The 107,950-nt window shown below is 39.3% G+C and overlaps 1 protein-coding gene across 2 annotated transcripts; it reads right to left on the bottom strand.

The window, feature by feature from the left end:
* Positions 1 to 24,167: 24,167 nt before the first annotated feature.
* Positions 24,168 to 91,860, bottom strand: PPEF1 (protein phosphatase with EF-hand domain 1). 2 transcript variants are annotated; one of them, XM_058535170.1, is made up of 15 exons: positions 91,802 to 91,860; positions 90,027 to 90,047; positions 83,471 to 83,606; positions 74,919 to 75,033; positions 71,581 to 71,627; positions 58,986 to 59,152; positions 55,916 to 55,952; positions 54,844 to 54,993; positions 50,589 to 50,738; positions 41,888 to 42,073; positions 40,350 to 40,492; positions 33,479 to 33,585; positions 26,904 to 27,067; positions 25,698 to 25,782; positions 24,168 to 24,783 (listed from the first exon to the last, which is right to left on the bottom strand). In XM_058535170.1, the coding sequence occupies exons 1-15, from the start codon at positions 91,843 to 91,845 to the stop codon at positions 24,575 to 24,577; spliced, it is 1,761 nt and encodes a 586-aa protein (XP_058391153.1). In that variant the 5' UTR covers positions 91,846 to 91,860; the 3' UTR covers positions 24,168 to 24,574. The 2 variants fall into 2 exon arrangements, with proteins under 2 accessions (XP_058391153.1, XP_058391152.1); XM_058535169.1 differs by lacking the exon at positions 90,027 to 90,047 and having other exon boundaries at positions 83,471 to 83,634; positions 91,806 to 91,860.
* Positions 91,861 to 107,950: the final 16,090 nt, after the last annotated feature.

Raw genomic sequence — 107,950 nt, 5'->3', positions numbered from 1 at the left:
CAGCCCCTGCTTTGCTGCTGTTTAGGGCAAAGAATCGGGTAGCTGGAAAATGGAGGCGATCGAATGCTTGAATGACAGGGGCAAACTAGTGCTGCTCCCTCCCTCAGCCCCTTCCCCCATCTCAGGCCTAACCCCTGTGTGCTTCTTAGACCGTTTCCTCGCGAACACACACGCGTGTACACAGCCATCGGCCTGCCTCTGTCCGTGACACTTCCAGCGATGGGCCCGCGATTCCTGGGCCACGCAAGGGGCCTCAAAGGAACCAGTGGCTGGGAACTGCCCCCAGGCTCACCCTCGGGCTCCGCTTCGCCTGTCCCCGCCTGCCCTGGCAGGACTTTCTCCCGGCCCCAACCCAGGGCACGTCAGACCTCTTCTCTACCGTCCACGAGCGCCCACCTGCCTTTCAAGTCGGGGCCTTAGAAAGCACGAGAGAGACTGTGGGTTTGAGGCCTTCTAGGCTCTAAAGCCGTCACGTTCTGCAAGTTGTTCAAAGGCTGCTTCCTCTACACTTTAAATAGATGTGCTGTGTTGAATTTTCAATGTGACGCATTTCTTTTTTTTGAACTTAAAAAAGGCACAATGGGAAGCCAGCAAGCCATGCAGTGAGCCACCCTTGGGGGGGGGGGCGCTCCCTGCTGGGAGCCGGTGGTCAGGGGAACGTTCCAGGGGGTGTACCTTGAGGGTGGAGAGAGTGGAAATATGGGCGAGAAGAGTTGAGGCCAGCAGGATTGGCTCTGAGGAGTCCCTGGAATTCGTGACTTTGTCCTCCGTGGGTCTGACGTCTGGGCAAAGCTCAGGTGTGTTGGAAAAGACAGAGGAAGGCGGCAGAGATCTAAACTGTACGTCTGGTCGAGTAACACAGCCCTCAGAGAGTGGTCAAGAACACGCTATCATCGTCCTACATTTGCTTAGTTAGATGGCCATTGTTAGCACCAGGCTTTTACAGGTGGGGACACTGAGGCTCAAGAGGCTTGTGAATTTCACCAATTTCCCCGCGTTAGATCAGGACTAAAGTCCCTGCTTGGAGACTATGTTTACCTAGATCTGGGCAAAGAACACTGCATTTCCCTTACAAATCTACCTCAGAAGACAGGCTCCTTTTCTTGGTTTACACAGGTGTGGACGGTAGATCCGGAGAGAAATATTGCAGGGGGTGGGAAGGGGTTCAATAGCCCAGTGTCTACACACAGGCAGCCAGGGGCAGCACGATGCACTCCACCCAAGTTAAGAACCAGACACACCCGAAAGAGGCAGTCGCTGGGCCTCGGGGCTAGACTCACGGTGCTCTGGGCTCAGTCCTCTGTCCTTGTCCGGCCCCTAGGTGGCCCAAAGTATCGCTCCTTTGTTGACCGCTGCCTGGGCCCCCTGGCCCTTTCTCCACCGGGCGCTCTGGGGTCAGCCGGGCAGGAAGTCAGATCCCACGCTGCTGCTTAGAGCTGGGCACCCTGGGATTATACGTAGTCTCTTGGTGCCTCAGTTTCCTCCTCTGTGAAATGGGATGGTGATTATATAAACCATCTTCACTGGGCAGTTCCAGAGATTAATTACTCTATATTTAGTAATGTCATGGTAATGTATATAAGGCACTGGCACATGGCGGAGGCTTGGTAGACGGTGGCTACAGTCACCCCCTATCCCGGTGCCCTCCACCCCCACCCCAGATCCGCAGACTCCTAATCCCCAAGGGAGGCAGCCCAGGTGCTTAGGAATGTGGGTTTTGGATTCAAACAGGCTACTTTTTAGCTGCGTGGCCATGGATGGCAAGTCACTCTGAGCTGCGTTTCCTCATTTGTCAAATGGGGATAATGGTACTCTTAATGTAAGGTTTTAGAGGACAATTAAAAATTAGATAATAGGGGCCAGCCCCGTGGCTTAGCGGTTAAGTGTGCGCGCTCCACTACTGGCGGCCTGGGTTCGGATCCCGGGCGCGCACCAACGCACTGCTTCTCCGGCCATACTGAGGCCGAGTCCCACATACAGCAACTAGAATGATGTGCAACTATGACATACAACTACCTACTGGGGCTTTGGGGTGAAAAAAAAGGAGGAGGATTGGCAATAGATGTTAGCTCAGAGCCGGTCTTCCTCAGCAAAAAGAGGAGGATTAGCATGGATGTTAGCTCAGGGCTGATCTTCCTCACACACACACACACAAAAAAATGATTTAAAAAAAAATTAGATAATGGTAATAAAAAAACTTTTAAAGAGAGGTCTATCAGAACCACAACCTAGCAAAGCTTGGGTTAGCCCGCTTCAGGCGTTAGTCACCAACACTCTAGAGAGGTCAAGGTTACTGCCCCCTGCTCCGGCCTGAGCAGGGCTCTCTGCTGTGGAGCAAGGAGGAAGCAGGGCAGACAGGCAGGGATGGCACTTTTGGGAGGAGGAACAAAGAGCTTCAAAGCCCCATCTTCTTCTTCAACCTCTGAATTCTGTCTTCCTCTTGGAACTTGTCGCCAAGGGTCTGGTGTGACAGGAGAGGTCTGGAGCCTCCCCACTTACTTGGGAGAAGTCTTGCTGCCCTTGGAGAAGAGAGCGCTCAGAATGGGTGCAGGCCTGGGGCAGCAGGCTGAGGGGCGGGGCCCCCTGGAACCCTCAGGCTGCATAGGTGGTCCAGGCCAACCCAGTGGCGGGGCCATGCAGAGGGCTCGGGGCTGGAGAGCTGGCAGCACACAGGGTTGCTTTGCCTCAGCCCACAAGAGCTGCCTCGCGTCCAGAACGGTCAAGAGCTGGTGCTGGCCCGCCCTGTCCAACTCCTCTGTAAATTGGGGGTAACAATAGCACCTCCATCGCATGCGGCTGTTGCAAGGATTAAATGTACTAATATTCTTCAAGTGCCTGGATGTCCCCTGGCACCATAGTAAGTGCTCAATAAATGTTTGATAAAAAAAAAAAAAAAGAAAAATAGGGCCGGCCCGGTGGCACAGCGGTTAAGTGCGCGCGCTCCCTGCGGCAGCCCAGGGTTCGCAGGTTCAGATCCCGGGTGGGCACCGATACCCCGCTTGTCAAGCCGTGCTGTGGCCATGTCCCATATAAAGTGGAGGAAGATGGGCACAGATGTTAGCCCAGGACCAATCTTCCTCAGCAAAAAAAAAAAAAAAAGGATTGGCATGGATGTTAGCTCAGGACTGATCTTCCTCACAAAAAAAAAAAAGAAAGGAAAAAAAAATAGATAGTGAGGGTAAAGCTCCTGGAACGTAGCAAACATTCAATGAATTCCTGCTTAAGAACAGCCCCCAGATGCCTTCTCTCCCCTTCTGCCCTCACTCCAGCCAGTCTCCTGTTTCCCCTAAGAGACTCACGTTGCTGAAGTGTTAGAGGACAGAAGCCTGGAAGGTCACGGGTCATTCCCAGCCCTTTCAGAGGTGTTTGCATTTCATTAGTCACACTTGAGTCTCAGTGAAAGCTCTAACCTGTGGAAGTCTCAGCCTCTGAGCTGGACAGGGGAAAGGAGACGGGAGAGCACAAGGCCCCCAGCCCCCACCCGTCGTGTTTTCTGCCTAAGCGCCGGCTGGCACTGCCTAGGGGGGTGCTCTGAAGACCTGTGTGCTCCCAGAAGTCTGAAAGGCAGGGTCGTACAAGTGGACAAGTTCTTCAGTAATCTCTCAGGGTGCTTTCAGCTGTACACCGTAGACTACCCAGCTATCAGTGGCTCAAATAATAAAGACATTTATCATCTCATTTAACAAGTCTGGAGCTGGGAGGTTGCAGGGTTGGTTCAGTAGCTCAACAATGCCATGCCCTTCCCATCTTCCTTCTCCATCATCTTCAGAGGGTGGTGTTTTCTCCTCTCGTGGTGGTAAGATGGCTGCCACAGCTCCAAGCATCACATGCTTAAAAGACAACATCCCAATCAGGAAGGAAGGGGTAAGGCCTTCTTATTGAGCTTCTTTCTCTCTTGCTTCTCTCTCCCTCTCTCCCTCCCTCCCCCACCCATTGCAGGCAGGGAAATCTTTCCCAGAGGCCCCCTAGCAAACTTTCCCTTAATTCTCATTGGCCAGAACTGAGTCACATGCCTGTTTTAGACTGATCACTGGCAAAGACAATAAGGATGAACAGGATAGCTTTAGAACTATTCTTAATCTAGAACTACTGTGGGCCTGAGGGAAGGAGCCACCTTCTGAGACATCGCCTGACACAAAGTTGGGGTCCTGATAACGAGGAGAAGGGGATGGCTGCTGGCTGGGGAACCTGGAGTCTATCCTGAGCACTTAGCCCCCTAGGTTATGTCTTGGCCTCTTTCATGCTTCCTGAAATTTCTGTGCCTTGCCTAGGGCCCTTGGCAGCTTTCAGAAAGGTGTTGCTCACTGAATACTTTGGACTCTTCTACTTGCTGCCACCAGCTCTAACCACCTCCCCCCACCTTCCCACCTCCCCACGCGGTGGGACAGAGCATAGAAACAGACGAGGTGAGACAAGCCACAATAGAGGTGAAGATGTTAGAAACAAGCTATGGAGAATGATAGTTAAATGGTCCTGACTCACCAGTTAAAAGACAAATGTCGACAGGTTGGATTAATCTAGACAGAGATGTGCTGTTTATAAGCACGAACACAAAAGGTTGAAAGTACAAGGATGGAAAAGGACACACCAGGCAAGTGCTGACCACAGAGCCGGCGTCGCTGTGCTCATGTCAGGCACGGTAGACTTCAGGACGAAAAGCAGCATTGAGGGTGAAAAAGGTGACTACGTGATGATAAAAGATGAAATTCACCCAGAAGAGCTTTCCATTTTAAACAGGTATGTACCCAATAAAATAACTTCAAGATATATGAAGGAAACGTTGACAGAACGACAAGGAGAAGTCAGTGACTCCCTCTTCAGGGGGGAGGTTTCAACACACGTCTTGACCACCGGTAGGTCAAGCCGACCACAACATCATCAAGGACGTAGAAGGTCCGAATGACACAGTTAACACCCTTGATCTCATGGACACAGAGACTGGGCTATGCAGCAATTTGAGCATACACATTTGCGTTCTCCACGCACACTTGGAGCATTAAAATTTTGAGTATATACTAAGCCATAAAGAAAGAACTAATTAAAAAAAAACATATGCAGACCACGATTTCTGACCTTTCAAAAAGTAAATAATCCCAATACCCTTGGAAATGTTTTAAAAATTGCGAAATAACTCATAGGCTAAAGAAGAAATCATGTGAAACCTTTAAAATATCCAGAAGTGAATGAAAATGAAAATGTTACCTATCAAAGCTTGTGAGATAGGGAAAAAACAGTGCTTTGAGGGAAATTTATAACCTTAAATACTTATATTACAAAAGATGAGAGCTTCAAGATTAATGAGCTGGGTTTCTATTTTAAGAAATTAGAGAAAGAACAAGATGATAAAAATAAGCGCGGATTATTGAAGTAGAAAACAGAGATACAAAAGAGATCGACAAAGCCAAAGGTTACCCTTTTAGGAAAAGTAACAAGATAGGTAAACCTCTGTCAGGGTTTCTCAAGAAAACAGAGAAGAAACAAAAAATATTATGGATGGAAATGAGGACATGACTACAGAAAAACGATATGTTACAAACAGATGATAAAAGAAGACTAGCAAATTCAACAGTACGGCAGCAACTTTGAAACTGGGCCCAGAAGAGGTGGCGCTGCTCGTAGCACACTGTCCACGAAGGCCACGCTGCAAGGTCTTCACCTGTCTGCGGGCGGGAATAGGGTCACCCGCTGGGATTTTCTGAGGGATTCACAGTGAATGAGCCACTGAGATGCAACACGTGCCTGAATCTTAGCAATATAGCAGGACGTCGGAGAAGATTACAAACGGCATGACATCCTTTTTATGAAATTAAAATATATATACACTTTCTAGGAACACATACAGATACAACAAAACTATAAAAAAGCCAGGGGGAGAAGAACAAAGCAGGCGGGCTTCAGGAGGGAGACCTGAGATTCTGTGCACTGGGGAGACCGGAATGGGCTGGAGTGGGGACCACGTGACCAGGTATAAAGTATTGTCAGGGTCCCGGCTTTTGTTTGGGGTAGTGGGTTTGCATGTGCTTATTGTTAAAAATGTTAAATAAATAGAAGCAGGTCATGCTGGACCAATGATGAGAGAAGGTTGACTGGAGAAAAGAGGCTGAAAAGGTATGGAGTTTGCAATCACCGTTATTACTTTTCCCCACAATCTAGGAGACCCGCAGAGCTACCGCGGTTGAGTATGGGTCTTTGGCGGGGCCGCTTCTGTGGGTTTGCCCCTTTGCTTCCCCCAACTCAACCCCGGCAGTTGACGCCTCTCCTGCTGCGTGGAGGAGACATGGAAAGTGAGCCGCCGTCGGGTGGAACCTAGAGGCTGCTGAGATCAGCTATGGGTTCTCAGCGGACCCAGCAGCAGCTCAGGATTGTGTCTTGACCTTCCGTGATACAAACTAACTGCCAGAGAGGAGGACTTCTGAGATGGCAGGATTAGCCTGAATTATAAAAGGACCAGGGGACAGGCTGGAGAGAGCTGCTGAAATAGCATTCGGGTGTCTCTCAAATCAAGGGCCACTCGAATGGCTGTTGGCCACCAGCGAGGCCAGGCCAAGGTTAGGAGGCATTTGCTGTGGAGGCCTGCCTCCTGCCCCTCGGAGGGAGTCACGGGCAGCGAGGGGACAGTTGGTGGGGACTGTACAGCCCAGTCCACTTCCTGAAGGGATGTGGAGGCTGGAGCGGGAGCCCCAGGGAGAATCCAGACATCGGCCTGGGTGGAAGCAGAAGAGGGTGCAGGGTGCAGGCTCAGCCTGGTGAGGCCTGGACAAGAGGGGCGGAGACCATCAGCAGGACGCAGGGTGTCACTGGGTGGGCCGTAGAGCTCAGTGGTTAAGAGCTTGGATTCTGGGGCCAGAGTCTGGGCTCGAGTCCCTGCTCCTCCTCCAATGAGCTGGGTGACCTTGGGCAGGTGACTTCAATTTGGGCCCCAGGTTCCTCAGTCACTGCATCCGACACATATTTAGTGAGCACCTTCCACATGCCCGGCACTGATCTAAAATAATGGGACGCATCAGCAAACAGAACAGTTCCTCCCCCCTGGGGGCCTCACTTCCGGCAGAGACCGACAATAAACAATAACCATAATAAATCAGTGCGTTATAAAGTATGATAGACAGGGAGGCTTGCTCTGGACCAGAGGTAAAAAAAAGATCAGGGCACGGGAGTCAGGTTGCAGTATTAAATAGGGTGGTGAGGCTAGGTATCATCAAGAAGAAAAGATTTGAGCCAAGACCTGGAAGGGCTGCGGGAGACAGCCAAGTGGCTCTGGGGGAGAGCATTGCAAGGCAAGAGCATGTGCCTGGTGAGCTGACTGACCCACTGCTCCGTAGTGACGGAGCAGAGGGAGGGAGAGAGAGGAGGAGGCCAGAGAGGCCACAGGGGCAGATCCCATAGGGCCTCATTGGAAAGACTTGGACCTCGACTCAAACTGGAAACCATTGTGGAGTTCTGAGCAGAGCTATGGCCTAACATAACTTATGCTTTAAGGACAGACTGGGAGTGGGCGATAGAAGCAGGAAGACCTGGTAGGAGGCGAGTGCAGTCATCCAGGGGAGAGATGATGTGCCTTGGCCCAGGCTGGTGGCAGAGGACGTGGTGAGAAGGGTCAGATTCTGGAGACATATCGAAGATAGAGCTGAGATGATTTGCTAACAGATCGGAGGTGGGCAGTGACAGAAAGAGGAGGTGGGAACGGCTGCAAGGTTTTTAGCTTGAGCAGCTGGAAGGCTGGAGTTGCCATCAACTGAGATGGAGCAGGTTTGAGGGAAGGGGTGGGGAGTGTGATTTGGGGCAGGTTGAATTTGAGGTGATTCTTGGACATCCAGGTCGTAGCAGCACCTAGCTCAGGGGAATGCTGTGAGGATTAAGTGAGGTCATCTGTGTGAGGAGCTTAGACCAATGCTGGATATGCAGTAAGTCCAAAGTCTTTATCACCAGCATTGTCGTCGTCTGCAGCAGCAGCAGCAGCCTGGGAGTGGGGTTGTTCAAGGGCTCTGGAGAAGTAATTGATTTGTGCCGGTCCCTTGGCATTAAACATCATCTTTCCTCCTAAAGGAGGCTGTGGCCCCGTCTCCAGTGAGGAGATGAGCTGTGCACTCAGAGCCTAATGCAGATGCTGGTGCATTTCCCACCAGAGTCACCGCCCTGTCACTCAGTGATAAGCCCTTCCACAGTCACCATTTGGAGACGTCACTGACAGTTTGGAATTGGGAGCCAGGGGTCTGCTCATCCGGACTCATCCTGTCTGTCAACCAACAGCTGGCCAATGGATGGCACCCGCCCTGCATTTCTGAGTAGAAAAGGGAAGATGCTTCTCTGTGAAGCAGCCACAGCACAGCGTTAACTGAGCACCAAGTTGCTGGCCAGTCTGTACTGTACAAGCCAGCGGAATGAGAAAAGCTAAATGTAATTGCAGGGATGGTCAGGCCAACAATTGCAAACCCCAGGAGATCCGCAGATCGGTAGATAAAGGGCAGGCCCTGGGTCAGGAAGCCGGAGGCCCTCGAGATCCAGAGCCCTGCCAAGGTAGGGTGCTCTTCCAGCACAGGAGAGCCTGTTAGCATGCCCAGAGGCCCTGTCCCTCTCCTCCATGTCTCACTGATGGCCTGTGGGCTGTTTCCTCCCACATGGACCCTGGAAAAGCAAAGAACCACATGGGCCAACTCCCTGGGAGGGACCAAGAGAGGATCAGCTACGGAGGCATTTCTCATGAGGACCCCAGCCTCCTCTCCCTCCCCAGGGACCTCTTGTGCCTCTTGAGGGGGCTCGCCTCTGTGCCCTCTGCCACTCCAGCCACTCACAGAGTCCTCTATCAAAAAGTGGCGGCATCTGCATCCAAGAGTCACCCACCCCAAAACTCTGGCTTCCCACAAATCTCTCAGCCATCACTTAAGCTCTGCGATTGTCACTAACGCTTCAGAAGTCAGAGAACAACTTCTTCCCTTTCCTTATTAAAATTTAAGCAACTGTTCTGCAAGCAGCAGAGAGTCACATTTCAAAGACCAAAATCGAAACTTCATTTTCAAGTGCTCTTCTCTTTAGATGCCTGACAATGTTCTCAGCTTTTGAAATTCATGTGGAAAGAGTGACTTTTATGGCAAAAAAAAAAAGCTGTAATTGAACTCCCATTTATTCTTCACCACACCCCTCTGAGGGAGGCATTATCCCCATTTTGTGGGAAGGAAAACTGAGGCTTGGAGAGGTTCAGAAGCGGGTGCAGATTCCAGAGCCTGTAGAGACGCGGCAGAGGTGAGATTCAAAGCCCGGCCTTGTTCTTTAACACTGTAAACCTTCTAAGGATTCATCCTTGCACGGCTTCTTTTTCGAGTAATGCCGTGTAGCGAGCGAAAGCACGCGGACAAGGTGGCGGGGACAGGGAATGGGTTCATGCAGCACCCACTTGAACCCCCTACCCCCCCCACCCACCCCACATGATGTCGTTTGTCTGAATTTAATTGGGTCCTGACAATTTCCCCAACTACTGCCCTCCTGGAGGCCGGGCCTCCCAGCCTCATGGCCTCCTCAGCCTGCCTCCGGGAGAGGAGGCGGCTGGGCCTCGTCCACCCACCCCCAGGTGTTCGGCTCAGCTCTGCAGAGGGGACTCCAGGTCTGCGGCCCATCCCCCCAACTTCCCGGGAGAAGACAAGTCCCTTCCCTGCCGCGCAGCACTGTCCCCCAGCCCCAAGGACCACAGGCCCCCGCCCCGCCCCCATTCTCAGGGCAACAGCCATCCCTGGGCTCGGCACTGAGGGCTCACAGGCTTACAAGCACGCTCACTTATCGGTGTGCATAACAGCACTACTAGTGTCTTCGGTAGAGGATTTTTGTGCAAGTGATCTGTTGAGAGCTAGCTCTTGGGAGAGACCCGTCAGGAAGTGAGAGAAGCTGAATAATGGAGCAGGGGAAGGAGCTGGGGACTAGCTTTAGCCTGACCGCTCCGGGAGCTCTGGAGTGTCAATTCTCTGCCTTGAGGGGAGGGGGCTGGAGCTGTGTGCCCCTCCGCTGTCAGTCAGCCACTGGCTGCCGCAGGTGGCGGGGGGTGTGGGGGGGGGCATGACCTTCTAGGCAGGTGCCTCCCATCAGCCTAGGGCAATTCAGGGGAAAAGGGTGCAGGTGTGAGTGGTTAGTACCCAGCAGTTCCAGAAGCTGGGGATGGGCGCACGAGCGATGAAGGGGCCTTGGGCGGCCGCCGAGTGCGTCGCCTGCAGCTAGCTGTTCCCTGCGCAGGCGCCCTGCGTGCGCTTTCAGCTTTGCCGTAGTCCCGGGACGCCCTGCAGTTACCCTCATTTTGCAGGGCTGGAAACGGAGGCTGCAAGTGCTCAAGTCTTTTGTCCAGAGCTTCACAGCCCCTTGGTGGCAGAGGGGGCATCTGAAGGGAGGGCGTGTGGCTTCAAAGCCTAGCGGGGTTGCCAGAGTTAGCAAATAAAAACACAGGATGCCCAGTTAAATTGGAATTTCAGGAAAACAGCGAGTAAATTTTTAGTACAAGCGTGTCCTGGGTAATATTTGGGACATGCTTATACTAAAAAATTATTCCTTATCTGGAATTCGATTTTAACTGGGCGCCCGGTATTTTCTCTAACAACCCTGAAGCCCGCGCTATCAGGCTGCCTCTGCCACCATTAGTTACTCAACAAACAGAAGCCAGTTGGTGTGAATTATGCATAATGTCAGATATTGGGGGCAAACGCATCATTTTGCATTGAAATGCACTAATGCTTGCATGCTTTGTGTGTGTGGCGGGGGGGGGGGGGGAGGCCTACTGGTTTTTGTCCAATTCTAAGGCTATTACCGTGGGCGCATCTCCACATTTGTGAAATCATCCCCTTCAAATGCAGTGGCTGCATTTGGCTCCGAGTGTTCCCACTGAAGCGGCAAAGCGGATGAGGAGGGGAAGGCGCGGGCGCACGTCAGCCGCCCCCAGCCGGCAGGCAGCCTCGGGTTTCCCTCCACCCTCGCGCCGCAGCTTTGACTAAATCCGCTCTCTCCCTGCATCGATCACTGCACACACCCCCGCGCGGCGCTCGCGAATCTCGACTCCAGCGTCTGCACGGAGGGGAAGCCCAAGGGGCAGCCACCCCAGTGGGCTTGAGACCAAGGGCAAGCTTTGTCCGCCTGCTTGAGGAGGCTGCCCTCCTTGCTGAGGTCCCCTCAAGCGCTGTCGCCACGCGTGATGGGACAAATGGCACCTGCAGTCAACCATTTCCAGGGCCCTCCCCCACTGGGAGGGACTTCAGCCAGGGGTGGTGAGGGGTGGGGCGCGCTCAGAGGCAGCAGTGAATCGAGGCTATAATTAAATCAGACTGTGAACATATTGTTCACGGAAACCTGAGCAGATCATGAGTCATGATGGTGAAGTGAAGCACATGGCCTCAGGCTTGCCATTTCTAGTTGCCTTACTTGGGGTCTTGAGACTTCAGCTCAGGATCCCTGGGCCCTCTCCCCCTGCATTTGTTCTCCCTCTTTGGGAGGCAGCCTCAAGCTGGGCATGGGAAGGGTCCACCTGGGCAGCCAGGAAGGAGAGTGGGGCCTGGTGGGTACCAAGGCAGTCATCTCACCGGCACCAGGGGTGCTTAAAAAAAGTCAAATCTGGTGGGAGGGAAGAAGTTGCAACTCCAGGTTAAACTGAAGTTTCCTGATGCTTGTGCAGTTTCTGGTTAAGTCAGCTCTCAGGACAGCCCAGCCCAGTGACCACACGCAGACCCAGGCCCGGCAGCTGGACCTCTGTGTCTGTAACATAGGAGTGATGTGAATAGTACTGACCTCCTAGGGGGCTGTGAAGATTAATGAGCTAATAGGAGCGAAGTGCCTAGAACAGCACCTGGCTCAGAGGAAATGCTCATGTGTGAGCTTTCGTCACCACCACCACCAGCAGACCTGCGGTGGCGTCGCTGAGCACTGAGGGAGCAGGGCGGCACTTGCTTTACAGACAGCCGCAGGCAGGAGACCGGCAGAGGCAGGAGCCACAGGCCGCAGGAGCTGCCCAGGGCCTTGCTGCATCCTGTCCAGTCATTTTTGTTGCAGGTGAGGAACCACAAGCCCCATCTCATTAGCAGCTGAGCCAGAGCAGAGCCGTCTCCTGACTCCCCATCCAGTGCTCTTGCATGTGGCCCCTGGGGGCCTGCTGCACTCACGTTCTTGGAGAGGGGAGCAGGGTTCCCAGCATAGGAGACCTGCAGTGCAGGGAGGCGAAGAGGGACTGTCTGCCACTTTAAGCCACACCTGGCTGTGCAGGCAGGGTCCCCTCAACCACACACAACCACCCTCACCACTCACCACACATTCAGGCCACGGCAGGTCCCTACACTGTCACCTTGTTCAGATCCTACGCCATCCCAGGAGGCTAGCAGGCGGGGAACTGGCTCTGATTGCCGATTCCCTGGGAGCTGCTTAATGAAGAGCTATTTAATCTACTCAGACCCAACATGTAAGTGGCCTCAGAGATCCCCAACTTTTTTCCAACAGGGATCTTTTTATTATCACCCTATGTTCCCTATGCTTTGAAAGATTTGATCTACCATGCTGCAAGTGATACATAAATTAATGTGTTCTCCTGTAATTTATTAATTGGAGACCAACATAATGGCCAAATGAAGTTTCTGTTCAGCAGGGGATAAATGGTGTTCCCACGCTGAGGAGCTAGGATTCCTGTCAAAAGCAAAGAAATGTGACATTTTGGTTGGCCCGAGATGCCTTATTGGAGGCATGCCTTATTGGAGCTCCATGAACAGTCTCTGGAGGGCTTCATGAAGTGACAACATCCCACAGACTCCTGTAGGATGACTGCCCTCCCAGAGGTCCAGGGACCCCAGGAGGGGAGCCACGGGCTCTGATGCCACCATGGCAGTCTAAGCCCCTGTAAGATAATCATTGGACAAGGACCCCAGGAGGCAGCGGTGCAGGAGAGGAAGGGACCTAATAGGTGATGCTGGGAACAGGGCTTCCAGTCTGTGCCCAAGGCAGAGACTACCCACGCTGATGATTTGGGGCCCCCTTCCCCTGGTAACAGCCCCAAAACCCATAGGGGCCCTCAGAATGCCACCTTCCTGGACCTCTGGACACAGAGGCCAAGGCTCTGCCCCTGCCCTAAGACGCGCAGAATCCAAGGGTGTGCCTCTCTGCTGGTAAGGACATGTTCCTAGAAGGGCAGGAGTACAGGACCCTCCTAAGGGGCCTCCTGGGGAACACAGCCAACAGGCCTGCAGTTCTGGCCATTCCAGGCCCACGGAGCCATGCGACACTGAGGAGCCACACTTCCCATCTGAGCTGCTCAGCGCTGGCTCTCTAGAGACGCTCACTGATGGGCCCTGAGAGAGACTGACAGACCCTGAGCCTAAGCTCATCTGAGCATGAGCAGGTTTATTCAGTTAGACATACTTGGCTTTGCTCTAAATCCCTGGTATTGTGGAAAGATCACTTGGATTAGAGTCAAAAGGACATCAGTTTAACTTTCAATTCCATGAATTTATCTCTGCTACTTTGTCACTTAAAACTCCCATGTGAAAGACTTAAAAATAAAACAAAGCCTGTAAGTTCCATTAAAAGTCTATTTAGCTATAGTACATATTAATAAAGCAGAAAATGGAACGAATGGCAACTTAAACTAGAAAAAAAAACACAGTTTAATAAACAAAGAATAAAATGAGTAAAAGAAAATCAAGTATATCAGTCAATTCACCAAAGTTGATTAAACTGAATTCACCCAATAAAAGACAAAGACTGTCAGATAGAGTTAAAAATAAAAATCCATGTATATGCTGCTTAGAGGAAAAACACATGCAGTGACACAGAAAGATTGGAAATAAAATGCCAAAAAGATATCAGAAAAATGCCAACAAGAAGAAATCGGGAATAGCACCGGCAAGGAGAAAATTGGGGCTCAAAACACTAAACAGGATCAAAAAGGACACTGATAAAAATATATAAAGAACATATAATATTCATAAATAACAAATATAATATTCAATTAAGAACTATAATATTCATTAACTAACACAGGTGCCAAAATCATACGGCAAAAAAAACCCAAACTATAGAAATGCAAATAGAATATAATACAGTGTTAGAGGGATACTTCACCTGTTTCAAAACTGGATATATCTAATAAGCAAAAAGTCAGTAAAAGCATATCCAGTGATTGATACAACTAATAATTTGGGGTTACAAATACACAGCCTGAGATTCTTCAAATGGAAAACATACATTTTGTTTGTATGTCCATGAAACATTTACAGAAATAGGTCAAGTACATGGCCACAGAGAAAATCTTATTAAATCTTTAAGGAATAATAAATGAGTGAAAAATTTTAAATATGGAATATTTTAAATGTGGAAAGTAAGAAACACACTCCTAGAAACCCCTTAAAGAGGAAGTTAAAAGGAAAATTACTGCCTAGAAACTAACGAAAAGGAGAACATTTCATACTAAAACTTACAGGACACAGTGAAAGCAGGGCTTAAAGGAAAATATATAGCCTTAAATGTTTTCATTATTTTTATAAATGTCTAAAAATGAAAGAGCTATACCAATCTTAAGAAATTAGAAAAAGAACAGCAAAATACTAAACCAACAGAAATGAGAAGAGAGAATTAGTACAGATAAGAGCTGAAACAAGTGACACAGAAAACAAATTCCCCTCCCCCAAAGAGCTCAAAGGAAAAATAAACGCAAAAGCTGGCACTTAGAAAAGACAAACACAGTCTTGCAGCCCCTGGCAAGGCAGATCGGGGAAAGAAAGCAGGAAGAAGTTCACAAGAGGAGGAATAAGAAAGGTGACAGAAGTACAGATTTAGTAGAAATTAAAAGAATCATAAGAAACAGTAACAAGTAAATTTGAACAATTTAAAGGAAATGGATGATTTCTTTGCAAAACTGAAGCCACCACAATAGACCAACAACTTAAGAAACCAATTCTCACGACGAGATTGGAAAGGAGAGCAGCAGTCTACGAGGTAAAAGGCGCCAGAACCGCACAGGCCCACAGCTGAGTTTCATCTGACCTTTGTGTTCTTAGTACCTGCTTCTCTCAGACTGAATGTGTACACAAACCTGGGGCTCTTGTCAAAATGCAGATTCGGATTCAGGAGATCTGGGGCGGGGCCCAAGACTCTGCATTTCTAACGAGCTCCCAGGTGAGGCAGATGCTGTTGGTTCATGGACCCCACTTTGAGTAGCAAGGATTTAACTATTTCAGGCAGTAGGGAAAAAAGATATAATGTTCCCCACTTCATTTTACGAAGCCAGCATAACTTAAACACCGAAATCAGACAAAGCTAATTCCAACAACAATAACACATTCTTAACCTCAATTTCATTTATAACTATAGATGCAAATTCTAACTAACATATTAGCAAATAGACTCTGGCATGAAATAAAAGAATTAGAAAGTGCTTCAATATGAAGAAACCTAGCAATATGACTCTCTATATCGATAAACTGAGAGAGAAAACCATAAGCATATTAATAGATGCTAAAAGCAGCCATTGCTAATAAAAACTTTAAATAAAATAGGAATAGATGGAAAATATGTAAACAAAACTAAGGCTATTTATTAAAAAACAAAAAATATTATTTTAAATGTCAAAACACTAAAAATATTTAATTAAAATGAAGGAGACAGGGATACCTACCAACACAATTATTATTTAACATTGTTTTAGGGCAGTAGTTCTCAACCCCAGATGCCCATTAGAATCATCTGGAAAGCTTTTCAAAAATATATACCAATTCAATTTCTGAGCCTAGGGACCTGGCACTAGAATTTTTTAAAAAGCTTCCCTGCTGATGTTAATGTACAGCCCAGGGTGAGTACCACTGCCTCAGAGGCTTCAGCAAATGCAACATGTAAAGAAAATAAAAACAGCAAGTATAATCATCAGGAAAGAAGTAGGGTTGCCAGATCAAATACAGAACACCCACTTAAATTTGATTTTCAAATGAACAATGAATAATTTTTTAGAATAAGTGTGTCCCATGCAATATTTGGGACATACTTATTCTAAAAAATTATTCATTGTTTCTCTGAAATTCATATTTAACTGGATATTCTGTATTTTTGTTTGCTGTATCTGGCAATAACAAAAGAAGAGATATAAATTAGCTCTGTTTGCTGACACTATAATTGTCTACCTCGAAAACCCAAGAGACTCTATTAAAAAACTTTTAGAATTAATAATAATATTTGGTAAGGAGGCTGGACACCAGATACATTACAACAATAAATAGGTTTTTTTTTACTCTAACAATAAGTACCTAGAAATGCAAATGGGGGAAGTCTTCCATTTATAATAGTGGCAAAAAACTATAAAATATTTAGAAATAAATTTAATATGAGAGACATTATACCCATAAAAGGAAACCTATAATACCCTATTAAAAGACAGAAAACAATTTATGAACAAATGGCAAGTTATAATTGTTCTTAGATAGGAATAGTTAGTATCATAAAAAATAAAAAATTTCTCAAATGTAATATATAAATTTCATTCAATTTCAACTAGACTCTTAACAGAGGTTTTCTTGGAATTGTATAAAATTATCTTAAAGTTTACATAGAGAAGTAAATGTCTGAAAATAGCTAAGAAAACTATGAAAAGAACAATGGAGTGTGTGGAGGATCAGAACCGGCCACCCCAAAGTGTCTCTTCGGCTTGATTATTTCTAAGAACAAAAGACTCTGAAAGAAACTTTCACCCCCACCCCCAACTGCCTAAAAGAATTTAAGATAAAAGGCCCGTCCCAGCACAGGCCATCACCATAGATAACTCTGGGTATTGGTAGACCGTGAGGGTCCTTGCTAAGCCCATTCTTGTCAAAGTTCTGTTTACCAGACATTTGCTTTTCCATCTCCATGTGAATTCCCTTCCTCCCCTTTGACACCCCAAACCACTACCCGCAATGTCCTCCTTTGTCTTGAGCTGAAGATGCAATTTAAGGTGGCAGCCTCGGCCATTCTGGCAAGTTGCTCAGTTTTGCTGGGTCTCTCTCATGTATACAGGTTATAAAGCTTTGTTTGATTTTCTCCTGTTATTCTGTCTCATGTCAATTTAATTTATAGACAAGCCAGAAGGACCTAGAGGGTGGAAGAATTGTCTTTCTCCCCTACAGAGTGGGACTTGCCTTACCAGATATCAGGGAATTCTATAAAGCCACAAAAAAATCAAATCAATATAATATTAGTATAACAATAGACAAAAATTAAGGGAAATATCTAGAAAATCTAGAATTAAATACCAGTATATTTGAGAAATTAGTATATGACAAGTGTGGTCATTCAATTTGGTGGGGAAATCATGGACTATTCAATAAATGAGGCTGGAAAAACAGGGTATCATATGGAAGAATATACAAATAAACCACGTATCACAGTGTATAAAAATAAATTCCTGGATGTAAAGACTTAAATGCAAAAAATAAAAATCTTGCAAGAAAATCCAAGAGAGAAAATTTATCATCCAGAGAGATTGGAAAGACCTTCTGCAAGTCCAGAAGTTATAAAAGCAAATATGGATAAATTTACTATTTAAAATATAAAAACTTTTGTATGACAAAGGTAACATGAACAAAGTCAATAGACAATAGATGTGGACAAAAATTTGTAAAACAAATGAGAAAGGGTTAATTTTTATACTATATAAAAATATCTTACAAATTGATAAGAAAAAGATGAATAGCCCAAAAGAAAAAGTAAGCAAAAAATATGAATATACAATCCACAGAAGAGCAAGTCCAAACCCATGAAAAGATGCTCAAATTCTCTAGTAATCAGGGAATATAAATTAAAGTACTTATAAGATAACATTTTATACCCATCAGATTCACAAAACATAGAACTATAACACCTAATGCTGGTAGAGATGAGGGAAAAGGGAATTTTCATACATTGCTGATGGAAATGGCAGTGCCACAGATCTTTTGGAAGACAATAGAGCAGCAGCTCTTAATTTCAAAAGACAATTACTATACTAACCCTCAGTTCAACTCCTGGCAACCTATCCCGTTAGCAGGGATGGATGAGTGCCCCCAGGTAGGAACATATATTCGATCTTTACTGCAGCTTTGCCTTAGTGGTCAAGAGCTGGAAACAAAGTCCCTCTGTTAAAAGCAGATAGCTGAGTAAAGGGTGGTCCTCCATAGCAGTGAATTATTATATAGCCATTAAAAAGAATAAATTAATGAACAAAAATGTTCATGGCAGGGACCGGCCCTATGGCGTAGTGGTTAAAATTCAGTGCACTCTGCTTCAGCGGCCCAGGTTCACGGGTTCGGATCCTGGGCGCAGACCTACACCACTCATCAGCCATGCTGTGGTGGCGACTCACATACAAAATAGAGGAAGACTGGCACAGATGTTAGCTCAGGGCTAATCTTCCTCAGCAAAAAAAAAAAAAAAAAGTTCATGGCAGCACTGTCCTTAATAACCCTAAAGACTATCAGTAGTAGAATGGATAAATAAATTCTGGTATATTCACACAGTGAGATGTTATACAGTAATCAGAATAAACAAACTACAACCACATGCAACAACATTATGAATGTCACAAGTATAATGTTGTACAAAAGAGTATGTACTGAATGGTTCCATTTATATAAAGCACAAAACAAGCTAAAAGATCTAGCTGTTACAAATCAGGATGATGGTTACCCTTGGGTAGGGGTAGAGGGTGGGGGAGGTAAATTGAAGGAGGCATGGGGGTTCTGGGACACTGGTGATGTTCTCTTTCCTGATCTGGGTACTGCTTACATGTGTGTGTTCATTGTGAAAATTCACCAAGCAGTACACTCATTCGAAAAAGAAAAATTAGAGCCATTATAGCCTCCAGGGATTTCAACGAGGTATTGTTGGTTGAGAAAAGCAGAATGCAGAAATTAGTATGCTGTATAAAAATGGGACTATATTATACAACAATGAAACCACCTCGATGATGTATTGGTGTGTATGTAAATATATGCATATATGAGGATATATATATAGGTCTGTATAGGTTTATATGGGACAGATAAAAATATGGAAGGCCATGGAGACCGGCCCGGTGGCGTAGTGGTTAAGTGCATGCGCTCCGCTGCTGGCGGCCCGGGGTTTGGATCCCAGATGTGCACCGAGGCACCGCTTGTCCAGCCATGCTGTGACGGTGTCCCATATAAAGTGGAGGAAGATGGGCACGGATGTTAGCCCAGGGCCAGTCTTCCTCAGCAAAAAAAAAGAGGAGGATTGGCATGGATGTTAGCTCAGGGCTGATCTTCCTCACACACACACAAAAAATATGGAAGGCCATATAGTAAGTTAACACAGCTTCCCTGGGGGGGAGAAGGGATGATGAGGGCCATGCTTATGTTGGGGGAGGAAAGGTGAAATGGAAAAAAATGTGCCGCTGTTTAAAAAAAATGTATAATATGGTCCAATTTATGTAAAAACAACATTAAAGAAGAAAATTATTCAGAAATAAGTTCTACCAAAGTTTAAAAACTGAGACCCAGTAAATGACATATGTTGCACAATTCAAGCTCCACAGCGTATTATGAACATTCAGTCATTGTCCAGGTAAAAATACGAAGTCTCAAGATTATTAACAAATAGCAGTGGGTACAAAAAGTCTATTTATCGGCTTCTAGCAATATGGTAGACTCAGACAACTTGAAAATCCTTTCACTATAATCACCTAGAAGTACTGGGTAAAATGTAACACAATTGTTTTAAATGTACAGCTAGGCTCACAAATAATGAAAGCAGATCCCCAGGGGCCAGAAACAAACAGGGAAGTGAAAAAGCAGAGAGGGCAGTGCTTGAGCTAAGGGGGGGCATTTGTCTCCAGCACCTAGGGGTTTGGTGTTAATTCCCACACACCAGGAGCAAAGGAGGCTTCAGGCTTTGGGAGGTAGGGAATTGGAAAGAAGAGCTCTGCATAAAGCCAAGACCCTCAAAGGACTATTCTATTTATGAAAGGATTTAAAAACAAGAGAGACCACAGGACACAGCGCATTGGGTGGGAAAAAAAGAAAAGCTCTCTGAGACTTCAAAACCCCGGGACCACAATTCACACTGCTTTCACTCTACCCACATAGTTCAGAAACTCCAGACTAAAAAGTAACAGAAGAATTATTCCTCAAGCAGTGATGATCCTGAGATACGAGGCAGAAGCAAACAAATACTTCTCTGGAGAGATGCTCCCACATCCCAGATATCAGGGGATTTTCACAGAAAAAAATACAAGCCCTGCTAATGATGAGTTCACAATAAAAAATGACAACGCCCATGAGTGAACTTGATCCAACCTGATCAAGAGTCCGCACACACGACCAACATACAAGTATACCCCTGTGAACTCCAAACACGCAAGATAACCAGAAAGAGATCACAAAAGAAATACCTGTAAGATGACTAAAGACTAGAAAGGAAGCAATCAAATCCTTAGAACTAAACCGTATGAAAAGAGAGCAAGGAGAATTGAAAAAAATAAAATAGAACCAAAAAACCCCATACTGCATCTTGAAATAAATCTTTTAAAAAAGACTATAAGAATGATAGAAATTCTTTACCAAAAGACATTAGGGAAAACTAAAATAATTGAAAAAATACACCATGTTCATAGATAGGAAGCCTCAATATAGTAAAGATGGCAAATTCTCTCCAGATTAATCTATAAACTTGATGAAGTTCCTATCAAAATCCAACAGGGGATTTCACAGAATTGACAAGCTGATCCTAAAATGTGTACAGAGGACCAAAGGATCAAAGAAATTTTGAAGAAGAATAAAGGCGGGGGAGGGGAAGGGACTCGTAATACCAGATATCAGACTATTATAAGCTGCAGTATTTCATACACGAAGTACTCGCGAGAGGACAGACCAAAAAGACAATGGATCATAACAGAGAGCCTAGAAACAGAGCTCGCTGTGTGACAGAGGTGGCATTCCAAATTAATGGGAAAATAAACGGAGCCTCCACATCACACTCCCAAAGCATGTCCAGTGGATGAAAGAGCCAAATGCTGTTGAAAAGCAAAACTTTTGGAGAAGACAGTTCTCGTTACTTGTGTTAATGTTCTATATAATTGCTGCGAGCGCTGAATTTGCCAACACTGAAGGATTGCTCCTGGGAAATACAGAGTTAGGTCCCCGAGAGCCTCTGGTCACAACATTTTCACCAAATGATCAATCACATAACCTTGTTTGATGTGTGTTTCTGTTTAAAGACACCTCATTTAGTATATATTGCTGATTCATTAACCCTGAACTCTCAGCCAGCAGCACTCCGTAACTCATATCTGAAGGAAGCTTATCTGACACGTGTATTTTCTCCATAAGGCACCTCACAGCCTTCTTGCACTGAGGAACACTAGAAAGCACTCCAGCACTATGTTTGGAGGCCATTTTAAACAGCAAAATCACCCACAAAAAGCAGAAAAATACAAAAACCGTGGCACTAATTAAACCGCGAGAAGGACACTTGTTTACAGTAGGATAGCTAGAACAAGAAGGCAGAGCAGTGGCGTGTTTGACCTCAGCTGGGAACACGTGCCAATCAAAATTTGCACTACTTTGCACATGGCCGCCATAAATATTGATTTTGGGTCACCAATAAATTCTAGCCAGTAGGTGAATTTGCAAATACACAATCTGCGAATAATAAGGATCGACTGTATCTTTTTGATATTTCCAGGGTTGGAAAGGATATTTTTGTTTTTAGACATGCAAAAAGCACAAATTATAAAGGAAAAGACTGACAAACTGGATAAATTGAAATTTAAAACTTCTGCTTGAAAATATATGTCACAAAGAAAGTGAAAATCAAGTCACAGACTGGGAGAAGATATCTGCTTCCCAAAGAACAGAGGATTGTATCAAGAAGAGTTTTAGAGTTCCTAGAAATCAATACGAAAAAGACAAATGGCTTTTAGAAAAATAAGCAAAGGATAAGAATAAGCATTTTCTTAGGAGAAAACAGACTGGCCAACAAACTAATAAATGTAAAATTGAAGCGTGATTAAGCACAACTCGTGTCAGGCAGAAGTTTTACAACATTAAATGACAATCTAGTAAAATCAAAATATTTTTAGGTAAAACTTCCAACAAAGGCATATAATTAATTCCAGAGATTAGAAGCCCAAGGGAGAAAACGTGAGTTCCAGAAAGAACCCTGAGAATAAATAACCAAAAGATATTCAGGAAACAACAAAAAAAGACTCCTCCAGTAGAGACTGGACATTTCTTAAAACCACTATCCCAGGATCATCAGTGGATTTTCATGTCAGATAATGGGATGGAAGCTCTGTACACGTCAGGTCGTACACATTCAGTGCACTTAATCTTTAAGATTCCGTTCTTCTGGAACCACTCTCAGTACCAAATTCTGTATCAGTCAGGGTTCAACCAGAGGCCAAACCAGTAGGAGATATATATATATATGTGTGTGTGTGTGTGCGTATGTGTGCGTGTACATAAAAGCAGTAGGAGAAGTGGCTTATGCAAATATGGGAGTAAGGCTGTAGATGCTGGAGCTCAAAGTCCACAGGGCAGGCAGTCAGCAGGGGAAGATCAGGAGCAGGCGCAAACCCACGAGCACAGCTGGCATCCCACAAGAACAGACTGAAGCCTGAGTCCATTCTCATCGGGTCTGGCCTTGGTGATGAGGTCATCCTGAAGAAGCCAGGGCCCTTTATCACAGAGCTAAACATACACACCTGGCCCAGGAATCGCATCATGGAGCTAAACACACACACCTGGCCCAGGAATTAGAGACGCTGACAGAGGATCCAGGGGAACGTAGAGCAATTGCAGGCCTAGCTGCCTCTTCACACCAACAAGGTGAATCAGCAGCTCAGCAACAGCGTGTGGGAGCTACACAATGGCTACGGCTTCTCCTTGCCTTCCAAATCTCTGAAGAATCTCCCTTGTGGCCTCCCTTAACTAGAAACATACAACAAAGGGAATTCTGAGAAATGTAGTTCAGCCTAGCCAAAATGACACATTACAAAGCCATCACATTCTTTGATGGTTATATGTCTCTTCAGACCCTCCTTTTGTTCTTGAGTTAGATTTAGTAAATTATATTTTTCCCTAGGAAATAATCCATTCACCAATTTTTTTAAAGTATAGGCATAAATTTATTCACAGTATTCTTGTGAACTATTTTTAGCAATTTCTGGTAGAGCTACAGTTATATTTCTTTTTCACTCATTAATATGGTTATCGTCTTATATTGTTTCTAATTTAATTGCATTATGATCAGAGAATGTAGTATTTTTGATTGCTTGGTATTTGAGATATGTTTCCTTGTCTAATACATGATCAATTTTTATAAATGTTCCATGTGTGTTTGAAAATAATGTGTATTCTCTAAAATTGATTGCAGAGTGTACACACACACACACACACACACGATCAGGTGAATTGGGTTGTCTGATCTTCTATACACTAATTTTTATTTATATGATCAATTTCTGACAGAGGTATATTAAAAACTCCCTATATTAATTTCTCCTAGTAGTTATGTCAATTTTTGCATTATAAATTTTAAAGCTCTGTTATTAGAAGCATGTAAGTTTATAATTCTTATATCTTCCTGGTGAATTGTTCCTTTTAGCTTTCAGTAATGACATTTTTTATCCCTAATGATATTGTCTTAAAGTCTATCCCATCTGATGTGAATATTGCTATGGTTTTAATTATGCTCTTTTTTCCCTGCCCTCTAGGGCTTTCTTTTACTTTCTTTCCAGCTCAGCTGTGCATTTAAAAAAGATATTTGTTACATTTCATCCATTATTTCTGGTGTGTAGCAGGCAGGTTTGCAGGATATCTAACCTGCCATATTGATAGATCTTGAAGTTCTCAAACTCAGGAAAAAATGAAACATACTGGCTCTTAAACAGAAATCTCTTATTATGTTTGATATGCAATCAGAATAGCAGAATAAACTGCACAATGTATGCATAACCAAGGCCCCATCTTACCAATGAAGGTGTCAAACCATATTAATTGTAGGGCTCAATCTGAATGTATTCACTTTGTATCTCCAACAGACAAAAAAAAAAATGCTTTTTCAAACAATACACTTCCACAGCTTCCCCAAGAATCTGATATGGCCCCCATCCCTGAAGGGTGGTTCCCCACAATTGAGAATCACTGGCTTATGGTATCCCCAAAGAAGATTACAGATGGAAATGTTTTGAAGCCGGAAATATTTTATTCCATTAATAGTTTGGTATTCCTCCTGTCATCCCTCAGCCACTCACAGATGTTGCACTTTTCTCTGGTGTTCTGTGGGTTCCTTTCAATATATTTCCAAACTGCTCTGGTCTCCTGTTTAGGTAGCATCCAAGAGACCAACATTAGACTCAAACCCAGTTTCTACCTGGCAGTGTGTGGGTTCTAACACCGGAGCCAAATCCTATCGGCTGACATTTAACCTAGTCTTCCCAATAACAGCTTACTAGGGACTTCCAATACCCACACTATACATATGCTCGTGACGTGGATTGGGGTCTACTTTTCTCTACTACTGACTGAATTTCAAAGGTCCTGGAAAAGATTGTGTCAGTGATTTGAGTCCAACTGTTCACAAGGAGGGAAAGCCCTAATTCTTGTTAAGCAAGCTGAGTGTCTGATTCATGCAACCTATCAAATTTATGCACTACATGGAAAGCATTTAAAAACTCATTAAAGTCAATGCTTCCATCTTTGTTCAAGTCCATTCTTTCGGCGAGCTCATCAACTTGAGAATCATCAATATGAACACTGTAGTGACTATTGAAAAGTTTCCACATGGTATGAAATTCTTCCATGGAGATCAGGCCTAAAAGAATAGAGAAGAAGGCTGTGAGTGTTCATTTAAAACCCACCTAAGGTAGGAGTGGGGAAGCCATACTTGTTGAGTAGTCCCAATTAGAAGCTCACTAACATGCCTGACCATCAAGACACTGGAGGAAATGGAAAAGTAAGACTGTAAATATAGGAAACAATATGTCACTTTCGACTACCAAGTGATCCTGAGATTATTCTAAAGCTGGAATGAGTAGACAGTGAAGGAATGGGGGGAGGCTGTGGACTGTGGGACTATATGTGGTATAGAAATTACAAGATCTAAAGTCTAAGGGAGAGGAGCATGGATGGAGGGCAGAGAGGAGAGTGACATCAAAGCAGAGGGAGAATATACCCTAGGACTCAATAAGAGGATTGCAAACAATGGCTCTGCCATTTTTTATAGGCAATAATTTACTTTTGTGTTTTGATTATTGTGTTTTTGGTATTCAATGGTCTCTGCAGTTGGGGATTATCTGATGATTTTTTTAAAGTTTGAAAATAAGTAATTGTGCATCAAAGCTAAGCAGAAAATGAGCTTTCACACCCCTCAGTCCCAAAAACAGAATCAGAACTCTAGGAACGATTTGTATTGCCAAGAGGAACTACGATGTTTACACGGACAGTGAATTGTCTTTTCATCTGTGCTGGTGATTTATAAAAGGAGCTATTCTTGTCTCACTAATGGATACATAGGCCTATATAGGACCACATGGTCTTGAAGACAGAGTTTATGGCCAAACTAAAATAACAATAATATTAAATATGAGTTTATTCCCCCCACACATACACCCCGAGTTAAATCAAGTTTGGATGAAGAATGCAGTAGACGAAAACCGAGTTCTGGTTTCAGAGAAGCAGACTAGTCTTCGCTTTCTACTGCTACTGAACTAATCAAAGTTCATTTACCTGAGTGATCAGAGTCAATGATATTAAAGATGATTTGCAGGTCAGTTCGGTATCTGTACAGAGTTTCAATTAGAGTAGACTGAACCTAAAATAAAGATTTTCTAAGTGTTAAAATATATGGAATTAATAACACATCAATTTTAGTAAACGTAACAAACACAAAGCATCATCACCAATTCAGAGTATGTGATTTAGATAGAAACTTGAGAAGGCAGGCTTTTTGCTTTAATCAGATAAAAGCCCATGCTCTGGTGTTCTGAAGCATCTGAAGGCTGTGTTCCTCAGGGACTGGGCCAAAGCTAACCAGGAAACAGTAAATAATAGGCAGCATTTACTGAGAACATCTGTGTGCCAGGCTCTGCCCTGAGAGCTTTCTGTTGATTATTTCATTCAGTCCTCAACAACAGCCCCAAGGAACAGAACTATTATTATGTCCATTTTACAGATTAGAAAACAGAGAGGTAAAGTAAGTTTCCCAAGGTTCACACAGCTGGTAAGTGGGATTTGAGTCTCGGCTGCCTGAAGCCAAGGCCTACGAGCTTATTCACCATGTAAACTGCCTCCTAAGTGAAGCCAGAAGCCTCCTTCGGGTGGATATTTTAGTCTTCCTCCTGCACTTTTACTTCCCTTCCCTTGCTCTTAGCTTCTCATCTCCCCTGCGAATAGTCACCCCAGTCCTAGTTCCCATCGGCTCACTTTCAGCCCAATATTACATCTAACTGCTGATGAGTTGTTAACTAATAAGTACTGGGGGTCTGACACTTCTCCCTGGGGTATTCCCATTTTAATAAAGGATTCTAAATTTTAAAAATCTTTAAGGTATAAAGATGTCATGTCAGTAAGTCTATACACTCACAGTTTAATAGGGAATGTGTTGAGTATTTTAAGGGGTGTGTTATATGAAAGAATGGATGTCACATCTGCCCTTCTGCTGGACGGCACTTAAGACAAGAATCACATATTTGACATGGATTTGCTTGCATAAGCTTTTTCTTCTGTTTTCTTTTTGCCTATTCTTAGAACGCACAAATTTTCTGAACAGATCACAATGTACCTGGGAGAGCCCCTTAGGCCTTTCCTAAGACTGCCACTCCCATCCTTGAAATAATTTCACTCCCAACTTTTCAAAGGACTAAGCCACTCTTACAGGTTGTCCAAAAGGGTGTTGCCCTCCAGCCAGGTTTCAGCTGGGGCTGTTGTACTTGCCTCTTTCACAGGTTTTTTAATGTGGATATCCTGGAAGCTGGACATGTAGTCAATATTTCCATCTTTGTCTGTGGTTACCAGATGCGAACTCAGGGATCTCCACGGTAAGTTCAGCCCCAAGATATTCTCCATGGAAAAAGCCCACTGGCCCATAGAAAGTTTTCCTAACAACAACAAGAAAAAAGCCCATATAATTGGTTGATAATTTGATAAAGAAATGCGACCTCCTCCGTGGAGCCAGTGGGCAGCCTGGGGTTTTGAGGCCTGGGTGCCTCCAGCTCCCTTTTATGATTTGTCCTACCAGAACCCCCCGGCTCTGAGGGAGGAACGACTCTTCAGTGTTTCACAGATCTTTCCCTTACTGTTAGGTGTAAGCAATCAGACTTTGGGTGTTAGATTTTTTTTTCCTTTTTCTGATTAACAAAGTAAGGTACGCTTATAATGGAAGATTTGAAAACACAAAAGGATATAAAAGAGAAAAGATTACTTTTACTTTTAGCATTTTGGCATATTATTCATGTCTCATTTCCCAGGTAATATCCTTTCATCCCTTAGTATTATATGTAGTTTTTCAAAATATAAATTTTTTTTCTGATTATTAAAGATATGCTCATTTGAAATGATTTTGAATTAACAGAAAATAATGTTATTACTTCTAGTGTTTTTCTATGTATATAAACAAATGTATATATGTTTTCTCTTTCTTAGAGCCAAATACACATTGTACTCACTGTTTTGTATACGTGTATTACATATGGCAACACACACACACAAAAAACATATTTATTCTAACCTGATTTTTTACTTACAATAAGTCATGGACATCCATCTCTGTTTAATAAACATAGATCTACATCATCATTTTAATGGCTATGAAACTATTCCATTATCTCCTTAGGATCATTCATAGAAGTGAAATTGCTAGATCAAAGGGTATGCACATTTTTTAAGCTTTTAATATATATTGCCAAACTGTTTTCAAGAAAGAGTACCATTTATAATCCTACAAGACCATTCCCCACACTTACCCCCTAAGGACAATTTTTTTAATTGAAGTTTAACACACACAGAAAAGTTCACAAAACAAACACAGAACTCAGTGAATTATGACAAAGGGAATTCTTATGTAACCACCACCAAGGACAAGAAGTAGAACAATGCCAATATCCAAAAGGCCCCCTTGTGGCCCCTCACAATTACTATCACTTCCTACTTTCCCATGGGGAGCCACTATCTTGATTTCTAACCCTATAATTTACTTTTTGCACTTTTTGATCTATATGTAAAAGGAATCATAAAATATATATTTTGGGGGAAGTCTAGCTTCTTTTGCTCAACACTAAGTTCATGAGATTCAGCTGTGTTGTTCCATTAGTTGTAGTGCCTTCATTTTCATTGATGTATAGTATTCTATGGTATGAACATTCACAATTTACATTTCCATTCTACTGTTGGTGGACAATGGGTTATTTCCATTTTGGGGCTATTACAAACAGTGCTGCTAAGAACGTTTCTCTACATGCTCCCTTGGTGCATTGAACCTATGGCTCAATTTGAAGAGAATTTATATCTTGACAACTTTGGCCCTTGAACACAATAATATCCACCCATTTATTTCAGTCCTTTATAATTTCTCTTAATAGTATTTTAGAAATCTCATATATCAATCATTAGATTTCTTCCTCAGTACTTGATTATCTATTGTGAAGGGTATCTTTTAAGATTTTCATTATCTAAAAGTTAATTGCTGGCTATCCCAGTTATCAATTTATTCCCACTCAGCTCCAAATCTACCCTACTTTGCCCTGTTTGGTGATACTGGAGCTGAACACTGTAAATATTTCTCCTTTGGCAGCTGGTATAACATTAGGCTTTGTCAGAGGAGGGTACACGAAGAACGCTCTAAGATAGCAGAAGAAATGGTTCTGGTATGCTTTGCTTCTTGCTTCTACAGCATAGCATGGTTGCCAGAGGTGTGTGGGAAATGCAGTGGCACCCACTCTCCAGTCAATTTCACAGACACCACAGCAGGTGGCTGCTTCCTTGCCAGCCGTGTGTGGGAGACACCTCTGTGAACTTCTGCCCCATCCAGTGGGCCACGGTCACACCCTCACTAATGAGGTCTGAATCCTAGCCTTGGCTGAGAGTAGGGGACTCTCCTAGGTTTGTTCCTTCCTTGGGTACTCTGTCTCAGCCTTAGAGATAGTAGCTGCTCCCTACACTTCTATCCCTGTATTCTTTAGAGCTCTCTTTCATCCCTTTTAGTAATTAATTACCTTTTACTAGTTAATAATTCTTTATATTAAATTTCCCTATTCAAATTATTGATGTGGTTTCTGTCTCCTGAATAGACTCTGACTAATATACTAGTGTATGGAAATGCAATCAATTTCTGTATATTGACCTTGTGTTATACAACTTGCTAAATTCACTTATTAATTCTAATAGTTTTTCTATGGATTTATTTGGGTTTTCTATATTCTCAATCATGTTGTCTACACATAGTGACATATCATTTCTTCCTTTCTAATTCTTATCATTTTATTTAACTTGCCTTATTGCACTTCCTAGCATCCATAGTACAATGTTGAACAGAGTCTTGAGAATGCGCATCTGTATTAGTTTCCTATTGCTGCTCAGACTTAGTGGCTTAAAATAACACAAATTTATTCTCTTACAGTTCTGGAGGTTAGAAGTCCAAAATCAGTTTCACTGGGCCAAAGTTAAAATGTTGGCAGGGCTGGTTCCTTCTGGAGGCTCTGAAGGAAGGATCTGTTTCCTTGCCTTTCTCAGCCTCTAAAGGCTACCTATATTCCCTGGCTTGAGGCACCTTGCCCCATTTTCAAAGTGCATCATTTCAGTATCTGCTTCCATCATCACTTCACCTTCTCCTCTCTCATTCCTCCTATGTTCCTTTTATAAAGATCATGGTGATTACATCGGACCACCTAGATAATGCAGGATAGTCTCCCCAGGTCAAGATCCTTAATTTAATCACACCTGCAATGTTCCTTTTGCCATATATGGTAACGTGCACAGATTCTGGGAATTAGGATGTGGACATATTGGGAGGAGAGGCATTATTCAGCCTACCACAGCATCCTTCCCTCATTTCAAATCTTAAAAGGAAAAGTTTCAACATTTCTCCATTAAGTATACTATTTTCTATAGGCTTTGGTAGATATCTTTTATGAGATTAAGGAAGTTTGCTTCTATTTTTAGTTTTCTAAATGTTTTTTAAAAACCATGAAATCATGGGAAATAGATCCAACAATTTTTTCTTATTTCGAAAAAATTATATGATTTCTTTAATTTTGTTAAAATGGTGAATTATACTGATTGATTTTTGAATGTTAAAACAACCTAGAATTCTCAGCGTTCCTAGAATAAACTGAACTTGGTTGTGATACATTAACTTTTTGCTAATAATTCATCTAGGACTTTTTTCATCTAAATTTATGAGTGAAATTAGCCTTTAATTTTCCTTTTCCATAATGTTCTTGTTAGGTTTGGGTATCAAGGTTATGCTGATCTCCTAAAATGATCTTGGAAGTGTTCTCCTGATTTCTATGCTCCGGAAGAGTTTGTGTAAGACTGGTTTTATTTCTTTTTTTTTTTTTTTTTTTTTTGTGAGGAGATCAGCCCTGAGCTAACATCCGCCAATCCTCCTCTTTTTTTGCTGAGGAAGACGGCCCTGGGCTAACATCTGTGCCTATCTTCCTCCACTTTATATGGGACGCCGCCACAGCATGGCTTACCAAGCAGTGCGTCGGTGCGCGCCCGGGATCCGAACCAGCGAACCCCGGGCCGCCGCAGCGGAGCGCGCGCACTTAACCGCTTGCGCCACCGGGCCGGCCCCTGCTTTTATTTCTTTCTTAAATGTATATTGTAATCGCTAATGAAGCTCTCTGAGCTCAGAGCTTTCTTTGTGGAAAGTTTCAAAATTTCAGATCCAATTTCTTCAATAGTTATAGGATTGTTCAGATTTTCTATTTCTTTTTGTGTCAGTTTTGTAAGAGTGTGTGTGTGTGTATACATATATATTTTAGGAATTTGTCCATTTAATCTAAAGTTTCAATTCATTAGCATAACAGTTTCCACAATAATACACCTTATGAGGTTTTTTTTTTTTTGAGGAAGATTGGCCCTGTGCTAACATCTGTTGCCAATCTTCCTCTTTTTCTTTATTTCTCCTGAAAGCCCCAGTACATAGTTGTATACCATAGTTGTAGAGTTGTAGCTCTTCTATGTGGGACGCCGCCTCAGCATGACTTGATGAGTGGTGAGTAGGTCCACACCAGGATCTGAACCAGTGAACCCCAGGCCACAGAAGTGGAACGTGTGAACTTAACTGCTACGCCACCAGGCCAGCCCCCCTTATGAGCTTTTTAATATCTGTAAAGTCTGTAGTAATGTCCCCCATTTCAATTCTGGCATTGGTTATTTGTTTCTCTCTCTCCCTCTCTCCTTACCAGGGTTTTATCAACTTTACCAGTTTCTTCAAAGAACCATTTTCTTTTTTACTTTCTTGATCATAGTTTCATCTTTTAAAATACGTGCATTTAGGGTTATCAATGCCTCTCTAATTTGCATCCCATAAATTTTGATATGTTGCATTTTCATTATCATTCAGGTTCAGCATTCTAATTTCCACTGTGATTTCTTCTTTGATCCAAGGGTTGTTTAGAAGTGCATTTCTCATTTCCAAGCCCAAGGGTATTTTCTGGCTACCTTATGTATTGAGTTGTAGCTCAATTCACTATGTCAGAGAGTTTATTCTGTATGTTTCCAATGCAAAATTTGTTGAAATTTGTTTTATGTTCCAGTTTACAGTCAATTTTTGTAAATGTTCCATTTGTGCTTGACAAGAATGTGTATTCTGCAATGTTGGGTGCAGCATTCTATGTATGTCTTTTAGGGAAAGTTTGCTAATCTTTTTGTCTGTTTACTCTTTCAGTTCCTGAGAGAGGAGTATTAAAATCTCCCACTATGATGGTAGATTTTTATACTCCTACTTGCTCTGTCCATTTTTGTTTTACATATTTGTGAGGCTATATTAATAGGTGCATACACATTTATAATGGATTCAATTGGCAAACTGAATATTTTATCATTATGAAGTATCCCTTTTTATTTCTAGTAATGTATATTTCCTTCAAGTCTACTTTGTCTGATATTAACAGAGCTGTTCTGATTTTGCTTTTGTTAGTGTTTTCATGTTATGTCTTTTCTACATTTTATTTTCAATGTTTTGTATATATGATTCCACTGTCTACTGGCTTCTGTTGCAATTGTTGAGAAGTCTGGTATCAGTGTAATTGTTGTCTCTTTGTAGCAATGTGTGTTTCCTCTCTGCTTGCTTTTAAGATGCTCTCTTTGCTGTCGGTGCTGTGTAGTTTTACCACAAGTGTGTGTAGGTGTGGATTTAATTTTATTTATCCTGTTGGAGAATCATTGTTCCTCTTTACCTGTGAATTTGAGTCTTTCATCAGTTCTGGAAAAGTCTCAGCACCATTATCATGTCAAATATATGCTCTCTTACATTCTCTCCTCTTGAGACTCTGATTAGATGTATGTTAAACCTCATTTTACTGTTTATAACTCTTAATCTTTCTAATTCTTTCTTAAGCAGTGTCTAATTTTCTGTTTAACCCACCCATCATGTTTTTTTTAAACAAGTATATTTTTATATCTATTTGATTCTTCTTCAAATCATTTTCAAATGCATTCCATCTTTTATTTCTTTAAACATTTCTTAGTTATTTTTTATTTGGTATTTGATAACTCCAATATCTGATGTCTTTGGGGAACAAAATCTGTTGTTTGTTGTTTCTACTGACTGTTACTCATGATAGCTTGTCTCCTTGTTTGTTTAGTGATCTTTGGTTGTGAGCTCACGGTTGATCTTAATCTCCGGATATACTAGTGGCCAAAATTAGGGATGCTTCCCATGAAGATAAATTTGCATTTGCTTGCTAGGAGTCAGAGGGCACTACAGATGCAGGACTACTTTAGCCACTTTGAAGGGCCAGGCTTAATGTGGAAGTCTCAAATTCAGCTTATCCATCTTTCTACTATCTTATGGGTTAGTCTCAGGATTGATTGCTACACTGATGTTAGCATTTGGCCCCAGGAAAATACAGCCTTTTGTGTTTGCTTTCTGCTCCATGCTCCTACATGTGGTTTCAAAAGACCTTTCATGGGGAAAGGAGATGCAGCCTAGAGATTTATCTTACTGTGAGGCTGGTAAATGCTTTAAAATTCTGTATCTTCTAGAATCTAGCTGTTTCTTAACAGGAGGGCCTTCCAGGGTGTCTAGTCTGACATACTACCAGAATAGAAATCTAAATCAGGGTTGTTGTTGTTTTTTTTTTTTTTAAGTCAAAAGAAGCTTACTGAAAAGGAGGAATATGCCTTTTTCCAAGCATATGATGGATTATATTTTATTTTTATCTCTATCATTCCTCACTAGTAAAAATAGAGAACTGAAATCTTAAGGAAGCAAAGAAAATGAAAACTGATCTGTATGTAACCTGGTATGTTAAGAAATGGTAAGCATTACATAATTTTATTACCTGATTTATTGCGGTCTTGAAGTTGGAAAGCACGAATGAGGTCAGTTTTTCGTGAAATCATTCTCTCTTTTAATATCCTGATGGCACTACTTTCAATAATATTCACCCTATGTTAACAAAACAATTATTAGGTAAAAGTTACATAAATCATCCTGTTCTGTTTCATTTTAATGTGCTATGTTACCACTTACCAGTTTCTACTTTAGATGAATTGTCTAAGTTCACACATACCATGTTACTAGGTGGTGAATGTGTGTATATGTATGTAAGTGTGTGCATGTTTTGTGAAATTTTACAAGGATTATCACTGGTGTTTTCTTTTTGATTTCAAAGATTCACATGAACAATTAATGTCTGAGAATATACAAGACAATTTTGAAGAAGGAAAATAAAGAGGGACGTGCTATAACAGATATTGAAATTTACCATAAAATTACTGAAACAAAAGAGAGAAGACAGATACATAAGTAGAACATAATAGAAATTTCATAAATATAGTGAACTATATATGGAACAATATATATGACAAAGGAGGTATGACAATTCAGTAGAATAGGACAATTTTTTAAAATGGTGCTAGCATAGTTAGCTAACTGTCTGAATGCTAAACTTCTACTTCAGACCATTTACAAAAATAAATTTAAAATGAGGAACAGAGGAACAAAGTAGTCATGAGTCATATAGCCCCCCAAAAAAGGAAAATGGCAGATGTAAATCTAACCATATCAATAATAACATCATATGCAAATGGATTAAATAATCAAAAGGCAGAGATTGTGAGACTGGATAAAAAAAAAGATCCAACTATATGTTGTCTACAGGAGACACATTTTAGTTTCAAAGATACAAAAAGTTTGAAAGGAAAAGGACAAAAAAAGATATACTATGCAAATAGCAACTATAAAAGAGTTAAAGTGGGCATGCTAATAGTAGACAGAACAGACTTTAAGACAAAAGCTGTCACTAGAGATAAAGAGGAATATTTTATAATGATAAAAGAGTTGATCAGTCAAGAAGATGAAACAATTATAAACACGTATTGACCTAACAACAGAGCCCAAAAGTACACAAAGTAAAAACTGACAGAATTGAAGGGAGAAATAGACAATTCAACAATAATAGTTAGGGACTTCAATGCTCTACTTTCAATAATAGAACAACTAGGTGGAAAATAAAAAAGGATATAAAAGACTTGAACAGCACTATAAACTAACTAGATCTAATAGATATGTTTAAAACACCCAACAACAGCAGAATATACATTTTTCTAAAGCACATATGGAACATTCTCCACAATAGACCTTATGCTAGGCTATAATATAAACCTCGGTAGATTTAAAATGATTAAAATCATACAAAGTATCTTTTCTGACTACAAAAGAAATAAATTAGAGATTAATAACAGAAAGAAATTTGGGAAAATCACAAATATGAGGAAATTAAACAACACAATCCTAACTATCCAATGGGTCAAAGAAGAAATCATAAGAGAAGCTAGAAAATACTTTAAGATGAATGAAAATTAATATACAACATGCTAAAACATACGAGATGCACCTAAAGCAGTGCTTAGAGGAAAATTTACAGCTATAAATGCCTATATTAAAAAAAAAACGATCTTACATCAATAACATAATCTCTACCTTCAAAAACTAGGGGAAAAAAAGAGTAAACTAAACCGAAAGCAAGCAGAAGGATGGAAATAATAAAGAATAGAGGAGAAATAAATGAAATAGAGAATAGAAAAACAACAGAGAAAACCAACAAAACCAAAAAATTGGTTCTTTGAAAAGATCAATAAAGTTGACAAACCTTTAGCTAGACTGGCCAAGAAAAAAAGAAAGAAGACTCAAATTTCTAAAATCAAGAATGAAAGAGAGGTCATCACAACTGACTTTACAAAAATAAAAAATATTATAAGGAAATACTATGAACAATCGTACACCAACAAATTAGATAACCTAGATGAAATGGACAAATTCCTAAATGATATAAACTGCCAAAACGGACTAAGAAGAAATAGCATATTTCTTCTTAGAAATATTCCTGAAACAAGTAAAACATACCTAGAACAAGTAAAAAGATTGAATAAGTAATCAAACAACTTTTCACAAAGAAAAGCTCAGGGCCAGATGGCTTCACTGGTGAATTCTACCAAACACTTAAAGAAGAATTAATACCAATCATTCACAAACTCTTCCAAAAAATAGACAAGGTGGGAATACTACTCATCTTATTATATGAAGAAAGCATTACCCCAATACCAAAACCAGACAAAGATCAAAAGAAAACTACAGACCAATATCTCTCATGAATATAGATGGAAAATCTTCAACAAAATACTAGCAAACTGCATCCAGCAACATATCAAAAGGATTATATACCATGAACAAGTGGGATTTATCTCAGGAATGCAAGGTTTGTTTAACATCTGAAATCAATCAAAGTAATAGACCATATTAATAAAATAAAAGACAAAAGCCACATGATTGTCTCAATAGATGCAGAAAAAGTATTTGACAAAATCCAATACTCTTTCATGATAAAAACACTCAACAAAAGAGGCATAGAAGAGAACTTCCTCAACCTGATAAGGAGTATCTACAAAAAACACATAGCTAATATACTTAATGATAAAAGACTGAATGCATCCCTCTTAAAATCAGTAATAAGGCAAGGATATCGGCTCTCACCACTTCTTTTCAACATTGGTCTAGAGGTTCTAGCCAGGCCAATTAAGCAAGAAAGAGAAATAAAGGACACCACGATTGGAAAAGAAGTAAAACTACTCCATTCACAGATAATATGATCTTGTATATAGGAAATCCAAAGGAATCCACCAAAAACTATTAGAACTAATAAACAAGTTCATCAAGATTGCATACTATACAAAAATCAATTGTATTTCTATACACCAGAAATGAACAATCCAAAAGTGTAATTAAGAAAACAGTTCCACTTACTATGGCACCAAAAAGAATAAAATATTTAGAAATGAATTTAACAAAAGAAGTCCAAGACTTGTACACTGAAAAGCACAAAACATTGTTCAAGGAAATTAAAGAAGATCTAAATAAAGAGAACAATATTCCATGGTCATGGAATGGAAGACTTAATATTGTTAAGATGGCAATAGCCACCAAATTGACCTACAGATTCAAAATAACCCCTATCAAAATCCCAAATGGCATTTTTGCAGAAGTTGACAAGCTGATTCTAAAATTCATATGAAAATGCCAGGAACTCAGAATAATGAAAACTATCTTAAAAAAGAAGAACAAAGTTTGACTCACATTTTCCAGTTTCAAAACTTACTATAAAGCTATAGTAATCAAGACAGTGTGTTATTTGCATTAGGATAGATATATAGATCAATGGAATACATTTTAAAGTCCAGAAATAAGCCCATACCTTTATGGCCAATTGATTTTTGTGCCAAGATAATTAAATGGGGGAAGGATAGTCTTTCCAACTGATGGTGCTGGGACAACTGGATGTCCACATGTAAAAGAATAAAGTCAGACCCCTACATCACACCACATACAAAAATTAACTCAAAATGGATCAGATACCCAAATGTAAGAGCTTAATCTATAAAATTCTTAGAAAACATGAATAAATCATCATGACTTTGAGTCAGGCAATGGCTTCTTAGATACAACACCAAAAGCATAAGCAAAAAAAAAATAGATATATTGAATTTCATCAAAATTAAAAACTTTTGTGCTACAAATAATACCATAAAGAAAGGGAAAAGACGTCACACAGAATGGGAGAGACTATTTGCAAATGATATATCTAATAAGTGACACATATATAAGCTATATAAAGAACTCTTACAATGCAATAATAAAAAGAGTAATAACTTGGGGCTGGCCCCGTGGCATAGCGGTTAAGTGCGCGTGCTCTGCTGCTGGCGGCCCAGGTTCGGATCCCGCTTGTCAGTCCATGCTGTGGCGGCGTCCCATATAAAGTGGAGGAAGATGGGCACAGATGTTAGCCCAGGGCCAGTCTTCCTCAGCAAAAAAAAAGAGGAGGATTGGCATGGATGTTAGCTCAGGGCTGATCTTCCTCACAAGAAAAAAAAGAGTAATAACTCAAAAAATGGAAAAAGGATCTGAAATAGACATTTCTCCAAAGAAGATACACAAATGTCCAATAAGCACATGAAAAGATCCTCAATATTATTGACCTTTAGGGAAATGCAAATCAAAACCACAATGAGATTCTGCCTCACATCCCCTAAAATGGCTATAATCAAAAAGACAGATCATAACAAGGGTTGCAAGGATGAGAAATTCTAATTCTCATATATTGCTGGTGGGGATGTAAAATTGTGCAGTCCCTTGAGAAAAAAGCTTACAAGTTCCTCAAAATGTTAAACATAGAGTTACCATATAATCCAGCAATTCCACTTTCAAGTATACACCCAAGAGAAATGAAAACATATGTATGTACAAAACCCTGTCCACCAATGTTCAAAACAGCATTATTCATAAGAGCCAAAAAGTGGAAACAACCTAAATTTCCATTAGCTGATAAATGATCAAAGAAAATATGGTATATCCATACAACGGAATATTATTCAGCCATACAAAGGAATGAAGTACTGATACATGTTACAACATGAATGAACCTCAAAAACATTGTGCTGAGTGAAAGAAGCCAATCACAAAAGACCACATATTGTGTGATCTCGTTTACATGAAATGTCCAGAATAGGCAAATCTATAGAGACAGAAAGTAGATTAGTGGTTGCCTAGAGTTGCGATGGGGTAGGTGACTACTTGAGTGACTGCTAATGAGTACAAGTTTTCTTTTGAGGATGGCAAAAATGTTCAAAAATTAGATTATGGTGATGGTTGCACAACTCTGTAAATATACTAAACATCATTGAATTGCATAACTTAAATTGATAAACTTTATGGTATGTGAATTATATCTCAACAAAAGCTGTAAAATAAATAAATTTGAGATTAATTTATATATATTTATATAAACTTGGTGTGGAGACATTTTTCTAACAAAGGCGAAAATCCAAAAGTTATAATGAAATTATAAATAAATGTGATTTCATAGAACTAAAGCAAAGTCAAGACAACAACAAAATATACACAACATGCCCATAAAAATCCTCTATTCCCTCATATGCAAAGAGCTCCTAAAAAATGATCATAAAATGACAAACAACCCAATATAAAATGGAGGAATAATATAAATAGGAAATTCAAAGAAGAGAAAATGCAATATCCAAAAACATAAGATGGGTAAACTCAATTGTCTAAAAAATGCTAATTAAAACAATGAGATTTACTATTTTTATCCATCAGCTTGGCAAAAATTAAGAAGGGTAATAATATCTGAGACTAATGAGGATGTAAAGATATTGGTATGCTGTTTTTCAGATTGTTAATTGTTACAACTCTTTTGGAGTATCTAGCAAAATTTTAAACATATAAATCCACAAATCCCACATTCTGAAATCTTACGTAAAAAAAGCACTAAAACTTATGGATATATGTGTGTCTGTATGTATGTATACACACACACACACACACACACACACACACACAGAGGTATGTTTGTTATAGCATTGTTTTTAAGTACAAAACCCTAGGACCAATCTGGATGGCCATCAGTTGAATAAGAATTAGTCACTCCATAATTGTTATGGCACATGTATACTACAGCGTATTATGCACCTACTAAAAAAAATGAGTTAGGTCTATATGTACTAACTTGGAATGATGTTCACGATATAATCTTTAGGGAAAAAAGTCAGTTGCAGAAGAGAGTGTGCAGTGGGATTCTATCCGTGTTAAAAAAAAAAAAAAGTACATATACTGTTTACTGCCTTTCTCCTCCCACTGGGATATGCATTTGATGAGGGATAGGACTTTTGCCTATTTTGTTTATTGCTATATCACCTGTGCATAGAACAGTCTCTGACACACAGTAGGTGCTCAAAATTGTTTTTATTCAATGAATGAATCATTGCTTGTCTATTTTTGTAGGAGCAAGGAGAAGAGGGTGGGAGGGTCCACTTCAGCCTATTAATTTCAGTTGCCTCTGGGAAAAGGATTATTGAGAAGAAGGGGGAGAGAAGATCATAACATTTTCTTTATAATCTTTGTTTTGTCTCACTTGTTAACAATAACATATTCATTTTATAATGAAAAAAATCTAAAAAAGATAATGTTAAAGGGAGAAAAGGAAGATAAGCTAAGAATGCCATTACATGGAGAGACACACTCAACTCTTTTGTCATATACACTTCTGGGTAGAGAATAAACAAAGAGGCAAGAGCAGATTGGGCTGTTTGCGGGGCAGAGAAGGCTGTAGGTTATGGGACTGGGTGGGTGTGGGGACGTTCTTTTCTTTTTTTTTTTTTTTTGGTGAGGAAGATTAGCCCTGAGCTAACATCCGTTGCCAATCCTCCTGTTTTTGCTGAGGAAGATTGGCCCTGGGCTAACATCTGTGCCCATCTTCCTCTACTTTATATGTGGGACGCCTGCCACAGCATGGCTTGATAAACAGTGTGTAGGTCCACGCCTGGACTGCCAAAGCAGAGTGGGCGAACTTAACCACTATGCCACTGGGCCCGTCTACCTTCTTTTCTTTATATTCAATTAAGGACTGTTTGTAGATATTTTATCCATATAAAGAGATGTATGAATTGAAAATTGCTCCTCTTGGTTTCAAATATGAGTGCATTCACCACTTGGTGTCTGGAACTATTTCGATTTTGTTTATACCAATGAGCAACCACTAAGTAGTTGTCTTCACTCCTGTGGCTGCTCTTAGTCACTCTGGACTGGTTCTACTTGATCACCAGTACCAGTGCTCAGAATTCTCCTCAGAGTATACACACCTTTGGTAAAGAGGCCTCGAGCACGTTGCCCTAGTTACTTGGTACTGGAAAAATCGAGGGGCCGTACCAGAACCCAGTCTGATGTAAGCTCCTCGATTGCTGCCTTCTTCATAATAATTAGAAGCAGAAAATACAGTAACAACCTGATTAAAGAAAAAGAGGGTCAGGTTCACATAGAGTTAGTTCTCAAAAGGTTCTTCAATAAAGTCAGAAATAGCTCAATTCTTAAAAAGCAAAAACCAAAGTTCAAAATCCATACAAATTATCTAAGAGTGACAGGATTTCTTGTGATTCCACTGGAGAGAAACAAGGCTTTTAAATCAGTGTCCCCAAGAGTGCTAACTTCTAGCCACTCATCCCGGCAGTGCATGGCCTTGCAATCCTGTGTACAGTTTTAGTTCCATATCTTAGAATCCTCCTTAATGCTCGGTTTTGCAAATTCTAATTTTCCAAGGGGGCAAAGCCTTTATTTTCTTTCCTTGTGATACTTGAACATTCTAAATAAAACTTGTCTAGTATCACAGTCTTTTTTTTCACTTAGAGCTGACTTATTTAGAGGGCTCAGGGCCTCACACAAAACCAGTGCCTTAAGGGCAGAGAAATAGTGGCTAGAATAAGGGACCACACAGCACCACTCCGTTGGGAAGGAACCAGCCTTGGGACCGTGGTGGAGGATGGGAGGGTAATACTAGTCTGTGACAGGAAACCAGTCCTGCCCTAATGAGCATATCACTTCAGACAAGCCACTGCTATTTTCTCTCCTTTTGCTTATTACAAAGAAATCCTAAATAATACTTGCCTTAACCATCTTACAATGTTATTATGAGCCTCAAATGAACTGAGTTAAGAAAAGTGAAAGTGTTGAAATAGAAGGAAATGCCACATAATTTGGTATTCCTTTTTATTTGTTGCTGTTCACTATTAGAAAAAGGGGCATCCAAGGACAATCGGGGACAAGAAACCAGCTCCTCAATCCTCCCCTCTTTTAGCCTTATCAGACACCACTGAAGGAGCACAACACAGTCCATTTTAGTGGCTGCAGCTAAACCGACCACAGCGAGCGACTTGCTAGAGATCACCTACTCAGCGAGTAGAAGGGAAGTGTGTTTTGTGGCTCTGCCCTACACAGGGAAAGCACAAAAGGTGGAAGAGAGCAAACTGGGCTCACTTCTGCCTTTTATGTGCTCTGTGAGGATAAGCACAGTCTTAACCCCACTGTACTGGAGAGTTGCCTTGCGATTAGTAAAGAACAAAGCCTTTCTATGTGTGTACTTGGTGTCATGTGTCAGAATTTCTGCGATTAGGGAAGATCAGAGAAATAAAGCAAATATCTCTCAGCATGAGGGACAGTGAGGTCTCTACAAACAACCTACGTAAACCCTACAGTCTCCTGTTTCTGTCCACCAAAGCATGGCCTTCTGTTTTGGTACCAGGGAAAACATCTTCCCATGGGCCTCCAGGTCAGACACATCCTATAAAGAAAGACTCTGCTTCAGGGAAGGATATCTGTGATGACATTACCAACAATGTTAGCTTACCTTCCCATCATGGCAGATTTCGTACCCTTCAGGCTTACATTCATGAGACCTAATGAGCATCTTCAACTGGTATCTATTAAGAATCTTGGAGGTAATATCTGGTCCAAAATAGCAGCCCCCTCCTCGATTTGTGTTTGGGTAACAGCCTCTTTTGCCTCTGGGATCACTCCACAGAATATCGATAACCTTGGAATAACAAATCAGATTAGGCTGCTACTTACAAGTAAGAGTCTATCTTTCCAGATTCTAACTTCTGTGCCAGAAATACTAACCCAAGTTATCCCAAAGTCTTACTATTTCTCATTCCTCCTTCAAAATTGTTTCATACTCATCTCCACGAATCCTTTTCAGAATAATTTTAATGCCCATAGCCACCGCAATCCCTTTCTGCTCATCCCCAATAATCAATGTAGTGATAGCAATAACCAATGTAGCAATACTTAGCAATCATAAAGATTCAGCCCTTGGCTTTTTTTTTTTTTTTTTTTTGTCTTTAAAAATTCCATCACACTTGTTTCATAAGTTGCTGAATCTACAAAGGTCTATTCTCTTAAAAGAACTTCGCTGTCATGTTCAAAGGAGAAAGTAGCTCCCACCAATGAACACACATTAGGTGTTCTTACTATATTCAAAGAGATAAAGTAGGTCTCCCAGCTGTGGCTTTGGCCCTGGTTTTCATCCTGTTGAGTACATGGCATGAGGAAGCCTTTGCTTTTTCCCCACTATAAATATAGACAGCTGTTCATCCAAGAATACCTCCTAAAGCATCGCCTTCACTTTTTGCCCCCTTGATAAATACATTCTCAGTTTCAGCAATACATTTAGTCACTGATTGCTTTCCACAATGTCTTCTCCTAAATCCACAAGTATTTTATTAGCATAAAATTTCCTTTTGCAGCTGAAAAAAGCAAATGCAGGCCACATGATGCCCAGAACCGAAGACCCAAGTTTCTAAAAATATTTTTCACAGAAAATTGGGGGCACCTTCTTTGTGGCTCTGATCTATGTATACTGTTTCTTTATTTAAATGTCTCCTATAGGAGCTTAAGCAGTAGTGAGAAAAACTAGCTTTGTCACTAAAGCTGTGCAACCTTGAGAAAACTCTCTGGGTCTCATTTTTGAAATCTTTAAAATCAGAAATTTGGGCCAGATGACTTGTAAAGTATGTAAAAGTTCTAACAGACTATGATTCTGAGTCTGTATTTTCCATATGTTTCTTTTGAGGGCATGAAGAAGCATGCATTTTAAGTTGTGCAGTTATTCTAATGGGTCAAAATCAGGTCTTAAGACGAGGACCAGAAAAGGCTGTCCCACTAAACCTGACTGTACACCCATTTATAGGTTTGTTATTGAGGGAGAGCTAGAAATAAGTGAGGCAAAAGACAGTGAGGTGGAGAGAAGAACAGAACTGGTAGGAAAGCTACTCTGGAATAATAAGGAGCTGATTAGAACTGGAGAAACCCTGTACCAGGCACATACCAGACACTTGCAGAGTTTTTGATGGTTGACTGAAGTAAGAATTAAAACCACCCAAAGAAAATTCAGAGCAGAATTCTCCTTTCTCTCCCACTGAATTATGACATTGGCACCACCCTACCCTACAAATAAATCCAACCCATTTACTTTGCTGGTATCTATGACAAAAATAACACTTGCATTTTAAATTGAGTCATATCTGGCTCTTACACCATGAATTCATGTTTGGGGGACATGATTTGACCTTTAGTATAATGAAGGAGGAAACACGGAACACGAGGAGTTGTGTTTTATAAGGAGGGGGTTAAGTTTTAAAGTCCTACATGAGATGCAAGTCATTTATAGCAAAAATTACCCTTGGAAAAACCTCTTAAATTACCCTTAAAGCACAGTATACATGATTTTGTATATACAACCCCATACAATAATATGGATGTGTGAATATTTTATATATGTGAATGCATAATATATGATAAATTGTCTGAAAATAAAATTTTATACTTTTTTCTCCTTTTTGCCCTATGCATACAGTTAAAATTTACATAAATTAAATGTACATATGATGGGACTCTGTTGAACTAGAATAAGCACTGGCTAAGGAGTTAACTCTTCCAGTGTCACCTGTGTCAGCTTGGACAAATCACTTAACCTATTCAGGCCTTATCGGCTCCTCAGTGAAATGAGGAAGATATATCTAACACTCAGTTTTCTTTGATTCAAAGTCACAAGGGATATCAGTTTTATAGAAATAAACTTCTTCAGAATCATCCATTCCATGAGTTCTGCATTTCTTTTCTCTATCTAGAATTCATTCACTTGACTAGGTTTACCCAGACTGTGGCCACAACATAGATTTAATTCCGAGGCTCACAAACAAAAAATTCTATAAAGATGCCTCTGTTGATGAAACAAATTCTTCAGCAGGGACAATCTCTTTCCTCTCAACAACATCCTCTCCTCTGAAATGCAAGGGCCTTTTGGGTCGCAAGTGCATGAAAGAATAATTATTTACAATATTCTTTCCTGAAATTTTTCAAACCAAAAATTGGAAGTTTTACTGAATGACAACTTTTATATGACCTGGTCAACAAAAATCTATTTGTATCTCAGCCTTTAAACCTCCTAAATCCAAAATAAATCCTGCAAGAAGTGCCCTATGTTTGTCTATAGTTGTAAGTAATCCAGTTTCCAAAAGTATGCTTTGGGAGAGAGTTAATAGCTCTGAAAGATGTATGTAAATGCTTTTCTTCTAAGACACTGATACTATAGATTCACTATTCTTTTGTATTTTCTCTTCGTTATGTGTCCTCCTTTCAGCTTTTGAACAGCTGTGCTCAGCCCAAACCTTCTAGCCAAATACCTAAATTTCTTTAGATGCCTACTCCTTGTCTACCCATTGCCTCGTTGGTTGAGAGGAGACTCGAGTAGTTCATTTCCTTCTTGAGACCTCCTGTTACTCTTAAGCCATCCTTCCCTTCAGAGAGAGAGCATGGGCGTTAGAATGAGAGTTGGGGACAAATCTGCTCTATCATTCAGTGACTAGCCAAGTTACTACAAACAAGCCATTTCACTCTTGGGAGCCTTCTCAATGAGGCTGACTATCCTATTTAAAATTGCAACTCTGTCCCCTACCTCCAGTTCTCCTGTTTCCCTAACCTTGTTCTAGTTTTAATTTTTCCCATAGAACTTCTTACTTAACATAGTATATCATTTACTTGCTTATTATTATATTATTATTTAACTCCTCTGGCTAGAATGTAAGCTCCATGAGGTAATAGCACTTTGGTCACTGACATTCTCAAAAGCCTAGAACAGTGCCTGACATATAGTAGGTGCTCAATAAATACTTGTTAAATGAATGACTGAAGACAAGGGAGTCACTCAGGATATAAATAATTAAAATTATTTTTTAAACCTCTCTGGCCTCCTTCTTGTTCAAGTCTGTCCTAAAGGAAGAGTATCACACTTGTGTCTACACAATGACTTAGCTATGAGTACATATATCCCCCACACTTCAGTGAATATAAGATAAAATTAAATTATAGCACTCTGCCAAGAATTATGCACTTCCATGAGTATGGGACAAATAAAGAGTCTATGATCTTATAGCTTATAGGTGTTAAGAAATAAAGTAATTGTGAAATGTGTTTTTATCTGGAAATTTCAACTTTAGCTAACTAAAGTGTGCATATCCAGTATATACCAGGAACTGAGGAAAGAAAATTAAGGGTACAATTAAAATTATTAAAACATTGGGAATGAGATTCTCGTCAATTTTACCCTGCGTTTGCTCCAGTCGTGTACCACGGAGTCTGTAAGATGCTTCATCTACATTGTTGGGGCAGGGGGAGGTAGTATTACAGAATAATGACCCCCAGTCCTGTCCTTCCCACTTCTTAAGGTTCCATCTCTCTATAAGTCTAACTCATCTAAGCTTCCAGAGGCCACAATTTTTTTTTTTGTGCAACTCCAATCTCTTTGACATCATCCTTTTTATTCACCATAATCCCAGAAGTGCTTGTTTTAACCTTCGGTCTTTGGAATTTGGATGTCAAAATTTAAGGAGGCGTCCTTTCCTACTTGCTATAGGATGCCTCTTACACTTAATTTATTTTTAAATACCTTGGATGCACAAGCCAGTGATGAATTCTATTTCTCTCTTACTAGCCCTTCCTCTCCCTTTCTATCCCCCACCTCTCTTTCTCCTCATTGATTAGAGTATATTTTGTATCAGAAATCACGTTTTAGTCAACATTTTCAGCAATCAAGGTATAAGGGTACAGAATCAAGAGAGAGAGCCTTCTTGGGGGTAAGCAATTAGAAGAAGGCTAGTAGTTCCATGACACTAGTAGCAACAGTAGACCAGTTAGAAGTTTTAACAGCCAGAATCAGGGAAACAGACAGACGAGAAGAGCCCTCTTGGGACCAGAATAAGCCTCAAAGATTGTCAACACCTTGCCCCTGCAAAGAAGTCCAACTTTAATTGGATCAGATTGTAGAGGTATTTGTGAATCCCAGGGCATTGTTAAAAACAATAGTGCAATCAGCTAACAATTAGTGAAGGCTAATAGCTAGATCTGATACAAATAGAGGCAGATGGGCCAAAGCTTAAAGGGGAAATCAGGGAAAGAGACAAAAAAAAGCCTAGCTAAAACTACAACCATCTCTGGTAGTCAGGGAAACTGAGTGCATGCCCAAGGCAGCACCCTGTGAGGAACGACATCAGAGGCTACACACTGAGAGGGAATAGACTTCACTGAACTAGTCCAATCAAGCCACTAAAGAAATAAATGAGCCAAAAAGCAAATACCAACAACAAGTCCCAGAGGAGCATGGGAATAACTATCTAGAGTTATTACAATATATTACCTAAGATGTCCAGTTTTCAACAAAAAAATTACAAGACATGCAAAGAAAAAAAATACACAGGGAAAAACAAGCGGGCAATAGAAATTGCCTTTGAGGGGATTAGATGTTGAGCTAGCAGACAAAGATTTCAAAGTCACTATTATAAATATGTTCAAAGACAGATATATATAAAACACTCTACTCCACAAGAACAGAATATATTTTCTTCTCAAGAGCACATGGAACATTTTCCAAGATAGACCATATGCTAGGCCATAAAAAAAAGCCTCAATAAGTTTTAAAAGGATTTTAATCATGCAAAGTATGTTCTCCAACCACAATCAAATTCAAGTAGAAATCAATAAGAGAAGGAAATATGGGAAATTCATAAATATGCAGAAATTAAACAACACATTCCTAAATAACATATGGGTTAAAGAAGAAATCACAAGGGAAATTAGAAAATACTCTGAGATGAATGAAAATGAAAGCACAACATAGCAAAACTTATGGGATGGAGCTAAAGCAGTATTTACAGGGAAATTTACAGCTTCATGTAAAAAGGAAAAAATCTCAAATCAATGATATTAACTTTCACCTTAGGAAACTAGAAAAAGAAGAGCAAGTTAAATCTAAAGTAAGCATAAGGAAAGAAATTATAAAGATTAGAGCAGAAATAAATGGAGAGAATAGAAAACAATAGTGAAAAGTCAATAAAACCAAAAGTTGGTCCTTTGAAAAGATCAATAAAATTGACAAACATTAGTGAGACTGACCAAGAAAAAAAAGAGAGACTCAAGTTACTAAAATCAGAAATGAAAGGGGGGACATGACTACTGACCTTACAGAAATTTAAAAATATATATATATATTTAAATATATAGTTCTTAAAAAAATTTAAATATATATTTATATATGTTATATATATATAAAGGAATACTACAAACAACTTTAGGCCAACAAATTAGATAAATTAGATGAAATGGACAAATTTCAAGGAAGACACAAACTATCAAGACTACCAAGATGCAAACTACTCAAGAAGAAATAGAAAATCAGAATAGAACTATAGCAAGAAAGAAGATTGAATCAGTAATTTTAAAACTTCCTACAAAGACAAGCCCAGGCTCAGATGGTTTCATTGATGAATTCTACCAAACACTTGAAGAAGAATTAATATCAATCCTTCACAAACTCCTCCAAAAATGGAAGAGGAGATAATACTTCCCAATCCATTCTATGAGGCCAATCTTACACTAATACCAAAGACATCATAAGAAAAGAAAACTACAGAACAATATATTTTATGAATATAGATGTAAAAATCCTTAAAAAAATATTAGCAAACTGAAGCCAGCAACATATAAAATGGATTACACACCATGACCAAGTGGGATTTATCCCAGGAATGTAAGGTTGGTTTAACATCTAAATCAATCAATGTAATACAACATATTAATAGAATAAAGGACAAACACTACATGATCATCTTAATAGATGCAGAAAAAACATTTGACAAAATCCAACACCCTTTTGTGATAAAAACACTCAATAAAGTATGCACAGAAAAGGACTTCCTCAATCTGATGAAGGGCAACTAATATACAAACAGCTAACATACTTGATGGTGAAAGACTGAATGCTTCTCCCTAATATCAGGAATAAGACAAGGATATCTACTCTCACCGCTTCTATTCAACACTGTACTGGAGGTTCTAGACAGAGCAATTAAGCAAGAAAAAGAAATAAAAGACAGGCAGATTGGAAAGGAAGAAGTAAAATTATTTCTATTCACAGATAACACACTCTTGCACATATAGAAAGTCCCAAGAAATCCACTAAAAACCATTAGAATGAATAAAAAAGTTTATCAAGGTTAACAACAAAAGATCAGTATACAAAAGTCAATCGTATATCTATACACCAGCAATGAAAAATCCAAAATGTAATTAAGAAAACAATTCTAGTTACAATAGCATTGAAAATACTTAGAAATAAATTAGGAATAACTTTCACAAAACAAGCGCCTCAGTGTGTGTGATTACAAAACACTGTTGAAATTAAAGATATAAATGAATGGAAAGACATCCCATGTTCATGGAATTGAAGATATAATATTGTTAAGATTGCAATCATACCCAAATTTATCCACAGATTCAAGGCAATCCCTACCAAAATCCCAACTGTTTTTTGGTAGAAATTGACAAGCTGATCCTAAAATTCATATGGAAATTCAAGGGATGCAGAATAGTCAAAACAATCTTGAAAAAGAAGAACACAGGTGGAAAACTCACACTTCTCAGTTTCAAAACTTTCTACAAAGCTACAGTAATCAAAACTGTATAGTACTGATGTAAGGATAGACATATAGATCATGGAATAGAATTAAGAGTCTAGAAATAAACCTTTATATTTATGGTCAATTGATTTTTGATAAGAGTGCCAAGAAAATTCAATGACAATAGTCTTTTTAACAAATGGTGCTGGGATAACTGGATATCCACATGCAACAGAATGAATTTGGACACCTACCTCACACCATACACAAAAAGTAACTGAAAATGAATCAGACACCTAAATGTAAGAGATAAAACTATAACACTCTTAGAAGAAAACATAGGAATAAATCTTCATGACTTTGGATTACACAATGGCTTCTTAGATACAACACCAAAAGTACAAGCAAAAAAGAAAAAATAGATACGTGGATTTCATCAAAATTAAAAACTTTTGTGCTGCAAATAATACCATCAAGAGAGGGAAGAGATAGGCCGCAGAATAGGGGAGAATATTTGCAAATAATATAAGGGATAAGGGATTATATCCAGAATATATAAAGAACTCTTATAATGCAATAATAAAAAGATAAATGATTTTTAAAATGGGCAAAGGATCTGAATAGACATTTCTCCAAAGAAGATATACAAACGGCCAATCAGCACATGAAAAGACGCTCAACATCATTAATCATTAGAGAAATGCCAAAACCACAACGAGATTCCATCTCACACCCACTAGAATGGTCATAATCAAAAGGATAGAAGATAATTGTTAGTGAGGATGTGGAGAAATTGTAACTTTCAGACATTGGTGACTGCAATGTAAAATGGTGCAGCCACTTGGGAAAGCAATTTGAAAGTTTCTCAAAATGTTAAACTTAGAATTATCTTATGACCCAGCAGTTCCACTCCTAGGTATATACCCAAGAAAAATGAAAACATATGTCCACACAAAAAACTTGTATGTGAATGTTAATAGCAGCGTTATTCATGACATCCAAAGAGTGGAAACAACCCATATGTCCATCCACCAATGAATGAATAAACAAAAAGTGGTATATCCATACAATGGAATATTATTCAGCAATAAAAAGAAATGAAGTACTCATACATGGAAGAACCTCAAAACATTGGGCAGAGTAAAAGAAGCCAGACACAAAAGATCACATATTGTACAGGTCCATCTCTAGAACATGTCTAGAATAGGCAAATCTATAAAGACCAAAAGTAGATTAGTGGTTGCCTAAGGCTGTGGCGGGGGTGAGGGGGTGCTGGTTGGGGAGAGAATGAGGAGTGACTGGTAATAGGTATGGAGTTTCTTTTTCAGGTGATGAAAATGTTCTAAAATTAGATTGTGGTGATAGTTGCACAACACTGTGAATATACCAAAAACCATTGAATTATATACTTTAAATGAGTGAATTATATGGTATGTGAATTATATCTTAATAAAGCTGTTAAAAATACAGTGATGAATTCAGAGAGAAGGATATGATCTGCTTATAAAAGTAAGTCACTTTTTACCTATATATTGTAAGGGACAACATCATCTATGCTGCGTCTTCATTGCCATTATGGTGAACACTTTGATTACCTACCTGTTCCCATTCATGCTTTGTTAACTGTTCAGAAAAGGATCCATTTGTTCTGATTCCCTGAGGCATAGTGGTTGTACCTACTTTATTTTTCTTCAAGTCAGTAGAATGGTCTCCATCTATTGGAATTGGTGGCATCAGCACAGATTTCATCTACAAAACAAATTCATGCTTTCGCCAAACTCTATGCTTAGAGTGCTCCACACAGAAACATCAGTACCAGTTGCTATTCTGTCTATATTGTGCCTCAACTCAATGAAAAACACATGGTCACCTTTTCCATCTCACCCACCTCCTTTATCTTATTGATCCACTGATCTCTGTAAAGTGGGCCTGTTAAATTCTGTTTGTACATTTTTCAACTTGAGACACTGTCCTACAGGAAAAGTTTCCCATTAGTTTCTAAGGGACCCCAGAGGCACAGATGTCAGAAGCATCATCATAGGAAATGAAAGATGCTGATGGAAAACTAGTCTCCTTCTGAGCCTTTATCCATACATGGGGCTAAGAAAGAACCGACAGCCTTTGAGTTCAGAAACGGCTGTTAAGACGGTGGCTGCTTTTCATTTTGTTGTGTTTTCCAGGAGAAATGAAAGAAACTACACCTGTGTCCAGGAAAGTTCTCAAAGGGGACAGAAGTTGAAAACTTTGGAAGCCCTTCAACTTTAATGCAATGTGGTTTGCAATCTGACCCTGCCAGCAATTGATTATGTTCTCTAATCCTAGCAACAAAGGTGATGCATTTCTTTGGAAAATAAGATGTCTTTCTGATAGTACATCAATTACTATAATCCCTTCTTCATTCCCTTACATAACTCAAGACTGTAATTTTGTAACTGTTTCTTTGTAGCACCATACCTTTATACAAAACAATTTGAAACAATACTTCCATTACATTGGTGGCCTTAGTTCAGTGATGGACAATTCTCTGAGGTAGGCACTTAGTTTCTTCTATAAACTAGGGTGTATATGAAATCTTACCTTTATTTTTCAAAAATAAAATTGAATCTTATTCTGAGGTCCTGTCTCATTGAAATGGTTGGAAATTCAATCTCAGCTATTATTAGTGAGTTCACAGCCTATCCTCCTCATCTCCCCCCAGCAAATGTTCCCAGGTCTTAGGCAGAGCATAATATTCTGGGAAGACACTCTGGACTTGGGTCCACACAATTTGCTTCTGATAAGCTCATTGGGGAGGGCCACATGGTCTCTCTCTTTCTCTCTCTCTCTCTCTCTCTCTCAACTGAGCTAACATTCGTTTATAACATTATATAAGTTTCATGTATACAACACCATCATTCGACTTCTGTATAAACTACAGTGTGTTCACCACCAAAATCTAGTTTCCATCCATCCACATGGTCTCTTAAGTACGTGTGGCTCTGCTATTTCCTAGGCCACTTGAGATCAGGATACTTTGCCCCAGCCCCCACAAGGCATTATGCTATCATGTTCTCCTGGGGGTCCTACTAGCCATCCTTTCCCCTAGCCCCTGCCAGGGAGTTTGAAGAATACTAAATCAGAGTCTTAATCTTATAGAACCTTCCTTCTCTGTCCCTTTGCATTGACTCGCCAACCTGCCTACCTTACAAAATGCCTTTAATGAACCTAGAATGGAGGTTATCATCACATTCCCCTAGCTCTACCCCTCCCTTATTAACAATTATACCACCACAACAGGAGTAAACCAGGAAGCACGGCCACCCCTACCCTTGGAGGGTCCTAAAAGATGGGATAGTGGGGGTTATAAAATTGGACTTGAAAATCTACTTTTGTATCTCATCTGGTAGAGTTCCAAAGGCTTGAACCTACTACTTTCATTATAGTTCAATTATATTTAATACAACAACTATGTGCTGCCAGTTCAACCTCACTCTAGGGGACAGAAGACACAAAAAACATGCAAGACAAATTTCTATCTTTAAAACCAGTCTTATGAGTAGGTGGAACAATGATCTCAAAAAGGGGTGAAATTTGAGGTATCCTGGGACAATTCCTGGCCCAAAAACTTCTCCCCAGGGTCTGTCTTGGTGACTGAAATTCAAACCTCAGTTCCAAGTATCAGGAAAAAGAGGAGAGAGTTGGAGAAGAGAGCTTTATGTTCAGAGCTCACTCTATGCTGTTTTCTTCATCTAGGTAATTGTTTTTAATCCTCCCAACAATTCAATATGGTAGGTATTTTAGCTTAAATGTATAGTTGTGGAAACTGAGGCTTAGAAAACTTTAGCACCTTGCCCACTCACCCAGCCAGGAAGTGGCAGAGCAGGGTGTAAAGCTAGCTACGTCTGTTTGACATAAACAATGAGATTGTTTACAAGGTCAAGATGGCTCTCAACTTGGGGTTTCCACAGAAATAGTAATGGACATTCCAAAGACAAGCTCTCAATATCTCACAAAGCCCTGTAGAGGGCTAGCTGCTCAGGCTAACCTCAGGAAAAGTTTTCAATCTGATCAATTGGTAGTGGCTGCCATGACTGATTAGCACGGTTGTCATAGGGCAGGTGGTGGTGGTGGGGTGTCATATTCATGCCATGTGCTTGCCAATATATGACTGAGAAAAACACCATGTTCTCTTGCTCTTGGCTAGAATCATATCCACTCATTATGTTAACACTGACTATTTCATGTTGATACAAACGTCTTATTGGCTTGACTATTTGCTTAATATCATGAGAAAGATGCCTTAAACTTAGAGTGGCCTTAAAATTTATTGCAATGGGATACTTTTGAGAATAAAAGAAGGCACTATTAACAATTACACCAGGACAACAGGCGTAAACCAGTAAGTATGGTCATCACTGGGCGAGGTTGGGGAGGGAGTATGTAAAATTACCACAGAATCAGGACAGGGGTTGTGAAAAAGTTCCTATCCAGTTTTGTCTTAGGTTTGCCCTGCTTTGGTCTTAAGTGTCTTAGGAGATAGTCAACGAACATTAACTAAGTACTTACTACATCTTAGGTGCTGGGGTTATATCAGTGAACTAGAGAAGCAGGGGAGGATAGTAAACAAACAGTACCATAATTCCTTATTAAATTTTGGTAACTGTTATGAAGGATATGTATAAGGGGCTAGAGAGCATATATAAGGGGACCTGATCTAGTGTGGAGGCTGTGAAAGGCTTTCCAGAGGAGGGGTATATTTAAGCTGAAATTAAAAAGATGAGAAGAAATTAGCAACAATATTATCATTCATATGTGTATAAAAGTTCCAAACACTCAAGGTGAAGAGAGGTCACATTTCTATCTACATCAAGTTAAATTCAGGCTCTCGACCCCTCCTGCCTAGATTGGTTGGAAGTTGATTATCAGTCCCTGAGGGGTAAGGGTTCAGGTTTCTCTCTAGGACCATATACAATCTTCTGGCTCCAGAGTGGCTACTGGTCCTCATGCCCACGTGACACCTGCTATGCCCCTGGTCTGACGGCTTCGGTTGGGCTCTGGTACAGAAGGAAGACAACTCCAGTCACTCTGCAAGGCCCAGCCAAAGGAGCCCTTCACTAAGTGTGGGAGCTTTCCAGGCCCCACACAGCCACTTCTCTTGGAGGTTCTATACATGTTGCTGCTCTGCTTCTGTTGTACTTCATACAATGACTTGGGTTTAAAAGATTTCCCCCCCCCCAAAATACCCTGAGCCATTTGGAGTATATTATAAGAGAAATCATATCAATTCAGAAACAAATTGCTGAATGATTCCACTTCTATGGAGTACCTAGAGTAGTCAAATTCATAGAGACAGAAAGTAGCATGGTACTTGGCAGGGGCTGGAGGGAGGGGGGAATGGGGAGTTATTGTTTAACGGATAGAGTTCTGTTTGGGAAGATGAAAAGTTCTGGAAATAGATGGTGCTGGTAGTAGTGATGGTTGCACGACAACGTGAATGTACTTAATACCACCGAACTGTACACTTAAAAATGGTTAAAGTAGTAAATTTTATGTCATGTATAGTTTACCACAATATTAATTAATTAGAGATTTTAATTTTTAAAAATCAGGGTTTTTTACTTTTAGAAACTATATGAAATGCCAACATTTCCTCATTTTCCCACTTTCATCATGAATTAAAAAAAAATATTTTCCATTTATATAAGTTACCCATTTAGTTCTTTATCATGTAATCATAGATTTTCTTAAAATCTATACTAATCTTTTCAGATCTACAACCACTAAAACACAAATGAATACAAAATAATAAATGGAAAGAGGTATATATTCCCTTATAAATCTCTGAGACAAGATTCATGTAAACATTGCTTCTTACTTTGTTTCTTTCTATACGATGGAGTAAATTCAAGTCTGTGGACTCTGATATTCCACCATGTATGACCAGGACTTCATTGTCAATGATTGTACCAATTGGAAGCCAGGTATAGACGTCTTCTAAGAGTTCTAAGATTTTTTTTCCATGTAGCTGTAAGTTAGAGCTTGAGTTAAGTTTTGTTTTTCTGATAGGTTCAAGTTTATTGAATAGTCTCAATATATGGACAAAAAGCAAGTTTTCATGCCACCCAAAGGAAGCCAGCATGGAGTCACTAACCCACAAGCATGTGTTAATTATGTCTTTTGATTCTGTATTTTTGATACTTTGACATCTTGGCGTCTTGCGGATCCTGGAGGAGAGGCTGCTCCTCCCAGGGCTAGCTAATTCCTAGAGATAGTAAACAACTCACCTTTCATGTGCAAACCAACCAATCCAGAGCCCACATTCCCAACCACCTCCTTTATGGAGCTCTCACACTCAGGGCCACTATTCATTCCTCTCCCCTAATCACCCCAGGGCCAGGTACCAGACAACCTTGGACAACCTCTATGCCCCAGAGCCTGCTGAAATTATTCAAACTAGCCAATCCTAAACCTGCTTACACTGCCTCACCCATTCCTTCCCACAGAAAGCACAATAAAGGCTCTTGCCCACATTTTTCTCCCTTGCTCCCTCTGCCTCTGCCCAACTCTGGTGCTTCCCCACATGGCCCCTCAGTGTGGTGTGCTGTGCCTCCTGTTTCTAGGGAACTATGAGTAAAAACCTTTTCCTCAAAGACAGTCATTTCCATGTCTGCATGTTTTACCATACCTGAGTAAAACAAATCCCAGATACCTTTAAAACAATAGAATATGTTTGTATCAATGCTGAAACTTACACAAAAGTTACAATGAAAAAGCTTGGTTTAGTCCAGGAAGAAAATTAGGTCTCTACCATGGCCAGGGCTTCCTGCTGTGCTTTTATTTTATTGGCATGGATTCTGACTAGTTCTCCCATCACCCTTCCTGAAGGCTTTTTTTTTCTTCTATATATAAACAGCAAAGAGAGTGCAAAAAAAAAGTGTATGTCTTACCTTATATTTAAGCAAAACTTCTTTCGTGAAGCCATATCTGAAAAAAAAAATGGGATTTAAACTGCTTAATTAAATGTTGATAACTCCTACTTACATGAATCACGCAAAATGGGGAGCCCTTGACATCTCACTATCACAAGAACTCAAGAAACTAGACTTTGGTTGGCACTGACCATTACTTACCCAAATCTTTGTTAGGCATGAGGGCAAAAAACAAAATCAGCCAATGACATCCTCCCTACCCTCAAGGAGCTTACAGTATAGAATATTATAGTATAGTACAGTATAGTATATTATAGTATAGTACAGTATAGAAAGAAGATAAATTTTCATGAAACAATTACAAGACAACTTAAGAAATACGTGGTAGGCATAGGTTGTGTAAATGCTGCAAGTATTCAGAGAAGTGTGCTGTGGCAGCTGGGGGAAGCTGTGTGGGAGAATGCTTTTCATTTACATAGAATTTCTCAGACATCCTATATCTTATAGTAAATGAATGATTGGGGGGACAAAAAGACTGAACAAAGACAAAGAAAAGCCTAGAAGATAACAAGTTGGCTCTTTATATTCTCTCTGATATAAATACCATGTAATGGTATTGAAGGTTTTAATAGAAAGTGTCAAGAATTTTAATGTCTGAATAGCAGTCACTAAGGGAGATTTAATGATGGAACTTTTTTTTCAATTACTTTTCCTTCCCTTAGGATAATAATATACACCCTTAACACCCAACACAGTGAAGTCGGAACACCACATACTAACTCCAGGTTTCCATGCCAATCACGTCATGTCAGGTTTCTACATGATGTTTTCCGAGATGAATTCAGTCTTGCATTCACCAAGGGTGTTGTGTTGTTAAATCCAATAGACACGTTGCAGTCCTCATCTTTCTTGCCCTCTCTGAAACACTAAATACAACTGACTACAGAGTCCTTCTGGAAAACTTTTCTTCTCTTGACTTCTGAGACAGTAAACTCTCTTGGGTTTTCTCCACCTTTCTGGCTATTTTGAATCTCTTTTGCAAGTTCTCCTCTACCCAGCCTTAAATGTTGGAGTTCCTTCAGATTCTGTCCTAGGCCCACTTCTGCCTTCACTTTCACCCTTGGCAATCTCATCCTTGCCATGGGCTTCAGTTACTTTCTACGTGTCAATATTGCAGGACAATGCTCCAAGCCATACTTCATTTCTGAGCTCTGGACACATATACTCAACTGCCTACTCCACAGCACCTCAAATTGTCCTACCCCAAACTGAATTCATCAATCTCCCTCATCTCAACTTTTTCCTCTTATCATGTTCCCAATATCAGTGAATGATGCTGCTGTACCCTGAAACTCAAGCCAGGAACCTGGAGATCATCCTTGATTCTCTCTTCTTTCAAGTCCCCCATATCACATTACCAAGCCTTAAATCATCATTGCCTAAACTCCTCTTGAATCTACTTCTTTGTACCTCCATCTCCACCATCCTAGTCTAAGTGAGACTCCATCACCTATCTCTTCAACTACTTCCTAATTGGCCTCCCCGTATCTACTGTTGCCCATCTCCAAATTACTCTTCTTGCCGCATTTTAAAATACAAATTTTATAATACTCTTTAATAATTTTCTCTTGTCCTCAGAAGAAAGCCCAAATTCCTTTGCATGATCCAACTATTTCTTATGTCTTCAGCCCTACCAGACAACATCCTGTTCTTCAGTCTATGCTCCTGCCCTCCTGAACTTCTTTCAAGTCTAAAAAGTCTTTTCTCAAGCTCTGTATAAGTTGCCCCTCCACTGTGGAACATTGTTTCCCATCCCCCCGCCATGGCCCTCTCTTGATTGCCTAATTCATCCTTCAGGTCTGGCTAATGCCAGTATAGCCAGTGCCTCTATGAGAGAACCTTCCATCACCTCTCAGACAGGTTGGATCCCCCAATTTACGAATTCATCACACTTGAAAAATCTGCTCAACTCTCGTGTCTTCCCTGCTAGATATAAACTTTATGAGGGCAGGGGCCATGTCTCTTTCATTAACCATTGTAGGCACTAGATAAATATGATTGGCTAACTGAATAAATTGAAGGATAAATGGCATGCCCAAATAAAAGTATTGAGCTATATCATATATAATGGGCTTCTGATAATAGCCTTGGGATCTTTTTCTTCATAGTCTTAGCATTTGCTTCCACACCTAAGAATTCGAATTGAAACTCTGTACTCTTGAGCCAAGTGCCAAAACTGCCCCAAAGACAAAACTAATCAGTTGCAGAGCTTTGATCAAGGCACTCAAAAGCCCAGGGCCAAAAGCATGAAACATGCCATGCCTTCTACTGCCCTAGAGCAAACTGGATTCTGTTTTTCATAAAATAAGAAACAAAAAAAAAAGGGAAAAGAAAAGAAAAAGAGGAGGAGGTAGAGGAGGAGGAGGAGAAGAAGAAGAAGAGGACGAAGAGAAGAAGAGGGGGACAAGGAGGAATGGGGAAGAAAGAAGGGAAAGGGGAACATTTGTCACCTACTATACCTTTGAGCAAAAATTGGTAAATTATTTAACCAATCTTTATTCCTCAAATCTCCAGTGAGTCAGATAGTTGAAATGCTATGTTACAGCTGTTCTCAAATATGTTTACGAGCAACTGTGCCAGAAGCAATCACCATGTCATAAAAAATATACACATCAGTGAAAAACACAGTACTAGTTTCTGAGACAACATCTCAGGCAAGCCAAAAGAGTAGCAACAGAATGATTCCATCTAAACCTGCTCATAGAACCTACTACACCTCCAAGCCTGGCCTAACATGTCTACCTGGCACACAGTTTGGCCTGTGGAGGGTGGGCATGGGAGGAAGAGAAAGAACATAATAGAAGGGAGAAGCAAGGATAGAACTGGAAGAAAAGGTAAGAAGGGGACTTCAGAGCAATTTATACTCAGTAGAAGACTGGGGGTGGTAAATCAGGGTAAGAGTTGAGGTCTTCCTTGAGAGTCCCCTCATCCCTACTTCTCTACACTCACCTCTAACTCTCTGCTAGGAACTAAACATGGCAACACTTTCCAGAATGGGAAACAAAAGAAATCTAAAGGCCTAGGTTACCTCATATTCATCATAAAATCTTCATGGTTCCCTCTGTTCAAGTGCAGGTCATTGGGGTAGACAAGAAAACTCACAAACAGGATCATTAGGATCTCTATGGAATTTTTTCCTCGATCTACAAAATCACCATTAAAAACATATGGGTTGCTCCCTGAGGGGAGACCATTCTGTGGAAGGAGGAGAGGAGGAAAAACAAGCAGTTAAAAGAATGTACTTTTAAAGTAAGGCTTTGTATTTAATGTCCCTGTGAATATGGAGAAAACAGGCTGAGTCAGTTCTTCCACTGAGAAAACTCTGCTCACTTGCTTGAGCCAGATTCACTCTTCCAGGGCAGCCATCTCCTGCAGGGGACCTTGGAAGTGAAGAATCAGCTTGGGACAGGAAGATTCCAGGGGGGATGGGGACTACTCATTCTACCCACCACCTACTATGAGTTTTTTCTGAAAGGAGCTGATATTTGTCCTATCAAAAATAGCTACTCTCATCTCTTCCTTCTCCCTTGAAAAGAGGGAAACTTCTACCCAAGGAAGACCACTGAACTAAGAGCCAAAAGTCTTCCATTCTAAGGGGCCCTACGTTTAACTTCTCTGTGCTGTGATTCCCTCAATTTTCAAAAAGAGGATGACACTATATCCCCCCACACTCTGCCCCAGATCAAACGAGATTATGGATATGAAAGTACCCAGGAAAGTGTCAGGTACCGTGCCACTGTGAGCAGGGCTGGTATACCACCAGTACACTCTGACACAATTACACCAGGTGCTGATAGCTGGAGGGTAGTGACTGCTCACTGACCAGGCCATATTTGTTGTTAAATATTTTGATTATCACTCCAGAGTATGAGATAATACTTTTAAACACAGTGTTAGCACAAAAAAGAACTGAGATCAGGACAAAGCTCTGCTCTTTGTAATAGCTATTCATTTGTTCACTTCTGTACTACTAAACTCTAAGACAAAACAAACACGTCATGCCTACCAGTGCATGGCCAAGTGCATTTCTATTGCATAGTAAGATAAATTCAAATCTTTAAAAAACATATTACCAAGAGAAAAATTTAAGTACTGATTTATGCAAATGTAGGTCCTCCTTCAAAAAAGTTACTGTCAGGAAATAATACACATATTATAGTCACATTAATCTTTTTCAAACTATTTTAAAATTCCTCTTTTGTTAGATTTCAAACTATATAAGAAAATCTTATTACTTTATACTCACCATCCTAGTATTTATATACATTTTAAATTGTTCATATCAATATAATAGAAATAGTTGAAAAAATATAATACAAGTTGCAACATATAACTTAGGGATTCCAGAAATCATTATGCAATGTAGCATGTTCTGAAGGCTATTGGAAACAAATAAACAAACAAGCAAGCAGTGGTATAGTGTTCTGGGCCAGAAATAAGAAGACTTAGTCTCTAGTCCAACTCCACTATTACCCACGTGTCCTTGGGCAAGCTATTTCATCTTTATCAGCTGTAGTTTCCTCATCCTCAAATGGATGATAACTTCCATACTTACCACGCAGAGCTACTTTGGAACTCAAAATGAGACTGTGTGTATAAAAGTGCATGAAAACCATAAAGCACAATACAAATTAAAAGATTCATTTTATTATATCCACCATGTTATTTCTAATTTTAAGATCCCGTTATTTTACATTTCCTTTCACATTAATTCATGTAACCTCATTCACACCGGCTTAGATAGTGTGAGCCAATTGCAAAAATATAAGCTATTGCTCATCAAAACTTAAAGAAAAGGGGAAGGATTCTGCATCTCTGATACTCTTCCTTCCCCCAGCTTTCAGCTGGCCGGGATGAGTAAGCTGGAGGAGTCTGAGGGGTGTTGAAGGTTATAGGCTCTATTGGGATGTTTAGGCCTAAAAGGGGCTAGAGGAGCAAGAGCAGAGAGCGCTGGGATGAGAACATAGAAGAACTAGGCCTGAGGGGACCTGTGGACCCCTTGATTAAGTGATGTGTGGTCCTAGTTCGGGGAGGAGAAGTTGGATCTTACTAGAAAAAGTGTAGGGGAACTTCTTCTATATCTATGAAACTGAAAGAACACTAACACTTGCATTTAGGGGCACCTAGGAATATAGAGACTTCCTCTCACACTCTTGATGCAAGAGTAGAAACTGTTGTGCCTCCAACTATGGAGAAGCTTAAGCAGAAAATAAAAAATGGAAATAACCTAGTAGTTAAGGGGCTCCAGTGACTAGAGAGAGGCAGACCAATCAGCTCTGCTAAAGTCCTGTCCCCCTAAAAGACAGGACTGCTGGAGGAGACAGAGGACAACTTTATTTTAAAAAAATAATAAGAGGACTATAAAATAAAGAACAAAAAGTTAATAATTCTTGGCATTAAAAATGTGCTATTCAAAGTTAAAATATCAATAGGTTAGAGCTATCTAAAAGAAAGAGTGGTTGGAAAATACATTATTGACCTGAAAGAGCAAGCAGATGAAAAATCTCTCACACAGAGCAAAAAGCAAAATGATGGAAATCATGAGGAATGAGTAAGAGATTAGAGTTCAGAGCCAAGAGAACTAATATGCCAATAATAAGCATTCCAGAATCAGGAAAAGGGAACAGATGGAGAGGAGGCAATAATTACATAAATAAGAGAGGGAATTTTCTATGGTTAAAAGAGACTTCAGCCTGACATTTGAAAGAGTTCATGATTCCTATGCACAATTCATGGGGAAAAAATATCCCTATTACCTGGTAAAAGTCTTAGAAGTTGCCAGACAGAAAGAACAAGTTACAAAGGGAAAAGAATCATCCTGGCATCAGACTTCTCATCTGCAGTACTGGGAGGTAGAAGATGGTGGAATAGAATCCACAAATTAAAGAGAGAAAAGGACTATAAACCAAGAATTTGATATTGGCCAAGACATCACTAACTTCTCAGGGTCAGAAAATATGTGCAGATGTGTAAAGGATCAAATACCAACAACAACATAAATGTTCTTCAGGGTGGAAGAAAGACATATGTGAATATGTAGTGATCTAACACCACAAAAACAATGAACGTGTATTGATTGGTTATGTACATAGACACAGTTTTGGATGCTAGAAACACAGAAGTAAACAATACAAAGTCCCTGCATTCAAGTAGCTTGCATTCAGAGACTATAGCACCCACATGCCCCATAGAGGAAAACACTCAAGAAAATATTCTAACCAAATAACAGCAGTAACAATAAAAAGTCATTAAGCCAGGGAAAGACCAAAAGGAAAAAATATAGATGTGAACAAGGAACCTTGCAATATATAATTAAATAGAAATCAATTGTGGTAATGTGGAACTTGCATTTAAATACTAAGCAAAGATTCTAGAAATAGAAGAAATATACTATGAAGGAAAAGCTAATAATGGTCAAGAACTAAAAATATGGCATGAGCAATAGTTAGGATTTGCAGGGGAGGTGAGGGGAGAAAAGTAAAATTCTCTACAAATCTCATCCGAATGGGGGACATACATGGAAAGTATGAAAATAAATACATTTATCTCACTGGAGGAGAGAGAGGATAATGGTGGAAGAATAAAGTTATAGCTATTTGAGAAATATAAACATACATTATTCATTAGAACTATGAAGAATGGGAAGATAACCCCTAGTGAATGGAAAAACACAGTAAAAATGCCAAAGAAAGCAACAATAAAAAGGAAAACTTCAGCAAAACAGCAAAAAGAAAAGGAAAACAATTAAAAAAAAAGAGTGAAATAAATAGTAAACAAAGTAGAATAGAGGGAAATTTTTCAAAAATATCTCTTGTTATTGTTCCTGGGTTTCGGTACCAAAAACAAACAATGACAACAACAAATATCTGTTGTTACACAAAATGTGAATGGGTTAAATTCTCCCATTAAAATACCAAGATTACCTGACTACATTAAAACACAAAACTCAGGTATATATAGTTTGTGAAAAATACACATGAAAATAATAGATAAAGGGAGGTTGAAAACAAGGTAAATGCAACAAAGAGAAAGCAAAAATGCAAATATTAATACTAGACAAAGTGGAATTTAATATTAAAAGAGCTAAACCAGATCACAAAGCAACATTACATCATAATAAAAGGTACTTTATGAAGAAGATACAATTCATGAACTTGTATTCAATAAACAAAAGAACAAGTTTTTGCTTCATATATTTACTATAAATGCAAGAAGAAATTGTTTAAAAATACAGTGAATTATTCAGATTGAAATTATTGGTTTAAAATAATGTCCACAAATTCTTTGACACTCCCTTTAAAAGGTGAAGCCTAATTTGCCACCCCCATAAAGTGGACTGGACTTACTGATTTGCTTCTAAGGAATAGAAAAAAAAGCAGAAGTGATGGTGTACAACTTAGGAGACTAAGTCACAAAAGACACTGCAGCTTCCTGCCTGCTGTCTCTCTCTGGGATCACTCACTCTGGGGAAAGCCAGCTGCTATGTCATGAGAATACTCAGATACCCTGTGGAGAGGACCATGTGGCTGTTCTGCCAATAGCCAGCAAGGAACTGAAATGCTGTGCCTGCTGCCATGTGAGTTAGCAATCTTGGAAATGGGTCTTCCAGCCCCAGTCAACCTTTCAGATGACTGCAGCCCTGGCCAATAGTTTGACTGCCACCTCATGAGAGACCTTAAGCCAGAACCACCCAGCTAAGCTGCACTCAAATTTCTGACCCACAGAAACTACGAGATACTAAATGTTTGTAGTTTTAAGCCATTAAGTATTGGGGTAATTTGTTACACAGAAATATATAATACACATATTTAGGCAGATATAAAGGAAAATAAATATAAGGAAAAATTGAATATATAACCAATGAATTTAATTTAATAAAGATGAAGAACTTTGCATCCTACAAATAGAGAATACAATTAATTTTTCATTTGTTCATGGAGCCTTTATGAGAATCAATAATGTACTTGATTTCAAAGAAATCCTTAACAAATTCAAAATAAGAAACATTTCATAAGGACACATTCTCATATCATAATCCAATAAAATTTGAAATAAATAAAAACATGACTTGAGAAATTCTGGCTCCTTGAATTAAGATCCTTGGAAATTAAAAATTGTAAGCCTTGGATCAAAGAGGAAATTAAAAGCAATACTACAAGTTCAATAGAACTTGTGTAGCCTTAAATGCCTTCATTATTAAAGAAGATGCACATGAAAGACTGTATTCATCTTAAGAAATTAGAAAAAAACAATAAAATCAATCAAATAAAGATAACAGCTGAAATTAATGAAATAGAAAACAAAAAAGATATATAGATTCAAAAGGCGATTCTTTGAAAGAACCAATAAAATTGATAAACTCATCATGAGACTGAGGATAAGCGAAAAAAGAGAATGAAAAAAATGTAAGATTAAAGATTAGAAAAATGATATCAAGATATAGAGAAGTAAATAAATGAATTATATATGTAAAGAATATAATATCAACATCTATGGCAATGTACTTTGACAATCTAGAGAAATGGAGAATTTCTTTGAAAATTAGAACCTACCAAAACTGATTCAAGAGAAGTAGAAAATTTGAACAGTGTATTGGCTCCATGTGGCTTTATAGCAGAGCTCTATCTCAACTTTCAAGAGCAAATACTTTTAATGTTATTTAAACCAATGTTTCCCATCCTTGGCTGCACATTAGAATCACTTGGGGAGCTTTAAAAAGTCCCTAGATGTCCATCAGAATCTCTGGGAGTGGGACTCAATATTAGTATTTTTTTTTCCACTTCCTTGAGTGATCACAATGTATACCCACGTTTGAGAACCAGGGATTTAAGTTCCAAACCATAGAAAAAGATGAAAATCTCTCTAATTTATTTCATGAAACCAGCATAACCTTAACATCAAAATTTGAGAAAAGCAACAATCTAAAATTATATTTATTATATTTGTATGGTAAACATGTTTTCCACTGTGATGACAAATTTTCTTATATTAGAACTCATCTCCAGTTAAACCAAACTGTTTGTAGTTATTTCATCTCTACTATGAGCAAAGAATAACGAATTTCTTTAGTGAAACCTAACTTTAAGCCAAAAATCCTAATGGTCAGCTAGGCCATCCACCTTATACAGCACACTTGACACCCAATGAGTTTTAACTTCTTCAAAAAATCACACATGTGTCAAAAAACTACGATTTGTGATCACGAAGCTCATTCAATAGAATATGTCATAGTCTCTGAAAGTGATTTTAAAAGGAGTTCTAAATGTATACTGAACTGTACGTGTTGAGCCTCTTAAGGCTACGGCTTCAAAGAAGGCAAGACTTATTTGGATGCATAAGATCTGCCCTATTGGCTCAAGATTAGTCATATTACTTTACCCAGACTGAGTTCAAATACATTTTAGTCTCAGAATAATAAGGGAACTGGAAAACAGACGAGGAGCTAAATCTCCTGGGACATGGATCTCTAGGATATTTAGGCTTCTGGCTACTGAAATTTCTCTGGGTTTCCTTCAAAGAAGTAATCATTTTCAGTAAACCAAAGTCTCTGGCTTATTCTGCAGTTGATATACAACAAACCACTATGACATGGAAATCAAGTTGACAAATATAGAAAACCCAGGGTAACTATAAGTCTAAATAACATTCAGATGATCCACAGGGGAAAAAATAGCAGACCACAATTAATTAACTTGAATAGAGACAAAACCAAGACGTTTCCCTACATTCTCACCTATTTTCTACTAAAGTATTTTACAACAGCCATCTAGAAGTTATCCTAATTTTTCTGGACATTTTCCCAAGGCACATAAAACAATAACCTCTGGACCTCAATTCCCCATTATTTTAATTTTCATCTCTTTTGCAAATTCTATTTTAGAGGTCTGTTCTTCTGATTGCAACATACTGCCTTAATCTCAAAGGGAAAAAAATTGGCTACTGTGGCAGTGTGAAGCATATCAGTAACAGAGAAAAAAGAAAATATTTAATGACGTTCTCAAGTGGAAAATTATGGGCCTAAGGGGTGGAGGATGGTAGGCAAGAGAGAAGAAAAGGAAAACAAGATGGCATGGCTTCCAATGGACGGCAGCATCAGCATGATACCCACAAGGTTAAGAGTTAATTAGCTTCTCTCTGTCCACGTGCATCTCTTTTTCAGCTTCAGGAGGTCTCCACTCACAGCAGTAATTTAACAAACTAATTTGCCAAAACTTGATCTAAAATTTCAAGCTTTCTATTCAATGAGGAAAAATGTCTTGTAATTTTAGCAAGGCTAAGGCTCTGAATGAGGTATAGTATTTCAAATTGGTCACTCTAATTAAGCAAAAGTGGCTGATTACAATTAACCTTTTCAAAAATAAAATCTAAAAACATGACCTAACTAATGCTATGTAAATTGCTTCACTTGATATCTGAAGCCAGATAAAGTTGAGATGCCCTTTTAGCAAAGGTCTGTCGTGGTTAACAGTGTGGCACCCAGAGGAAAGAATTCTTTTCAAACCCAGATAGGATTATGAGCTGAAAATGTCTAGCTTAGTCTTAAGGTGCTAAATGATAAAAATTTTTAGGGACAATCAAATATTAAAGAAACCAAAATCTCAAAACAAACAATCAAAAACAATCATTGGTATGAATCCCATCATTTATTGCAGCGCACCACAAAAGTATGAGAATAAAATCTTTTCCAATCCTCCAAAACTTTCCTTCATGATTTAGGCACTTTCTAAATTACTAAAATTCTTGGAAGGGATAGTCTTAAATGTTACCTCCTCCAGGAAGTCTCCCATGATGTTAGGTGCCCCTCCAATGTGCTCCCTTAGAGCCTCATGCTTAACCCAATCATAACACATCCCACCCCAAACTGTCTTGTTTTTTTATTAGTTGACCTTCCCCACTAAACTGTGATGTCTTTGGGGCCAAAAACTTCATCTTAGTCACACTGTACCACCAACCCTTAGCAGAGTACCTCATTCACAATAGGTGTTTAATAAATATATGTGAAATGAATGAAATTCATACTCATCTTTGTATCTTCCCACAGTTTTTATATGGTACCTTGAACACTGCAGGGACCAGATAAGTTTATTAAATGAGTAAATGAGCAGACAGATTAACTTTTGCATATGCTGAGTCATAATGATAGAAGTCTTAAACCAAACCAACCACTTTGGATGAAAAGAATAATATGGCGAGGCATCTCAGTGACCCTACATTATAACTCTCTCACTCAGGCTATGCCCTTGTTTGGCTTTGGGCCAGCCCCAGGTCTGCAGCCTAATCATTCTATACTATATAAAAGAACTTACGAGGAAGAAATTGTCTAGCAAAACACCAACTGAAAGATAAATTACAATTTTGCCTTAATTCAAAGCCTAAGGTTGTCCTGGTTCTCTTTTGGGTTGATGCAGAGAAATCAGTTAGTCAGAGCATAATATAAACTTTGGTCATTTATAGCTCCAAAAATCTCCAACAGGATGTAGTTTGCCAAACTATTTCCTGCAATTCAAGTTCAATCAGAACTTGAATAAAATAAAAATAATTTTAATACATGAAATAATAAATAAATTAATTAAATAAGGATAAGATAAGCATGGTCACTAGCTGCTTCTCAACAGAAGATAGCGAGCCCATGGCTTACACTGAGGTGGCTCAATTCTGTGTGCATGGACCAGAGGCAAGTGCCACATGCAGGGCATTACATGTAATCAGGATTCAACACGTTGTTGATGCATTGACCATCACAGTGAGAATCAGCCACCGTCACAGCAACTCTACCATTTCCTGATGCAATCAAGTGATTGCTTGGTCATAGTTAGCACCCGCTGTAGTCCCTGCGCAGGCGACCTCTGTATCTGATGCCACAAGGAGAAATCCACCACTCCCCACCTCTCTTCTAATTTTTAAGATGTTCTTCCTTTCCTCCTTATCTACTTTCCTGGCCCATTACTCTTCTCTCAACTAATCTTTCTTTTTTTTCATGTTCTCTCATCCTCCTATACCTAAGACCCAATAATGATACTCATACTGTAAGTATTGCTGAAATGAATTTTCCAGATCACTGACGCTTACTCTTTTAAAAGCTAAAATACGTTTTCAAATTACTTTAACCATTTTGGCTGGGAGTTTTGAAAATGTGCCATTTTTTCTCTTTACTTCTTAACAAGGGTGTACACTCTAGAACTTGAAAGTTTCTTGACCATGCAGGCTCATCAATCTAAGCATCCCCTCAGGCACTTCTGAGAAGTATGGCCCTCTCTTCCCTATACACACAGCTCCAGATGGCTGCATTGCCTATCTCGTTTCTATAGTTCTAGATCTCCTCTGTCAGGAAAAGCTTTACTTTTTATCGCTGTCATTGTATCTCACTTTTGCCTTTCTCCTCGCACCCCCTAATATGCTGTGGGGTGGGTAGCCAGACAGGCAAACCTGTAGGAACCATGCGTCAGATAAGGTTTTACTGACATACGTTCACTGGTCTTTGAGTAGGGACCTAGGGCCTGTCCTGTGAGTAAAGTTCATTGGATTTGTGACAACAATTTCAAGAGCTCAGAGACCCTTTGTACTCAATTCTGGGTTTTTGAGATGTGTATTAAAAAAAAAGTAGACAGGAGTTTGCCCTCTGGATAGGTGGGGTATCACTGTCATATGTATTCGTGCAGAAACATTGTTTCCAGAACAGTTTGTATTCATGGTTTTAGGCCACACTATACTCGTGCCATCTATCATCATTCCTCATTTAAACTTCAGATAAAAAAAAATGAGAGAAAAAGGCAAAATGCTGACATTTGCAAGTTAGAGATCATCATACAGAGTAGCTTCCTCAGATATCTCTGTGTGCTGCCCCTTCCTTTCCTGGCCTTTAACTTAGGACCCTCACGGCCCATAAACTAAGTGACACGCCATCATCGCAAGTGCACCAGGTCAGTCTCCTTTCTCAGACACCATTAATACACCATTTTTTCAGTTTCTTAAAGTGGAACCTTGCTGTCATCAATGGCTCTTCCCTCAGTTTCCCCTTTTAAACCAAGTGATTTCAAGATTCTGGTGCATGTGGTTTATTCCACATCCAACATACATTTTACCTGCTTCTCACCCCAGCATGCTAAAATTCTAATTTCATGGCTCTTGCAGACTTCTACTTTCCAAACATCCCTCTCACCTCCCTTTACCCAAATCCATCCCAAATAATGTCCTACCCGTTCATCGCTGGGCTCTCAATCTCCACTTCCTGAACACTGTCATTGGTTAACTCTCAAAATATTTCTTGCTTTCATGTGAATGCTATATTTTCACCTTTAGTTCTTTTTATAGAACTTCTTACCACCCACCTCCTCCTGTTCAATCTTTACATTAGCACCTTCCAGTTTTATATGTTCCATATAGTTTTGCTGATAGAATTAAAGAAACATGTCAGAATTCTCTTTTTTCTCATCTGTGTACTCCAGAGTCCTTACCCTCATCACACCTTAATATTTTCAACTACCTCTTGAGAAGTTTTCTTGTCTAAACGCCTCAGAAGTCACTTCTCTCATTTAATTTACTCAACTATTTTCTCTTTTACATATTTCTCAAAATCTCTAGAGAAATAATTACCAGATTTTCTGTTGTGGTTGTTCCTTCTGCCCCCTCCTCCTTCTTCAGATTATAATTGTCAACAATAGCAGGACTGAACTTTTGAACATTTATATGATGGTGTGTACTGAGTTAAATAAATCCCATTCCTCAAACTGTGCAATTCCTTGGTGCCCTCTCACCAGTCCATTCTTCCACCTCTCCCATAGCTTTCAAATTTAGCCAATAGAATCCCCATTTCATGGTAAATAAACTCCCTTCTGCCTTCAACTCATCCAGAAAGACTTCCCTCTGGAAACTTGGGCCTCCCTTAAGGACGCTGCTAGACTCCTGACTCCTGCAGCCCTCTGGAAGGAAAGGACCAATTCCTCCCCAGGACAGATACCTCAGGGTCAGGAGTAGGGGAGGGTCTACTTCCTCCTCAGAGCCACTAACAGACCAACACTTTGCCAGCCTCAGGTAAAAGCCTCTCCTTCCAGGCTCAGGCCTCTGACTAGACTTCCTTTCCCTGCTCCGCATCTCTCGGTCCTGTAGCCAACTCATTTTACACACCTGCATTCCACGTCCTTAACCTCCTCATCTCCAATATTCTCTTTCACTCACTTCAGCCACTCACATTCTGGACTCCACCTTGGACCTGCTCATCTCTGAGGACTACTCCTCTTACAGCTTCCCACCCTTTCTGCTTCCTCAGGTCCTTGCCCCAGTCAGCCTGCTCCCTGATCTCAGAGAGCATGGCAGTCCTTCAATCCTCCCAGTTGATTCATCCACCCTGGCTTCTCTTCCTTCCCCACTCAGCTTGGATTCTGTGGTTGATCTCTGGAATTGCTCTTTTACCAGCACCCTCAGCTCCCTACCAGCAAACCTTTGTCTGGACTTCCTGACACCAACCTACTACCTGGACAGCCTCCTACTTCCTCTGACTCTGCCCTCTGGCTACCATGCTCTAGATCCTTGCTTAGGCCTCCTGCAGTCTCAACAGAATCTCCTCCTAAGTGCCAGCTCCATTAATCCATTCCTGGTTTGGCCTGTTGCATTCCCTTCTAAGCTTCCATTCTGAATGAATGAAATGAAAACCTTGCATTTCCATTATAATTTATTACTTTAAAAAATGCTTTTGGATATTTATGTTATTTTAGCCACAAGACAACTTCTTATGGGGTGAAAGGTCAAGAATATAGCAGCCAAAAAAAAATTGAGGTTCATGGAGGTTATGTGGCTTGTTTAAGCTCTCATAGTCTCCAAAGAGTAGAATTGATTGGCCATCATAATAATCAGAATATATTTTCTTTCAACCCATCTGAGACACTTATACTGTGCCTAATTATTCAACATGCTAGTTGTGGGAATGACACATTAATCAAAAAGAGAGATAAAGGGGTACCACTGTGAAGGCAGGGGTCACTTCAGGATCAGTTTTCTACATGCAGTTGTCCCAGAAGCAAATATTCAGGTTGCAACTGCAGGCTCAGAGAGAGAAATGAATCCAATCAAAGAGATGCAGAGAAACTCCATGCTGGCCAAGCTGCTTTATGCCCTCTGTGTGGGCTCCCACAACCGAAACCCAACAAATGAAGAGGAGTCACAGCTCTGAAAGAGCAACTGAGCCCAGCAATGGTGAATCAGGGTAGAGAACTTACTACGGGGCACTCCTTTCATGCATAATTAGTGTGCACTGGAAGAGAAGACTGGTATGTGTTATGCTCACTTCTGAACAAAATAAAAATAAAACTGCTCCCTTCCCATCCTGTGCCATCTAGACATTTATGATGTAATAAAGACCATAAATATAATCAGGTACAAATACTAATGGATACACAGATAACAATAGTATTAAACAAAGATCCAAATTAAATTTTTCAAAATTTTTATGAAATGTATATTAAAAAACCACAAAATATATGCCTCTACAAATCTTTGAGCCTCTTGGATAAAAACTGTTATATTACATCTGTATTTGTACATATCCCTAATAAAACTAATATCATTATCTACCCTAGGACTGCTCTCCCCCAACAAAAATGCAAATATTTAGTAAAATAATAATTTACCTTATAGAAGATCAAAAGAAGATCATCCAGTTTCCCATGCAAATCACCTGGAGTGCAAATAAAAATCACTAGTCAGTAGAAAACAAGAAAATGCCCATTTTGTTACAGATTTTTAAAATTGAAATACTGCTGATACACGCCACACATTCTTGGGGCATTGGGTTTTTACTTTATGATGATATTAATTCGATAGACAATTTGTTTCCATAGCACTCTATGGAAACTCTGTTCCCTTTCCTATAGGTAACAGCATCCAATATTGCAATTACCTGTTCACTCCTGCCATTCATGTAGTGTTTAGCTTCCTCTGTGCCAAGCACTGTGCTAAGGGTTTACATGAATTATCTTGTTCAATCCTTACAGCCACTCCATGAGATGGGTACTGTTTTCATTATTCTCATTTTACAAATGAGGCTCAGAGTAGTTAAGTAACTTATGCAATTTTACCCAGCTACCAAGTATCAGAGTTGGAATTCAAACTCAACTTTATCTCACTTTAAAACTCAAGCTCTTACTGATTATTCTGTACAGCCTACACTGAAATCTCTAGGAGAGCAGCAATAGTCTCTATCTTAGTCAGCATTAAACCCCCAAGTGCTTCCATAGTACCTGGTGCATAGCAGGCACTCAATACATATGTTTAATTGCTAAATGCATAGCTTTTTAAAGCCATGATTTAAAGAATAAGCTCCAACAGTAGCATCTGAAATTTTAAAATTCTAAGTAGATAGTTGATATTCTTTTGATAAGACAGTTACAGGAAATACAAATGAAAGCATGGCTTCATAAAACTCAGCAAACTAAGGGAAACCATATGAATACATGAAGCCATTAATTAAAAAATCAGAGTGAATATTCAAAAGTCCTATTTGGATAATTATTTCTAGGTAAAATATCTGTCTTTCATAAGCTCTGGTCATAAATTTTTATTCTTTGTATCCAACTTAATTACCAAATAGAATTTAACCTAGGAATACCTTTCCTCATTTTGTTTAAAATCCCACAATCAAAATTAACCAAAGATATGCAACAGAAGACTCTAATTATAATGGGAATAATAAAATTAAAATCTTATATCACCAGCACATTTCTATAAAATGACTATAATATTAAGAGCATATTAATGCTACTGTATACTTAAATCTCATTGCTTTCAAATAGTCTCATTCTAAATCTAAGGAAATAAAAATGGAAGGACTTTTTACTTATGAGTTAAATATATTTTTTAATTACTTTATTTTCCTAATTTTCCTCAGGATGACTCATCTTTCAAAGATTTGGGTAGATAGAACTGTTGCAGCTGGCATGCTAAAAAATGAATTTGTTTCAGCATATTAAGAGTTAAGGCTATAAAAATAATTTTAACTTCTAGTTGGACAGCGAAAGATAAAACTCAACGTATCATGGAAAGACAAGCACAGAAAAGTATTTCCACTGCAAACAAAAACACGAGTTCAGAGTTAGTTATCATTTATAACATAGTTGTACACTAAAACACCTCCTATATTTCATGCATGTTGAGAACTATGTAGCATGTTTAGATGTGCATGTGAAAAATGCATCTGGAAATTAAAATAACGGTAAAGTTTCATCACAATTTCTCTCCCTTTCCTAATACTGTCTTAAACAGAAGATGTTTTTAAAAATATGGCCCCAATTTTAGATTTTATTTTAAATGATAATCAAATTTTTCTAAGTTCAATGGGGCTATTAAAGACAGAAAATAATAATTCCCACACTAAGGGAACCTACCGGCCTGGCTTTTCCCTCTACTAATAGTGCTACATAGAAAAAGTCTGGAAATAAATGCCCAAGAAGTGGGGATTTTTAAATGAATGGAACTGTCTAATTAATCCATTCCCTAGTCTTTGTCTCATGATGAAAAATGAAATATCAGTCAGAGAAATGCATGATGGGAGTTGAGATAACAGATATGGGGGCTAGCTCTAACCTGGGAGGCAGAGGACTTGATTTTTAATTCTGACCCTGCCGCTAACTAGCTGAGTGAGCTTGGTGGGGGGGGGGGGGGAGTTACTACATAGAAATGCATGGAAGGCAATACACATTTCTCTCTGGGCCTCAATTTCATCTGTAAGAGCAAGCGATAGACCAGATGGTCTCTGTAAGAACCCTTCGGTTCTTATACTGTGTGATTCCAGGACTTTCATGCCCTCTAATTAATTTCTGTCTTCTTCCAGATCCTTTTATCCAAAGACACATCTACAGTGGCAACTGGAGGTATACTGGAAACATGTGGGAGCAGATCTCACTCTCTGTTTGGCCTATTATATACACCCTGATAGCAAATTTAGCCCTGGGTCCATAGGCTTTGTGGGTTGCCATAGTTTCCTGAGCTCAAGACCCTAAATTCTTTATCTTCATGAAAAGTAAGAGTTGGTGAGGACTTGAATAAAAGGCCCCCACTGCTGAGATGCATCATCTGCTAGACAGAGATGTGGTGGCCTAATTAGGTTGGAATTGAACCATTAAGGACTCTTCAAAAGTCTAAGTCAGGGCATGTCATGGAGCATGTACTGCTACATCAAGTCCCTGCCACCACTATCAGATGCTAGAAATGGAAATGGTTTAATTAGATTGTCAAATCCACTTCTACCTGCCAGAGTAAAAGAAACATGGGCTAAAAATTGATTTGGAAAATAACAATCACTGTTTTGTAACCTAAAGGCTTAATTAGAAGTTAAGAGAATTGCTGTTCCTTCCACGCACTCCATTCTCAGACAGTTGCAAGCATGCTGAGCACCAACTGTGTTGAATTTCAATGTGTACTGTTTCTTGAAGCAATATCCTGCCAGGCTGGCCTATATGATAACAAAATTTCAAATCTTGTTATTTAAAAGAACAAGGAACAGATTTCTGGGACATTCCCACTCTTCTAAAAACTGCAGGGACCAGTTGGAAAAATCTAAAACAGCAGCCAAGGGCAGAGAAGAGTTTAATCTCCACCCTGCCTTGGGCTTTTGTCTTCCCAGCACAAGTGGCATGCAGAGGCCCACCTAGAAAAAGCAACATGGAACAAAGATAATGAGAGCTAGACGAAGGGCAAAGAACACTTATCCCACCCATGGGTGGTTTTCCATATTAAAATGCTGCCTGCCTTTATAAAAAGCTATGAGTTCTTTAATTTCTCACATAATTAATTCCTGCCAGCTGGTATGCAAAACAAAGACAAGATGGGGAACAGTATTATAATGATAGATAACGCTATACTAACACTTTTCCCTTAATACAGTCCAATTTACACAGTTTTCAAGTTAGGCAAATGACGTAGAACCAAGAGACTCCTAAATATTATTTGGCATCTCTGCTCTGAAACTTACCACAGACTGTTATCTGTTTGGAGGGAGAAGTTTTTACGTGAGTGAAATTCGGCATTTGCTTCAGGACTTTCTTGCTTTCAAATAGCACTTCTAAGACATAATAAGCATGAAGTATCTGTGAAGGCAAAGCAGAGGAAACAGACATAGTGAACTAGGAAGGAATGCACGACTCTGTAGAAAGCTATGAAGGTGGAGCATATGAGCACATTTCAGGTAGCTGTATTTCAGGATAATCTCTAAATCATTAAATAGATTATTCTAGCACAGTGTCTGGCATATAACAAGCCCTCACTAGAGATTTGTAAATTGAATGAATGAATGGTTCCTAGGACGTTTATACTCTCATATTCTTAATTGATATCACCCATTCACAGAACATTTCTGATTATTCTTGGTCCTTAGAGCCCAAGAAAAGTGACAGGAACAAAAGGAGAGTCCCTAGCCCTAAGGAACCATGCAGACAAAAAAATAAGTAAATAAAAGAGGAGGGAAAGGAGAGAGACTGAGAAAGGGAAAGAGAAGTAGAGAGAGACTGTTGAAGAGAGGATGCTTTGCATTTGGGACATCCTGCCACCTGTGATGGTAAGTAGGTGGTGGTGCTGGGTTTGGAGATCTCACAAGGCAGCCAGACAAGCCCCAAGGAACTTCTGAGCCAAGGATCCCAGGTGTGGCTCAATATTGGGTGCACAGACGTGAGAGTTTACAGAACAGCAAGCACATTTATATACAGCAAGCACGTTTATATACAACTCTAAGTATAAAACATATTCCAAACCCAAATAAACCATTTAGATTATCTCCTATTATGACTATTCACCCCATTGCTCTCCTCCAGTTACAGTGTTGATGACATCGTTGTTTTGGACAGATTTACTCCATTTTCTCCCCCGGGTTTTTGTTTGTTTTAAACCCAGTGTGCTGTTCTCCCTTTAATTATAAAATGTTCCAAATACATAATCCAAAAAGTAATATAGCTGATACAAATTTAAAAGCTGCTAACACCACTTTACGGGTCAGGACTGTTTGTACGTGTGCTGTCCAATATGTTAGCCACTAGCCACCTGGGGCTGTTGACCACTTGAAACAGGGCTGATCGAAATTGAGATGTGCTGTAAGCGCAAAATACAGAGCAGATTTCAAAGACTTAGTATGAAAAAAGGTTAAATGTCTCATTAAAAAGTTTTAGGGGCCAGCCCAGTGGCGTAGTGGTTAAGTGTACGTGCTCCGCTGCAGCGGCCTGGGGTTCACAGGTTCGGATCCCAGGTACACATGGACCCACCGCTTGTCAGGCCATGCTGTGGCGGTGTCCCATATAAAGTGGAGGAAGATGGGCACAGATGTTAGCCCAGGGCCAGTCTTCCTCAGCAAAAAGAGGAGGATTGGCAACAGATGTTACCTCAGGGCTAATCTTCCTCAGCAAAAAGAAAAAAAAAAGTTTTAATATGTTTACATATTAAAATGATAATTTTATATGTTGGATTAAGTAAAATATATTATTAAAATTAATTTCACCTGCTTCTTTTTACTTTTTTAATGTAGCTACTAGAAAATTTTTAATTACGTATATGGCTCACATTATATTTCTATTGGACAGCACTGGTTTAGATTACTGAAGGCTAAGAAAAGGGTCATATCTACATACTGTTCAGATACTGCTTTGGGTATGAGATTCAGGACAGATGGAACCCTTTGGAACAATCTTGTTTTGTGGTGTCCTATTAAATTTCCATTTTCATAACTATTAAAATAACGAAATTATTTGCTATCCCAGACCCCAAAAAGATATGATTTAAGTCTAGAGAATTTTCATGATTTTTTAAACAGACAGGAAACAGAATTTGAAGCAATGTGAGAATTAGGAGGAAAGAGAAGAGCCCCTGGATGTTGATCGGTGGGGAGAGACCCATATTTCCTGTCTATCTAAGACCTAACGTACTTCTAAGGATTTTCCCCACAAAAGCATTCTAAATTCATTCAATCCACAAATTGAGTTAGATCTTGAATGTGAACTTTCCTTTAGCCACATTTTAAAGGAACAGGCAAAGTGAAATAAGTCAGAGGGAGAAGGTCAAATACCGTATGATTTCCTTCATTAAGTAGTAGATAATAACAACAATAAACAAACACATAGGGACAGAGATGGGATTGGTGGTTACCAGAGGGGAAGGGGGGAGGGAGGAGGGTGAAAGGGATAATTCGGTACATGTGTGTGGTGATGGGTTGTAATTAGTATTTTGGTGGTGAACATGATGTAATCTATGCAGAAATAGAAGTACAATGATGTACACCTGAAATTTTTACAATGTTATAAACCAATGTTACTGCAATAAACAAAAAATTAAAAAAATAAAAAAAAATAAAGGAACAGGCAAAACACTTTCATATAATGACTTATTTTAATTTGCACATTTAATCTATTGATTCCCAACAGTGGCTTCAGTGTTACCTTAACTTGCCATTGTAGATTTTCTGGTCCATTTGTAGCACTAATCAGAGTAATTGCTGTCTGAAGAGGTAGTTCTGTTTTGCTTTGTTTTGTTTTATTTTTTAAAGTTAAATTAACAAATATTCATTGAGACTATATTGCAACAACAGAAAATTTCTATTATTAAAATAGTTTTTCTGAGCCCTTTTTCAATTGGCTAAAATCACTTTGGTAATATTAGTACTTGCTTACAATGCTATCTTTTAATAGCATTATAATTGTGTTTACAATTTCAATATTAAATACTCAAAAGAGTTAACTCAGATATTGGTTTCTACATTTATAAATATATTCAGATTAAATAGCAACTTAAATACAATATTCCCAATCTTTTTTTGTGTGTGTGTGAGGAAGATCAGCCCTGAGCTAACATCCATGCCAATTCTCCTCTTTTTGCTGAGGAAGACTGGCCCTGGGCTAACATCTGCGCCCATCTTCCTCCACTTTATATGGGACGCCGCCACAGCATGGCCTGACAAGCGGTGCATTGGTGTGCGCCCGGAATCCGAACCCGAGCCACCAGCAGCGGAGCACGTGCACTTAACCGCTAAGCCACGGGGCCGGCCCCTCCCATTCTTTTAAAGGCATTGAGGGAGGAAAATACCACTTTTAAAGAATATTTCTTTTTTAAAAAGTAACTAGTTTTTAAAAGAAAAAAACCTCATCTTTTTAGTTGAAATAAAAATTTAAACAGCAAAAAGGAGTATAACATGAAAAGCAATTTTCCTTCTTCCCCAGACCTCAGTCTCCTATCCCTGTCCCCAGAAACAGCCACTGTTTACAAGTGTCTCAAGTATCTTTCCAAAAAATAATTTCTCTGTTTGCAAGCATATAAAAATTAATATAAACACATATTAATATGCAAACACATATATAAATATATAATCCCTTAAGCAAAATGTGGCATATTCATACAAAGGATATTATTCAACCCAAAACAGGAATGAGGTACTGATACATGCCACAACATAGATGAACCTTGAACACATTATGCCAAGCAGAAGAAGCCAGACACAAAAGGGCACATATTATATGATTCCATTTAAATGAAATGTCCAGATTAGGCAAATTCATAGAGGCAGAAAGTAAATTGGTGGTTGCCAGAGGCTATGGGGAGTGACTGCTTAATAGGTATAGGGTTTTGTCTTGGGGGTGATAAAAATGTTCTGGAATTAGATAGTGGTGATGGTTGCACAACATTTTTAATATATTAAAAGCCACTGAATCGTATACCTTAAAATGGTTTAAATGATAAATTTTATGTGAATTTTATCTCGATTTTTAAAAATCAAAATATATATAATATTTGTTTATTTATTTTACAAATGAGAGCACATTGTACACTACACTGAACCTTTTATTCTTCCCTTAACAACATAATTTTTTCATTTCTAAAAAGTCAAAATTATCAATCTTTTCTATTATAGCTCCTTGGGTTTTTGTTGTATCTTTTATTATCTCCTTGAACATAGTAAGCATATTTATTTTAAACTCTGAGTCTGATAATGCCATTATCCAAATACTCTATAGGTCTGTTTCCATTGTTTGTTGTTTGTCTCAGTTTTCTTTCATTTTAATATTAATTTTAAAATAATTTAAATATTTTATTTTAATTTAATACTTATTAAACTATTTTAAAATTAATATTAAATTATTTTAATATTTGTTAATATTTGTATTAAGTTCTGGACATTGCATATGAAAACCTGGAGAAATAATTTGAGGCCTATTTTCTTCCAGAGAGGATTTAAATTTTCTTTTGCCAGGTGGCTAGGAGCACTAGCTATGTAGGATGATTTCAATTCAATTTCAGGAATTAGAGGATTCAAAGCTTTGCTTCAATCCCTACAAAGTCAATTTACTTCTAGTTCACTCTTCCTCCTAGGGTATGCCCTTAGGGTCCTAACCCGAGAATAAGAGTTCTGGGGTGATGTCAGAGAAAATAATGGAATAGGTAGCTCCAAGGTCTCATCCCTCCATAGAAACATTGAAAAATCAAGCAAAAAAAAACCTGTTGGAAACAACTTTGTCAGAACTCTGGAAAATAGTCAAAGTTTATAGCAACCAAGCAAAGGCTGAATCAAGAAAAAGACAACTTAAAAATGGCTCCATACAAGCAGGAAGTAAAGGCTAAGACAGATTTGTAAACAGCCTGGCCAAGCAGTGAAGGAGTGTACCAACACAGAGCCAATTGGCAAACACTAGGTTTTTCTTTTTTTTCTTTGTTTCTTTTTTTTAATGGTTCCTAGTGTTCAAGGAAATCTCTGTCAAAATACTAGCTGAACACATGCTAAAGAAACAGAGGCTTCAGAGACCTCACACACAACTAGACCTAACAGACATCTATAGAACACTCCACCCAATAACAGCAGACAACACATTTTTTTACAAGTGCACATGGAACATTCTCCAGGATGGACCAGATGTTAGGCCACAAAACAAGCCTCAATCAATTTAAAAAGGTCGGAATCATGCAAAGTATCTTCTCTGACCACACAATGGAATGAAACTAGAAATTAATAATGGAAGGAAAACTGGAAAATCATAAATATGTGGAAATTAAATAACACATTCTTAAACAATCAATGGGTCAACGAAATCACAACAGAAATTAGAAAATACTTAGAGATGAACAAAAATGAAATACAATATACCAAAACTTATGGGATGTAGCAAAAGCAATGCTCAGAGAGAAATTTATAGCTGTAAATGCCTACATTAGGAAAGAAGGAAGATCTCAAATGAAAAGCCTAACTTAACACTAAGGAACAGGAAAAAGAAGAGCAAACTAAATTGAAAGCTAGCAGAAGGAAGAAAATAAGGATTAGAGTGCAGATAAATGAAATAGAGAGTAGAAAAACAAGAGAGAATCAACAAAATCAAACATTGGTTCTTCGAAAGGATCAACAAAATTGACAAACCTTTAGCTAGACTGACCAAGAAAAAGAGAGAAAATGCAAATAACTATAATCAGAAATGAAAGTGGGGACATTACCACTGACCTTAAAGAAATAAAAAGAATTATAAGAGAATATTATGAACAATTGTACACCAACAAATTAGATAACTTAAATAAAATGGTCAAATTCCTAGAAACACACAAATTACCAAAACTGACTCAAGAAGAAATAGAAAATCTGAACAGATCTAGAACAAGTAGAGATTGGATCAGTAATCAAAAACCTCCTAACAAAGAAAAGTCCAAGACCAGACAGCTTCACTGGTGAACTCTATTAAACGTTTAAAGAATTAACACCACTCCTTCCCAAACTCTTCCAAAAAATAGAAGAGGAGCAAAAAATTCCTAACTCATTCTATGAGGCCAGTATTACCCTGATACCAAAGCTAGGTAAAGAAACCACAAGAAAAGAAAATACAGACCAATATCCCTTATGAATAAAATGCAAAAATCATCAACAAAATACCAGCAAACCAAATCCAACAGAATTTTAGAAGAATTATACACCATGACCAAATGGGATTTATTCCAGGAATACAAGGGTGTTCAACATAAGAAAATTAATCAACGTAACACACCACATTAACAGAATGAAGGAAAAAAAAACACACGATCATCTCAATTGATGCAGAAAAACTATTTAACAAAATCCAACACCCTTTCATAATAAAGCCACTCAAAAAACTAAGAATAGAAGGAAACTTCTTCAACATGATAAAGGGCATTTATGAAAAACCCACAACTAACATCAAACTCAATGGTGAAAGACTGAAAGCTTTCCCCCTAAGATCAGGAACAAGACAAGCATGCCCACTCTCATGACTGCTATTCAACATTGCACTGGAAGTTCTAGCCAGAGCAATTAGGCAAGAAAAGGAAATAAAAGGCATCTAAATCAGAAAGGAAGAAGTAAAACTGTCTCTATTCACAGATGACACGATCTTGTATATAGCATATCCCAAAGAATACACACACACACACACACACACACACACACACGCAAAACTACTAAAGAGCTAATAAATGAATTTAGCAAAGTTGCAGAGTAAAAGATCAACCCACAAAAATCAGTTGTGTTTACACCAGCAATGAACAATCCAAAAAAGACTTAAGAAAGCAATTCCTTTTACAATAGCAACCAAAAGAATAAAATACCTAGGAATAAACTTAAAGTAGTGAAAGACTTGTACACTGAAAACTACAAAACAATGCTGAAAGAAATTAAAGAAGACCTAAAAAATAGCAAGACACTCCATGTTCATGGATCAGAAGATTTAATATTGTCAAGATGGCAATACTACTCAAAGCGATCTATAGATTCAATGCATCCCTACCAAAATCCCAACGGGGTTTTTTGTAGAAATGGAAAAGTCAATCTTCAAATTCATTGCAAGGGACCCCAGATGCCAAGACAATATTGAAAAAGAACAAAGTCGAAGGATTCACACTTCCTGATTTCAAAACTCACTACAAAGCTACAGTAATCAGTACAATGTAGTACTGGCATATGAATAGACACATACACCAATGAAATAGAACTAGGAGTCTAGAAATAAATGCATACATCTGTGGCCTATTAATTTTTGACAAGGGTACCCAGACCATTCAATGGCGAAAGAAGAGACTCTTCAACAAAAGGTGCTGGGACAACTGCATATCCACATGCAAAGAATGAAGTTGGACCCCTACCTCATACCTTATACAGAAATTAACTGAAAATGGCTCATAGACCTAAATGTAAGAGCTAAAACTATAAAATTCTTAAAAGAAAACATAGGGGTAAATCTTCATGACCTTGGATTTGGCAATGGATTCTTGGATATGATAGCAAGTACACAAGCAACCAAAGAAAAAAATAGATAAATTGGACTTCATCAAAGTTATAAACTTTTGTGAGTCAAAGGACATTATCAAGGAAGTGAAAAGACAACCTACAGAATGGGAGAAAATATTTACAAATCATGTATCTGATAAGGAACTTGTATCTAGAATATACAAGAACTCTTACAACTCAATAATAAAAAGATGAATAACCTGATTTTAAATGGGCAAAGGATCTGAAAAGATACTTCTCCAAAGAATGTGTACAAATGGCCAGCAAACGTGAAAAGATGCTCAACATCTTTAGTCATTAGGGAAATGCAAATCAAAACCACAATGAGATACCACTTCACACACAACTAGGATGGCTATAATAAAAATAAAATCAAAAAAATAAAAACAACAGAAAATAACAAGTGTTGGCAAAAAATGTGGAAAAATTGGAACCCTCAATGCATTGCTGGTGGGAATGTAAAATGGTGCAGCCACTGTGGAAAACAACTTAGCAGTTCCTCAAAAAGTTAAACATAGAGTTACCATACGACCCAGCAATTCCACTACTAGGTATATACTCAAGAAAATTAAAAACATATGCTCATACAAAGACTTGCACATGAATGTTCATAGCAGCACTGTTCATAATAGCCAAAAGGTAGAAAAAAATCCAAAAGTCCATCCACTGATGAATAGATAAACAAAATGTGGTATATCCATATAATGGAATACTAGTCAGCCATAAAAATAAAAAAGTAATGAAACATGCTATGACATGAATGAACCTTAAAAACATTATGCTAAAGGAAAGAAGCCAGACACAAAAGGCCACATATTATATGATTTCATTTGTATGAAATACCCAGAATAGACAAATCCATAGACACAGAAAATGAACTAGTGGTTGCCAGGGGTAGAGGAGGAAGGAATGGTAATGGGTATGGCACTTCTTTTTGGGGTGATGAAAATGTTCTAGAATTAGATATTGGTGATGGTTGTAAAATCTTGTGAATGTAGTAAAAACCACTGAATTATACACTTTAAAATGGTGAATTTTATGGTATGTGAATTATATCTCAGAACCAGAAAAAGAAAAAGGAAATGCTGTAAGCCTATAGATAGAGAGGAGGTTTCTATGCACCTGAGGAGACTTCTGTTTAAGCTTTCACTTAACGTGAAGCTTTTTGCCAAGGGAATGCATTTCTGCTGTAGCGTTTTCAGTCCTTCATCTAACCGATAGTCATGGAGCACGCATTATGTACAAGAATCAGGGCAGTATCTGCTTCCACTTGCCTGTTGTTGCTTGAAGGCCTCAATAAGTAAATCAATATCAGTAAAAGTGAGAGGAAATTGCAGTCGAGGACCACTATAGGAGTCTGGGATGTCTATCAACCCCAGATAGTCCTGTCTATCTTTGTCATCCTGGCCGGTGGTACCAAAAAGTCGAGTTACAAATTCTGGAAAAGGAAAGACAGAAAGGGGGAAAAAATCAACATGCCCATAATTAAATGAAATAAATACCTCTTGAATACCTAGCCCATATAAGGCACTGTGCTAAATGCTATGAATACCAAGGTATCCCACATATAACCATAAGGAATGACTTATTCTGAGATCAGTAGGTACCTTCACATGAATCACCATAATCCCTTCCTGGGTGCTTTTACCAAAGCAATGAGTTCATCAGTGGGGAGGGGAGGGAGAAACACAGGGAAAACTGGTCAATCAAAATATTTCGGTGCTCTGAAGCTCTAACTGTACATTTTTTGCCCACTCTTATATCTCAGATTTTTACAAATAGGGCTGAAAACATAACAATGCATTGAATTTGGTTCAAACAGCTGCTGCTATTCAGGATCTATAGAAAATTAAACTGCAACATTCAATTTTTCCCCTTTGAAACACTTCAAATTTTACTTAGCTGTAATTGATTTGTTTTTCTCATCACATAAAAACAAATTTTTCTGACACGATTTTCCTTTAACAAAGCAGATAAAGTTAGATGACAAGCCATAGGCAGAAATACTAAAGGGCCTCTCCCTCAGAGAGACATTTCTATATAACAGATTGCCTGCACTGCCTATTCCAGTAGGTGCTGAGAGCCAGGGGCCCTTTCTTGCTAGATTGGCTATGAAACAGTCAGCCCAGAAACAGAAATCTGGTCAAGTCAGGTGGAGAAAGATAAAGGGGGATATGGGAGGTTGGTTGCAAAAGTGACCCCAATTCTCAATCTCAACCTCTAGCCGTGCTTTTTTTTTTTTTTTTTGAGGAAGATCAGCCCTGAGCTAACATCCGTGCCAATCCTCCTCTTTTTGCTGAGGAAGACTGGCCCTAAGCTAACGTCTATTGCCAATCCTCCTCCTTTTTTTCCCCAAAGCCCAGTGGATAGTTGCATGTCATAGTTGCACATCCTTCTAGTTGCTGTATGTGGGACGCCGCCTCAGCATAGCCAGGCAAGCGGTGTGTCGGTGCGCGCCCGGGATGCGAACCTGGGCTGCCAGAAGCAGAGCGCACGCACTTAACCGCTACGCCACGGGGCCAGCCCCTAGCCGTGCACTTTTTTTTTTTTAATTTTTTGTTTATTGCAGTAAGATTGGTTTATAACATTGTATAAATTTCAGGTGTACATCATTATACTTCTATTTCTGCATAGATTACATCATGTTCACCACCCAAATACTAATTACAACCCATCACCACACACATGTGCTGAATTATCCCTTTCGCCCTCTTCCCTCCCCCCTTCCCCTCTGGTAACCACCAATCCAATCTCTGTCTCTATGTGTTTGTTTATTTTTGTTATTATCTACTACTTAATGAAGGAAATCATACGGTATTTGACCTTCTCCCTCTGACTTATTTCACTTTGCATAATACCCTCAATGTCCATCCATGTTGTCACAAATGGCTGGATTTCATCGTTTCTTATTGCTGAGTAGTATTCCATTGTGTATATATACCACAGCTTCTTTATCCATTCGTCCCTTGATGGGCACTTAGGTTGCTTCCAAGTCTTGGCTATTGTGAATAACACTGCAATGAATACAGGGGTGCGTGTATCTTTACGCATTGGTGTTTTCAAGTTCTAACAACCCAATTAAAAAATGGGCAAAAGACCTGAACAGACATTTCTCCAAAGAAGATATACAGATGGCCAAAAGACACATGAAAAGATGTTCAAAATCATTAACTATCAGGGAAATGCAAATCAAAACTACAATGAGATATCACCTCACGCCCCTCAGAATGGCTATAATTAACAAGACAGGAAACAACATGTGTTGGAGAGGCTGTGGAGAGAAGGGAACTCTCATACACTGCTGGTGGGAGTGCAAACTGGTGCAGCCACTATGGAAACCAGTTTGGAGATTCCTCAAAAAATCAAGGATAGAACTACCATATGATCCAGCTATTCCCCTGCTGGGTATTTATCCAAAGCCGGACGCTTTTTAATGTGATTTTGCAGCTACTCTCATCAAGGGTTTATTTCCCCAGCCCTTGAAGCTGTGTTGGATTCGTGGCTTGTGTTGGCCTAAAGAATGTGGTAGAAGTCCTACATACCAGTTCCAAGCCAAGGCCTCAGGAGGCCTTATATGTTTCCATGCTTTCTCTTTCAAAACTGTGCCACTGCCACGAAGCCCAGGCTAGCCTACTGAAAGCTCCAAGACCATGGGGAGCAGAGCTGAGTCACCCTAGCCAAGGCTGTCCTAGATCAGCCACCAGCCAGCAGACCTCCAGACACATGAGTGAACGCCAGCCAAGATCCAAAAAACTGCCAAATCAAGCCTGCCAAGATCAGCAGAAGTGCTAGCTAATCTGTAGACTTGTGAGCAAAAAGAATGGATGACATAGCCTTCAATTCATTAACACTGAATTGCTACTAAGATCATTAATCAGAAGGTCCTGCAAGCAGTTTCTATCTTTTTGAATATTTAGAGAGGACATGTTTGGAAGGAATGATGCTAGCAGATGTAGACAGAATACATTTTTTTCATGATCCAGTTATGCTGAGAGATTCCAGTTAAGAACTAAACTTGAACAATTTTTCTAAAGTAAGTCATAATATTTGGTAACAAAAATGCTTTCTAAATTATTGTGCACCCCAATTGTTTTTGGTGGTGGTTGATGATGTTTTATGAGAAGTTAAATTTAGGAGTAATAATGTCTGTCTTCAATGTGGTCCAGCAGAGGTTATTGTTCTCATTTGGATTTGATTTGAGATTTGAGAATACCTTAATTATTTCATTTTATGTTTGAAAACTAGAAATGCAGAGCATCTTGGTAAATTTTACCTCAGATTCATTATGTAGGCAGTAAAGCCTAAATACTCTACTTAACTATCTTAATGATCATGCCACTGATTTTTACTTGGTAGTCATTCTTAGAGATGCATCTTGCTCCAAAGGAAAATTTTCCATTTCCTAACTCTACACACTGAAATATCAGGCTCCTCTTGTGAAAACAACAACAACAAAAATAAAAACAACCCCAGCAGTTTCACTATATCATTTTAAAACGGACTTGGGTAATCCCAACTGTGTGAGGTATAAACAAGAAATCATTTTCTTTTCCTAATCATTGCCTTTACCCATGCTCTGTCAACTCGCCCTTTCTCATCAGCTAACTGAGACATCAAGTCAATTCCATCAGTTCTGGTTATTAAGACTCAGTCTTCTTGTTTAAAAATAAAATAAAAATATTGTTGTTCTTTAAAAAAAAAGCTCAATCTGGTCCTTCCTTCCATACATTTGATGACCCTCATTTCTTACAAGTTCAATGATAAGTATATGAAAAAGCACAATTTCCCTAAACCAATTCTTAAATCAAAACTAGTCAATACGAAATCTCAGTAAACATCAAATCATAATCCTTCTGCTGGTTTTTAGCCACATAAAAAAGAATAATATAGATTCTCTTCCTAACGTGGGTCATGTATAAAAACTATCAAAAGCTTTAATATTCCAAATGCAAGTACTGTCCTTGTGGGCTATAACTATTATAATAATAACAATTTAATGAATGCCAACAATATATGAAGATTTGTGCAACACGTAATTGGCACTAATCCTTACCTATTTGATTTACAATTCTGTCAACATGAATCTAAACTAATTAAATATAATAAAATCTTGAATTATAACCAAATGATACCTTTACAAGTTGTTCTAAAGAAAATACCTCAAAAATACCCCCTACACACAATCTTTTCTTTTACCCAGTACAGACTCAAAATCTGGACAGGGAAAAATTTAAAGCCCATAATTTTTTTAAAAAAACAATTTCTGCCTCTACCGCCCACATGTCACTTAGAAAACAAGCTCCAGATACTGCTGGAAAAAGAAAAACATCATTTGAACCGCATTTATAGTTATTTCATTTCTCAATTATGAATCTGGATTAAAACCATGAGTGTCCATATAATAAACTCAATGGATGCCAAAATGACATTTCATAAATTTCAACACCTGTTCCTGATTTTTGAAAAACTCAGAAAACTAGGAATGGAAGGATACCTCCTTAACATAATTTTTAAAATTTAAATAAACAATAATGGTCTTTCCATTAAATTGTTAACAAAACAAGGATGCCTACTTTCACTGTTTCATTGTAACATTGTTCTGCTATCTCCAACCAATGGAATAAAATACGAAGCCGAAATAAGAGCAGTAACTATTGGATAGAAAGATATAAAAATAGTTACTTGTGGCCAGTGTGATTAAATATCTACACTCAAGAAACTCAATTGGAAGACTCCTAGAATTGAGAGGAGAATTAAAATAATACAGAGGTTAATCACACTGGTTTGAATCACAGCTTCACCACTGATGAGATGAATAAGCCTTAGTATTCTTAGCCACAAAAAGGGGATGATACTAATGCTAGTCTCACTGGTTTGTCATGAAGACTAAACGAAATGATGTGTTTAAAGCACTTAAAGATATGGCACATGGAAAACATTTAATACATATCAGCAGTAATAATAATAATAATTTCATTAATGTTATTATTCTATAGTAGCACAATACAAAATAAATAGATATAAATCAAAAGCTTTACTAAATACTACCAATAATCATTGGGGAGATATAATGGGGAAAAGATCCTATTCACCATAGCAACAAAAAATATAAAGTACCTAGTCTGATAGGATATTTTGGCTGATCTGGGAAGCAGAAAGAAAAGTCAAAACAACACTTCCACACCCTCCATCCCACTCCCCACTTCCATCAGTCTCAGTTTAAACCTCCTGCTACATATAGCAGCTTTGGCTTTCTACCTCTGGGAAGAGGCTGATGTGAAAAAGCAGACTGGGGAATGGATGTGTGGAGTGTCCCCATCAAGTCCTATGAACTGGTTTTGAGCAATTTAAGTAGTAGGACATGAAGATGAACTGCTTCCAGGTCACCTCTCACCTTTGGAACACTCAGAATGTCCTGACATACTCTGTGCCTCAGAGTTAAAACCATTAATCTGCCCCTGATATCTGGAAATGTTAAGTGACCTTCTGGTCCCTAAATACTCCCTGCTTAGGGGTCACAGCACTTCTGCCAAACAGGCCGAGGTGGAGGTTGTCTGGAAATTTCCCACCAAACAGAGTCATCAGAAAGCAACCTCCAGTAATGTATAGCATGGTGACTCTAGTTAACAATACTGGTGACTCTAGTTAACAATACTCTATTGCATATTCGAAAGTTGCTAAGAGAGTATATTTTAAAAGTTCTCACCACCAAAAAAAAAAATGTAACTACGTGAGATGATTGATGTATTAACTAACCTTATTGTGGTGATCATTTTACAATATATACATATATGAAATCATTACATTGTACACCTTAAACTTACACAATGCTATATGTCAATTATATTTCAATATAATTTGGAAATTATAAAGCTGGAAAAAATTTAAAATTGGACTCAACTTACAGCAATAATCTGTAAATATCTTTTTCTTCTACATACAATAATTAAATCAGTATGGTTCTAGGACTCTATAATAGAAAGATGTATAAGAGAATAGAGAGCCTGGAAATATGCCCTATTACACATTTTTAAATAAATATATTAAAAAGAATACACTACAAATCACGGTGAAAAAATACATCATCAAATAAATGTGGGAAAAACTGGTTAACTACTTGGAAATTTTCTTTGTGGTCATGTTTTTTAATTGTTCTCAACCACTAGTCATCAAAAATTTTTCTTTTACTTTAATATAAAAAATCCAAAATTTATGAAGTGTTCAAATTTTTAAAAGTCAAATCAAACAGAAAATCTAGAAATACAGGCAATCCACATTTTAAATATTTCAGGACCTTCAAAGTTTAAAAGCAGAATTCACAAAAGAGAAGATATTTAGACTTGAAAAGGAAGATATTTTAAATAATTAATGGATGAAAACTTTCTAAGCCTGATGAAAACTACCAACTTAGATATCACAGAAGCTCAGCAAACCCCACTCAGGATAAATAAAAACAAAACCTCATCAAGGCACATTATGGTTAGCATGCTATCTTCCACTGTTACTTAGGTTAGTTTGTTTCTTCCCCCACCTCCTTCAGGTGATTATGTTATTCATTTGTAAAACAGTTAGGTTCATTTGTCACAGTGTGTATTCCATTTTGGAATCACACACACACACACACACACACACACGCATGCACTCTTCCTGTTTTTAATTAATTATTTTTTTTTAGGAATGTGAAACATTATCGTGGTTCTAAGAGACTGAACTAAAAAAAGGTAAACTCAGAGAAGTGTCACTATCCTCTCAGCCCTTCTACTCAATCCCCATTCTCCCATTCTTTCTGCTCTGCTCCCACCCATCCCCCCATTCCCTGTAGGTAACAATGTCATTAGTGTCTGGTTTCTCCTGTACGCTTCTCCTGTATTTATTTTTGCACAATGAGTATGTGTGTATATATACACACATATATATACACACACACACTCATATCAGGCAAAAACTTCTTAAATAGGATACAGAAAGCACTAACCATAAAGGAAAAAAAATTGTACTACATTAAAATTAAGAATGTTTGTTCATCAAAAGACACCATTTAAAGATTGAGGGGATAAAAGCCAAAGACTAGGAGAAGATATTTACAATACGTTTATCTAACAAAGATTTGTATTCTCACATTTAGAATATTTAGAGAACTCTTACAAATTGGTAAGAAAAAGGCAGATAACCCAATAGAAAGATGGCAAAAGACCTGAACAGGCACTTCATCAAATGCGGTATCCACATGGCCAATAAACATACAAAAGGGTGAGGGGGACAACAGAAGGGCTTCTGTAGCTCTGATAATGTTTTCTTTTTTGTTCTGTGTGCAGGTTACAAGGGTGTGTTTGAGAAAATTTATTGAGTCATATGCATATGATTCGTGTACTTTTCTGTAATGTATCTTATGCTTTGAGAAAAGTTTACATAAGAAGATTAAACCACTATCCCCTTATTTGATAAAAATATTGTTTTATATTTTTAAATCACCTGCAGAATTTTTTTAAATGCAGAATTTTAAAAATACAGAGCCTGAGTATATATCTCTGGGCTGGAACCCAGCCATCTGTGGCTATGAATCTCCATAAGTGATTCTGATGCACAGCCTGGAATGAAATATTAGGTTACTAGCAGAAAGAGTGCTGTTTCATTTCATCATTATTATATTTCCTCTCAGAAATATTTTTGCCAAAGAACATGAAGCACAAACAACTGTCTTCAAATTGCAATTATCTAAAAGACAGAAAATGGCAAAATACCCACTTCCACCCACTCCCCACTCCTCAGGTTTGGCTATTCCACCATTCAGAAAGCTTCTACAGATGATTAAAAACTTTAATTAGTTTCATACATATGTACTTAGTTCAAAGCATGCCATTAAAACACCACTCGTTGGCCACTTTGAAGGGTGCTTACTAGATTATTTAAAAGATCCTCTTAGATGCCATACATGTTTTTAATTAGAGCAAAAAATGGTTGGCCAAAATTTTAAAATATGAGTTTTTAAGTCTAGCATTTACCTTGAAGACAATAGGCAGATCTTAATTTGTAGGAGAAATATATGCCTTGTGAATAACTATAATTTTAAAATAATTTTTGACCCACACCTATATTGCCTGTCTCTGAAATTATTTATTTAGTCATTTAGAATGACTAAATAAATGATAGATAGACAGACAGACAGATAGCTATGCAAAAAACAGAGACATGGTGGGGCCAGCTGTGTTTAATCCACCATTTCCTCACAGATCTATTTCATGAAACACTCAAGATATTTTGATCTCTAAGCACAAAAGTTTTGTGGATAAAAAATAAGATCCTCTTTACTAAGCTACTATTGTACAATAGCTTGTCGTTCAGAGAAAGTATTCAACAAATTAATGTTGAATGAAATCTACTTCAGTTTTCTGAAAGTGAAAAAATTAAATGGTCACTTTAGTCCACACCAATCAGAGAGAGAAAAAGCCAGTTGAACTGATCTCACCAGTTGTTTGGTGTCACATAGACAAGACAGGTGGGCATTTTTTAAATTTCTTAGTGTTTTCCCATCTTCAGAGTTTACATCCCTTGATGAGGACAATTTAATATTTAATAACTGCTTTTCAAAAGACTGAACTTTTTACTTACCTGGATCTTTCTCATATACATGTGTGTAGTTTTCCAACATGAAGGAAAAGAAATTGGATAGCTGGACAAAATAAAAATACATTAATCAATTAATGAACTCCAAATAACTGCTGTGGCAAACACTGTTGGTGTTCCCGCAAGTCCCCTTTGCTCTTCTGGGGCATCTCCCAGCTGCCACACGTGCTAACGAGTCCCACCTCTACCTACCCCCTCCTCCCAAGGCTTGCCCTTGGCAGATGGGCAGCACCTCCCCCAGAGTTGCATAGGATATCATATATCCCCCTTCTGGGGGGCTGCCCATAGAAAATGACTGACTGAAGCAAGAGTATTACAGGCCAGCCCCCCACCTCCCTTGCCACTGGGTGGGACAAACTCCGACACATTTCACACTTCAGAGCTCCCAATGGGATCAGGCTGAGGTCAGACTTCTCCAGAAACCATATTTTTGCCTAGCTTCTTCCCTTGCTTTCCTCACTCCCTTACAGGTTTTTCTTGAGAACACTCTTCAGGAAATTACTCGTACCAGAATCCCTGTCTCAGATTCTACTTTTAGGAAACCAACCTAAGACAGCTACTAGATTTTGTTCATTATGATCTCTTCCTTTTGGTGGTGAGATTAAGAGTTAAGGGACACTCTTAAATGTCAAATATATTTGGGAAATGAAGGAAGGGAGGGAGGGAGGAAGGGACAGAAGGAGGGAGGAAGGGAGAGATGGAAATTCACCAGCATTCCAACCATCACCTAGATGCTGCCTCCATGCCTATAATTTTAATGCTGTTGATGGGTTTGTCAATTAAGAGTCAATAGAAACCACAATGAGATATCACTTCATAAATACTAGGATGGCTATAATCAAAAAGACAGGTAGTAACAAGAGTTGACAAGATGTGGCAAAATTGGAGCCCTCATACACTGCTGGTGGGAATGTAAAATGGTACATCTGCTTTGGAAAACAGTTTAGCAATTACTCAAAAAGTTAAACACAGAGTTACCAGATGACCCAGCAATTCCATTCCTAGTTATACACCCAAGAGAACTGAAAACATATGTTCACACAAAAACTTGCACACAAATATTCATAGCAGCATTATTCATAATAGCCCAAAAAAGTGGAAACAATCCAAATGATCTATCCACTGAGGAATGGATAAATAAAATGTGCTATATCCATACAATGGACTATTATTCAGCAATAAAAAGGAATGAAGTACTGATACATGCCACAACATGGATGATCCTTGAAGACATTATGCTAAGTGAAAAAAGCCAGTCACAAAGGATCATATATTGCATGATTCCATTTATATGAAATGGCCAGAAAAGGCAAACCCATAAAGACAGAAAATAGACTAGTGGTTGCCAGGGGCTAGGCGGAGGGGGGAATGGGGAGTGACTGTTAATGAGTATAGAGTTTTTTGGGGGGGTGATGAAAATGTTGTAAAATTTATTGTGGTGATGGTTGCACAACTTTGTGACTATACTAAAGGCCATTGAATTTTACACTTTAAGTGGGTGAATTGTATCTCAATAAATTGCTTACAAAAAAAGAGTCAATATTAAAGAATGTACTAATGCTGGAATGTTTGTGCATAAAGCATCTCAATTTGGGAGCTCACCCTACCTTTATATTCATCACTATATCCTACAGTGCTTAAAAGTACAGCCAACGCCTTGAGCTCTTAATCAGAGCACAGGGAGTACTTGACTGAATCATAGTATATCATTTTACAGCTGTCAAGAATAAATCCAGCAATTTCTTTTTGAAATTTTATTAATTATTTTTTAAAGATTATTATGTGATAAATAAATTTATAGATAAATATAGGATTGTTGAAAACTACAAATGATACAGAACGAAAATGAGAAGTCCTCTCCCACCCATTCTCACCCACCAATACCACTTCTGTCTCTAAAAAGAACCACTGTAAACACTTTACTGTATATCTTTTTCCAGGCTTTTGCTGTACGTTTAATTTTCTTTCACATATATGGGATAAAACTCTACATATTGTTCTACAAGTTGATTTTTTTCATTAACAATTATATTGGAGATCTTTCAAAGATCTTTTTATAGTTAAAAAGTACTTTTTTTTCCTACTAATAAGCATTAAAGCTGGATTTATATATTGTTTTTGCAAGCTTGAAAAAGGCCTTCCTCGGCCATCTATATTTTCTTCTAGAACTTTCATAGGTTTGTCCCCAGGAAATTCTTCCATTTTTTAACTCTGTAAAGTATTTTTTCCTTCATAAAGTAACAACTTTACTTCCTATTGAGGCACATACCCAAAAATAAAATACGACCATTTTTCATTAGTTAACTAGGCATCTGGCAGCCCTCTTAAAAATGTGAACTTCAGAATTGAAAAATACCATCCAAATCATATCTCTTTCAACAGCTAGTTTCAAGACAACATCACTACATCCTCTATTAAAGCCTTTCACCAAAGTTCCTCAGCTTAAAATGGACCCAATCTATCATTCTTTCAATAACAAGGGGGGAAGAGAAGCATTTTAACAAAAGAAGAGACAAGCTTGCAAAACAGACCTGCAATTGGCCTTGTTCATCAGCATATTCGATGGACTGGAAGATGCTGAGGGCATAGCGTTGTCTGGCCTTCAGTCGAGCACTGTAACCTCGGTACCAGTTCTGGATGACCAAAGCGGCTTTCAGCACTGCAGACCCACAGGATATGAAAGTCAGAGAAAAAACAGTTACTATGTAGCTATGGGTGGGAAGTAAGTGCTTCAGGAAAAAATCAGGCCCCCTGGATTCCTTAGGTTCTAAGAACATAAAAACTACAAACAACGAGTTTTATCTCTATGTTTTTGTAAAATGTCCTCAAGTTTCAAATACTCAGAGAATAAAGATGGCATCCATTAAGCAGAGAATTTTTGGAGCAAGACTGCCTGAATTTGAATCGCAGCTCTGCTAATTACTGTCTGTGTGAGTTTGGGTGAATTATTAAAACTCTCAAAGCCTCAGTTTCCTCCTCTGTAAAATGGGGATAATAATAGCACCTACCTCTGGCACTACTTAGGCATATGAAGTCTATGAAATAGCAATTCCATTCTTTACTAAATACCCTAAAGCAATTCTCACAGTCTGTAAAGGAGACATATGGGATACGATGCTTCCTTGTTTGTGGTGGTAGGGACTTGGACACCCAGGCAGTCTGGCTGTCCATTGCTGGGAAGGAGAATGCGTAACAGTGCTGGGTGTAAATTATGGAATATTATGCCACAACTGGAAGCAATAGATTAAATGAACCCATAGCAACATGGATGGATGTTAAAAACACAGTGCTTCAGTTTGAACAGTTATTAAAAAGTTAGAATGAAATATAACATGATACCATTTTATATAAATTTAAAATACATATACACAAAACCACAATATACATTTCATACGACTACATACAAAGGAAAAGATACACACTAAACATAATAGATTGGTTATTTATGGGGGAGGGGATAAATGAGTGTAGGGTACGTGGATAAAAGAGAATAAGCAAATTAACCTACTAACATAGGAAAGGGTCTTGCACAGACCAATGATGGCATTGTACAACGAATTAAAAAGTATGATTCACTCCTCCTTCTGCATCTGCGATTCAACTGATAAAAGACAGATGGATAAATGAGCACATCTCCCTCCTTCATAGAGTTACTATAAGGATGAAACAAGATACTACAGGTGAAGAGTTTAGCCCAATGCCTGGCGTAAAGCATACGCTAGGGCCGGCCTGGTGGCGTAGTGGTGAAGTTCATGCACTCCGCCTCGGTGGCCCGGGTTTGCAGGTTCAGATCCTGGATGCAGACCTGCACACCACTCATCAAGCCATGCTGTGGTGGCATCCCATATACAAAATAGAGGAAGACGGGCACAGATGTTAGCTCAGGGCTAATCTTCCTCAGCAAAAAGAGGAAGATCAGCAACGGATGTTAGCTCAGGGCTGATCTTCCTCACCAAAACAAAAAAAAAATTAAAAAAAAAATAATAAAGCACATGCTAAATAAATGGCAACCATAGTGATAAGTATTGTCTTGTTTGTGGATTATTCAGGCCCACTGACTCTCTTCCGGGGCTGGTAGCCTTCAAACCATCCTGTAGTTTCATAGTATTGAAGAAAGAGATTGGATGAGAGATAATGAGATTTAAACTATAGCCTCTTATGCTTTCCTCAAGCTTTAGAGTGAAGAGCAAGCAACACCAGGGTCCTTTTATTCATACTATACTTTTTCCCAGTTAGCATATAAAAATTAAGAGTTGCCAAAGACCTGAAGGTGAGACCTGAAACTATAAAACTCATAGAAGAAAATATAGGCAACACACTATTTGACATTGGGTTTAAAGGAATCTTTTCGGATGACATGCCTACCCAGACTAGGGAAACTAAAGAAAAAATAAACAAGTGGGACTTTATCAGACTAAAGAGCTTTTATAAGACAAATGAAATCAGAATCAAGATGAACAAACAACCAACCAGCTGGGAGAGAATATTTGCAAAACATACATCTGACAAGGGGTTGATCTCCATAATATATAAAGAACTCACACAATTGAACAACAAAAAAACAAACAACCCGATCAAAAAATGGGCAGAGGAAATGAACAGACACTTCTCCAAGGAAGATATACAGATGGCCAATAGGCACATGAAAAGATGCTCAACATCACTAATCATCAGGGAAATGCAAATCAAAACAACACTAAGATACCACCTCACGCCCGTTAGAATGGCTATAATCACCAAGACAAAAAACAACAAATGTTGGAGAGGATGTGGAGAAACAGGAACCCTCATACACAGCTGGTGGGAATGCAAATTGGTGCAGCCTCTATGGAAAACGGTATGGAGATTCCTCAAAGAATTAAAAATAGAGATGCCCTATGATCCAGCCATCCCACTACTGGGAATCTATCCAACGCACCTGAAATCAACAATCCAAAGAGGCTTATGCACCCCTATGTTCATTGCAGCATTATTCACCATAGCCAAGAAGTGGAAGCAACCTAAGTGTCCCTCGACTGACGATTGGATTAAGAAAATGTGGTATATATATACAATGGAATACTACTCAGCCATAAAAAAAGACAAAATCGTCCCATTTGCAACAACATGGATGGGCCTGGAGCGTATTATGTTAAGTGAAATAAGCCAGAAAGAGAAAGACAAACACTGTATGATCTCACTCATATGTGGAATATAAACAAACACATGGACAGAGAAAACTGGACTGTGGTTACCCGGGAAGTGGGGGTGGGGGGTGGGCACAAGGGGTGAAGGGAGTCATATATGGGGTGAAGGACAAACAAAAATGTACAACCCAAAATCTCACAATGTTAGAAACCATTAAAATATCAATAAAAATAAAAAAAAAAAAAAAAAAAAAAAAAAAATGGGCACAGGAAATGAACAGACACTTCACCAAAGAAGATATACAGATGACCAACAGGCACATGAAAGGATGCTCAACATCACTAATCATCAGGGAAATTCAAATTAAAACCACAACAAGGTATCATCTTACACTCGTTAGAACGGCTATAATCACCAAGACAAAAAGCAACAAATGTTGGAGGAGCTGTGGAGAAATGGGAACCCTAATCCACTACTGGTGGGAATGCAAATTGGTGCAGCCTCTATGGAAAACAGTATGGAGATTCCTCAAAAAATTATAAACAGGGCTGGCCCCATGGTGTAGCAGTTAAGTGCACTTACTCTGTCGCTGGCGGCCCAGGTCTGGGTCCCGGGCGTGCACTGACACACTGTTTGTCAGGCCATGCTGTAGCAGCGTCCCACATAAAGTGGAGGAAGATAGTCATGGATGTTAGCTCAGGGCTGATCTTCCTCACACACACAAAAAATTAAAAACAGGAATACCTTATGATCCAGCTATCCCACTACTGAGTATCTACCCAACAAACCTCAAATCAACAATCCAAAGAGGCTTATGCACCCCTATGTTCATCGCAGCATTATTCACTATAGCTAAGATGTGGAAGCAACCCAAGTGTCCGTCGACAGATGACTGGATAAAGAAGATGTGGTATATATATAAAATGGAATACTACTCAGCCATAAAAAAAGACAAAATCGTCCCATTTGCAACAACATGGATGGGCCTGGAGGGTATTATGTTACGTGAACTAAGCCAGACAGAGAAAGACAAACACTGTATGACTTCACTCATATGTGGAATATCAACTAATACATGGACAGAGAGAACAGTTTGGTGGTTACCAGGGGGAAGGGAGTTGGGGGGTGGGCACAAGGGGTGAAGGGGCACATTTATATGGTGACCGACAAATAATAATGTACAACTGGAATCTCACAATGTTATAAACCATTATGACCTCAATAAAAATTTTTTTTTAAATGAAAAAAAAAAAAAAAAAAAAAATTAAGAGTTGCCTATAACAGGAACAAGTTGACTTCTGAAAGTGGGAATCCAGCCTCCAGTCCCAGCATCCTTGGTTTAGTACTACTGTGGTCCACTGAGTATATACCAGTCATCTGAGAGTGTTTATTTATGAGGTTTTTCAAGGCTCTCAGGTTCCAGAGACTCGTTTTTCACTATTCAGCTTCCAGAAAACCCCAGGAAATAGACATAAGGTCAAGTATCACGATCTTTATAGGGAAAAACCACAGGGAGAAGAAAGAGTGACTTGCTCAATATTGCAAAGCAAACAGTTGGTAGCACCATAGCTGAAATCTCAAGTGTTCTCTCCATATCATTGTGGAGAGCCCAAGCTCATGTGACAGGCCTGTTCTGTGGGACAGTCACTGTCATGACCAGCCAACCCTAACTTCAAGGGCTCTCTGTTCACCAAGCTAGAACTGGTCCAGTGCTATTTACTGAGCACTTCCTGAGGGTCAGGCAATGGAATCATTTCTGCAGTCCACGCCACATTGTGAAGCTGAGAGAGACTAACTTACTTAAGGTCATTTAGCTAGTAAGTATAAATGGACATCAAGGAATTGAACTCAGGTCTCATTGACCTCACAGCCCGAGCTCTTAACCTCTACAGAGCTATAGACCTTTTTCTGTGCCTCAGTTTCTTCATCTGCACAGTGATGTAGTAGAATAAATGATCACTAAAGTCTCTTCTATTTAGTATTAGCAACACCAATAATAAATAATCAAGCGTATTATTATTTCTATAATTATTAATAGAACAAAATAGCTATCATATGTTAAGGGTCTATTATAAGACATTTGGTCCCCACAAGTATTATCATACCCATGTTACACTTAAGGAAACTTCGGGTTCAGAGAGGCAAGCATCTTGCTCAGAGTCACTTACCTAGTATGAACTCAGGTCTTCTGAGTCAAAAGTCTGGGCTCTCTCCACTATAGCCAGTTACTTCATTCCCTGATCTATTTGTACCTTTCCTTCTGCTGAATAATGTCACCATTTATTGAATGTCTACTATGTGCCTGGCACTAAGCTAGACAGTAACATATTCTACTACTTCTACTCCTTCCCCACAAGGGGAAAGAGGCAATCTAAGCCCCCTCTCCTGTCTCTGCCTTGTTTCTGTCCCCACTCCCCAGGGGAGGAGTTACTATTTTGTTTGGTAAGCACACAACACATTCATGGGCTATATTTTACTAGTGAGTGTGGGTAACTGTACCTTGGAAGGTAGACAGCCACGCTTAGCTCCCTGGCTCTTGCGCTTCTTCCACTCCAAAGTCAGGAGGCTGAGCCGCCTCCCTTCCATCCCCCTGCTGGGAATCCACCATCTCTGTCTATGCTTGCACTCCTTTACCTGAATCCCTAGCCCGAGCATGAATGCCACTTACTAAGCTATCACGTGTCAGCTCTCACCCCATGCTTCTCTAGTAGCTTGCTGGTGCTGAGGCTGGGATTCTGCAGGCCACATTTCTGCTTTGCCCATTGCTCCCTGTTTGGCTCTGCCAATAGGGGCGGTAGAGGGAGACGGCAAGGCTGGAGGAGGGACAACGGACACGGCACACATTCCTACCTGCCTCCTGTTCCTGTTAGTGTAACCTAGCAACTACTCTTCACCTCCACAGCAGTTTCTCCTTGTAGCAGTAACTGGATCCAGTTTGCAATTTACCCAGCACTTGCAAAACCAGCCTCATGGCAGCCTCTCAGCGATACCAGCACCAGCTGACCAGCCCCCCTTCTCAAAGGTCTGAGTATCAGTTCTACGGTACCCTCTCCTCCAAGTTTCTAAATTTAAATAATTCCAATCATTCCTCTTTGTCCTCTCAGCCCTAGAGGTGCAGTTACTACCTCAATATACCCTCGAGCTCTCTTTCAGGGACCCTTTCAGCCACCTAGTAACAACTTGATACCTAGCTGGCAGTTCTTTACATTCAGTTCTCTCTGTTCAAATCACTCTGTGGTTTCTGCTTCCTGACTAGATCCTGCCTGATGAGCTAGTCCTGTGGGCGTGGGAAAAGTAGGCCCAGCTTAGGCGTCAAGCCTCCAACTTCCCGGGCACTCCGGCTCAGGCCTTTACTAGAGTTCCACATTGGGATTTGGAGTACTTGGCCAGTGGCTGATAAAATGAACTCTGATCTACATCCTACCATTGCTCCTTGGGCATACAGTTCCCGCAGCACCCTATCCAGGAGAGGGAAGGAGCCTGGCAGGGCAGAGTTGGGGGACCAACGTCAGACCTCTAAAACCTCAAGTGATTCCTAAGAGCCCACCCACTCACTGCAGGGCCCCTCTAGCCAGCTGAGGACCCTCCTCTGGAGGAGAAACCTCCAAAATGGCAAAGGGTAGAGCCCAGATATGATAGAGAGTCTACTCGAGGGGGTCGCTGGCTCCACAATCCCCAACCCTGCCTGTAGAGTTGAAGACTGTGTCGTCCAGTTTTGAATTTGTTAGACAGCTTCGATTCACTTCTGGTCCTGCTGCTTCACTGTATAACAAGGCTTGTCTTCCCTGTCACGTTAATTCCATACAGGAAAAAAACAAAAATAAAAGCTATTGCCATATGTGTCCCAAAGGCCTTCTATTTTTGTTTCTAGAAGGAAGCAACAGCATAGGTTTAATAAGCTACCTGGCCAATTTCCTGTGCCCAGTACAGGTGGTTTCTCTATTGCCAAGCCAGGATTTGTTTGTTTTTTAATGGATTCTTTTCTCTAGTGGCAATCATTATCATGGTATTTGGTAAGAAATTAAATATTCATGTAGGGGGTCACTGCGCAAAACAAATAATAAATTCAGAGCATTTGCTTGGTGCCAGGCACTGTGCTTGGTGCTTTACGTGGATCATTTTGTTTGATTTGATGTGATTTAATCCTCCCAACTATCCTTTATAGTGTCATTCTCCTCATTTTACAGATAAGGAAACTGAGGCTCAAAAACAACCTGTTTTGGGTCACATCACTTGTCAGTAGGAGAACGTAGAGTCAAACCCAGATCTCTGTAATTCCAGAACTTGGGCTCATAACCATTATGTTATACAGCCTAGCGTGGCATTTGGAATCAGCCATAAAAAATGAGACAGTGTGCGGAATAGTCTTTCCCTCCCATTTCTTCCCCATCTCACGTTCCCCATACTCTTAGCCTGTTCTAATGTTTTCCATGGCACTTTTTACCATCCGACATTCCACGTGGTCATATGTTTGTGTGTTTATTGTCTATCTCCCCCTGTCAGCTAAGCTACATGAGAATAGGGACTTTATCTTGTTCACTGCTCTATCTCCAGCACCTAGGGCAAGGCCTGGCAATGGAGATTTGCTGAATGAATGAATGAATGAATACCTTCTGGGGCTGCTGTAATAATACATAATAATGTATTAGCAATGTGTTGATATAGGTATTAGTAATATATTAATGAATTGATTGATTAATATAAAATGCTTAGCACATTGCCTGGCATATAGGAGCACTCAGATGGTAGATACTTTTTTTGTGTGTGTGAGGAAGATCAGCTCTGAGCTAACATCCATGCCAATCCTCTTTTTGCTGAGGAAGAGTGGCCCTGGGCTAACATCCGCGCCCATCTTCCTCCACTTTATACGGGACGCTGCCACAGCATGGCCTGACAAGCGGTGCATCGGTGCGCACCCGGGATCCCAACCCGGGCCGCCAGCAGCGGAGCGCGTGCACTTAACTGCTATGCCACGGGGCCGGCCCCAGCAGATACTTTTTTTAAAACGTAAGGCGGTATGCATGTATGGTGATGAATAAAAACTAGACTGTTGCTGGTCAACATGATGTAGTCTATATAGAAACTGAAATACAGTGACGTACACCTGAAATTTACACAATGTTGTAAGCCAATATGACCCCAATAAAATAAAAAATAGAAAAGACAGGAATAATAGGTAATAATTGTCTCTCTCTAGGCTAACAAATTTTAGTGCCCCCGAAGACTTTCTAATTATACCTATTTCATTTAAAAATTCACAACTACTGTGGACAAACAGGCTACCATCTCAGAACCCAAGAGCCAGGAGCAAGAAAAGCCGTGCTAACCAGGATCCACAGGGCTCACTGCCTTAGAGTGCACAGTCTTGGCTCAAAGGGCGCCTTCTCAGGGAGGCCTTTCCCTCCCACCTTTTTAAAATGGCACCCCTCCCCCCATTGCCTATCTCCTTCCTTATTTTTCCTCCACAGCACATCTCGCCATCTGATATTGCATATATTTTACTCATTTGTTATTGTCTGTCTCCTTCCGCTAGAAGTGCTCTCCATGAGGGCTAGGATTTTGCTCCGTTGTGTTAGCTGCTATATCTTGAGTCCAGAATAGTCCCTGGAACATAGGAGATGCTCAATAAATATTTGTTGAATGAATGAAATTACTGTTTAGTTAAGACCTTCTGTCTTGTGTTTCTCTTCATGTTGATTGCCAGAGTCTTTTTATGTCTGGTTTGTTTTTGTTTTTTAAATAGGAGTTTGTTTGATAAATAGTTCTTTAAACAAGAAGCTTTATATTCAGAATGATAAGGCATTTAAAGACTCTCTGCTTTTGAAATTCTGCTGGCAGAGGCCTCCTGAGGAGGCAGCAGGATGAGTGAATATTTAATATAAGTTTAAGGGGCCTGACATCCAGTCAGGAAGAGAGAGAGGCACAAGTGTGATAGAACTGATTAAAATGAATTCAAATGAACTGGAAAGAGAATGAACCATCTAGTGGCAAAAGGCTTTAAACAAGGAGGAAAAGCATCTATTACCTCAGCTGTTCAAAGCATGGTGACAATAGGATATGGCTTAACTCTGGGACCACAGTTTTCATTGTTGTTATTTTTGTTTGCAGATATTCTGTATCTGCCATCTGCTAGAGTGTGTGGCTGTCCCAGTGAGACTTCCAACTTCACTGGAAAAACAGCTCAAAGCACATGCCCAGTGGACATGAGATGGTTACAAAGCCTGCTTCTTGGGCAGCAAGCAAGGCGAGGACCCTGTGAGGCTTGCTCATCCACAAACTCTGACATCCCTGCAGAGCAAGGGCACAACACAGCATCCTTGTCCCTAGAAAGTATTTTTCTTATACAAGAGGGAAACAAGAGTAAAGCATAAGACCCAGGTGCCAAACAATGACAGACATTTTAAACAAAATTATCACTTTCCCCAAATGACAAAAGAGATCATAGTTTTATCATTCTTGGAAACCGCTGGCCTTCCAGCAAGAGAAGGGCAAGAATTAGAGATCATTTCTTTGACTTTTTATTTACTCATGTACTCACCCACCTACCAACCCATCCACATGGGATAATAAAAATAAATTCTGAATTTGTAATCTGGAGACTTCCATTTGGGGCCTGACTCAACCAGGTGCCAACTGTGTAACCTCAAGCAAATCGCTCAACCTCTCTGGTCCTCGGTCTCTCACGTAAACTTCTCATGTAAATCTCAGTTCTCATGTAAAATGAGAACTTGGGATTATGTGATCTCTAAGATCCTTTCCAGTTATGAAATACTCTAATTCATCCCTCATTTTTTTTTAACACTACAGCTGTAGACTGCCTATTATTTCACATAGCAAAGCTGAAAATAACCATTCAAGGACAACATAGGACATGTAAATGTGACATTCAAATCAGAAGCTTCTGGACAAAGAAGACAAATTCTAAAGGCTACTTTAAAAAAAATAATCTTAATTATCCCTGAAGAAAAATCCAAGTCAAGTCACTAATATCTTTGGCTTTTCCATCAGGGAATTGTAGCTAAACGTTGCTAGCAATTGGTCTAGGAAATTAAACATTTTACCTATTACTTCTCCTTTAAGTTGCCCAAAATATGATTACTGTGTATGATCTGTTAACTGGTTCAAGTGATAGCCAATAGAAGATGGAGAAAGATGGATGGGGAAGAAAGTGAAGACAAGACAGGGCTGGGAGACAGAGACATATGGGAAGGGTCTAAGGCCCAGAGGTTTCAATGAAGATCAGGAGATCAGAGAATGAGATAATAATCATAAAGATTGCAGAGGTAGAGCTGATCCAGGTGGCCACAGGGGACAGGAAATGAGAGTGAGTAGCTGAAGCAGAGTGGAGAAGGGGTTGCTGGAGTTTAGGAGGTCAAGTAACTGAGACACCAACGCATTTGGGGTGATTCATGTGTACAGTGAAGATACTTAAGATGATGCCAGGACATGGTGCACACACCTCTGCAATGAATGAGGAAGTTGGTGAATGGCAAAAACAAGGAAGGGCTAACAAATGGTACCCCCAAAGGAAATAAATCTAGGCTGCAGCAAACATATCTAGCTTGGCAAACATATCTCAGGTGGTACAGGAATAGGATGTTTTTAGCTTTTTATTTTGAAACATTTTCAAGCATATGGGAAAATGATAAGAAGGGTACAATTGTTAATATTTCGTCACATACACATTCTCTTGCTCTGTATCTATCTATCCACACATACACATATCACCATCATTTCTTCAGTCTCCTTTATTCTATAACAAGTCCTTAGCCTTTCTGTTTCCTTAATGACACTGAATCTTTTGAAGAGTACAGGCCCGTTATTTAAAATACCCCTCAATTTGGATCTGTCTGCTGTTTCCTCATGATTAGATTCAGGTGATGGGTCTTTCTCAAGTGCGTTAACTTGGGAGGCACGCGATGTTCATTTGTCTTGTTATTGGTGACGTGAACTTAGATGATTTGGTTAAGGTGTTCTTAAATCCTCTACTGTAGAGGTATTTTCTTTCTCTTTATAATTAATAAACAATTTGCAGGAACATGCTTTGGGACTGTGTATAGATTCTGCTCTCCAAAACATCCACTGATTATTTTTGCCTAAATCAATTATTTCTATGGCGATTGCAAAACAGCAATTTTCTGACTCATTCCTTCTACATTTATTAGGATTAGGATTTTTAAACTCCCATTTAAAGCCCTCTTTTATTCAACAAGGCAACAGAACAACACAAAGATTACATAAAATACTCTGATGGAAGGTTCCATAAGAATTGTAATCCTTTGCTACACCATAGTTCAGGGGAATATGAAGCTTTATCTATACAATACCAAAATAATAGGCTAAATCAGTATTGGGAGAACAACAGTTTACAGGTAACTGACCTCTCCACCACATTAATTTCTGCTAATTTTCTAAAAGAATCAGTATCAGGAAGATATCAGTTTTTAAAAACTATTATTTTCTTAAGTATCTAAGAAATTGAGCTATGTAGAAGTATTACTATAATTTTAAATTATTAAAATATATTCTTGTAGGAAATGTGTTCTATTCGACAATTCAATAATGACCTTTAATCCTCACTTAGGAAAAAAAAATTAAATGTCTTGACTATGATTCTGCTTTATGTCTCCCTTTTTATTAATTACTGATCTGAGTTATGCCACCACATTCATTCACCCAAGGTCAAATACGATCAGTATTGAATTTTTGTCTTTTGCAGCTGCTAAAAAGCTAATGCAACATAAAGCCATAATAATATAAGAAAAGTGTTCTGATTACGGGAAATAACTGGCAATTGGGGCTGAAGTAGTGCCCTTTCTTACAGAGTTGAAATCTCTCTCTCTGTAACAAGATTTTCGAATGATTAGCAGGATCCAAGTATAAAGCTGGCTTTGCAAATTGTCTAGTCAAGGCTGGAAGCTGGTAAAAAGCATTTAAATGGGGAGGTGGGACTTCATATCCTTTTAGTAGTACTTTCTACCTTTTAAAGGCTCATGATTCTAGAGTGAATATCTAAATAGTCCCTGTAAGAGTCTCATAATACTTGAAATTTCTAAAGCAGAGGTGGATTAATCACACAGCAAATAAAGAAAAAGATGAAGATGCATTTAATTGGTATAAAGAATAAAAAGGTTATTTGGTTTTTTGTTTGCCTGTTTCATGCAGGCAATAAATGTCTTTGTAGTACCAGTTTTATATAAACACTCAAGGCCAACACATTATCATAGCAAAAAGTGAATAATTAAAAATTGTTATTGAGAGGGATCATAATTTCAGATGAAGAAAGTGGTCTCCCCTTACAAAGAAAAGTACATGTTTAAAATGATTCCCAATTGATGACAACAAACCAGGGATTATAGTATATGACGTGGGCTGAAAATAAAGATTTGGTAGTTTTGATATACTGATGATAATAAAGCCATGGAAGTAAAGTCACCCAAGGAGAGCATTAGAGTGACAAAATAGGAGGGCCAAAAGGAAGCCAGAGAAACCTCAATATTTAAAAGTTGGGAGAAAGTGGACACTCATAAACAGTTCAAACAGAGACATAAAAGGAAAACCAGGAGAATGTGCTGTCACATTCTCAAGCCAAGGGCCATGAGTATTTGAAGAGGGGAGAATGCAGGAGTGCCAAGTACTGTCAGGAAGTCAAGCAAAATAAGTACTGAAAATGCTCCACTGGACTTCAAGGTCATTCAAGAACTTGTCAAAATCATTTTCAATGGGATAGGATACACGAGAAGGTAGGAGACAGCAGTGTGAATACCCTCTTCAGGAGCAAGCTCTGAAGGGAAAGAGAGAGAAGAGAGTAACTGGAGGGAACAAGAGGGCAAGGGAAGGAAATAAACAGTTCCAAAGGGCAATTTTGGACAACTGGGAAATTCTGAATATGAACTATATGTTAGATAATATTACTCTATCAATGTTAAATTTTTTCAGTGTGATATACTACTTTAGTTATGTAAGAGAATCTCCCTCTTTTCAGGAGATGCATGCTGAAGTATATAGAGGTTAATATCATAATGTCTACAACTTCCTTTTAAATGGAGAGGGAAATGGAGATGGAGCGAGGGAAGGAAGAGAGGGAGAGGGAGAATGATAAAATGTTAACAACTGGTGCATCTAGGTAAAGGGTATGTGGGTGCTCATTGAGTATTCTTTCATCTTCTCTGTAGGTTTGCAATTTTTAAAAATAAGAAGTTGGGAGCAAAGAAAAAAAACGGCATGAGAAAAAATATATATATCCCAACCAAAAAAAAAGAAAAAAGAGGAAAGGCACTTGAGCGTGTTAAAATGTTAATAGGGTAACAGCTAGGAGTGGGACAGGTGGAAGGGGAAATCAGTGCCCCCCACCCCACACATGCACCAGCAGCTATAGAGCATACTCATAAGAACTTTAAAGAGCATCTTATCTGATGTCCCATTTCATTGAGGAGGAAAATGAGGGAGGTCTCAGCTCACAGGGGTTTCTGCTATACCCCATAGTGCAAGTAAAGACTGCTTGATGGCAATTATAACTGAGAATTCTCCAACAATAATAAGAAGAAGTGGGGCAAGGACCCCTCTAAACTTGCAAAAAATTCTTTATAGATCAACAAAGATCAAGGAAACAATGTCATTCATTGTTTTTCCATGAAGGTCCCAAATTTAAATATACAGGACCGTAAAGGACTGAAAATTGGGAGTGAAGGGGTGGAGGATAAGGGACTGGGGGTGGAAGGAGGGGATCTCGTAAATGGCTTGATTGTTAGATTTTTAAACAACTAAGTCAACTAGATGTTTTTCCAAGAACTAAAGAAATATTTGTTTTGTGATTTAGTATTTTTTAAATTTTTAAGTACAAATAGAAAACATTTTTTAAAAGAACAATCTCCATTAGAGAAATTTTCCATTTGTCATAGCTTAAAGCATCAAACTTCAAAGCTAAAAAAGCTAGATAGCCTTTGCAGGCTCCTCAGCACTTAGAAAAAATGAATAAATGCATTTCTAAGTGGTCTCAAGGG

The sequence above is a fragment of the Diceros bicornis genome, chromosome X (genome assembly GCF_020826845.1).
Source record: "Diceros bicornis minor isolate mBicDic1 chromosome X, mDicBic1.mat.cur, whole genome shotgun sequence".
NCBI classification, from domain to species: Eukaryota; Metazoa; Chordata; class Mammalia; order Perissodactyla; family Rhinocerotidae; genus Diceros; species Diceros bicornis.
Note: the sequence above shows the minus strand (reverse complement) of the source record. Positions and strands in the feature narration are given on the sequence as shown.

Bases quoted from the DNA above. Each gene is read 5' to 3' on its own strand.
- PPEF1 (XM_058535169.1), bottom strand. From the start codon at position 91,845: ATGTTGGAAAACTACACACATGTATATGAGAAAGATCCAG. The intron at 75,034-83,470 runs GCAAGTGGAAGC...TTGCCTTCACAG, and splicing joins AGGCCTTCAAGCAACAACAG to ATACTTCATGCTTATTATGT. The intron at 24,784-25,697 runs GTAAATGAACTT...CTATTCTTTTAG, and splicing joins CATTGACTCTGATCACTCAG to GCCTGATCTCCATGGAAGAA.